General features: G+C 37.6%; 5 protein-coding genes across 10 annotated transcripts; 1 reads left to right on the forward strand and 4 right to left on the reverse strand.

Moving 5' to 3' along the window:
* Window positions 1–20,602: 20,602 nt before the first annotated feature.
* atp1a1b (ATPase Na+/K+ transporting subunit alpha 1b) lies at window positions 20,603–31,626 on the reverse strand. 2 transcript variants are annotated; one of them, XM_081367779.1, is made up of 23 exons: window positions 31,448–31,580; window positions 30,244–30,311; window positions 29,258–29,371; window positions 29,108–29,167; window positions 28,807–29,010; window positions 28,168–28,281; window positions 27,868–28,002; window positions 27,636–27,753; window positions 26,477–26,745; window positions 26,086–26,394; window positions 25,810–25,944; window positions 25,295–25,490; window positions 25,026–25,201; window positions 24,809–24,945; window positions 24,572–24,722; window positions 23,693–23,861; window positions 23,467–23,621; window positions 23,239–23,362; window positions 22,923–23,068; window positions 21,526–21,656; window positions 21,317–21,418; window positions 21,140–21,231; window positions 20,603–21,031 (listed from the first exon to the last, which is right to left on the reverse strand). In XM_081367779.1, exons 3-23 carry the CDS (start codon window positions 29,285–29,287, stop codon window positions 21,003–21,005), a joined length of 2,982 nt encoding a protein of 993 aa, XP_081223905.1. In that variant the 5' UTR covers window positions 29,288–29,371; window positions 30,244–30,311; window positions 31,448–31,580; the 3' UTR covers window positions 20,603–21,002. The 2 variants fall into 2 exon arrangements, with proteins under 2 accessions (XP_081223905.1, XP_081223904.1); XM_081367778.1 differs by lacking the exon at window positions 30,244–30,311 and having other exon boundaries at window positions 31,448–31,626.
* An 8,810-nt stretch (window positions 31,627–40,436) lies between these two features.
* On the reverse strand, window positions 40,437–44,560 carry mab21l3 (mab-21-like 3; the record flags this gene model as incomplete). The annotated part of the gene is made up of 7 exons (XM_081369243.1): window positions 40,437–40,670; window positions 40,813–41,007; window positions 41,849–42,030; window positions 43,552–43,843; window positions 43,960–44,031; window positions 44,136–44,276; window positions 44,513–44,560. 7 exons carry the CDS (start codon window positions 44,558–44,560, stop codon window positions 40,437–40,439), a joined length of 1,164 nt encoding a protein of 387 aa, XP_081225369.1.
* A 1,361-nt stretch (window positions 44,561–45,921) lies between these two features.
* On the forward strand, window positions 45,922–48,300 carry dnajc28 (DnaJ (Hsp40) homolog, subfamily C, member 28). 3 transcript variants are annotated; one of them, XM_081367770.1, is made up of 2 exons: window positions 45,922–46,062; window positions 46,683–48,300. In XM_081367770.1, the coding sequence occupies exon 2, from the start codon at window positions 46,714–46,716 to the stop codon at window positions 47,845–47,847; it is 1,134 nt and encodes a 377-aa protein (XP_081223896.1). In that variant the 5' UTR covers window positions 45,922–46,062; window positions 46,683–46,713; the 3' UTR covers window positions 47,848–48,300. The 3 variants fall into 3 exon arrangements, with proteins under 3 accessions (XP_081223896.1, XP_081223898.1, XP_081223897.1); XM_081367772.1 differs by having other exon boundaries at window positions 46,664–47,968; XM_081367771.1 differs by having other exon boundaries at window positions 45,941–46,062; window positions 46,709–48,300.
* A 2,058-nt stretch (window positions 48,301–50,358) lies between these two features.
* Window positions 50,359–66,537, reverse strand: rcan1a (regulator of calcineurin 1a). 3 transcript variants are annotated; one of them, XM_081368507.1, is made up of 5 exons: window positions 66,079–66,537; window positions 54,279–54,570; window positions 53,152–53,325; window positions 51,697–51,856; window positions 50,359–51,555 (listed from the first exon to the last, which is right to left on the reverse strand). In XM_081368507.1, the coding sequence occupies exons 2-5, from the start codon at window positions 54,363–54,365 to the stop codon at window positions 51,386–51,388; spliced, it is 591 nt and encodes a 196-aa protein (XP_081224633.1). In that variant the 5' UTR covers window positions 54,366–54,570; window positions 66,079–66,537; the 3' UTR covers window positions 50,359–51,385. The 3 variants fall into 3 exon arrangements, with proteins under 3 accessions (XP_081224633.1, XP_081224631.1, XP_081224632.1); XM_081368505.1 differs by lacking the exon at window positions 54,279–54,570 and having other exon boundaries at window positions 66,079–66,535; XM_081368506.1 differs by lacking the exon at window positions 66,079–66,537 and having other exon boundaries at window positions 54,279–55,309.
* Window positions 66,538–69,368: 2,831 nt separating this feature from the next.
* sona (SON DNA and RNA binding protein a) lies at window positions 69,369–86,158 on the reverse strand. The gene is made up of 8 exons (XM_081367513.1): window positions 85,957–86,158; window positions 77,304–77,435; window positions 76,816–77,008; window positions 76,659–76,717; window positions 74,046–76,511; window positions 73,485–73,921; window positions 71,332–71,415; window positions 69,369–71,231 (listed from the first exon to the last, which is right to left on the reverse strand). The coding sequence occupies exons 2-8, from the start codon at window positions 77,329–77,331 to the stop codon at window positions 71,229–71,231; spliced, it is 3,270 nt and encodes a 1,089-aa protein (XP_081223639.1). The 5' UTR covers window positions 77,332–77,435; window positions 85,957–86,158; the 3' UTR covers window positions 69,369–71,228.
* Window positions 86,159–144,179: the final 58,021 nt, after the last annotated feature.

Below are 144,179 nucleotides of genomic sequence, written 5' to 3' on the forward strand. Positions count from 1 at the left end.
TATAGGCTTAAAATATGCTTAATCTATTCTGTGTGTGGACGGAGCTTAAACAGCATCAATTTGATAAATATTAGAACCTCAGTGTGTCAGAAATATGGGGGAAACAGAATCCGACGGCAAAAAAACAGCTGTCGGAATCCGTTCCCCCACTCCCATTATGAGAGGTGTTGATGTAATGACTTAAAAAATGCTGATTCTATTTTGTGTGTGGATGGACTTGAACTCGGGTCGCCCAAAGCTAAAAAAAAAAATTCAAAGGGCACTGACCACTAGGTTATTGAAGCTACAATCACTTTGCAATTTGATAAATATTAGAACCTCGTTTTGTACGAAACATAGGGGGAACAGAATCCGACGGCAAATAGTTCAGCTGTCGAAAACCGTTCCCCCACCCCAATGATGAGAGATGTCGATGTATCGGCTTAAAATATGCTTATTCTGTGTGTGGATGGATCTTAAACAGCATCAATTTGATAAATATTAGAACCTCAGTGTGTCAGAAATATGGGGGAACAGAATCCGACAGTAAAAAAAACAGCTGTCGGAATCCGTTTCCCCACTCACATTATGAGAGGTGTTAATGTAATGGCTTAAAAAAAGCTGATTTTATTTTTGTGTGTGGATGGAGCTTAACTTGCAACATTTACATTTACTCATTTGACAGGCTATTTTATCCAAAGTGTCTTACATTGCATTTCAAGGTACGGTACAAATTTACATTCTTATTAGTTTTTGCTTTCCTTGGGAATCGAACCCATGATCTTGATGTTGCAAGCCTCAACGCTCTACTGTTTGAGCTACAGAAAGCATCAGTTTATAGAATATATATATATTTTTTTGCCTTTTATTATGATAAGACAGTATATAGTATCAAGAAACCGGGACTTGAACTGGGGTCGCCCAAAGCTAAAAAAAAAAAAAAAAAAAAAAAATTGTCAGGGTATCCACGACTTTCCCGAACTCTGACCTTTCCCGTGATCGCTATGGCAACGTAGAACAAGCCGGTATCGAACTTCCGGTTTACGTTAGCCTGAAGATACCGCTATCAGAGAGCCTCAACAAACCCAAACAATTTGCTTGGATAATGAGGAGTAGAGCTTAGATAGGGCCCAAAAAATCAAGCCCGACCCTACCTGAGACCGTTGTGTCCGAGCCCGGCCCGACACATTAACTGTAATTATGAGCCCGAGCCCAATTTAGACCCAATCATTTTTAATACGTGGGCCGTTATAACCAGGGGCGGCGCCAGATAATTTTTTAACGTGTGCTGAGGGGGTGCTATTATATATAAATACTTTTAATAAATGAGCAAAAATTGGCCACTTAATATTTAATATTCAATTATTTTAATGATCACAATTAAAGTATTAATGTTATTAAATTGAACAAGCACAACATTCGGCATTCAATCAAATATTATTAAAGATTTATTATTATTAATAATGTTATTTCAACACAATATCTCGTTATTTTGACATCATATGTGTGCCGAGTGTGCGTGCAATAAGCAAGATGTGCATTTGTAAATCCAGTGAAACGCGTGCATTGATTTTTATTAATAAACTAGTGTTTTGTGTCAGTGTCTGCTGCAAAGATGAAGATGATCATGGTGTTCACTTTTCATAATCAACATAGATGGAAAAAAATTGCATTATAATATTTGAACAAATATGAAACTAAATGCTCTTATTTAATGGCTACAACAAATATAGGCCAACATACTCTCTATTTGTACAAATTGCTGCACATTCAAGTTAATTCTCGAATTAATTTTCAAATTATTGAAAACAATAAACATACCACTTAAAAATATATATACAGTTGTACTGCAGTTTTTTCTAAGTAGCGTTACAAGAAACACTCTTTCTGCGTAGAGGGTCCGTTTATGTTGGAAACAACTCCCATTCATAAAATCCTTCAGTTTTCGCGTGTTGTTTGTGCACCTGACAACGGTACACGTTGAGCCACAAGGAGCCATTGCTGTCAGCATTACTACTTGTCAGTAATCAGTTTCACACGTTAGTACCGCGACGCGAGTATCCCTTGTGTGCAAGCTTCATTAAGCGTTACGCTAAACCGGAACTGAGATACCGGCAACAGGAAGTATCGAGTGTCATGGCGACGCCCATTAAGACTCGCAGGAAAGTTGTGGATAGGCGGATCTTTTGTGACGTCATTGTTTATGTTTGCCGCGTTGCATCACGGGAATCGTGTGGCAGGAAACACCGCTAGATACCTATAATTTGATTGTTTTGCACGTTTGGAGGAGGATTTAGAGAAGAGGATGGTTCACTCTTGCTGTGTGGTCGATTGTACGGCTCGTTGGGGGCCTGATAAAAAGTTTTTTCGAATTCCCTCCGAAAAGGATCGCGAAAAACGAAAGAAATGGTTGCGTGCAATTAGGCGATTGAACCTGGACGCTCCGAAGCCTGGATTCCTAACGTTACTGATCGAGTTTGTGAGGCTAATTTTGTTCATGGTAGGCCTAAGTCTTAGTGACTATGTATTTATAGAAGATTGAATAAAATAAAAAATAATAAAACTGAGTCAAATCTACCGAGTCATATGTTTTCGCGTTCTGATTCAGGTGTCCCAAACCGCGATCCACAGCACCCAGACTACCGTATTTTCCGCACTATAAGCAGAGGCGCACCTTCAATGAATGGCCTATTTTATAACTGTTTTCATACATAGGGCGCACCGGATTATAAGGCGCATAGAATAGAAGATACTGCAGTCAAACGTTTGACTGGGTTTGCGTTATGCAGTGGTCACCAACCTTTTCAAGCCTATGGGACATTCTACCAGAAACGTACATTTGCTGTCCTGGCACTACTATTGTTTTATAAAACTGGTGTAATCCACATATTTCCCAAAACTGTCATACAGTGAATTAATTTAGAGGGTTTTACAACAGAATATGTTATGTATTTGATTAAATTGTTTTTTATTTTTGTTTAAAAAACAGTTTTTAAAATTAAGAACCCCTAAAATGTACTGTCCCAGGTCAAATCTCAATTCTATACATCATATAAATAATAATTATACATTTGAAATTCATAGAAAAAACAATACCATAGCACATTTAAGATGTTATAATTTGTATTATTCGATTAAAATCTTCAGTAAAATGAATTATTAATAAATAAATAGATTTTTTAGAAGTGTCCCCGGGTTTCTGTCATGCCCTGTCACACTTGCATAAAAGATTCCAAGAAAAGGGTGTGATATGTCTTTAAGGTCCCAAATCACAGGAAGTGACCTCATTTGCCTCTCATCACACACTGACACCAACCAGAGGTAATTTCTGTCCTTGAATTTTGTAATTTTAAGCCTTTCTGCATGTTTTTACCTGAGGTCGAGCTACTACGTCAGTTCCTGTCACGCAATAATGTCCCAGAAAATGTATGTCAATAGGTTTAGATTTGGAACAAATTAAATCTTTTGTGTAAATACTCTCTGAAATGTTGTCAGTTTTTATGCTAGCATGCTAAATAGCTGAGTTATAGCTGTTAAAATGTCTGACTGTCAGGCCCTGTCACGTCAGGCTCTGTCACATTTCACTGTGACAGGGCCTGACATTCTGTGACGGGGCCTGATACATTGCTTGTTTGTAGTGAATACCACAGGTAATCTTCTTGTTTCATTGCAGATGAATATGTTGACTACTGCTAACATTTGTTTATTTATTTATTTTTAATAAACGCCTAATTTCAATTCAGATTCAATTTCAGAGCAAAATTAGTTTGATTGCAAAATTCACAAAATACAAATTCACCACTAGATACTTACTGTCCCTTTAATAGTTAATGATTTAAAGAATATATCTTGAACTCATTTAAAAATGTGCTTTATGTGTTGCTACTTGCTCATCATTATTCCATTTTTAAATAAAAAAGATTCAACTGTTAAAAAATGGTTTTGTACAACAATATTAATTAATACAATAATACCAAAGACAAGTGTGCTGTGTGTATTGTTTCTTCTATTATACAGCTCTTAAGTTACTGATTCAATAAGGAATCTGGGTAAAGATATATGACAACATATATAGGATATACTAATGAATTTTACTTGTAGCCTACACAGGTTTAAAGTGGCTCATAATAGGCCTATTAGAGAATTAAAATACTGTTTACTCTTTAAAATCGAGACTATCTTTTCCCATTGTTAATTGTGTTTGATTAATTTTATTAATAAAGACTTATCCACTATTTAAATACAGATTTTTAGTATATTACTACAAATTATAAACATTTTGTTTTTTTTTGTTTTTCAGAGAAAATCTGGTCATTTTAATGTAATTCGTAATGCTTGATGGAAAAAATGTCAGTCCTGTCACAACATTGTCAACCCTGTCACACCACGGTCAGTCCTGTCACAAAGTATATTTTAGTCCAAAAATGGCTATTTTGATTATAACAATTATTGAAATGGGTATATAGTGATAGTAAAGACTGGATTATATATTTACAATAATGCGTTGGTAACAAACTTTACCCCAAAAGCCCCTTATTCAACAACATTATGTGAACCTGATGGTCATTCTTTATCTAAGAGCCCACAAAACAAGCAAAATCAGCCTGATAGCTGTGTTTTTTTTAATGAATTATATGTTTCCTTCAATAAGGGACAGATCCTCATTAAAATTATGATATTTGTGCAGAAGAGAGCATATTCTTTAACACACTTACATTATCAGCCATGTCTGTGACGGAGCCTGACATTTTAAAGAGTAACTGCATATTAAAATGCTTATTATTCAAAAATTATTATGTGCCGAGGTGGGATTTCAATAATTTACAATTATTCACTATCTCCTTTGTTAAAGTCAGGGTTAAAGTTGAAGGTTAATAATACTTTTTTTTTTTTTTTTGGGGATAGAAAATGTACGTTTCTGGTAGAATGTCCCCTATAAGATCACATTCAAGTCCAAATGTAAACCAAGATCTTCCACTTGCAAAAAAATATGAAAAAAAAACCAAGTGTCTGAGCTGTAAAACCTTGTTTATAGTCGACGCGTCCGCATAAGCGCGAAGGTAATACAAATCTAATATCCGTCTGCTCGGGCAGATTCGGCTTAGCGCGCGCGCCTCCGCATCCGCAGATGCACGACTTTGAGCCGAATCTGCCCGAGCAGACGGATATTAGTACATCTCATCATCACCCAGTTTGCGCGTCTAAATCAGTTGTATGGTCTGGTGTTCAGTCTAAAACAAAACAGTTGCGTCAAGTATAAATGCCTCGTCTGTTTGGGGAGTTGCACGCACAGTCAGCGGAGATCTCATATGGGCTTTGAAATAACTTCGATTTTGTCACCAATACAAATTTTGAGCTTCTCTCCAAACCTCCTCCGGTCTTCAGATGTTAAAGTGCTTATATATTGTGGATTTTGCCCGCTAACTCTCTTGAAAGTGCTCGTCGCGTCTTTACAGCCCGCAATACTGTTTGATTTGTTGCCACACAACCACTCGCGCATGCGTACAAATATGTCAACAAAGATCCTCCTATTGACCACTAGGCTATTGAGGCCAGTAACTTACTGAAATGTGATAAATCTTAGAACCTTATTGTGTAAACATAGGGGGAACAGAATCCGATGGCAAGTAGTTCAGCTGTCTAAATCCGTTCCCCCACCCCAATGATGAGAGATGTTGATGTAGCCTATCGGCTTAAAAAATGCTTATTCTATTCTGTGTGTGGATGGAGCTTAAACAGCATCAATTTAATAAATATTGGAACCTCAGTGTGTCAGAAATATGGGGGGAACAGAATCCGACAGTAAAAAAAAACCAACTGTCGGAATCCGTTCCCCCACACCCATTATGAGAGGTGTTGATGTAATGACTTAAAAAATGCTGATTCTATTTTGCTTGTGGATGGAGCTTAACTTGCAACATTTACATTTACTCATTTGACAGGCTATTTTATCCAAAGTGTCTTACATTGCATTTCAAGGTAGGCTACGGTACAAATTTACATTCTTATTAGTTTTTGCTTTCCTTGGGAATCGAACCCATGATCTTGATGTTGCAAGCCTCAACGCTCTACTGTTTGAGCTACAGAAAGCATCAGTTTATAGAATATATATATATTTTTTTGCCTTTTATTATGATAAGACAGTATAGTATCAAGAAACCGGGACTTGAACTGGGGTCGCCCAAAGCTATAAAAAAAAAAAAAAAAAAAAAAAAATTGTCAGGGTATTGACCACTAGGCTATTGAGGCCAGTAACTTACTGAAATGTGATAAATCTTAGAACCTTATTGTGTAAACATAGGGGGAACAGAATCCGATGGCAAGTAGTTCAGCTGTCTAAATCCGTTCCCCCACCCCAATGATGAGAGATGTTGATGTAGCCTATCGGCTTAAAAAATGCTTATTCTATTCTGTGTGTGGATGGAGCTTAAACAGCATCAATTTAATAAATATTGGAACCTCAGTGTGTCAGAAATATGGGGGGAACAGAATCCGACAGTAAAAAAAAAACAACTGTCGGAATCCATTCCCCCACACCCATTATGAGAGGTGTTGATGTAATGACTTAAAAAATTCTGATTCTATTTTGCGTGTGGATGGAGCTTAGCTTGCATCAGTTTAAAGAATGTATTTTCTTACCCTTTTATTATGATCGGACAGTATAATATCAAGAAAGTTTGACGACCCAGGACTTGAACTCGGGTTGCCCAAAGCTAAAAAAAAAATATTGTCAGGGCACTGACCACTAGGCTATTGTTGAGGCTATCAATTTAATGCAATTTTATAAATATTAGAACCTCATTGTGTACGAAACATAGGGGGAACAGAATCCGACGGCAAATAGTTCAGCTTTCGAAATCCGTTCCCCCACAGAATCTGTATAGTATCAAGAATTTGATGTGGCTTATATGATGTGGCAGTAGTCTATATTTTACAGTAAAAACTATAATCTATCCAAAACTAGTCAACGAAATGTTGTCTTTCATATTTCGTCTGTAACATATCGTTTTTATGATATATTAGGTTATATAGCCTAAATGTTAATTTGCAGTTTAATACGTTGCTTATACAAAGACATTTCATTTCAGCACATTTAAGTCGATTTTTTTCTCATCTCAGTCTAGCGATATAGTTTGGTAAAAGCTGTTCATTCATTCACTCACAGAAACGTGATTTAAATTTGAACAGTGTTTTTTAAATAGTTTACATACACTATTCCATATCGCGATTAGAACAAAACACTTAAGAATAAAGTAGGGGAGACTGGGGACAGTTGCATCAGGGGATGGTTGCAACATGTAATTTTTCTCCAATCAGAAACATGCTAGAGAGATGACACTCATATTGCACATGCACAGTTAGACCCTCCCCCACCAAGAAGACAGAACACATATTCAACATCTGCTGCCATGGACGCGGGAAGTAGTTGGCAAACTGTGATGACAATAAAATTATAGTTTAATAATATATCTCTGGTTGTTGTTTCTGTTCCATGACATTTTGTATGTCATGTTTGGGGTGTGGGATGAAGAGAGGGATAATTTTAGTAATTATTTAATTAAAAATTAATTAATTTATCTTCCGTGTGTAGTATTCGTCAATCAGATGTGTCTTGACGCGAATCACGCGATTACGATTCAGCCTACACAGCACCAGAGCCCGTCTACGGAGAGCCTTGGCACTTCCTATTTGCCCCATTGTAGCCTATCGATCTTGGTTGCAGTTCCATTAGAATTCCACTGGAGGTGATTGCGGGCGAGCGCAGACTGAATGGGAGTCTATGGAGCTAGACGGCTAAATGTATCTCTTTCTCCTGCTTGTCGTTGAATCAACGTAGATTTTATTGTTGATTCCGCAAGTTCAATATAGATTATAGTCCAAAAGTCGAATGAATGAGTACTCATGTCCTTTCGATTTCTTACAGGTTGGGCCGTTGTTGGCTGGAACACGCTAGCATTCTGCTAATGAATGCTGATTGGTCAGTGACGGACTTGCGACTGATTATGACCAGAGACCCTGTTTGATGGCACCTGAAGCTAAAGCAGAATCAGAAACATTATCTTAAGGAGGACTTTCTGTCGAAGTTAATTTTTGTGTACTATATTTATATTTTCCTGCGGGCACTTTTATTTTCATATCGTTATATAGGCCTATGTATTGTAAAAAGTACATGGGTATAAATGGAATTTGAATGTTTTTTCTATTCTTGTGTTCAATGTTCAATGTGATATACATGGTACGGAATGACAACCTTAAATAATCCAGTCAATATGCCGCTCAGTAACATTTCATTGATCATAGCATAAATTAGAAATAAAGATTGAAAATGCCTTGTAGGTGTGCAGCAATACATTGTTCCAAAAGTGGGAATGGATTGTCCTTCTTTTCATTCCCCAAGAACAAAAAAAGGGTAATGTTCTTTCTTGCTCCTGTATAAATGGTCATAGGCTACCGGAGGGCTCAGAAATTGCCGTAGCCTAAAGCAGCACCTCTGGCAGTATGCAAATATGTGACGTCATCACATTTTTTGAACGGATTTTTAGAACAGATAAGTGAACTTAAAAATGCAATTTTCAGCTGAGTGTATTATTTGTGGATTTTTTTCAATCCAACCCCAAAAACCCGAGGCCAAGGACCGTTGGTTCACGTGAGATGATTGACAGCTTTACAAACTAATCATATCGCGCTGATGTCATAGCTGATGCGAATCAGGAAGAGGGGAGTCATCGTTAGCTCTGTTAGCTGTTTGAGCTCTTTAGATCGCATACTTCACTAACTTCAGTGGAAAATGAATAGAATGAATAGAAATATGACAGAATATTTTACAAACATGTCATAATTATTAGTAATTATTTCTCTGTTTAAACTTGTATGTCCTATCCTCAGTCTGGTAAACCATGTTTCCTCCTGCCTTTCCAATCCACTGATTTTACTAGATTTTACTAGCTGTAACCTCTTTGTGTATGTTATACAAATGTCTGCCTTTTCCCTCTTTATCCCATCTCTCCTGCCACATTCTGTCCATTTTGTCCTTATAATAATACTTTTAATTTCTGACCTGCTTAATTTGATATCCAGTTCAACCAGTTCTGATGTAACAGCTTCCTTCGCCAGCATGTCTGCCTTCTCGTTCCCCTCCACTCCCATGTGTGCAGGAAATCCTACACTTATGCTCTGTTGGTTTATTTTAAAAATGAGTTGATTAATTTCATCTAGTAGATCCTGTCTACATGTAGACTTTCCACTCTGAATGCATGCTATAGTGAGGACATTGAGTCTGAACAGATGATCACCTTATTGGGATTTTTCTTCTTCCACCCATTGTAAAGCCATAATTATTGCTACCATTTCTGCTGTAAAAATGGCCAGATGGTCTGTTGTCCTAGGCCTATGTTCTACACATAAACCAACAAAACTCAATAACTTTAATTTGAAAAATATGACTAAATAAATAAATAAATAAATAATAGGCTACAATAATATTTTTGTATACATAAATAATACTATAATATTATAGGCCTAAAACAGTTAATATTATCAGAAATCTATGCTCATTGAGACAAAAAGCTAAAGTTAATTAGTGAAATTTAAGGTATTTTTAACATGTTGCAACTGTCACGGGATAGATGATCATGAGACGAGGATACAGATGCAGAGGAAATTTATTAGTAACATGCAGACAAGGTACAAAAACTCAAAAACTCAGGACTCCAGGAACGGGAAACTCGGACAACGAACCAGCACAAGACTACAAACACAAGGAGGCTAAATAGGGGAACAAACAAAGGAGGGTAACGAGACAGACAGGTGGGACAAATTAACCAATAATCAGATAACAAGATGGGAGGGGCTAGACAATAGACACGAGCACATGGCCCAAAATAACAAAACACCCATGTGCAGCACAAGACAGGATAGGCATGTGACATTACCCCCTCCCTACGGAGCGGCTACCAGACGCTCCATAAGACCAGGGCGGGACGGGAGGGACAGACCAGGGTGGGAAAAGGGGAATGGACAGTTCAGAAGGCCAGGGAGGCACACAAAGTTCGGGAGTCCAGGGCGGAGCAGACAGTTCATCTGGCGGCCAGGGCAGAGACGACAGTCCATCGGGCGATCAGAGCGGAGACGACAGTCCATCGGGCGGCCAGGGCGGAGACGACAGTCCACCGGGCGGCCAGGGCGGAGACGACAGTCGCAGACACTGGATCCTGCTCGGCAGCAGCCATCTTGTCCGAAGACACAGGCTCTGCGGCGGCCATCCTGTCCGGAGACACAGGCTCGGCAGACGTGACGTGAACAGTTCTGGGAAACTCTAGGATCTTGTATAGTCTTTCAAAGTAATTCAACAGAGTCTCAGCTGCTCTGTCTACCTCAGACTGCACGGGGACCTCCGAGACTGGGACCACCGGAACTGGGACCACCGGACTCGGGATCACCGGAACTGGGACCACCGGACCCGGGATCACCGGAACTGGGACCACCGGACTCGGGATCACCGGAACTGGGACCACCGGACTCGGGAACACCGGAACTGGGACCACCGGACTCCGGACCACCGGACTCGGGACCACCGGAACTGGGACCACCGGACTCGGGACCACCGGAACTGGGACCACCGGACTCGGGACCACCGGAACTGGGACCACCGGACTCGGGACCACCGGACTTGGGACCACCGGAACAGGAACCACCGGAACAGGCATGGAGGAAGTCTTCCTTCTCCTCCTCCGTTTCGGGGTCACCAGAACTGGGACCACCGGAACTGGGACCACCAGAACTGGGACCACCAATCCCGGGTCCACCGGAACTGGGTCCACCGGAACTGTCACGGAGGGGTTCTTCCCTCTCCTCCATTTCGGAACCAGCGGTGAAGGCTTTCCTTTCCGCTGACTGCCATCTGCCGTGGTCCTCTCCTCCTCCATAGTCCTTTGAGCGCACCTGGCGAAATACTCCAGCAAAGAAATAGAGGATCCTTTCTCCTCTCCTTGAGGAAAAATCTCACTCCGCTGTATCCACATTTAGGCTGGTTCGTTCTGTCACGGGATAGATGATCATGAGACGAGGATACAGATGCAGTGGAAATTTATTAGTAACATGCAGACAAGGTACAAAAACTCAAAAACTCAGGACTCCAGGAACGGGAAACTCGGACAACGAACCAGCACAAGACTACAAACACAAGGAGGCTAAATAGGGGAACAAACAAAGGAGGGTAACGAGACAAACAGGTGGGACAAATAAACCAATAATCAGATAACAAGATGGGAGGGGCTAGACAATAGACACGAGCACATGGCCCAAAATAACAAAACACCCATGTGCAGCACAAGACAGGATAGGCATGTGACAGTAACCGTCCCTGGGTTGTGTTGCAATTGTCCCCTGGGTTAGGGGTCAGTTGCAATATCTGGCTTCTTCCATTCAAATAAATACTGTGAAGGATATGTCATATGTAATCATCTTTAAATGGTATGGGTAATTAGCAGACATATGTAAGTTTAATATATACAAATTTGGTTGGTCTAGTCCAAATAGTCTCTGAGTAACTGAGAGAAATGCAAAAAGTGTTGCAACTGTCCCTCCCCCACTTACTATTCAATCCTCAGCTGGATTCGTTGCTCCTCGAAATGAAAATAAACCAGCACTTCTGATGTAAATTTTCTAGGATTATTATTATGATAGTATTATTCCTCACAGTCACAACGTAAAGTACACTAATGTGATAAGGTGATAGCTGTAACCACTGTAGTATTTACGGTAGTCCTGTGTGGTAGGGTGAATACGGTAGTTTCCGGTCTGATGTCCCCTTTATGAATGAAGCAGCGTTAGTTCAGTGGTCATGGCGGCGCGCACGCTGAATAGACAACGCCAGATAGGCTGCTGAGATTTCATTGAGGTAAATCAAACTTTCATTGATCATGTTTGATATATTTGTGTTTTTAATGCGATATTTTGTACAATAATGAGTATTCAAATATGTTGTGCAGACTGTGAGTATGTGCCTAAATTGCAAAACAGTTGTTGTAAGCTGTAACTGTTGCAAGAGACAACGCCAGATAGGCGGCATTGATTTTCATTCTTGGAGGTAAATTAAACTCTCATCATGCTTGATGTAATTGTTTTTAAATGCATGGCAATCATGTGTATTTAAATATTGTGCAGGTTGTAATGATGATGGTTTGTTCCTGGTTTGGAAAACAGTTGTTGTAAGCTGTACCCAGGTACGTGATGTATGGTTGAAGTGTATGTTTGTTTTAAGTAATGTGCGTTTTTTTTGTGAGGAATGTTGTTTTTTTAAATGCTTTGTTTGTGAATGTTATTGCACAAATAATAATGGTGTTTTTCTGGCTCTGTTCCAGGAGCTAGTCTTTGTCACTGTTTTGAATTACTGAAATCAAGTCTATTGATCGTCTGCACTTATTTACTTGTGTATGAACCCTTTTTAACTTATCAACTTGCTACCATTTAAGCCTATTTATGTGATAGTTGTCAATAAAATGAATTGAAATGAAAACTGGTTTGGACATCTTGAAGTGCATTATTGATAGGCTTTACAGTTTGGCGTCCACGGACAGGATTTTTATTTTTTTTTGGTAGTGAGTTGATATAAGGTGCATTTAGGATTCAAAACAGTGACATTGGCTAAGGAGTTGAGGTCATTGGAGCAAAAGACAAGGAACATCAGCAGAACTGCCCGGGACCTAAGAAAAAGTGTTGCTGCTGTATGACTGACATCCAAACGATGGAGCAAGAACTTGCTGCATTGCGGGAAAGGTTGGTCAGGGAGAAAGCTGCAATGGATGAACTTAAACAACAGAATGAAGTACTGACTGCTCAGTTGCAACGAACTGTTACACCAGATACTTTGGAAACGCCACATTCCCCTCCAGATGTGGGCCTGGCTGATTCGGCTGCCTCCCCAACCTCCACAAGTAGAGTTAGAACATCTGTTGAAGTGATTTATGTGCCTAAAGATAAAAAGATGTTAATGTTTTCTGGTGACCCAGGTACTATTTCATATTACGATTGGGCTGATGAAGTGCGGAACTCTATGAATTATCGGCAATACAGAGAAAGAGAACAAGCAGCTTTTCTTTATGATCATTTGGAGGGGGGAGCTAAACAAGAGATAAGATATAATACATCTGAGGTACGCAGGAGCCCTGCATTGATTCTAGAAGTTTTGAAAGAGGCGTATGGCCATCCTTATTCCCTGACAGCTGCTCAAAAGCGTTTTTTCGACCGAAAACAGAAGGCAGGTGAGGGGTTGCGGGAATTTTCTCATTCACTGCTATCTCTGGCAGAAGACATCAATCGTTGTAATGGAGGAGTGGAGTTGTGTGGGGAAGAGACAATAAGAAGTCAGTTTGCAGAGAATGTAAGAGATCCCTCACTTCGTAGAGAATTAAAACGATTAATTAGACAAGATTCAAATATAAAATTCTCAACGTTACGCAGAGAAGCAATGCTGTTTTGGGAAGAGGATCATGTGCCTGATAGAGCCCCCTACAGTTTAGTTACAGAAGGTGCAGAAGTTGAATGTTCTGGTATTACTACAACAAATACCCCTGTTAATACTGATTCTCTTCTTCTTGAACTTAAAGAGGCAATGAGGAAGCAGGAGGACAAGTTAGAGGGCCTTGCAAAGCAGGTAGCAAGAATGCAAGTTTCCGAGGGCAGACGGGGACGTAGGCCAAGACAGGAGCCCAGGTATGATTCAACAGGAAGACCTATCTGTTTTAGATGTCAGGGAGTAGGACATATTGCAAGATTTTGTTCAGATATGAATACGGCTAGTGACAATGTCCGTCAAATAACATCATCTGAGTCGGCTAGGGGGACAGCTGTTTCTGTTAATATGCAACAGGGAAACGAATTCCCCCTGTAGTTCAGAGCCAGACTACGGGAGTGGAACAGTTGGGCTCAGACGATTCTATCATTTCATGGGAAAAAGTGTATAATGCACTTACAGGGCCAACTCCTGTGATGGACGTGTATATGGGAGGAGTATGTGTCCCATCTATGATAGATACAGGTTCTATGGTCACTATTATAACAGAGAGTTTTTTTAGGGAACATTTTGAGTGTAAAGGGGAGGGTGCTCTAAAAGAATGTGGATGGCTGACTTTAAAGGCTGCGAATGGCCTTTCTATACCATACTTGGGTTATTTAGAACTCGATGTTAAAATTATGGATAAGGTCTTTCTACAGCGTGGTGTTCTAGTGGTGAAGGATCCAACAGATCCTGTAACAAAATTGAAGAGAAAAACTGTTCCAGGGTTGGTGGGCATGAACATAATAAAAGATTGCAATGAAATTTTTCCTGGTTCTTTCAATGTAATGCCACCAGGACGGTGTGTTCAAGTGTATCAGGGTTTTGCAAAAGTGATGGCCCCCTTACCTGTATTAGTACCAGCAGGTTCAATGTGTTTTGTCCCTGCTACAGGGTTTCAGAACACTTATGATCCTGACTATATTGCTTTGGTAGAGGGGTTAGAGGTGGACGAAGGGGTTTTACCTGGGGCCCTTATTGTGTCTCCAGGTTTAGTAAGGGTTCAGGGTGGCCAGCTAGCTGTTCCTATTGTAAATGCAGGTGCTTTAGATATCAGTTTGGCCCCCCATACACGGCTAGCACGCCTGCATGTAGCTGAGGTAGTCGCAGGAGGTTCAAAGTCCATTTCTTTTCAAAGCGTATGCCCAGGGGAGGTTCAGATTTCATTATGTTCAGAAGAGGCTGTAGTTTTTAGCCATGAGGTTGCATCTACTTTTTCATCTGATTTTAATTTTGAATGTCCCTTTTTGGGAAGTGAACAGATAGCTCAGGTTAAAGCATTGCTGAATGATTATGCTGATGTGTTTGCTTCCAGTGATAGTGATTTAGGGTGTACTGCAATTATACAACATGAGATACCAGTTACTGATGATGTTCCAGTTCGTCAGCGTTATCGCCGTCTCCCTCCAAGCCAATATGAAGAAGTCAAGGACCATATTAGACAGCTTTTGGAGCAGGGTATTATAAGTGAGAGTTGTAGTCCCTATTCATCACCTTTGGTTATTGTCAAGAAAAAAGATGGCAATATGCGTATGTGTGTTGACTATAGGCAGTTAAATCTGAAGACAAGAAAAGATGCTTATCCTCTCCCTAGGATAGAGGAATCGCTTGATGCCCTTAGCGGGGCCCAGTGGTTTTCAACCTTGGACCTTGCTAGTGGTTATAATCAAGTAGAGGTTGCTGAGAAAGACAGACAGAAGACTGCTTTTTGTACTCCATTTGGTCTGTACCAGTTTAATCGTATGCCATTCGGGCTTTGCAACGCCCCCGGAACTTTTCAGCGACTAATGGAAAGGATTTTAGGTGATCAACATTTTCAGTCCTTGCTTTTGTATCTAGATGATGTGGTTGTGTTTTCGTCATCTTTTGAACAACATCTAAGTCGTCTTAGGTTAGTGCTCTCACGTTTCCGGGAGTGTGGCTTAAAGGTAAAATGGAGTAAATGTTCACTGTTTCAACGGCAAGTGTCTTATCTTGGACATGTAATATCTGCTGAGGGGGTTGCAACAGACCCTGAGAAGACCCGGGCAGTGGCCTGTTGGCCTCGACCAAGTACAGTAATGGAACTTAGATCCTTTTTGGGTTTTGCAGGATACTATAGGCGGTTTGTGAGAAACTTTTCTCAACTGGCAGCACCCCTGCATGCCCTAGCAGCATTGGCTACACCAAAGGCAGGTAGAGCAAAAACCACTAGAGTGCCCCTTCTTGAACTGTGGAGTTCTGAGTGTGAGTCTGCTTTCCAGGTTTTAAAAGAGAAGTTAGTTTCTGCTCCAGTACTTGGGTATGCAAACTTTACAAAGCCCTTTTATTTAGAGATTGATGCTAGTCATCAAGGTTTGGGAGCAATTTTGTCCCAAGAGGGTGAGGGTGGAAGAAGACCGATTGCGTATGCAAGTCGTGGGTTGAGGCCATCTGAGCGGAACATGGAGAATTATAGTGCTATGAAGTTAGAGCTGTTAGCACTAAAATGGGCAGTCACCGATAAGTTTCGTGACTATTTGGTAGGTCACAAATTTGTGGTATTTACAGATAATAATCCGTTAAGTCATCTGCAGACTGCCAAATTTGGAGCTATAGAGCAGAGATGGGTTTCTGAGCTGGCTAGATTCGACTTTGAAATTCATTATAGACCAGGGCGCCAAAATGCTGGTGCAGATGCATTGTCACGGCAGACCCAGTTGGTCGCTGAACCTGTGTTGGGAGGCGGCATGTTCAATCAGCTTCAAGATAATGATCATACATTGATTGTTAATGAGCAAGCAACCACATACAGTTTCCCTGTGTTTTCACCTGAGGTGTGGGCAGCTCAACAGCAGGCCGATCCCTTTATTGCAAGTTTTCTGGTGTATTGGAGGCAGCAAGTTAAACCTGGCAGATTGGCAAAGGCTAAAGAAGATGGTCAGACCTTGGAACTGCTGCGGCAATGGGAGAAGTTGGTAGAGGAGGAAGGGGTTTTGTATCGACAATTTGTTGATACTAGGCAAGGCCAAATTAAACAGGTGCTACTACCTCAGAGTATGAAGGAGGAAGTCCTTCGTGGATTACATGACCAACACGGTCATCAGGGCATTGAGCGCACGTTTAAACTGGTCAGGGCTAGATGTTATTGGCCAGGGATGTTTCAAGACATTGAAACTTACTGTAGGCAATGTGAGAGATGTATTGTAGCAAAAGCTCCAGTCCCAAAGTTAGTAACAGAAATGGGCAATTTGTTGGCTAGAAGACCATTTGAGATAGTAGCCATGGATTTTACAGTTCTAGAGCCTTCCAGTGATGGTAAGGAGAATGTCTTGATTCTCACTGACGTGTTCTCAAAATTTGTGGTTGCAGTACCTACCAGGGACCAAAAAGCAGTGACTGTGACAAAATCACTTGTTAGAGAGTGGATTCATAAGTATGGAGTTCCCCAACGAATTCATTCGGATCAGGGGAGATGTTTTGAGGCAGAGGTGGTTCGAAATTTATGTAAGATGTATGGGATTGGGCGGAGTCGAACTACCCCTTATCACCCACAGGGCAATGGCCAGTGCGAGAGGTTCAATCGAACCCTGCATAATTTGTTAAGGACTCTCTCACCATCCAAGAAAAGGAGATGGGTAGAATATTTACCAGAAGTTGTTTTTGCTTATAATACAACTGAACATGCAAGCACTGGCTATTGCCCATATTATTTGGTTTTTGGGCAGTCGCCGAAGTTACCGGTTGACATTTTGTTTGGGGTGGGTCCGACAGATGCTATAGAGACAGTTGATGAGTGGGTGGTGGGGCATCAGGAGCGTTTAAAAGAGGCTTATCAAAAAGCAAGGGGGCAGATGGAGCATGCTGCCGAAGTTAGGAAGAGACAGATTGGTCCCCCTTCATTACAAAGTTCTTTACAGGTGGGCCAACTGGTTTATCGTAAAAATCATAATTTTGCAGGAAGACATAAGATTCAGGATTTGTGGATGCCCACACCTTTTAAGGTGCTTGCTCAGCCAGATGACTCTAAAGCAGTGTATACAATTGTTCCTTTGGATGGATCGTGCCCACCTAAAAATGTGCATCGAACAGAGTTGAGGCCATGTGGTCCAGGGATGGTAGCGTCATTCAATCAGGGTGCCCAGAGCCATAATGATTTAGTCTCTGATAGTGAATCAGAGGAAGCATGGGTTGTTAGGGGGGAAACCTCAATTGAATCATTGCCAGGGATGGGAAGTAGATCTGAATCTGTGTTATCCAGTGAATCCGATGAAGAATTTGTGGAACGAAAGGATTTGGAAGATTCTCAAATATTAGAAATGGTTCAATCACCTCCAGCTAATTTGCGGCGCTCTAGTCGGAAAACAGCGGGGAGCCATTCTAACCCATTTAATTTACCTAGATCGGTTGTGTTGAATGAAGACGCTGGGCTCATAGAGTAGATAATTTCTCATAAAAGGACATTGTGTGATTTATTTGTATTTTTTTTATTTTTTTTTCTCGTAGGCCTACAGGTGGTTAATAAAATTAATCGAAAGATCATTGGGACAATGATCCGTGGTAGGGGGGGTGAATGTGATAAGGTGATAGCTGTAACCACTGTAGTATTTACGGTAGTCCTGTGTGGTAGGGTGAATACGGTAGTTTCCGGTCTGATGTCCCCTTTATGAATGAAGCAGCGTTAGTTCAGTGGTCATGGCGGCGCGCACGCTGAATAGACAACGCCAGATAGGCTGCTGAGATTTCATTGAGGTAAATCAAACTTTCATTGATCATGTTTGATATATTTGTGTTTTTAATGCGATATTTTGTACAATAATGAGTATTCAAATATGTTGTGCAGACTGTGAGTATGTGCCTAAATTGCAAAACAGTTGTTGTAAGCTGTAACTGTTGCAAGAGACAACGCCAGATAGGCGGCATTGATTTTCATTCTTGGAGGTAAATTAAACTCTCATCATGCTTGATGTAATTGTTTTTAAATGCATGGCAATCATGTGTATTTAAATATTGTGCAGGTTGTAATGATGATGGTTTGTTCCTGGTTTGGAAAACAGTTGTTGTAAGCTGTACCCAGGTACGTGATGTATGGTTGAAGTGTATGTTTGTTTTAAGTAATGTGCGTTTTTTTTGTGAGGAATGTTGTTTTTTTAAATGCTTTGTTTGTGAATGTTATTGCACAAATAATAATGGTGTTTTTCTGGCTCTGTTCCAGGAGCTAGTCTTTGTCACTGTTTTGAATTACTGAAATCAAGTCTATTGATCGTCTGCACTTATTTACTTGTGTATGAACCCTTTTTAACTTATCAACTTGCTACCATTTAAGCCTATTTATGTGATAGTTGTCAATAAAATGAATTGAAATGAAAACTGGTTTGGACATCTTGAAGTGCATTATTGATAGGCTTTACACTAATTTGATTAAACTTGGTGGTGTATTTTATCGAGCTAATGTGGTTTGCATGTATTAGCTCAGATCATTTGCGTTTGAATAGCGCACGCTCTCCGTGGGCGTGGTCACATTAGCAGATAACGAGCTGTAATGAGAAGGACTGACATCTCTCTCTTTTCATACAGATTACATAAACAGAGAATATTTATTTTAGTTTTGAATTAGATAATTTAAAAGCAGACAATTAAATGATTATGATATAGCTCATGTCTGGGTGAATAGTAGGCCTATGCGCTGAGTTTTAAGTTTAGAGACCTGCTCCAAAAAAAAAAATAAGTTCATGGTGACAGATTTCATTTACACATATATGCACAGTGTAATTATTTATATTTTATCTTGGTTGTTTCAACCAATTTTCTAGCATTGCCTGCTTGTAAAAAACAAAACAAAAACAAAAAACACTAGTAGCCTATATGGACCCATCTGGCTCTGTCAGGGTCTGGATCAAGATCAGCAGGACTTGGGTCAGGTGTTGGGTTTGGCTTAAATACAGAAGTTTTAATTAAATCAATTAATAAATATATATATATATATATTTTTTTTTTTACATATATTTACATTGACCTAGAAGTCCTCTTGTGAACAAGGGGAATTGTTTTTTTTATTTTTTTTTATTATTAGTATTATTGTTTTATAATGTTTATGTATGCCTATTGTGATCCCCTGATGCCTGTGTGAACATATATAAATATATAAAGTTACATAATGAAGAAAAAAGATCTGAAAAGAACATTTTGTATGTTTGTATGAGAATTTTGTTTCTTCAAAATGACCAGAAACACTGGTCCTCTCTTGGCCAGTGTAGAGTGACAGTCTCCTGTTAGTAATTGTTTATGTGTGTGTGTGTGTGTGTGTGAGAGAGAGAGAGAGAGAGAGAGAGAGAGAGGGCGTGGGGGGGGGGGAGCCAAATCAACCCTGTAACACCACTGCAGAATAACTAAAAGCCAAAAAGCAAGAGTGGTTTAACATTCCAGTGGGTTCTAAATGAATGAAAAACTGAGAGAAAATACAGGCACATTCTGTTCGTTAATTCTGAATGAAAGTGTTTAGGGCTACTGCTGTGAATCCATGACAACATGATTCTATTCTTCTGGGTTACTAGGCTCTTAGCCATCTTGAAAGGACCGTTCAGTGAGCAAGTTGAATGAAAAAAAAAAAAAAAGTCAATCTAGTAAAAACTATATAACAAGCAACCTAAACCTAGGCACTATGTTGATGTTTCTTAATACATTTATATATATTTATTTAGAAATACTATGAATACATTTAGAAGTGTAATTCATATAAATTAATTAGGCTGAAATATGCAGTACATACCTGCAAAAATATCAAAAAAAGTAAAAGTAATAAGCCCCAAGAAACCGTGTTTTACAGTGAATTTATAACAGCTAAGGGGCATTGTTAAAACCTCCTTAACTGTTACAAATTCACTATAAAACACGGCCTCACAGGGCTTATTGCTTTTATAAAATGGTTATTCCATATTTGTAGCAAGGTTTCATAAAATAAAACAAAGCAAATAATATGTAATTATATTAATAAAAATATTATTCTTTCGCCAAACAATGTAGTTCCTCAGAAACAGTTGTGCTTCGCAAGCGGAATGGTTGCCAAGCAACACAGACGTAGCAACATACACACTCAGTGGCACAGCGATACTGTATGTTTTCTGGAATTTTAAAACAACTTCAAACACGGCTCAACAAATCAGAATCAAGGACCAGAACTTACCGTTTTATAAATAAATATTGACCATAAGTCCTTCTATGCCAACAAGATAATTACAAAATGAAATACAAAAATCTTACTGTCACCTATACAAGACAAGAAGTTACTGAACGAGACCACATCTTTAGTGAAGTCGACACAGTTTATTCAAATTACACAATTAAAAACTTGTTCAAGTCTATCTTAAGCATGGCATGTAGTTTCAGCAGAATCTCAGTACTACAGTTGTTCTATATAAAAATATTTGTAAATGTACAGGTTAATTTCAGAGCAGAAAAACTACTCTTACGCCACAAAGATAACTCACTAAAGTTGTGCTAACATGATGGTCTAGTAGTATGTCTCTCTTTCCATCCAACCTGAAAAGAAAGAGATAAATTTTTTATTTCTACAGTTGGAAAATAGAAAATGATACGATTGACAATCTACAATACAGTGCAATTGGTTAGAACAAGGGTGCAGATTACCTCCAGGGTTCCTTCTAAGGATAAGCTTTCTGATTTCATCATAAATAAAGATGAGAAGAGAGTATGGGAAGGCACAGAACCACCAACTGAGCCTGGATATAGAGCGCAGAACATAAACCAAAGAAGCAGGCAAGAAATAACTGTATATTTGTTTTATACAAATACATTTTAGCCTACTTGAGTGGGTACATCCTGAGAGCCACATCCATGCCAGGGCAGTAAGACAAGAACGCCGCTAGTGCTGTTTCCTCAAACAATCCAAAGATCAGGATTTTGTTCCTGTAGTTGTAGGCCAAAAATGTGGTAAATAGACAATAAATGAATGAAAATCTCCTCAAGAATGTGGCTTATGCTCATTCAGAGCTCATTTGTTCACCCAGACTCACTTCATTCCCTGCTGGAAGACAGAATTCCGCCTGGTCTTGCAGATAATCAGATCGGCCCACTGCACAATCACAATGCTGGCGAAGAATGCTGTGTGGCAAGTGAACTCCACAATCTTTCTCTGTTCATATGTCTGAGAAAACATAACATTGTGTTGGTAAAATACTAATCTAAAAGTATTGCTTAAGAAGACTTTTTATTTTTATTTCATGATTTCATTTCAATTTTAGCAGATGTACTATGTACTTCAGCTTAAAAAGACTGGAGTAATGGTTGCTGAAAATTGTACTCCCTTCACTGTATTTTTGATTAAATAAATGCAGCCTTGGTAAGCAGAAGAGACTTTCGGTATGGTCTGTCTCCCTTGTTTCATCGTGTTTTTGGTTTAGTCCTGTGACCCAGGGTGCTTCTCAATATCCCTCCTCGTCTCCTCTCTCCTCCGTCCTCCATCCTATGACCCGGAAACCGATCGAGCTCAGCCTTCATGAAGGACATCTCAATTCTCTAACTGCACCACGAGGAGTCGAGGATCGAGGAGTGAGGAGGCTTCCAGAGGCGCTATGAGCGAGGATGCACAGGTGTTATCCTATGCGGAAGTGTTTTATCGACTAAACGTGACGCACGTTATCAATTCTCCTCCCCCTTACATAGGTCACAATCATTTTAATTTATACTTTACCTTTGCAGTTTATATAAACCACATATCTCACATGTTTCAACAGGGTATCTTGCTTTATTATTATTTATTATAAATTTCTTAAATAACCAAACTTCAATAACATAAGGGCAGATCCTTTGAGCGCTGCTGATGTGATCAAGTATTCAAATGTATAAAAAAGCTTTCATTAGATTCCTCCGCCCTCCTTTTCTTTCCTTGCAGCCTTCCCTAGTTTCCTATGGGGGGTGGAGCTGAGACGCGAGGAAAGGTAACGAGGATGCACAAATAAGAATTGAGAAGCACCCCCAGTTTTCCCTGTCTAATTAGTCATCTCCTTCACCTGTGTCCTGTTAATTATCTAATTTAGTTCCATTTGTTTGCTCTGTGTATTTATACCCTGTGTTCTCTCTCAGTCTTCATCTGTTCTTGTTCATGTTTAGTGTGGTTTTCTCCTGGTTCCTGAGTTTTGTTATTAAAGATCATTATTATCATCTTCGTGCTATTTCCACTACCGTGTGACGTAACACTTTCTTTAATTTTTTTTTTCCAAAATTCCAAAATTTTTACAGTAGTATATACATTTTAAAATGCCTTACTCCTGTGGGAAAATAGAGCAATACTGTTGACACAAAACACAGACATTTATCCAATTAAATGCTCTCTAGAATGACAATGTTTCTCCCCCTAACTAGCATGTAGCAAATCATGGTTCACAACTGTAACATAATTCATAATACCTACCCACTGTTGCCCGTAGCTGTCCTCCAGGTCATTTAGATATTTGTCATCCCAACCTACACGAATTCCTAGTAGTCTTGATGGTAGAAAACCATTTTCGGCAAGAATGACAAAGTATGCAAAAAATCCAGCCAGAGCCTGAATCATACCTGTACAACCAGACAAGATCTTGCATTAAATTATTTTTTTAATTGTAAAGCAATATTGATTTTAAATGGTAGCATGTTAGTCAGCAAAAACTTGGAATGGGATTCTCAACATGCTAACAAAATGCTAACCATTTAGACGACTAGAACAAAGCCACAACATGGCCACCTACCTATCTGTCCATATGCAATGCTAATAAGTCTTTCATTCACCAACTTGTCTGTTTTAGGGTTTCTGGGTTGTCTCTTCATGATATCACTCTCAGCAGCCTCATATGCCAGAGAAATAGCAGGGACCTTGAAAACAAAAAAAAATTATAAAATAATTAACTGTCATCTTTTAGTAGAAAGACCAAATGCAAGTGTAAAAAAGAAAATAACCCAGTGTGTTCTGCACTGACCATGTCTGTTCCCAGGTCTATACACAGAATGGTAACAGTTCCTAGAGGTAAGGGAATGTTGGCGATAATGAAGAACAGGAAGGGTGTGATCTCAGGGATGTTACTGGTCAGGGTGTAAGCAATGGACTTCTTCAAGTTGTCAAAGATTAGGCGCCCTAGTGTGGAGAGAAAACATTATTAGAGGAGCCCACAACATTGAGAAGATAGGAATAAAGGTCTCCCGTACCTTCTTCTACGCCTGTGACAATTGAGGCAAAGTTGTCATCTAGCAGGATCATGTCAGCAGCCTGTTTGGACACATCTGAGCCCGCAATGCCCATAGCAACACCAATATCAGCCTTCTTCAGTGCAGGAGAATCATTCACACCATCCCCTGTTACAGCCACAATGGCTCCCTTTGAAACAGAAATTATGTTTTAACATTAACTCAAAATTGCAATTTGCTTACTATTTTCTAAGGGGTGAATGGAAAACTTGTATTTGTATATTAGGATAAATTAGAAAAATGTTAAGATATCAGTTAACTATGCTTAACCCCAAAGTTGATATTAACTGTTTGGTTTATTTTTCATTCTGCTTTACAAAGTTTCACCTTGATCCTTCCACCATCGTTTATCTTATCTTCAGGTATGTATATCAAATATTAATATTAGTATTAAAATAAAACAATTAAATAATAATAATTTGCAAAAGTAAATTTTAATAAAAAGAAAAAGAAAATGCTTTGGCATCATTAAAGTAACAATATAAAATCCAACCATTTAATTTTGCAAATAACTTATTTTCATGACCAAATAATGCAATTAATTAATTAATTGCTTATTTGTTTTCAAGAAACATTTATTACTATTAGCGATGTTGAAAAGAGTTGTGATGCTTAATATTTTTGTGGAAACTTTATTTCGGGATTAAATAAAAATATTAATTTCTTTTTTTTTAAAAAATATGAAATGCACATAATACTTAGTTGCCTTTTTATTTTAAAAAGGGGGTTCCTCACCAAATTTTGGGGTCTATGGAATCAACTGTTCTGAACAATCTGTCTAATTGAAGTATAAATGTCCAAAACCCATTGTTAAGTTATATTCAGAAGTTCAGTCAGTACCTGTCGCTGACACCCCTCAACAATAATCAGTTTCTGCTGTGGTGACGTTCTGGCGAACACAATTTCTGTGTGGTACTTCAGAATATCATCTAGCTGTTCAGCCGTGAGGTCCTTCAGGTCTCCGCCATGAACCACACAGGCCTTTGCATCTCTGAAAAAAGACATTCACTGAGTTTTGAGATTTATGTCAAGGCAAGTTACAGTAGCATTTATTATAAAACTAACACACTGTGATACCTGGGGTTGACCTCATTGACAGGTATATTCAAGCGAGCCGCAATGTCTTCCACCGTCTCATTTCCCTCCGAAATAATCCCAACACCCTTTGCTATGGCTTTTGCGGTGATTGGATGGTCACCGGTTACCATGATAACCTAATAGTTCAGAAATATTTGTGTAAACTATAATTATGTAATAAATTCAGCACATGTGCTGGACTCGCATCTCGGCTTACCTTGATTCCTGCACTTCTGCATTTGCCTACAGCATCAGGTACAGCAGCACGTGGAGGGTCAATCATTGACATGAGACCCACAAAGCACAGATTCTCAGTAGGGAAATTCACATCCTCAGCATCAAACTGGAAACCTTCTGGAAACTGATCATCAGGGAGGAAGAAATGACAGAAGCCTGTTGGAGAAGAACGTGAATGATCAGTCCACAATTTGCTCAGGGGAACTCTCAACCTTTATTTGAAGAAGCATTTTTTTCCCCCTTTTTTACCCAAAACTCTTTCTCCAAGGCCCCCAAGCTCCAGATAAGCATTCTGAAAGGATTCTTTCATTTCATCATCCAAAAGCTGTTCCTTCCCTTGGATCAATATAGTAGCACAGCGTTCCAGGATTCTCTCCGGGGCTCCTTTCATGACCAGCAAGTGTTTAGACTCTGCGCCACCAGTTGGGTTCTTGTGCACCGACAGCTACCAAAGCAAGCATCAGATCATTTCAAATGAGATTTATTTGATTAATAGTATGTGAAAATTCGGGCTGTCGTTTGAACATTTTTATTTAGTGTGATTATTAAGAAAAAAACACACAAAATAATGTTTCTACCATGCTTGAAGTAACAGCTTCAAATTCACAATTCAACACAGACCCAATTAATTATTTATTATTATTTTATTATTTTTTATAATATTTTATTCATTAAAAATAAATTCTTTATTTATTTGCATTCCAAATAAGAATCTGTATTGTTTTTGCAATATTTAGAGAGATGTAAGATCCTAAATCCAGTACCTGATATTTGTTTGTAGAGTTGAAAGGGATTTCTGCCGCTTTGCTGTACTTTTCTCTCATTTCTTTCACTGATCCACAGCAAAGCTCAATGCATTTCAGCAGAGCAGATTCAGACGCATCCCCAGCAACATCTCTCTAAACATTTAAACACACAAGTGAGTTATTTCATTTAAAATCTTACAGTTTCCACAATGAAGAGGTGACATATATATATATATATATATATATATATCACATCAAATACAAACCTATCTATCCATCACATCAAAAACAAACCTTCAGAATTGGCACATTGGTCTGTTCGGCCAGGAACACAGCCCTGTTGCAGAGCCCAGCAACACGTGCCAATGAGGCCCAGGTGGCCGAGCTACGGTCAAAAGAGGTCCCGCTCTGATTCTCTGTGGTGTCAGCCTCATGGATCTGGTTATCAAACCACATGTGAGCTACAGTCATGCGATTCTGCGTTAATGTGCCAGTTTTATCGGAGCAGATGGTTGAGGTTGAGCCCAGGGTTTCAACGGCCTCAAGGTTCTTTACCAAACAGTTTTTCTTAGCCATACGTTTAGCTGTGAGGGTGAGACAAACCTAAAGAACGAGAAACAGAGAGTAGGTGTCATGCAAATATAAGGGCCTAACCTTCAAACAAAGTAAGTTTGAATTAACTTACCGTGACTGTAGCAAGAAGACCTTCAGGCACATTGGCCACAATGATGCCAATAAGAAAGATAACAGCCTCCAACCAGGAGTAACCAAGAACGAGAGACAGAACAAAGAAAGAGACACCCAGGAAGACAGCCACGCCTGTGATGATGTGGATGAAGTGTTCGATCTCAATGGAGATGGGGGTGCGCCCAACCTCTAGGCCAGACGCAAGTGTTGCAATTCGGCCCATTACAGTACGGTCTCCGGTGCTGATGACGACGCCACGTGCAGTACCTAAAATAAATGCAATAAAAGAAATGCAATTACAAAAATGTCTATTTCAAATAAATGCTGTTCTTTTGAGCTTTTCATTCGTCAAAGGATTGTGAAAAAAGTTTCATGGTTTCCTCAAAAATATTAAGCAGCACAACTACTTTCAACATTTATAATAATAATTTAAAAAAAATTATATTGAGTGCCAAATCAGCATTTTAGAATGATTTCTGAAGGATCATGTGACACTGAAGACTGGAGTAATAGCTGCTGAAAGTTACATTTTAAAATATATTAAACTATAATAATGTATTATACAGTATATATAACTATATATATATATATACATGATCTATAACTGTAATAATATTTCACAATATTTCTGTTTTTACTGTATATTTGATCAAAACTGTAAATGCAGCCTTGGTGAGCATATGACTTCTTTTTAAAAAAAATCTTACAACCCCAAACTTTTTAACAGTAGTCTATGTAAAATAAATCATACTTACATATGATACAATTTAAATATGTGATACTGCAATATTACAACAGTTCAATAAACAAGAAGTTAATATTATGTGAATTATATTTTAGACACAATATCACCAGCTACTTTGTCTATTTTTGCTTCGCCAAAAAAAGTAGTTCCAAATAAAACCACAGTAACCACTGGTGTTCCTGAATCACATTTGTTAAACTAATCGAATCAGGAAAGAAAATGTTTCAATGACTCATCATAAAGACAGTCACTTTTTCGCCACCTAATCATATAATGAGTAATAATAAAAGTAAAAGTGTCAATATAAAAATAAAAAAAAGTGTATGACTTTATTTGCAATGAAATCTTAACAATTATGAGAATAGAGGTGAAACACTTTACTGAACATCTAGTGAATGAGAATATAAAATACCTTCTACACAATTGGTGGAGAAGAAAGCAATATTCCTGGTCTCTAGAGGATTATCATTTGAGAAATCTGGGGACCGTGTCTGAGGCTCTGATTCTCCAGTCAGAGAGGAGTTATCCACCTTAAAACATCCAATTTAAAAGATATGCTTACATAATGCCACTGCCACAGAAAGGAAAAATGAAGTTCACACTACACTGATCAGGTAAAGTAAGAAATACAGGCTCGTAATAACCTTGCAGCCATGTGAGCCCACGATTCTCAGGTCAGCAGGGATCCTGTCACCACCTTTTACTTCCACCAGATCACCAACCACCACTTCTTCAGCGTTAATTTGCTTCTTCTCACCATCACGGACAACCAACGCTTGCTAGAAAAGAAAAAAAGTTTATAATCTAAAAAAAAAAAAAAAAAAAAAAAAGAGGACAAAACTACAATGCATTTAAGCTTGTAGATTAGTTTATTGGGTTTAAAGACAAAAATGGTCAATTGAATGGTAAAAAAATTAGGACTAAAATTAGGAAGAAATATGTACCTGGGGAACCAAATTCTTGAAAGAGTCCATAATTTTTGAGCTCTTAGCATCTTGATAGTACGAGAAACATCCGGTGATGATCACCACAGCTGATAACACAACTCCCAAATAAAGCTGCATTGCACAAATAGATAGACACGATTAGATATAATACATCCAGGAAAGGAATAGGGATGCACCAATATGAAAATTTGTCTGATACCGATAACCGATAATTCTTTATATTTGAAAACCGGTAACCGATATATTGGCCGATAAATATAAATCCAAATTTTTATATCAACATTAAAAGCCATGTCCCAAGCACACAATTATGTTCTCATTATAATTTTATCTAGCTTAAATGACAGACTTGCGCTCCACATGTTGCACATTTAACAGTATTTTCCTTTTTTGAAGTGATTCCAATCATATTTCAAGCAATTTAAAAGCATCATGGCAAACAGAACGCATCTGAAGTGTCTCAGCTGTAAGAAATAATCTTTTATTTATCGACTTTAATATATAGGCTAAATGTTCTTATCAGGCCAATAACAATAACATTAAAAATGAACATATATTGGCCGATACCGATATGTTGGTCGTTATATCGTGCAACCCTATAAAGGAACACACATATTTTTCAGCATTGCCTCTCACATTGTCATTGGCAGGCTCATCCTCCATTGCTGCCTGAATGCCATATGCAAGAAAGCAGAGAACGGCACCGGTCCACAATAGCATGGAGAAACCTCCAAACATCTGCTTACAGAACTTCACCCATTCTGGGGTAGTTGGAGGTGGAGTGAGGGCATTAGGTCCATCACGGATCAGAATCTCTGCCGCACGGGCGGTTGTAAGACCCTGATGAAGTCACAGAGAAGACAATGTTAGTTATTGTTCACTAGTGATTTATTAAGAGTAATTTTATAAAAGAGAGAATAACACTTGGAGGACTTACTCTGCTCAAGTCTGTCCCGTATTTACGGTGGAGCTCTTCCAAAGTCAGTTTGTGATCATCCTGAAATAAATATAATTCCAAGATTTTTCAGTCTATTTCAGAAAAATTATCAGAGTGTATACTGAAACAAAACTTTAAGTAAAGACTTACCAAATTCACTTCCTTTTTCAATTCATCCATATCACTCTCCTTCTTCTTGATTTTGTTCTTTTTCTTCCCTCCTTGCTCTGACGTTGCCGCCAGCTCATATTGGTCCCGTCCATCCTGAAATAGATGTTTGAAACATTAAATAATAACTTTAGGAGTTCTTGGCTGTGACAATTGTTTACTGAGTTAGGTTATAATTCACCCATTGAATAAATGAAATGAAACGAAATGAAATGACTATCTTTCTCCAGTGGAGCACAAAAAGACATATTGTGAAGACTGTGCTGGTCGCTCTTTTTCATGCAATTACTTCATGCATGCTTTCTTCAAGCTTCTAAAAAGGATTCATTCACACCATAAAAGTGGTTTGTACGCTTGTGTGCTACATTCCAAGTTGCCAGAAGTCATACAATATATTTAGGTGAGAAACAGACTGACATTTACACTGTTTTTCTCCAATAGAATGTTAACTCGACCAGGAAGTTAGCTGTGACCAGATCATTGCATCAGTGAATTGCAATTGAGAACCAAATCAGACTGATTCTTGTAATTGGACCAACAGATTCACTGGAAAGATCTGGCTCAAAAGAATGATTTGTATGGCTTAAGAAAACTTGGAAAGTAGTTGAACAGACTACTTTTGAGACATGTTGGTGCTTTTATATCCTTTTTGAAGCTTGGGCGATTTAGGTCTCGTTCATTGTAACTGTCAAAAAGAGGATAGAAAACAGTCTTCAAATGTTCTCTTGAGTTCTGCGGACGTCACATACGTTTAGAACAACATGAAGGTTGATGAAAATAACAACAGAGTAAAAAAATTTTGGTCAACTATATTTATATTTGGTCAACTTTATTAAAAAGAAAATGAAGCAGTATATAATTCAAACTATATATTAAATGCATGTTTTTCCATTATTACTTATTATATCTCAAGTGGTGAAGATGAGGGCAAGCCCAACTATCTGGTTACTAAAACACATTCAACTTACTGCCAACCTCCTGATTTCTCAAGGGTCTTTGATGTATATCGAAGGGATCAGCTTTCTCTGGACATGATCTAATACATGGAACAAACAAGTCTAAAAATGTTCTGTGGCACAGAGCCAGTCTCAACTAGGGACATCGGAGCAACTATGTCACCTTGGCCTCTATCCAATGAAAAGAAATGAGCAGAAGCAACAAAGCCTTTTCCCTCAGTACATTTCCTCTCCAAAAGAGAACATGAGTAGGCAAGCGTGGGAGTATCATTAGTTAATCTCAGAATATGTGTGAGGGTCACACATTCACAGATAAACACTAGCACAATACTTGTACTCATGTTTTATTTAGCTGTGTCCAGTCAACCAAAGTTCACTGCAATTGTTGCTTCAGGCAATAATGTTATGCCACCTTCAAGGTGACACACAGGAGTGTGACGGGAGCAACTGTTTGTGAGAATAAAACATGTTTCATCAGTTGCAATCAATCCCACTTAACACCCAATCAAACACATTTGTTTGGTTGTACAGTGAGAGAACTTATGAGTCTACACTATGAAAATAGGTGCAGCACATCATGAGGCAAGCAGCTACATGTTGACATCTTTTTTTCTATTCTTATTAAAAAGGATTAGAAAGTTTTGAGGTAATTCTGGTGTACTGACCTAGATAAAGCACACCATGTTCTTAAGGGGCGGAGAGAAAACTCCACTCAGAAACAACAGCCTGTGACTGTGGAACTAGTTTTAGGAAGTGCGTACGAACACGTGCAACTATTACATTGCGCAAGAACAGTTACAATAAATTTGAACAGTGGAAGCACAGTTTTAAATCATGATTCCTCACTGAGTATGCTAATATGGCCGGAAAAAGCGATGAATAGTAATACTGCATGCACTCCACAGGTCATACTACAGCCTACTACACTCCCACAAACTGAAATATACAATGCAGTCATAGAAAAAGAAACAATAAACCACTCCACAATCCAACAACATACATAATGACTACACAGAATCTGACATTTTTATTCCATTAAGTTTTCATTATCTAGTAGCCTATATTCACCAGCAAACTTAAGATATTTAATATAATACTTTTTTTTTCTGAAAATAACTGTCATAAAAGCATCTTTACCTCCATTAATCTAAATATCAAATATGCTTAAAATGAAACGCGTATTATTATTATTCTTATTAAAACATATTTTACTTACCCCAACTCCCATTTTCGCTTGTGAATGGAGACTGTGCTACTTTATGTTCACTTTCTTATATCTGGAGCAGAGCATCAGATCAGCAGCGCCTCTGCTGCAGCTCAACTCATATGCGAGTCTCGATAACAAGTCTGTGTAAAAACTGAACAACCAATAGGAAGAGAGCAAACTCTGTGTGTACCCCGTGTGTGTGTTTGTGTCTATTTTTTTACAGTCTATGGTTTGTGTGTGTGCACAAGTGGAGAATCCACTGAGAACGTTTTATATTATTTTTTGCAACTTTTTATATTACTCTAATAATTATTATAAATATGACAAAGCTTGTCACTTCAATAACGTGTCAGAGATAGGCCTATAATAAATAGAACGGAATAAAATAAACTTTTACTTGAATGTTAAACCGTACAATTTACACATATAGCCTAGCCTATTTTAATCTGTAAGTCAAACAAAACAATGATACTGACACATATAGGCCTAACAATGACACAGTATGGTGTCATAATCTTATAATGAACAAAAATAAATCTAAATAACGGGTAAAAGGAAATGTACACTTAAGAGTATTAACAGTAGGCTATAAATACAGCAAGAATATGATCGCAAACAACTTAAAGGGTTAGTTCACCCAAAAATGAAAATTTTCTCATTACTTACTCACAGATGTTCCAAACCTGTATGAGTTGAACACAAAAGAAGATATTTTGAAGAATGTTGGTAACTTAACAGTTGACGGTAGGCATTGACTTCCGTAGTAGGCCTATTTTTTTTCCTACTATGGAAGTCAATGGGTGGCGTCTACTGTCTGATTATGGACATTCTTTAAAATATCGTCTTTTTTGTTCAACAGAAGAAAGAAACTCATACAGGTTTGTAAGTAATGTAATGAGAAAATTTTCATTTTGGGGTGAACTAACTAACCCTTTAATATAAAGATGTTCCTGAATCATTAACACATGGAATAATGTAGGTGTGTAGGATACATTGGTGTACAAAACGGCATAGATTTTAGAATAAAATATATATTTTTAACCATAAGTCTTTACCTTATGTTCTATTAAATGAATCAGTATTTTGTTAAAAAGCAAAGCTAAAAAAAAAATCGAGAAAGAAATTCAAATACACTTTTCATCATTGGTTGCTTTTGCCTCCCTTGCATGCTTTACTCTGCTTGTAAGGAAGCCATGACAATGTGGAAAACCAAGAACAGCGCCAGGAAACCTACAAGTGGCTAAAAGATACATACAATGCTGGTGTTGAGCTGGAGCCAGTGAGCACAAAGAAGGGTTACCATATAGTTTTGGAGTTATCCTATAACATTACTGTTATTATGCAACATTATAATTGTTAGCTTATGCCTAAACATTACATTTTAAAGTTGTTGCTCTGTAAATCTGAACGCTTAACATGAGGTCTTAGGACCTATTATGCAAGAGCTTTGGCAGTAATCTGTGTATATGGCAAAGCCACGCTTTTCTGACACCAAACATTCTTAAATGCCTGAGAAATATCCGTCACATGCGAAAGAAAGAGCTGCAGTGGTGTGAAGCAAGGCCACTTCAATGGGTTTTTCATTTGATGCATTGTTTTTATTTTATGTGTAAGCCTGTCATTACAAACGGTTATATCACTCAAGCACCCGAGTCTCCGTTTGGTGTGTTATCTGTTTATACCAAAGAGACACAGGTGCTACCTTATAACAAATGCATTGTAATTCTCCCCTTTCAATCCCTTTGATCTGATCACAAATCCATTAAAGGCATTTCTCTCATTGGGACATATCAAAGACCAGCTCTTTTTTCTCTTGATCTCCGTCCAGCTCGCATTCACCATCTCCCCACTTCAGATGTCCATAGAAGTCCAAATATAGACCACACACATCTTTTTAAACAGGTCGGATACACTGTCTTTTCATGGATCCTATTAAAAAACAAACACAAACGTGTCACGCTATAGACAAGGTTTCAGATAACACCATCCATACCCTGGACTGAGAGACAATGGCCACTGTAACGGTCCTGTCGGTTGATGGAAAAGCCATTACTTCTTTCTAGAAGAGCATTAGTGCTGGTGGGCATTCTGTCTGTGGCTCACTTTACTGATGCCTGTTGATAATGACGTGTCAAAACCTGTTAGACAATGAGAAAATGAATGATTGGGGATGTGACCTTAGGCATGACAGCAAACAGAATAGCACATCATATCAACATGCATGGCATACTAAACAGCATGTTTGACAAAATCCATCTTTATGTACATAAAGTGGAACCACTATTTATTTTGCATTTAATATACAATGGGAAACTGACTAAATTGAATCATAAAGGCATGGGGTTAATAAATTTAATGGCTATGGTGTTGGATCTAAAATGTCAGTGTTGACTTGTATTGGTTAAAGTTTTATTGTAAAAATCCTGTTAAATTTACAGTAGAAAATTGGCAGCTGTTGTTGCCACTCTAATACACTGTTAAACATCTGGTGGCAATGGCTATTACAGGATACCATATTTTAAAACTATAAATTATATACTAAATTTGGGCTTTTCGCAATACATATTTTCTTACTTCTGCAGAACACAAAAGAACATATTTTAAAGAATGCTGGTAACCAAACAAAGTTGGTGACCACATATGAAAAAATGTTTTTTTAGACATTTCTCAAAATATCTTCTATTATGTTCCACAGAAGAAAGAAAGTCCACCACTTTTGGATTGACATGAAGTTGAGTAGATGATGACAGAATATTCATTTTTAAGTAAACTATCCTTTAAGTGTTGACTTTGGATTAGATGTCATAGGTCTTGTAAAATTCTAATGAGAATGTTTGAGTTCATATTGAAATCTCAGACTTTTTATTACAGACTTTGGCATCCTGACATCTAAAATTCATGAAAAAGGATCTTCTGCTCACAATCCAAGCATGTAAACAAACAAAAAAATATCTTTTGCTTTCTATATTTATCTCTTTCGACATGGGCTGGGTTTCCCAAAGCACCAACTTTGCTGTTATACTCCAGTTATCTTACTCCTTACATACTCTGGGTTTCTATCTCTCTTTGCATATTTGTAACTGTCAGTCTATATCCGTGTCAAAGACAGATGGTTCATCTTCATGTCAGTCCCGTTGTCACACCAGCCTTTCTAGCTTCTTTCCTCTGCACCCCATGCATTTCTCGTTTATCAGTGCACCTGTCACCACTGTCTGTCTCTCTCTCAGACTATGCCACTCCATCTTGTCTTGATCCTGAGCATCTTCGATTGAAGCCCTTTGATGTTAGCTCTGTCTCCAACTCTAAAAAGATGCAACAGATGTGAAAGTATATCTCAACACTGAATGTAACAGATGATCCAGATTTGTCACATGAAAGGAATAGTTCCTCAAAACTGAAAATTCATGCTTTACGCAGCCTCACATTTTTCTAAACCCCAAAATATAATCAGATGTATTTTTAAAATATATTTCAATATATACAAAATATACAAAAAAGGGACAATAAATAAATAAACAAAAAACATACATATATTTTAAATATTTCTAATATAGATTTATCAATTTCAATACATTAGGAAAATTATTATATTTACATAAATCATTTTTATTTAATTGACTTAGTTGTATAGTAGCTGTACACTTATATTTAAGCCTATAAAATAATAAAATAATTTCCACTCATTTATTTTGGAAATGTTTTTATATATTTTCAATACAGATCGCAATCATGCTGTACATTAAATGCATCCCGCCATGTATTAAACATGTTGTACATTTTTACTTAAATTTTTTACTTAAAAAAAATGCAGCACACAAGTTGTACAGACTAATTTTATGATATTTATGTGGTCCTTGTTTGTGCTTTTTGGAGCTTGGCAGCCAGCAGTCATTAGAAAAGGTCATTTTATGGAACAGATATGTGACCCTGGACCACAAAACAAATAAATAGCTGAAATGAAAGCTGAATAAATAAGATTTCCATTGATGTATGGTCTGTTAGGATAAGACAATATTTGACCGAGATACAACTATTTGAAAATCTGGAATCTGAGGGTGCAAAAAAATCTAAATATTGAGAAAATCGCGTTTAAAGTTCTACATTTCTGTTGGCGATTTTGCTGTATCCACTCACACAAATATTTTTTTATATATATTTAAGGTATGAGATTTACAAAATATCTTCATGGATCATGATCTTTACTTAATATCCTAATGATTTTTGGCATAAAAGAAAAATCGATAATTTTGACCCATACAATGTTTTGCTGGCTATTGCCACAAATATACCCATGCAACTTATGACTGGTTTTGTGGTCCAGGGTCACATATGAAGAAATTACAGCATAAAGGTTTAAAATGACATGAGGGTGATTAAATAATGACAAAATTATCATTTCTGGGCAAACTATTCCTTAGTTCGATAGCTATATCTTGCACTCAGTGGTAATATTATACAACATATGGTTGATAGTAGCAGCAGAAAGTATGTTTGCATTTGACATGTTTATGGGAAACGGGTCTATTCCTCAAAGCTCCACATAATAGCTCATGCCACCCAGATGACATAATGTCCAGGGAAAGCTGTCTCACACTGAGACCATTATGCCATCGTACCAGCAGGATGTTACGCACAATTGTCCCTTTTCAAAGCCAGCGTGAAAGAAAGCGTGAAACAAAGAGTGAAAGAGAGGGTCACTATGTTTACCGCCATCCAAGGGAATGTTCCCTTAACCATTCACTGAGGCAGTTGCAGGGTTCTCCTCTTTTTGTGTGCACTCACTGAACTCAATCTTCCTCAAGGCCAAGGGTAATTCATCCTTGGACTCATACTTGCATGATGCAAAACATGAGTCGTGCACGATATTTATTGGATACTAGTCGTAACCAATCTAGTAGAACAGAGATAGTGAAATAGATAGAATGATTGAGAGAAAAAGAAAGGGTGAAAGAGCGACAGCGGGAGGATGAGGGTCTCCCAGTCAATTGCGATGCATGAGTGTGCGCCTGGCAACCCAAACAAAGAGCCGCTTGTTTCTTGAAATTCACTGAGAGTGGAAAAAAAACTGCATTAAAACAAATGGCACAACATATTAACAAAACCAGAGGAGCTATAAGCACAAAACAGGCCCAAAGGGCAGAACTTTCCAATGAGATTGAAAGAGAAGAGTGGAGAAGTTCAGCACTGAACTGAAGACGAATGTCAAAACTATAATTAAGTTGGTGAGGGACTCGGCGGATGATTTGAAATCTGCCATCTGCTTGTTGGTGCTCAGTTCTGCTGATGAACACGCTTTTAGCTGGCAGAATTGTGTAGTTATAGCATCTACTAAAGCAGCAAAAGCTAACTACGGAAGCTAACAAGCTAAACAACTGACTACCTGAGTAAAACACACATGTAATATATTTGATCATGTATTTGTTTTTTTGTTGTTGTATTATTTTAATTTAGCTGGTTAGCATGAGAAGTAAGCCCCGGCTGCAAACTATTTTGTCTTTAGTCAAGATGGCGTCAATTTGCTAGTCACTCTCAGTTTAAACATCTCGATCACAGAAATGTCCTTCTGAATGAAAGATTACAGCGAAACTAAAGATGAAAGAGTAGAGATATATGGAAAATATGATGTAACAGACATGATGGAGCTGTTTGATGAAGGAATATGGAAGGAAAACTTGTCTGCTTATTTTAGTTTAGCTAGTTAGCATGAGAAGTAAGCCCCCTGCTGCTAGCTATTTTGTTTTTAGTCAAGATGGCGTCAATTTGCTACTCAGTCACTCACAGCTTAAACAGCTCTGTCCCAGAAATGTCCTTATGAATGAAAGATTACAGCAAAGCTAAAGATGAAAGAGATATATGAAAAATAGGATGTAACAGACAGATGATGGAGCTGTTTGATGAAGGAATATTATAGAAGGAAATCCTGTCTGATGTTTAGTTTTCACAAACTCACAATTCTGGCACCATGCAATCCTGTCACCTTAGGGAGAGAAAACATTCAATTTGTGCTGAGAAAAGCTAGATTACAGACAGTTTTTCACTATAAGAAAGTTTATGGCTCCCGGCCTCAGTTTTCCGCATACTTATATCAACTTCTGCACTGAAGAGCTATAGAGAAAGCAGAGTGGATATTACTCAACACTTCATAAAATGTAGCTGTTGGATATATTGACAGATGTTTTGGACTGTTATTGTCAGGTTACAGAAGCTCCTAAATGAAGGTTAGCTTCTCAAAAATATACACTCATATAGACAAGATAAACAAACTCAAGAAGGCCTGAGTCATGAACATGCAGCATGTCTGGTAATGTAAGCACTGACACATTTATGATTGATTAAAAACTAAATACTGTCTTCCCTGACTATTTTTGTTGATTAATTATACACTCCTAAAAACAAAGATTTTGTCACACTTATTCAGTTGTGTTATAGCTCTTAGTTTAATTTTCATGGACTTTGTTTGTATTCATCAGTCACGTGTGTTCTTTGTCTTTGTTTCCCGCCACTCCTCTGTTTCCATGGACACTAACCATTCCTCTCAGCTGCTCATCATTTAGTTTGTCACCACTGTGTATTTAAGTTCTTCTTCACTCTTCAGTTGTCAGTTATTATTTTTGTTGGTGCATGATGTGCCTGCTGCCTTCTAGTTTAATAAACCTTGTTGATATTTTATAATCCTGTCGTCCGTCTTCTTCAATGATTCCATGAAGAACCGTTAACATCCACAACCCCATTACTGAAAGGTTCTTTGAGGAACCAACAATGGTTCTTTTATGGAATCGCTGTGAAAACCCATTTTTGGAATTTTAATGAAAGCCCAACAAATGAAGAAGTTCATTATAATCTAGAGTCTAGAGTAGACTGTGCATTGTCCACTAACCTTATTTACATCAATTCATATCAGTATTTATCTACACTAAAGAAAATCTTTGACAATCAAGATTTTGCAATTACTTTTAGCAGAATTCAGCTTTGTAATATGACTTTTTAATATCCTCTGAACAAGAGACTGTTTAATTAACCATCAAATACACAGAAGCAAGCACCTGTTGTCTCTGCTATAATACTGAATAAGATTAAGGCAATGTAAACTGAGAAATAATATAATGTTCATTAAACACCCATTACACAGTAGGCCTTCAGTTAACTGATTTGTAACAGGACTAAATGCTTATCAAGATATGACCATTTTTGTCCTACCAAGGAGAAGACAAAGTTTTTTTAGTTTTCACTTTATTGTAAATGCCGGGGTTACACCCCTACTCTTTTCAAAGGACATCCTGGGATTTTTTTTAATTATCACAGATAGACAGGACCTTGCTTTAAAGTCTCATCTGAAGGATGGTGCGGTTTTTGACAGTATAGAGAGTGTCCCCACTAAACTGTGGCACTAGGATCCACACAGACCACAAGGTGAGCACCCCCTTCTGGCTTCACTAGCACCTCAAAATGTTGTCTTGTTCGCACTTCTGCATATTCAAATTTGCAGTGTCACGACAGGTAATGAAACACACCAGTCAATCACTAGATTTGGTGATTGAGATTTGGAAGTTACATTTGCTTTGATGTTGTTTTGTGTCAGTTTTGGAGCTTGTCTGGTGTCTAAATGCTATTTTTGTATATAGTGAACGTATACCGCCTGTTATGTTAAATGGAAGAAAGAAAGTCAAATGGTTTGAAATGACATAGTGAGTAAATACTGACAGAAATCTTCTTTGGGTGAACTAATCCATGCATGTCAGATCACTGTGTCTCAGTTAATCTGGTATACCTTTTTGTATCAAAACACATGTCCTGAAAATTAAAGTAATAGTTCTTTATTACTGACTTTTGCTAATTAACCTGGCTCACCATGTTTAAAATCTAACAAATATTGCTGTAATCACAGTGCCCTCTGCTGGAGAACAGAACTAAGGGTTCCTGTCAGATGTTATGAAAGACCAGCATGTAAAATAATCAATTATCTTATTTGAACAGATCTTCTTCAATGGGCCACATGAGAAGATTTTATTCAGTGCTTTTTCTTTTCTTTTCTTTTTTGAAAAGCATAGGGGACATGATAGGTGGTTTGGAAATAATAAAATGAAACAAAAATCAAATAAAATAATAAAATGGTAACACTTTACAATAATGTTTACCCTGGCAATTTCTTAGTATTAGTCAACTACATTAGTTAACATGAACTATGAACAAGACTTCTACAGCATTTAATAATATAATTGTTAATGTTAATGGTAATGTTAATTTCAACATTTATTAATACATTTTTCAAATCAAAATCTGTATTTGCTAAAATCAGTTAATGGACTGTGAACTAACATGACCAAACAATTAACAGCAGTATTTTTTTTATCAACTAACATTAACAAAGATTAATGAATGTTGTAAGAAATAGAGGTAACACTTTACAATAATGTCTCATTTGTTAACATTAGTTAACATGAACTAATAATGAACCAAACTTTCACAGCATTTATTAATCTTAATCTTCAGCATTTACTAATACATTAATACAATCAAAAGTTGTATTTTTAACATTAGTTAATGCATTGTGAACTAACATGAACAAACAATTAACTGTATTTTTATTAACTAACATTAACAAGATGAGTACATATTGTAACAAATGTATTGCTCACTGTTAGTACAAGTTAGTTAATACATGAATTAATGTTAACAAATGAGACTGTAACATGTTAACAATTAAATAATTGTAAAAAATAACAGTAAAACAAAGTGTGAATTGCTGATGAGAAAAACATTTAATTCAATGATTTAATTCAGTGTCTCTCATGCCATTCATTCGCAATGTTGGCCTACTGTAAAAAAGCTGACATCATAATTCTGGTGAAAATTTCAGGATAAGACAGACAAAAGGAGGAAATACATACATACTTACAATAATCATAGCCTATTACCATGATCATCTCATCAATATGATGCAGTCAAAACAGAGCACAGCTAACATAGATCTATGCCATCTAACCCACAGAGGAAGTTTCTAGTGAACGTATGTTCCTGGGCTGTCCAGGAAATTATTGATCTTATTTGCCACGTCATCAAGCTCATTAGTATTGCTGTATTTCAGAAGGTTGTGGGATCGTACAAAGTAATGCCGGAGATAATGCTGGCTAACACACTTATGTAGCTTTTGCACCAGCCGTAATACGCATTCCCTGAAGTCTCTCCAGTCCCTGGTGCAGGGGTACTTCTCACATGTCCAGAAAAGCAGTGTCTAGATGACGTAAGGACATTGGGAAAGTGTGTAAACTTCCTTTTGTATACAAGCAGTATGGAGTTTCAACAGCCATATTAACTGAAATCACAGGAAAGATGATAGGAGAAATGTAAAGAGGCTGGTTTGGTTGGGCTGGTACCTGTAGATGGTAGGCAGTGATGACGGGTTTGCTTCCAGGGCACCAGACGTCCTCCTTGAGCTGTCTGACCACCCGATAACACTTCCTGCGGCAACCGCCGTCCTCATCTATATTACTCAACAGCACCTGCTCTGCCCGTGAGAATGACAGCAGCCAGTGGTAGTTTGATGTGGCCATTAGATTGAATCCAAACGACTGCAGGGAATTTATTAAGATTAATCAACATTGTATTAAACAGTACCCTGGCAATTTTCTGCTTACTAGTCAGTTAATAACTGAGTTAATAATAAAATAATATTAAAATATACAATATATTCAGTATATTCAGTATATAATATATATATATATATATATTGATATATATATATATATCATTTATATATCATTTATATATTTTCATTTTCCATTATATTTCATTTTATTTATATATATATATATATATATATGTGTGTGTGTGTGTATATTTATACGTGTGTGTGTGTGTGTGTCTAGACAGACTGACCGACAGACAGACAGACTAGATAGATAGATAGATAGATACACACAAATATAACACAAAATAGCTACACTGTAAAAAAAAATTACATCCCCAAGTCAAAAATTTCAAGTGACCGATAACATCTACATTTTTCAATTAGTCTGACGTATTATTTCTTATTGAGCCAATGTTAACAGACTATTGCAACAAGAATTTCACTCGGGCCAATTGAAAAATTTAGATGTTATCGGTCACTTGAAATTTTTGATTTGGGAGGGTTAGAAATTATTTACAGTGTAAAAATATATCATAAAAATAAAAACAGGTTAAACTTTATTTTAAGTTGTAATTATGCAATTAAGTACCGAGTAATGTACTTACTATAGGGTTTAGGTTATGAGTAGGGTTTGGTTTAGGGTTAGTTGCTTGTAAATATGTATAATTTTTTTTACTGTGTATAATGTAATGTGTAACAAAGACGTAAAATGAAGTGTAACCTAAAAACATATTATATATAAATTATTTACAGTATGTAAATTCATATATACATCCACTGACCTTAATACATCGCGCACGCTCCGTGGAGGGCCATCTCTGAAAGAGCCGGGGCCACCGAGCCCTCTTTGGCCAGTAGTTCATCAGCTCCACTGTAGGAACCAGTTCCACCTCAATTTGTGCCTCTGATGTTTCCACAGCAACACGTACCACTGATCCAACTGATTCCAGCATACTCACCTTACCTGTGAAAGAAAGGCGAAAAGAAAGTTAAAACACAAAAGAAACTAGTCTATGCTGTTACACTTTAGTGCACATTCATGCTTAAAAATGATTTACTCAAGTGGGATTTATTCCTGGATCCACATACTTATTGACCATTTTAGGATTCATTTTAAGGACAGAACTTGGGTTAAGGGCTTGAACAACATTATTATCAACCTATCATTTCTCTCTGATATATATATATATATATATATATATATATATATATATATATATATATATATATATATATATTTGATAGGGATATTCACATTGTGCTATATGGTGTCCATGTGTTTGCAGAAATGTGTTTACCATTAACACATTGAACCTGTGGGTCAAATGAGAAAACTTAAAGACTTTAAAAGCCCTGCCTGTCAACTTCACTTCACACTGTGTCATTCTAAAGATTTCCTTTGCTACAACTCATCTGTTATAATAGCTGCATACAAGCTTTTATTGATTGCATTAAAAATACTTACAGTGGGATCCAAAAGAAAACACTTACATTTTTTCTAATGTAATACAATGGTTTTCATTACAAATTATATTCTGAAAACTATGAAGAAAAGTTCAATTGGACAATGGAATTAATGTGGCTAATGTTAGAAATTAACTTAATATAATTATTAAATAAATATTAATTTAGCAAATTCTTCCAAAATCCTAAAACATTTAGTATATTTTGGTTTAAATTATATTTTGGATCTCTGATTTTCAATGTGGCTTTAAAAACCCTACTGTATATAAAACATTATAAATTAGTGAGTCACTAGCAAGTATTGTACCACGTAACAAGATTGTAGGTAGTGTAAAAAAAAATCAAAACAATAAAATGATGGGTGGATGGGTGAGTGGGTGAGTGGGTGGATGGATGGGTGGATTGATGGATGGATTGATGGCGGGTGGAAGGGTGGATTGATGGATGGATTGATGGCGGGTGGATGGGTGGATTGATGATGGATTGATGGGCGGATGGATGGATGGATGGATGTATTGATGGGCGGATGGATGGATGGGTGGGTGGGTGAATGGATGGATGGGCGGGTGGATGGATGGGCGGGCAGGTGGATGGATGGATGGATGGATGGATGGATGGATGGATGGATGGATGGATGGATGGATGGATGGATGGATGGATGGATGGCGGGTGGATGGATGGATGGGCGGGCGGGTGGATGGATGGATGGGCGGGTGGATGGATGGATGGGTGGATTGATGGATGGATTGATGGCGGGTGAATGGATGGATGGGTGGATTGATGGATGGATTGATGGCGGGTGAATGGATGGATGGGTGGATTGATGGATGGATGGATTGATTGTGTAATCCCAAAACAGTTGCATATCAATAGAATATTATTAGTTGAGTTTTTTCATCATTCACTTGACAGTGTGTGAAAAAATAAAAGTAGCCTTGAAAAACGGATAGAAATCTAACTAAGAAATCTCTTCTCTCTCGTGCTGTGCGAGTAAACAAGGGGACACTATAAAAACACTAACTTGTTAGTCCACAGGTCTTTATGGATGTCTCCAGATGCTCTTTGAAGATGTTCACCACCTTGGCTGGCACAATATCACCCTCAATGGTCATGCAAGCATCCTGCCACTCCTGACTCGGGTTGACGAAACTCTCCAGCTCCAGCCACTGGTAGAGCTTCTCTGGCTCACGGACCGGTGAGAGGAGACGAGACCCGCTCAGTGTGTAGTAACGCCACTGACGTGTTCGCCTCACCTTATAACCCATCAGGCCCTGTAGAGGCACTGAGATCAGGTACAGAGTTGGAGTGAGCACCTGCCAAAATGAGCCATAAATCTATCAGTACATACACAAAGCAATGAAAAAGCAGATGCACAATGTTTTACTTGTACAATCATGTTATACTACAGCGGTTTAGTTTTGTTGCTTACTTGGATGGCGGGGTTGTATGCACATCTTCCCCGGAGTAATGCAGACCATTTTGAAACTAAAGCCGTCTGGTCCTAAATCGGATTGTGGACACCAGAGGAATTAAGATGTTACAAAAGCATCCATAATTAAATGTTACTATTTGCATAACAGACAAGAAGCCTACATGAAGTATTACTTTGAGGCTGGCATTATGAACTCCAGAGTTTGCAATGGACTGGAAACGAGCATCCTTTGAGCTGACCTCAGCCGTAAGATCGTTTATGATTTTCTGCACATTTTCTACAGACTTTGAAACCTGCCGATGTCTGAGATCCACCTGACAATAACACATTCGAATTCGCAATTAATATAGAAGAACAAAATTAGTATCTTGTAAACAAGCCCAGACAGTGTCATTAAAGCTATCTGATTAAATAAAATAAAATGTAGAATTCTTTAAGCTACCCAAAGTTATTTTTTAAGCTATCAAACTGCAGATAAAATAAAATATTAAAAAAAGATAAATTTAGATCTTTGTGCTTAATAAAACCCATGACAGCGTAAATAGGTCACCTGATTTTGCAAATAGTTGTCCAGATCTTCATCTGTGAAGTTGGTCATTTTGCAGTCTATCCTTAGAATCGGTGACCTCTTCGAATGCTATTTTTAAGCCTTCTTTCCAGCAGCAGAGCTTGACATAAGGTCTTTGTGGTCCTTTTTTTGCAGTTCTTTTGTGTCCCAGTGTACGTGTGACACAGATTGCACGAGGGAAAAGCACTTCAGCAGAGACCCATTGATCTCACAATATTGATTTCTGAGATGCTAAAAAGCTCCCATGTTCCTCTGGGCAAATGAGTCCACCAATTGCTTACTCACATGGCAGATCACACACATAGAGAAATTTGAATGTAAACATTTGTTTCATTTTAATCTAGCCTTCATTAGATCTATAGGTGGTATAAACAAACATGCAACTTTACTAGACAACGCTTTCTAACAATGTTGCTTTTATGTCAGTCTTAATATATCAAATATAAGCTAATTTCAGCAATATCATCAAATAGATGTTATAAAAATATAATTTTAAAAAATTGAAAATCTAAGACCACTTGAATGGTTTTTTTTTTAAGCTTGCAAATTAATTTCAGGATTTTGAAAAAATAAAACCAATCCACATTGGTCCAATTTAGGACTTTGAAAAATGTAAAAACAAGAGGGGTTCTGGCATAAAATGAATAAGAAAAATTCATGAGTTCATGCAGCTTGAGCACTGTCATTACAGTAAAAAAGGGACAAACCAAATATAATGATAAAATATTGATAATGTTTAATGAAATGGACTTTTGGACCCCTCAGTATGTCATTCACCGCAATGCACTACATGTGCATTAATTGGCTGGCTTCTTACACAGTCCAACTTAGTAGAGTTCATGTGATCGCAATATAGAAAAAACATTGTTCCAGTCACTTGCACTCCACCCATTAACACACATTAGCCTTCTGCTGTCAGTGGTGGAGAGAAATTGAGCTAATGACATCTGGGTCTGGCCAATTAAGGCAGTGTAATACTAATTCATTAACATCATAAATAGGCCTAACACTTATTTATGCAATTAGATGGAGCAAATGATGAACCCTGCTGGAAAAAAAACCCACCTCAAACCAGCCTGTACGGTGTCTCTCAAAAGCATTGTAAGCCTATCACAGTATTGGCAACAATGGTCTCTATAAGATCAACTTAGCTCACAATCCTTTTGGGAAACACATCCCTGGCCCTGGATTGTTTCCAGAATGGTCACATTTTCTCCAGACTAAATCACTGTGCAAAGAGGACAGCAGTAGGCTAGGCTAGATATATTTTTAATAAATATTTTTTAAAAGAGAAAGATTTAAGCCTGTTATAATGTCTCTAAAAGTCGGCTGTTGATTTTTGTCGCCATCTAAAGGACACATTAGATCACGCGCTTTACCCTGAAAACAGTGACTACATTTCCCAGCAAGCTGTTCGACATTAATATATAACAACAAACTCCAGTGCATTTTTTTCTTTCAAAACGGTGTCATTCATATAACCTAAATACATGGTGACCTAACTCACGCTGCAGTGGAGAAATCCGAGCTTGGTATGTCCTTGTTATACTGTTTTTAGGCTGAATGACCCAATGTGTTCATGTTTGATATGTAGTTTTGAGCATTAGCTCTCATGCTACAACAAACCTGTCCAATAACACTGGAGTATTTTGTGGACTAATAATCAAATAGGTTTATCGTAATCATCTAGAAACACTAGCGCACGAGTTATTGACAAAACTTTGTAAAATCTGACGTAGCAATAAGCTATGCTAACAAGTAATAACACTAGGCTTTTAGGCTATATGAAATGTAAATAATGTGCCCTAATTTCATTGACGGTTTTCCGACAAAATAAAAGCTCGATGGCTTAACTTTTGAAGATATCAGGAGACATATCATAAATATTAGTGCTGTGTTATTTTTATTTTTTATACACTAATATTATTATATTTGTCTTAAATCTTAGATTTTTCCAGAGACATATTACAATATTCATATTTATTTTGTATAACGTTGCATAACTTAGTGTTTGGTTTGATAGTTTCTTTCTAAAGCAATGTATGAATACATAAATGTATTCATACATTGATTCATACATGTACATGTAATATAAATGTATTCATACATTGCTCAAATGTTAATTATTTTCAGCTTTATCTTGTAATTTCAGTATATTCCGGTGCTGTTTGCATATAGGCACAATGAACTGCTGGCTATTGTTACGGTTACACAGCGGGGACCTTCGCATTTCTCTCCTGCCTCAGTACTGTTCCCTCAGCAAGCGAGCCCTCAGCTCTAGAGCTAACATCCACAGCTTGAGAGAGAGCTACCGTCTGCTGCAGCTGCCTGACGATGGAGCCAGCGGCCCTGCAGAGGTCAAGGAGGCGTACCTACGCATGGCCAAACTCTACCATCCAGATTCCGGTGCTCCCACGGCAGATGCGGCTCTTTTTTCCCAGATAGAGGAGGCCTATCGGGCTGTGCTTACTCACCTCGGCCGGCAGAAGTCTGTCTCACAGTACAACCAATCGCTGGAGGAAGAAGAGGATGATAAAGTTAAAGGTAATGCCCCTCAACACAGACATTACCTCAGTTTTGAAGGAGTTGGTTCTGGCACTCCCAGTCAAAGAGAACGACAGTACCGGCAGATTCGCGTTGACCGCGCCACCGACCAGGTTCTGGAGTACAGACGCAAGGAGATGGAGAAGGCGGCAGCGGAAGAAGGAGCCATTGTGACCCGGGATGCACGCTTGCGCAGCAAGAAGATCAAAATCACTCAGGCGGTAGAGAGGCTGGTTGAGGACCTCATCCAGGAGTCTATGGCCCGTGGAGACTTCCAGAACCTCAGTGGCACCGGCAAACCGCTCAACAAGTTTGATCATAACCCATATATGGACCCCATGACGCACAACCTCAACAGAATCCTCATCGACAACGGTTACCAGCCTGAATGGATTGTGGTACAGAAGGAGATCAGGGAAACCATCGCTAAAATGAGGGAAAAGTTGCAGAAGGTCAGGGCCAGGCTGGGGGAACCTATGAGACACTCTGAAACCCTTCAGTGGAAGGAGCACTGCGCTGTGTTTGCTGATGAACTGGGGAAACTCAACAAGAAAGTGGACAATTTCAACCTGATTGTCCCTCTCATGAGCAGGCAGATGGTGCATTATAGCCTGAAGAGGGAGCTGGAGAAAATACTGAAAACTGATCAGCTGCTCAGGCAAGAGAAGGAAAGAGAAAAAGAAATGAAGCAAGATGAGCAGATGGAGACAGCAAGAACATCTCAGCACACCAGACAAGGACTTATCACATGGATGCAGAATCTGCTTAAATGAGGCTGCATTCAAAAATGCAGAGCTGTAATTGTTCACCTATTGGCCTATTATTAGTGCGATTCAAATTTATTATATTCAAATCTTATTATAACTGTAATAAAGCATGAAACAATTATTGTCTTGCTTATTAAACACTATCAGAAGATATAATAATAAATAAATAATACATTGTTGATGAATAAATACTAAATATAAATATGTAACATATTGTTGGAAAATCCTACCAGACATCTCAAACATTCCATGACCTTACAGATGTTAATTGCACATGTTAATTTTGTTACAACAAATGCCTACAGGAATAACACACTGATCCAACAAAATCCCTCAACTGTTGGAGGCTGGTGTTTCTTGGGATATTGTGCACTAGCCTTAAGACTGCAGTTTAGATGAACCTGTACCTGTTATAAAACAAAACTGAATGTTGAATTCAATTAAATTAACAACAGACATATAAATGTATATATTTTTTTTCCATTTAATGAAACAGAAAATCAAATTTATACTCCGTATGGAGATAAAAGAAGTCAACGACATTAACCTAGGCCCACTCCTGGTGTCTTCCACTGTACCCTGGAAGGTGTCCCAGAGCAGATGGGTTGCTGATGACCACAGGAGATGCTATACTACCCCAGTCTTTAGCTATATACTGATGATACGGATCCTGTGAGTTCTCCACCTTCTTTGAGCGGATATAGCTGAACATGATGCCAAAGGTAAAGAAACTGAAGAGTCCCACCATCAGACAGATGTAGATCATGCCGTGACCTTGATCATTCACTGGAGTTCCACTCATATGCAAAGGTGGATGATGTGGAGGCACGTATGGAGCTGCTCCCATTGCCCATGTCTCATTAAAGTAGTGCTGCAACCAGGATACCAGCAGAGAATGCACAACTGTGTAGTTCTGCTCTAGCATTCTCCCCACTGTTGATACAGACAGCAAACTCAATAAGTATAAATACAGATAGGATCCATCATTAGTATGTTTCATAACTTCTAATTTAATTTATCTGATAGAATACTTATAGCCAAATATATTAAACCAGTCAAAAGTTTGAACACACCTGACTGAATTTGTTTCTCATCATTTTACTATTTTGATCTAAATGCTAAAGCCTAAATGTTTGAAAATAATTGTACTTATGTATACACACTAGTCTGAGATCTGTAAGAGTAAGATAACAATACTTTTATTCAGCAATGATGCATTAAAGTGACCAAAAGTGACATTACAGACATTTAAAATGTGACAAAAGATATATGTTTCAAATAAATGCTGCTCTATTGAACTTTCTTGTGCTCAAAGAATTGTGGAAAAAAAGTATATTTTTCAAATAAATGCTGCTCTTTTGAACTTTCTTGTGCTCAAAGAATTGTGGAAAAAAAGTATTACGGTTTCCACAATAATACGGTGTCCACAGCATAATGGTTCAATATTGATAATAAGAAGTTATTGAGCACCAAATCAGCATCGAATGCTTTCTGAAGGATCATGTGCACTGAAGACTGGAGTACAGCCTGCTGAATAAATTACATTTAGCTATATATTAAAATATAATTAATAACATAACAATAATACTCAAGCACTGGTGAACGGTATGCAAAATTGATACATAAGTTTATATATTTTATTTTAAATTGGAAAATGAAACCTTGTGCAGGCAATGCAGCCAACAAGTGCTCAGTATAAAATATAATCAACATATAAACATACATTTTTTTCAGTAAGAAAAGAATATAAAATAAAAAGATTATAACAAACATACCTTATAGTCTTTGGTGGAAATGAACCTTTGGTTTACTTTAGAAGCCAAAAATTGTGTTGTGAATCTTTCCTGCTAGTCCTCTTGTGTCGTACCTTAAAAAAAAAGACTAAGGAAGACAGGATAGTATCTGAGATCATGGTTCCACCCCATTATGAACATGGAGAGACTTACTCAATGATCCAACCCTCTTAAAATGTCAACAGCTTTAATGAATATAACAAGCCAAGGTCATCAGCTTCTTCAGGGAGAAAAGTCTGAGTCTGAAAAAAGACCAATGAAATTCTGAACAGATCAGCCCCATCCCTAATTAACAGTTATGTAGGACAGAGTGATGTTTTTCAATGTATCTTTTTTACTTTAACAAGCTAGTTAAAAGATATGTTGGTGGAGATGGGAATGAGTCACATGGAGACTGTAGACATTTCTATCACCTCTGCCAGCTTGACCTTGATGCTAAATAACTCCACACGCAAGTTGAACAATGGCGTACATTGAGGCAGGCAGGAAGGCATTTGAGACTTTTACAGATTTTATTTCAAGGCAAAAAAAAAGAAAGAGAGACATATCCTTGAAAAGTCCTCGACTTGCGTCATGATTGCCATACCAGCATACTGGATGTACGCTGAGTCATCTTTTGAAAATGACTAAATGCATAAAACTCAAGAGGCATGTGGGCTGAAAGTCAGAACACTCACAATATTGCAGACTAAAATACAGTTTTGCTTAAAAAGGCCAGAACAACTTTGTGAAGAAAAACAACTTATTTTAATGACATGTTATGGCTGTTACTTATGACAGGACAAACACCCAAGCCATTTCCAAGTCAGTGACATTTTCAAAACCAAGTAAAATACAAAAAACAAAACAACATATACCATTATATACAGACATTACAAACATTAAAAGGCATCAGAAATATATTATTAAGCTCCATGTAATAAAATCAATTGATGTTCATCCTGGTAAAGAGTGTAACAGTCCTCAATCAAAACTGATTACAGTGTTATGGTCCTACAAATGACTCAAGTGCATGAAATTGAGGACCATTCCTTTCAGTACATCCTAAAAACACATCTTAAAGACTATTTGGGGAATTTTTAAAAAAGTATGTTTTGTTAAATACGTTAAAACATTGGACTCTCATATAGCCTAACTCACCTTCCCCCAGAAAAAAAAGCTGTGGACATCTAGACAAGTAAGAATGTCAGTCATACGAGAGCACTAAATTGTGATTCTGTAATTTAGGAACATGCTGAGGCACAAGGTGGAATGAGACTTACAATTGCCATATGAATGGGAAAAATAATTTTATGACAAAATATTTACTCTAGTTCAAGTTCCAATAATCTTGCACTTGAGTGTTAATTAAATAAGAGCTTGAAAATATCAAGCTAAACTAAAAGGAAACACAAAGTAATCATATCAACACACCCAATGACTGGGATTCAACATGCTTCCCAAGATCCAAAAAGCACTACACAATATGAGACTGATGTTCTCCATGGCCACAGTTACCAATGAAAGCACTCTTGAAAACTCCCAGCCTGCAGAAACATGAGTCACTCTACCATCGAACGAACGCATGCAGTGAACCCCATTGTCCTATGAGACAGTGGACATATACATCATGTCTCTCTCCACAGGGCTGAGGTTCTGTCTTAAGGCGTCCTCTAGTGGTCAGGAGAACCAACTGGGTGCCTCTGCAGATCCCCCAGAGGGTCTTGTGATAGTAAAGCAAAGATTATGGCACAATGAGAGGTTCCCTAGGATCACTGCGTGACAGTATATTCTGGACGACGGGTCTGGATGATTTTTGGACGTGGACGTCTGCCACCATCCATGTCCTCCTCATTTCCTGAGCTTTCTTGATCATTCTCGCAAACATGAACAACCACGCTGGGAGTGGTGGGAGTTCCTGGCTGGAGCTCATACTTTTCACCTGCCGTACAGAGAGAATTTATTCTTAGAAGCTCAAAGCAGGGCAAATGAAATTAATAATTTAATCGCTGACCTATTTCAGAAGTATGGACCATTCAGAAAAAAGATTCATTGAGAATGTGAGACGTTACATGTGTTGTACCTGGCCCTAGTCTGGAGATGGCACACAGAAGGTCATAGTTAATGACAGGTGTGGCGTCCTTTGCCTGCTCCCAACCCACAGGAGGTGACGGAGGAGGGGACAAGAGGAACTGCTTATCTGGTTTAGGAGGCTCCAGGTGTGGACTGCCAATGTGCACAGACTAGGAAAAAGAAAGATACATTTTTTTTGTGACAATAAGTACACAAAAAACAGGCAAATAACCAGGTGTGATGCAATAAACAGTAACAATTAAGGAATAATGTACAGTCAGTTGGTCATTATATATATATATATATATATATATATATATATATATAAAAAATAGAAAAATACAAATATTTATTAAATAATTTACTATATAATAACAATGCTATTATTTAGTTGTTTTGTTTATACAGTTATAGTCAGTTCATTGTTATTGTAAAATAAACCCTGACGCAAAGTGAAAAGTCATTTATACAAACATCTGACTGCAGAATGCCACAACTGACCAATCAGAATCAAGTTAAAACATTTTTTATAAAAATAATAAAATTAAAGATAATAAAGATATTTATTGTTATTAAATGATACAATTATATATTAATTTTATAATCTTAAAGGGTTAGTTCACCCAAAAATGAAAATTCTGTCAGTAATTACTCACCCTCATGTTGTTCCAACCGCGTAAGACCTTCATTCATCTTCGGAACACAAATTAAGATATTTTTGATGAAATCTGAGCCATGTCTCACTCCTCCATAGGCTGCTATGTGACCGAAACTTGCTGGCCCAGAAAAGTTATTAAAAAGATCGTTAATATAGTCCAAGTAACTCCAGTGGCTCAATCTTAAGTTTATCAAGCGACGATAATACTTTTTGTGCGCAAAAACAAACAAAAATAACGACTTTATTCCACTTTTCATTTCCTTCTCTCTGGGCCTCGTAGTGTTTTTGCGCTGCGCGTCTGTGTTGCACGTCATCACGCATCACACACATGACCCACTTCGGCCAATAGTGAGCCTACGTGGTGACGTGTAACACAGACGCGCTGCGCAAAAACACTACGCGAACCAACTAGAGGTCCAGAGAGAAGGAAATGAATAGTGGAATAAAGTCGTTATTTTTGTTTGTTTTTGCGCACAAAAAGTATTCTCGTCGCTTGATAAACTTAAGATTGAGCTACTGGAGTCACTTGGACTATATTAACGATCTCTTTAATAACTTTTCTGGGCCAGCAAGTTTCGGTCACATAGCAGCCTATGGAGGAGTGAGACATGGCTCAGATTTCATCAAAAATATCTTAATTTGTGTTCCGAAGATGAACGAAGGTCTTACGCAGTTGGAACAACATGAGGGTGAGTAATTACTGACAGAATTTTCATTTTTGGGTGAACTAACCCTTTAATATACACAAATAATACAAAAAATATTTTACACACAGATATTTTTATAGGCTACTTTTAGGTGACATACCTGGGCAAAATACAGTCGCACCTCCCTGCCGTTGAAGTCACTTTTGTGGAGTTTTGCTCTTGCCTCCGCAGCGGCCAGAGCATTGGTAAAGTTTATCCTCACCCGACGGAAACTCTTGAAGAACTGGAAGGTGACGTTTCGGTCAAAGGCACGGAACAGATCCTCAAAACTAGCCTGTGGGTGAGAGGAAAACATCTCAAATTAATACATCTGACTATGTATCTTCATGGAAACAGCAGTAAGAAATGAACATTTTGCTGTTGAAGCAAGAAGAGTACATAAATAAACATTCCCTGTGGAGTAATCTGATTACTGATAAAGCCTCCATTTAGGCTCAGACAGGCAACCTTTATAAAAAAAAAACTTAATCCTAAACCACTTGATTACCAACCACCCTGTGGCGAGGCTGTGCTTGTAAGACTTTATGGTGCTGAATCCATTTATCTTGTTTTTGGGGATACTGCCAGATTGTTATTCAGTAAACGCTTCTATATTAAACCTTACTGACGCACATAGTACTAATCTAATACACATCCTAAAAATGACCACGTCTGCCAGTGCTCGACAAGATATTGGTTTCCAAGGTAACAGAGACTTGCTGCACAGTGTGAACATGCAGACGTACTATCCTGATGGACCATTTCAAGCTATGCAGAGATTTAGTAGAGTATGATCCACAAATCCTGGGTTATTCCTATTGGGCAAGTTAAGTGCAGTGTATGCATGTGTGCGTAAGAGCTTACGTCAGATTCAAAAACCCCAAACTGTCCATACAAACGCTCATTAAATGTCCCAACAGCATCTTATTCCATGATCTAACTTAACCACCCCTACAACAACCAACCAACTGATCATTAGCTTAATACATAAATTACACACAAGTAGGTCATTTGGTCAACCCCAAACCACACAAAGCACAAATCAAATTTAGTCATCATCAATAAAGACAAAAGGTTATATAAGGGTATTCAAACAGCTTTCGGATCTCTTTCTATTATTGTCATTCATTCTGATTAATGGCTGAAACAACTATATTCCAGCAGTTTAATGTATTTTTCTTTTCTAGTATTTATTTAAAGTGTAATGCTATTTCAATATTGTAAGGCACCATGCCAATGAAGCCTTACCCTCTCTTCGGGTCTGTTAAACATATCCAGATCCTCTAAGGAAGCGATAAGGCAGAAAGGGTTGCACTTCATGGTTTTCAGGTGCATGACTGAAGCCCGTTGACGGATCCTCCGGAGGACTTGAGAGCTTAGAGAACGTAAAGGGCAGGAGGGGTTGAGACGTGTCCGTTTTGCCTTCCCCAGCGTGAGGACACGAATGACGCCTGCTTTCAGGAAACAAATGCTTTCGAAATCACCCTCTTCGCTCCTGCTTTCCCTGTACTTCTCAGACGGTCTCAGTCCCGCGGAGAGCCTTGAGCATTTTCAGAAAGGAAATGGGTCAAACTGAGTAATGCATACACAAATATAAGCCCAGCGTCTTTGTAGGCGACTGTGGTCACGTGATGCTACTTTGCCGAGAGAGAATCTTCTGGAATCGCCTGTGCTCCTGCACCACGGATCAAACGTCTGGAATGCTTGGTAAGACTGCAGCTCACTCATCCGTCTCGTTTTATATAAAGGTCCCTCACAACTGCACAACAACAGGCTCCGCCCACTGCAGACTCCGCCTCACCTTTTCCATTCTGTACTGAAACCAATTGCTCTGCTGACTAATCATAGACACACACACACACACACACCCTGAGAGTGCAAGTCCTGGAAACTATGTGACACTGCTTTCCATGCGGCTCAGATTCAGTTCGGCCAATCTCTGCTCAATTCAGTCACACTATTTCAGGACACACGGTGTGGTAAAACAATAATCTGTATCGCTCATCTCACTGTATATCTCTTTTACGCTTCCCCTCCCATCTTGATGGAAAATCTAAATCAGCTGAGCTGGGCAGAAGGGCAGCTGTGTTATCAAGCGCTGCCCGCAGCATATTTTCCATGGGTGTTAATTCCTCTCGTTTTCTCCTGTCTGACTCCAGGGGCTGTGGATTTGTCCTGTTATTATTGAAGAGCAGCTTTTCTTTTGCTATCTGTTTAAGTGGCATTCAGCTGTCACATTGTCAGACTTATTTTTAACACTGATCTGCATGACGTTATTCTCTCCGAGTCTTGCAAGTATTAGAAACACTATCCATATTCTCCCTTCGATTGTGTAAACATCGAGACTATTACTAAATAGGCTACTGAAACTGAAGACAGTATGCTGATGCACAGAGATTAACTGTAATTTTCTAAGGTAAACACATTTGGCCTTTTAATTAAAATTGGGAATATTTATAGGATTGATAACACTTAAAATGCAGTTCTCCAAAAAAAAAAAAAAGAAAAAGAAAAAGAAAAAAACCTTGCTGGTCTGTGGACAGCATTGAGAAAAAAATGCTAAATGCAAATAAAAATGACACAATGTAATCTTACAAAGTATTTATATTTCAAATAAATGATGTTCTTTTGAACTTTCAATTCATCAAAGAATCCTGAAAAAAAGTGGTCACGGTTTCCACAAAACTATAAAGAAGCACTACCATTTTTATATGACATATAATTAAAAATGTTTCTTGTACACCAAATCGGCATATTCAAATGATTTCTGTAATATCATGTGACACTGAGGACTTGAGTAACAATGCTGCAAATTCAGCTTTGCTGTTACAGGAATAAACTATATTTTAAAATACATTTAACAGAAAACAGTTTTGTAAATTGTAACAATATTTCACAATATTGCCGTTTTACTTTTTTTTTTTTAATCAAATAAACATAGCCTTCTATAAGAATATAAGAGACTACTTTCTAAAACATTTTTTACATTTATTATTATTGCCATTTTATTACAGAGGAGAGTAGAGAGTACAGAAGAGGTGAAAAGTGCACTGGAAAAAGTTGTGGGATGCTGGAGACGGATTTCGAATGGATTTTAACATCCAAAACAGAACATAACTAACTCTGACTATTCTTCAGTCCATGCACATAATCACAAGCACATTTCTTTTATCTCTATTTACTGACTAATTATATCTCTCAAATTATATAAAACCTTGAAGTGAACATTCTTCCCATTCTTTCCACACAAACTTTCCACCGCTCAATCTGGTAAAGAGATAAGAGATACGATCTACACTAGCCATAGGCATCTGTCAGTCATGTGTGCAGATGTTTTAGTCAAAAGCTGGGATTCCAGTGGAACAAAGCCTCTTATTAGAGAATGGAAAAGCAAAAAAAAAAAAACATGAAACCAAATAACAAAGAGAAAGAAACAAGGTGGAAAAAGGTGAACAGAGCAGCATTGTGTTGCTGTATTTTGTGTATGCTTTTATAGGGGTGGAAAGCATCTGACAGGTGTTATTATGAAAAACATTATACATTAAAACCATTTCTTTCCATTCAGAAGCGTAAAACAAGTTGAATTCCTCATTTTCAAATGGCTAGATCCAAAATATTAGCTAAGTCCATCAAAGTTATGACAAATCTACCGTTACTGTAATTACAACTTTAGGTTCTTATGTACTGTTTAAGTTACAGCAAATAAAAGGATTATCAAACGTAAAAGTTACAGCAGGAAAAATATCATCTACTGCAAATAAAGTTTTGAAAAGTATTTAATAATAATAATAATAATAATTATTATTATTATTTTACAACTGAATTTGCCTTAATTTGATGTTACTTTATTATTAATAGTAATAATAATAATAATTATCAAAGTAAAAGCAAATTAAATTATCTACCGTCAATGTAAAGGAACTTCAATTCTTATATTTACCATTTATGTATTGGCAAATTAAGAACTTAAAAATAACTTTATGTGGATAAAATAATTACGTATTACGCAAGTAACAGGTCATTATTTTGTTAAATGGCAAATTAAATTCTTGTCTACCCCCAAAGGAAATTATTAAGTATTATTTTCTGTGGAAAGTGGGCCATGGCACAAGGTGTAGAGAGCACATATTATTAGCCTACCTAAAAATAATAGCCGGAACTGACCTGAGGTTAAGGTCAGGACTTAGCTCCATTTCAAGCTTTCAGAAACTATGAGCATGACTTAGCCTACAGGCTGATGTCACTCATTTGTCCACTTACATGGCACATTTCATGTTTAGAAGCACCAATTCAGGAAGTGGGTTCGAACTTCCAAGAAAGTTTCTAAATGAGTCAGTGTTTTGCTTATAAGACCCTAGCTGTGGTTTTGATATCAGAATAGGTTTACTCAGAGAATGTGAATTCATCTGACACATTTAAAAAAACAGCTTATATTTTCCACTAAGACACCCAGCTGAGTTTATGACAGCTCGAGGACCCATGTCGCACAGAGCAAGTGTCAAAACTCCTTCCAGACTTTCCACAGAAAGCAGCAACCAAAGTGGATTTTTTCATCATGAGAAACTCAGCTGACTGTGAATAACCTCACACACAAAAAAAAGTCACACATTTTGACACATTTATTGCCTGCAGAGAAAATATACAGTGAAACTAGACAGTGTAACATATCCCAGAAAAGTGTTTCTTAACTAGTTAAACTAAAGCAGCAAAGATCAATAAAGCCTTGGAAATTATGCTTTTGATTTATGTTTCAATTTACAATGGCCTAAACTACACAACACTTTCACATGTTAACAATAGACACAAATTTCTTTGTTTGCAACACATAGTCATAAAAACAGAAGATGATCCTCATGTATATTGTGAATATAGGTTGTACATGTGGAAACTTGAACAAAATTTATATTATAACAAAATTTATATTATAAGCAAATGGTGAATGTGGCAGGAGAAAGATTTTTGGCTGTTGAGAGCAATTAAGAACAAAAACGTGACATGAAATACCATCCATGTACCTTCCCATCCTTCTTCTCTGAGTAAGAGAAGGTAGAGGTAAATGTATCCGTTGTGTTCGTCGTAACGAAGTTAACGTGTTCACATCTGTCAACTGTCATTCTGACTGTGACTCCGGTCCGGAGATATTGAACTCAGTGAAGAAAGTACTCGGATGTTCTTTCGGGGATTTCTAGGTGTTATATTTCTTGTCGAGTTTTATTAAATCTTGATTTCTCACAACGTGTGCTTTTTCTGGGTGAGATAGAGTGAACTGCAACGCTAATAGAGTCTCACATCACATATCCATGCACAGACCAAAGGCTAAGGTCAGAATTAAATAACACATTCAAATTCATATCGTTTACCAGAGCACTTTGAATGTACGATATGTGTCGCATGGGATCAGACTTTTTAAAAAAGATTGATGCTGGACGTTATTCACTTGCAAGCGCGATCGGGACTTTTTTTTTTTTTATATCTCATTTTGTCATCCATAAAAGAAAGAAGGGCATACAGCATTAGAACAACACAGGGTGAATAATTTATGACTTAATTTTCATTTTAGGGTGAACTATCCCTTTAAGACTTTAGACCTCCCACGCTGTTAAATGGTCATTAGCTTGAGTTGAAAGCAGATGGAAAACAGCATACAGGTGGATCACAAAACTGCATGTATTGCACTAGTTTGTTTACAACTGTTCCACTGTAAATAGCCAAGTTCAAAGAACTGAGGGTGGAAGATGATACTACAATGATAGGTTCTGAAATTAGGTTTGTTTGCTGGGGCGGAGATGATGATCATCTGCATTATGGAGGTAAAAAAAAAAGAAGAAAAAAAAGAAGTCAAATTACGAGCTAAGAACTGGTGAAAATGCAAAAAGAAACTGTTTATTCCAGTGAAACTTGTGCATGAAAACATGCACCCAATTAAAGTTTGTGTGGCTTTAGGCTTACCAAAATCTATCTACTTCTCTTAAAGGTACAATATGTAACTTTTTTGCTTTAAAAATAGCAAAAATCACTATATATTTTTTTTTAGTTGTGTACTTACATTATCCCGACTGTTTCCAACAACTTTCAAACCAGGAGAAATTTGTAATTTAATTCGAAGACACGTCACGTTTCTTTATTTCCGTTTTGTCGTCGTCAATGGCGTCATATCAGCGTTCGCCCTGGTTTCCGCTCGTACTGCCATAGAAACCAGAGCCCTCTGATAGTAACCAAGGCGACAGACGTGGACAACTGTGTAGTTCACAATGTCTATTTGCACGCTGTTGTTGTTTCGTTCAAACATTATGGACCATGGCAAGCAGACTTTGGCTAAAAAAGGAGAACTAAAACGAGAATCAATATCAGCGCTGTGTTTTCGAGATGCAGAGAGCTCCCATAGACAGTATTATAAACGAGAGCTCCACGTCCGAGACTTCGACCGCTCCTACATGTACTTTATTAAACAGGTGAGCACATTTACATAAAACTAATCAATGTTATATAGTTCAACAATAATAAAATGTTAGAATATGATCTGTATGTTATTCTAATGTTGATCTAGCTCACTGCTAGTCTCATACAGACAAACTAACACAGAATAACATACATTTCAACACATTCAAATGCAGTTTAGTGTGCTAGTGTAATGTTAGACCAAGTGAAACAGCGCTGTGTTACCTCACAAGTTTTATTTGTCTAATAAACTGACCTGTGAGAAGTACTTCTGCACTTGCGTGTAGTTCGGTAGAATGAAATGTCCATATTCCTTTTATATCCGCGGGACTCGCGTCGCGTGTGTAGCTGATAGCTGTCTCTTAGCAATCCCGACCTGCTTCATATCACAGTCATGATAAAAACATTGATGTATTTACTCATCCATAAACATTATTAGATCGGTTGGCTTGACGTTGACGACAAGATACATAATTCTTAGCAAATATTGCCTCATCAAACTATGCCTTTGTTATTGTAAGAGGTTAGCGACCCCTAGCGGTGAAAAAAATTACATACTGTACGTTTAAATTCCCCATGAAATCAAAATTTAAGTTATTTTGGCTTTTAATATGAATATGTTAGCCTTAAGTTTATTTATAAACTAGTGTGCTCCAAAACAATGACAAAATTCATATTTAGAAGATATAAGCGTCTCTCACTTCAGCCAATATGGATCACCTTTTCACACATTTAGTATTTTCTACATGGTGAATGGCACATAGTGCACTATAAAGGGGATAGGGAACGATTCAGACAGTGTAAATATGCTTTCTATAGGGGCGATTGAAGTCTAATGTCACACTGGGAGCATAATTGTATAGAATATGTTTTCAACCTAAAGGATGATGTTAGACAAACTGCAGTAGTAACTTTACCCATTAACGCAGAATTCAATTTATTATTCAATAACAAGTACATCAGCTATTTTACAACAGCTTCATACAAGGCAACTCCACAAGAATGTAGGCTAAACGCATTTTTAAAAAAACTCAAGATGACCAAAATGTTTCTGCCATTGAAAAACTCATACTGATTGATCACTAACTGAATCTGCGTTTACATTACCCTAATAATCCATCTGTAATCGGACTAGTAGCACAGTCAAAATAAGAAAGTCACATGATGTAACCACATCAATCGGAATTAATTGGCCAAATTCTATTTAAATTTCATTCGGATTGTTCGATAGGCCATGTAAACACTTGAACAGATTGAAAACCGAAACTGGAGAGTTCTGCGCATGTGCAATGACGTAGAACTATAAGGTAATGACGTATGATGGACTGAACAAGCTGTTGTTGGTTTGAGCATAAACAACATCTGCAAAGTTACAATTCACAAAGTTCAAAGCAAAGGGAGATATTTGCTTTTAAAGAACTAGCTTTTTAAGGACTAAACAAGGTAGTAACTACATAATATTCCTCCTGGATTAGTGACATCACCAACCCTAAAATTTACATAAACCCCGCCCCCGGAACACGATTTATAGATTTTTAAGACAGAATATGCTAATCAATGACTAGAAGATAACTACACATAAGCTACATAAATTCATCAACTAACCATTCAGAAATGTCCTGTTGCTTCTACATGTTGTCACTTCTTGAGTCTCTCCATCTTTCTGAATCCGGTTTGAACATAAATGGCTAAACGTGTTTGAAATTTTCAGTCCAGGCCATCCTTAAAAATATTTTGGTTTGCAGTAACAGCAAAAAAAAAAGAAAAAAAGGGTCGGTAGGTAGGTCTTTATTTTTTTATATATATAAAAAATAATATAAAAAAGTATATTTTTTTAATAATAAAAAAAAAATCGGGGTCGGGGGGGTCTTGAGAGAACATTTTTCACCGATGTCTAGGGGCTGTTTACACCAGGCCACTTTGCGTTTTCTCAGATCGGATTGCAATCTGATTGATCAAAACGATTCAATTATTTACACCTGGTTACATAGATGTGTGTTGTTGTTTTTTTGCGGATATAACCGATCTTCAATTCCCGCTATATGCAGATTTAATGCAGTGCACCGAAAGCAACAGTTATTATTTTATTGGTCAACAGCTAAAATTTCTGAATCAAAGCCCGCAATAAGAGAAAGCGGAAACAGCCCTGGTAAGATCATTTCGTTTCTTTACATTTAATGAAGATGATCGTGTGTTAAGCGTCTGCGACTTACTTTCACTTTGATTTGCGATAGCACGTTGATGCTTAGCTTCTCATCTGCGGCGATGCGTGTTGCAGTAGCGTCGTCATTACTGACTAAAACATGACATGTAGCCTATATAACACGCTTTCACATGTTTATTTTTTAATAAACCATATTCAACAACATAAAAATGAAATAATCTTTAGAGTAAAGCCGCAGCCATCATTACCAAGCGCGAACCATTGACAGTGAATGAAACGGAGCGATCTTAGCCTGCAGGCCGTAGTGTGACATGCGTAAACCTGGTGTAAACATAATGACGCGCCACGAGTTTTTATTTAAAAGAAAGAACGTAGCTTATGTTTGTATGTATGTCTAAGCAATTTATATTCACAATACTTAATAACTTATATTATTTTATTGCATTTGTATTAGTTGTTTGAAGAGTTAAAAAAAAAATTGGTCGGTCTTAACGCAAGTTTACAACCGGCAAGTCGGTCGGACTAAAAGGGGAAATAAATAAATAATTGGGTCGGTACTAAATTGACAGGGTCGGTCGGGTTACGGCAAACAAGAATATTTTTAAGGATGGCCCCATGTTTGTGTGAGGTAATCGGAGCTGCTAACACACACACACACACACACACACACACACACACACATACAGCTGTTGAAGCTCCGCCCTCTGTGCCACTAGCAGCAGCTCATTTGCATTTAAAGGAACAGACACAGAACGGTGCATTTTTGCTCACCCTCAAAAAAAGACAATTTTAACATGCTATATAAAAATATCTGTGGGGTATTTTGAACTAAAACTTCACATACACACTCTTAGTTTACATCTTGTGAAAAGGGCATTATACCACCCCTTTAAACTGACTAGGAATTAAACGGTGTGGAATGACCTGTGCATTAACCGGTTTAATTCCTTCCAGCCAATCAGAATCGAGTATTCAGACAGACCATGGTATAAAGTTTTATAAATGTCATGTCATTCTAAAATTGTCCCTCCACTCATCGTCTGTGAAGAGGTGCAGGACAACATTGTCTTATCAGCAGGGCCGTCCCAAGCATGGGGCAGGGACCAGCGGAAGGTAGCGGAAGCGGGGCCTCCGTCGGACTATTCGCGATCGCGTTCTGGGGGGCGGGAGTCCTTCCTTCAGACTCTCATCTGCAGACGCCTTGTTTTGGACGCAGGAAGGGGTGTGTTTACTGCTTGAAATATATAAGCAGCATGGTGCAAAGCTTCATGTGCTCGTTGTCTCCTAATTAGGACCTGAAATAGATAATAGCCGCTTTCCGACCGGAGGAACCTTTTCACAGTTCCTAGAACTATTGGCTAAAGTACCCGGATGTCGGCGTGTTCGCACCGCAGGAACTAGGGACGATTTTAGTTCTAACGTGACGTTAGTGTACGCTGACTGGCCGAACGCACGCGGAACACCAGCACCCGCCATTTTTAAAACAGCTAGAATGTAAACACACAGATTATAGCCTATATATTTACTCCAGAAACTAACTATACAAACATGGAAAACAGTGATATATGGGTCTCTAAACCTTAATGCTGAAGAGAAAATCCAACGCAACTTAGACAGATCGCTAACTAATAAACACAGAGAATGCGAGCATTGTTTGCTCTGGCGTTCTCAGCGCCGTCAAAATAAAAGTCACCGTGCTTGCGTCACTCCCTTACCCCTCCTACCAGTTCCTATGGCCACTTGGCCAGTGCGAACGCAAACAGCAAAACCGAGTTTGGGGAGAGTAGTTCATAGAACTGTTTAGAAATGGACAGTTCCTATAACTAAGTTCCTGTAACTACTTGGTCGGAAAGCGGCTAATATTAAAGGTGGTATCAGTGATTTCAGGCCCAAAAATATTTTTATCACATTCATCTAATCTTTCCTAACTATCCGCTAGCTGCCCGCCCCATAAGCAAGCCGTCAAAAAAACGCGTCTCTGTAGGCAGCCTAGGCTCTGAGATCTGCACACAAAAACAAATGGTTTAGCCAAACACTCAAAACCAAAACAAATAGTGTTCCAACCAATCACCGACAGGGGGAGGGTGTTGTGAGGTTTTGAGCCAGCTTTTTCTTCAGCTCTGACTTTGCGTGCAGCCGTGCACGAGCACAAAACCTCACAACACCCTCCCCCTGTCGGTGATTGGTTGGAACACTATTTGTTTTGGTTTTGAGTGTTTGGCTAAACCATTTGTTTTTGTGTGCAGATCTCAGAGCCTAGGCTGCCTACAGAGACGCGTTTTTTTGACGGCATGCTTATGGGGCGGGCAGCTAGCGGATCGTTAGGAAAGATTAGATGAATGTGATAAAAAATATTTTTGGGCCTGAAATCACTGATACCACCTTTAAGACTGCTTTTTAAAACAAAGAAAAGGAGGATGGCTAGTATGTGCCAACAGCAGGAAACTCTGTATATTCCTGTGGTGTGTCAAAAGATCAAATTCGATTTGAAACTTGTGACAGACCTAGATGTGCACATCAACCCGATCATTTTATTTAGCGTTCATGTAAACTTCGTTCAGATTCATCAATCGGAATGATTTCATTATGACTGAAAGAAACAAAAGGTGTCCATGTAAACATAGCTAATGTCTATGGTGGTTACATGTCCTGCTCCTTCAATCATATTTTAGAACCGGAACCATCAGCATTGTAATACATGTTGCTTCCTGTTTCCATATTGCAAAACACAATGGAACAGATTTTCCATTTTTTTCCATTCTCAACAGCAGACTATTTTCTATCTCTAGTATGCTCTCATCCCATTTCCATTCAACTCAAGGTTTCCACCCTATTTGGAAAATTGCACACACCAGAAACATGTTGCCTGACTCAAATATAACCTACTTGTGCTATGGACAACTTCTAGTCTTTGGATATCAATGCTTGCATTATTGTGTATTACACCCCAAAGTCTTATGAACAAATGCTAATTTATCACCAGGCATGACAAACTGACAAAAACTCTGTAGTGCGTCACTGTGGTAAATTAATCTCTAAACTGGACTGTATAAAAAAGGGTAGTTGAAACAAGTCATTTCTATAGTACATTATAATAACAATGTCTATAACTTGACTTAAGGCTGTCTGATGACTAGGATTTGTGTAACAGCTCAACAAAAGTGACGTCAAGTGGAAAATTTCTTCAGCCATAACAAACACACCTATTCACCACTCCAATGTCATAATAATCTTGTAGGGAAAAAAAGCAAACAAATGAGTCCATTATGGGTTGTTATTTATTGTTTTTGTTTATTCACTCAGCTACTTGACTTGTAAATTACTCCAATATTTCAGACCTAAACTCAAAGGACGCAGAGGAATATAATAAATCTCCATTTCTTGAAAGCACTGGCTACTACTTCAATACATCATAAGATGCCATTAAACAGATTATGGTGGAAGTTTAAGACACCTTTAAAACACAGTGTACTGATAAATTATAAATAAATAAATAAATAAATAAATAAATAAATAAACCATACGGAACCAAACCACACAAAAATTCTGGATTGACTCAAAAACTTTTACAATGAGAATGTTATTTCCCCAAGTTCCTATTTTCCTTTTTACAATGAGGAACAAAGAAGCTGTCAGGAAAATTAAAGTCACACCACTGATGTCCAAATCTCCATAAATATTTCAAAAACTCCATTAGTCAAAAGGTTAACTAGCCGTTGTGACACTTTATACCAACAAAAAAAGCCAGTCTTTTCCAAGTTACAGGCATTCAACAGAAAATTAAAATTTTACCAGCTACACAACTTATACAACCGTATCTCGACTGCTTAATCATCAAATGATGCTTGCATTAGGCTATATCATTAGGCGAAAGATTATATCAGCTTATGGCTCATTAAATAAGATTACGGTGAAGATTAGTTCACAATCACCAGAGCTCAATTCAATAGAGCATGACACATTCACAGCATAAATGTGCAGCCAGCAACTCTATAACTGCATGGTGCTATCATGTCAATATGGACCATTAACTTTTGCATTTGATAACACAAATGTCAAACCAAGAAAACACCTGATGCCTTGAACTACAGAAAATTTGAGTTTTTTCTCAATTTTTTTTAGTCACAATAAAAATGGACAATGGACATGTCTGCTATGTTTGAAAAGGTGTCCAAATATAGTTTATCTATTGCTTTGTAATGTCAAATCACTTTTTTTGTGTAAAATGTTTTGTTTGAAAATCGTGCTGGTGCTATCTTACTTGAAAATGTCACTTGGTTTGATATTTTGATGTTCAATGCAATGGCATTTTAAAAGTCCACGAATATTTGAACATAGTCCATCCATAAATGCATCTTTGGTCTACTTATTTCGGTTATATATGCATGCCCGGTCTACATAAGATTCATGAGAGGGATACAGGAGTATGAATTCAATATTACTCACTCTTAAAGGGCTTTCAATGGCAAAAACATCCACAGGAACTTTCCAGGCCACAAGTGAATCAGTCCGGTCGGTAAAATGCACGTCCACGGTGGCCTCACTGTCCTCATTATTTGACTGCTGCATAATGTAAATATGAAACGGATAGGAAACTACTGTCTAGGTCGATGAATAGTTTTAATTCCTACTTTTTTGTGTATGTAAATCATATGGCTTGCGAGGCAAGCTAAGCTATCTGTCTACTGTATGACAATGTCATCACCCTTAAACGACTCACGCATGCTTTGGGGACCGATTTTTCAATCGGCATTGACGTGTTCAGTTGATCTTTTTTTTAACTATAAATTATGTGTTTGTCTTTTAAGCTGGAAGTTATAAGCAACCTCGATTTAACCATCATTTGCGGAAAACAGTCAGCTTCGTCGACATACCTACTCGACAACTTCCCGTTTCCTTTTTCATATTTAATGATTCCAGCAGGGGGCGGTATAAGACATCCCTGAAAATGACAGTTAAGAAATAGTATGGTTTAAGCACTGAGCGGTAATTTTTTTACTAACCCATTGTTTGCCCATTTAATGTATTTCTGCAGATTGCAAAATATCAAAATAAACGACTTGCAAGCATTTGCCGTTAAAGTCAGACATTACATTTAATGTGCATAAAAAGAGATTAGTAGAGTCATATACAAGCAGCCGAATATGCTGTCCTTGTATTAGTTCATCTCTGGCAGAGCCGTAAATCAATGCTACTCTTTGACATTATAAAGAGAACAAACTGTTAAATGACGTGTCATGTTGATATCATTATCTGATATTATTTAATTAAATCCAAATGACATTTTCTGGCCAAAGTACAAAATATATAAAAGTTTTGGCAATATTGTAATGCCTTGTTTATAGAGTTGATGCAATATGCCACATGGACGTTTTACATTTTCTACTTCGTTCACATTTACTTTGTTCACAAAAAATACTTTTTTTTTTTTTTTTTTACACAACAAAATGACACAACATGTTTGTAAACTTTACACGTGCATTTAAATTATACTCTATTGCAGGGATCAGCAACTCCGGTCCTGGAGGGCCACTGTCCTGCAGAGTTTAGCTTCAGCCCTGATAAAAACTCACCTGCCTGTATCTATCTAGTAATCCTGAAAACACTGATTGCCTTGTTCAGGTGTGTTTAATTAGGGTTGGAGCTAAACTCTGCAGGACAGTGGCCCTCCAGGACCGGAGTTGCTGATCCCTGCTCTATTGTTCCACAGACAAGGCTTAAGCGTAGTCCCAGACTAAAATGCATGTTTGAGCTGTTTTAACTGAAAGCAACTTGCACTGACATATTTTAAAATGTCAGTACCATTGTTTTCAATGGCGCCACCAGGGGGTGGCCAGGGGTGGCCGTGGCCACCCTTGGCCGACTCCTGGCCACCCCACTGGCCACCCCGCTGGCCAGTATAAATTTTAGTAGCATCAGTTATGCATTTCACCCCTAATGCACAGCCAGGCAGGCCGCTCTAGACCTTCCATCGCACACAGTAGCCAGTACTCCCCCGCCCATAGACTGTAAAAAAAATAGCCCCCGCCCCTCCGTCAATGCCGCTGTTGCGCCCTTTTACAGTCTATGTGTTGCGCGCTCAGACAGCAACAGCTCAGCGCGTGCCCGTCGGTCAACAATTTCAAAAGAAGTTAAGAAAGAAGACGAAGAAGACTACCGCGTCAGTTTGGGTGACAAAGTCATCTGAAGTCATTCCATAGCTTAATGTGAGGGACTGAAGTCTATTTAGGCCTACATCATTTAAGTTTATGGAAACTCGTTTTCGCTCCTCTGTGGCGGTCAATCATTCTCCATTCAGTATTCAAACAGCGCGCGCGCCTCTTCCGGTTGGATGCATGGTAAAACTCTCCAATATGATATATGCACATTATAATGCATTATCTGTAGATAAAAGGTTGTGGATTTGCATAAAATGACTTTATTTTGTTGGAGTTTGTTGCTGTTTTTAAACGACTCACTACCGTGTGCTTGTTAGATCACACACATCACAAGGACTATGAATCGACATCAAACGCACAATAACTGGAATTTTTAAACTGTGAAACAAATGATCAATAAACTGTTGGACAGATACACTGTAGGATTTGTGCGCTCGACATTTCTTCGCTTTGTGCCGTGAACTTTATGCTCACTTGTGCAGCGCAGCGCTGCACACTGTGACTCCATGTTGCTTTGAGCACATCATTCTGCATCCGCGATGCGCATACGCGCTTTGTGTGCTCTGTTTTGAAGCATTTCATATTATCATGGTTTTGCGCACTGAAAGATTATTAAAAGCCTATATTTTTTATACCTAGCCTGCTCAATAGATTTTAAATAAGCATAATTTAATTGTATATTATTTCTTTGTAGTGTAGGCTATATAAATATATACACTTCTGAATTCTTGACATTATTTTTATAAATATAATATATTTGTGTCTGCCAGTATCTGCTTTTCCCCAGTAACTGTTTTGTTTGCAATAATTGTACACCTTATGCCAAATATAATTGCAAAATAAAACAGAATTGTTGTGCAACTCAAAATGTTAACTGTACTGTTATTAGTCTATGCATATTATATCATTAGTAACATTAAATATAACACAATAAACCATCATATAGTATATCAGTAGGAGTTTCTTTAAGTCTTTCTGATAGTTTTCTACAGGCCGGTTTACTACAACAGTAGAAAAAAAATCTGAAATTATGGTTCATAGTTTTGGTGTGCCACCCCAAGATTTTAAGTGGCCCCATCTGGCCACCCCCATGAAAAATTTCTGGAGGCGCCACTGATTGTTTTGTCTCAAGAGCACACTGATGTTTTTTCTAAGGCACATTTATAAAAGCTACTTAAATGCCCTAATTGAACTAATCCTGGCTTAATCTATGACCTGTCTGTGAAACCAGGCCTTTTTTTGTCACTGCAGATGTCAAAACAAACCAAGATTAAACCAAATACATAACAAAATACATAGCAAGATAGCCATGTAAATTATTTTCCTAAAGATTTAACAAGTGACTATTTTCCCTAAATGAGGGGTTAGAGGCCTCAAATTGCCTTCAACATTACTAATCTAAATGATTACTTTAATACTGATTAGTTTAGTAATGATATTTTTACATTGTAAAAAAAAATTCTAGTGAAAACTGAACACTATTCCTACGATTTCTGCCATAAAGACAACTCTTACTTTATTGTTATTATGATGAAGGGTCACATATGAAATGAGAACAAAATTAACACATTTTCAAAGTCAATTAGATTGTTTCCTTTAATATTTGATGTTGCATTATATACAAAGTCATTATGTTGCACAATGTGATGAAAAACATGTATAAAAAAAAAAAAGTTTTGTCAAAACTGAGGATGATGCAAGGAATGTGGGCTTGTACCTAGATGCAGAACTTTTCCAGACTAACCTCAAGGAGACTTCAACATGGCCATACTCATTTCATAACAACTTTAATAGTTAAAAAATTATGTCCTCATTTACTCACCCTCATGTCATTCCAAATCTTCAAAATATTTCGCAGAAGTCATAGATGTTTTTAAAGACATGAGGGTGAGTGAATGACATTTTATTTTTGGGGGTTAATTATCCCTTTGAGTAAACAATAGCAAAATGAAACAATTTTTCCACATTTCCAGATTGAAATCTGTTAGCTAATATTAATGAATTTTAAACTTAATTCATAATCGCTATATCATCTATCCAAGGTGGCAGAAGCTCTGGACAGAAGTTTGTGTTTCTGTGGACAACAATACAGTGCCAAATCTAAAGCTAACATGTGTGGCTCATCCCTTTATGTTGAACAATGTTAACCTTTTTGTGTCTACCTTAAGAGTTAAACATTTCCTGTGTGTATTAGTAGGAGCAGTGCCATCACATTTCTTCTTAGATAAATTGGGAAAGTGATCTCCACTATAGCAAAAAACAGTGTAGAGGAGAGGTGTTAAAAAAAAAAAAACACTGACAAAACACATCTACACAGTATACAGTACATCTTAAAGTACATGTGTCTAAACAATAATCTTATTTAAATCATATGCATTTTCATCACCCCCATCTAGAATGGTGATGGGTGATGTTCTCACTACTGAAAATTCAGCATCCCACCCTGCAGCTTCTGCTGGGTCAAATATTTCAATCACAAAGATAAAACAGCATTGTATACCACACAACTGCATCATGAACTGTTGTTTACAAGGATGCACTGTATGATATAGAATAAAAATGAGAAAAAAAAATCAATCTCATCAATGAGTGTCATTCTCTGTGATAATTATTTTAGATAAAGCCAGACCACAATCAGTCACCAGAAATCAGCACAGCAAGGTTTAACCGATGAAACTAAAAGAAAGTTTGTGGTCAGAACCCTTACAATGCAAATATCATCCATTAATATAGCACTCAAGTATAGCCACAGCTCTGAACCTCAACATTTAATTTGCTTTAAAAGTTCACAAAAGTGTTAAGGAACAAAAACAAATTATCTTTACCATTAATGTATTTAAACAAGTGATTAACAATGAATTTTAAAACACAGGGAAAAAATACTCATAAAATGATCACGTCTCTTAACATGTTGAGCGTGGACCAACAGACCTGAACACACCTGATCTGTGATCTAAGCTGCACCCAAAAATCAGGTTTTTTTTTTTTCTCTTCTCTTTCTCTTTTTTTTCTCCTCCCCCACCCCTCACTTACTCACAGGTACACCTATAAATCTGAGTTTAATCTACCAGAGGTCCTTCTTTATGGTATCAAGAGGCACCATATGTAGTGAAGGTAAAAAGTCTGAAAGCGAAATGTTTCACTGTCAGTCTGGGCAGGTAGACATATTGAATGGCCTAATCTGGTAGTCTATGGTAAAAAAAGGTTCCTGTAGCTTGCAGTTGTTCCAACAACTGACAATTTAAAGATAACGGTCGAAATAAACCACTGAAATGAATGTAGCTTCAAGTGTCCAAATGCTCAAACTCCTGCGAATAAACGCAGTTTCATTTACATGACAGAAACAAGCCTATGGCAGAGTTCATCCTTCATCCTAAATACGGGCCACAGGTGTCTATCATCAGGATTGTATACAAGATGAAGTAGAAGGACAGCGGGTTACTGCAAAATAGTTCAAATAAAACACAAACAAGAGGTAAATACAAGCAACCAAGATAGAAAACGTTTAAATCAAATCAGTTCAAAATGACAGAACATTTACCCGTGTCTCATCATCTTCATCATCTGAAACATGTGGTCGTGCAATACGCATCTCCTCCTTGCTCTCTGCAATCTGTTTACATTTCTAAAAAAGATGATTTGCAAAAAATGAGTACATGGTTATATATCATATAGTGCTGTCAAATTGATTAATTTATATATAAATATATAAATAAATAACATTAAAAAATCTGGGGTCAGTACGATTTTTAAAAAATGTTTTAATAGAAGACTTAAGGCCCGTGCACACCGGGATGATTATCGCGCGTGCTTATCGCCAACGTTTTTAGAGTTTTGTTCATTCACAAGCTATTTTCACTGGCAATATACTATAATTTCAGCAGCTCCAAGCATGTGAACAAAAGCGCTAATCTCATTGGTCGGCCAGTTATTAACGCTGTGCGGCAAACCAAAATTACTAACCCGAGGTGTTTTTAAAAAAAATTACGCTTTTACGCCTTTGCACGTTGGTGTGCATACTTGCATTGGCACCCTTTGTTTAGTCAAAAGCATGCGCGATAATCATCCCGGAGTGCACAGGCTTTTATGCTCACCATGGCTGCATTCATTTGATCGAAAATATAGTAAAAACAGTAATATTGCAAAATATTATTACAAATAAAAATTATTATTATTTTAAAATATAATTCATCACTTTTTTTTTTCCAGGATTCTTTGCTGAATTTAAAGTTCAAAAGAAAAACAAATTTATTTTCAATTTTTATTTTTTTAACAATGCTATTTCTATCAATTAAATATGCTGACTGGGAGGGGACATGGTCAGTTCACTTAGTTTTGTTGTGGCCATGAGATATTAATTTGTGGAAATGTGATGTCGTGGCCACAAAATAATTTTGTTAAGTTAACGACATATGTCATGGCCACATGAACTGAATCTCGTGGCCTCGAGATCCTATGTTGAGCGAACAACATCTATTTCTCGTGGCCACAAGTTTGTGTAAACAAACCTGAATGACCATAGGAACCTGGGATTATCAGAAATGGATATATATATACATATATAAAATAAATATATTTTGAAATAAGAATGACAAAAAAAGTGCGGAAAATATTATATTGTTAGCCTATATTATATTGCACACAATATTGTCATTGTTATATATATATACATATATTAAAGCCTACAAGAAAACATCATCTATACTACCCCACAGATTTTTGAATCCATTCACTGATTTTCATTTTTATTTCATACTTGTAAATTATTATTTTTATTATTATTGGTTATATTTTTAATTTATTCTTATGTATTTGCTTTATTTTCCCCTTCATTTCATGCATCTCTTTACCCAGTTAATGTTCTGTATAGTATGTTACTTAAAGTTAGGTTTGTAAATGCCCGATCATGCCAAAAACCTACCAGTATGTGATGATAAATTAGCATTTTAATTTAAAAATGTATAGATAGGCTACCTTGTGCCCGTGACAGGCTGACAGCATTCAAACGAAGTTCGAATAATTTGTTATTATTAATAGGGTATATGTTAAAAGAATATTAAGTTAAAAAATAAATAAATAAATTCCTAATCCAAAAGTCTTTTAAATCTATTGACTAATATGTGGACTATTTTATTTTTGTTTAATATTTATATTTATATAAATTTTAACGCTTGATCTCATCTATTTACCCAATTAATTTTCTGTTATCCAATAGTCCTACTTTCAGTACCATATAGCCTATGTTTTGTAAATATTTTAAAATGCCCATCAGTCATGCCAACGAAGATTTGATTCTATATGAACATTTCTGTAGACGCACTTCTGGGAACAAGAAGTTCACTTAACCGGAATTTAACATATTAGGCTATATATTTCATTTTATTTCAGCTAGTAATTAGTTGGCTATAGGGGCCTATATAATAAAAAAAATTATATATATATATATATATATATATATATATATATATATATATAAATAAATAAAAAGATAAGTGAACGAATTTAAAAGGCAGTCTTCTCTTAGTTTCGTGAACTAAGTGAAACGAACTACTCCACCCACCCGGTCACAGTAATTAAATGGACTCATGCTGAATAAAAGTATTAATTTAATTAAAAAATACAAATAAAATCTTACTGACCCCAATATACATGCATACATAATCTGATTCACTGAGCAACAAAAACAAATCTCACCTCTGTGAACTCCTTGATGCTAATGCTGTTTGCTTGTTGAGCCACTTTCCTCTTCACCTCCTCGATACTTGCCAGATTAGGTGTGGGAGCTGGAGGGGGCTTGTTGGTAATGGTAGGAAGAGGAGGCATCGGGGGCATAGAGGCCAGGGCACCCATGTTTGACAGAGCAGCGGTCATGGTTGCCGCAGTCATACTTGCCACGGCAGCGTTCATCGTCATGTTTGGCATTGCAGGCATACCTGGTATACCCATGGGCAGATTCATAGGTAAATTGGGCATGGGCAGTGGCAGAGGCAAAGACAAGGGGGTTGGAGCTGGGGTTGGCAGGGGTAACTGTAGAATTGCCTTCGGCTTGAGACTTTCAGGTATGGGCATTCCAGCTTTAGCACACATTGCAGCGGCATTAGCCTTCGCAATCTCCAACAGTTGATCTTTATCTGAAAGGAGAGGTAATTATTAAAGTTATTGTGATGTAGACAGACATTTCTTGCTATTCATTTGAAGTTAATATATTTCATTCATGCTAACAAGAAGGGGGAGCCAAGCAAAAAGCATATTTACCTAGGTCAGTGAGACGCGGTGGCGTCTTGCTAGAACTGCGCCGAGATCTTGAGTTGGACCTCCTCTTACGGAGAATCAAAATTGGGGAATGGCTTGGTTCACGTTTCCATCGATCTCGTCTGTCAAAAGATCGCCCTCTAAATGCTGGTCTCCTCCGGCGTGACACAGATCGTGACCTTCTGGATCGTGACTGACGGGCCCTTGACCGTGAACGAGATCTTCTCTTTCTTGCAGGGGAACGTGACTTGGACCTCCTTTTTCGAGCTGGTGATCTAGATTTTGACCGTTTCCGCTTGGGGGATTTTGATTTCGAGCGCTTTGTCCTTGTGTGAGATTTAGACCTTGATTTTGCCCTTCGATTGGCTGATCTTGATCGTGATCTCCTTTTCCGAACAGGTGACCGAGACTTTGTCCTTTTTTTACGACTATGTGAGGGAGACCTGGACTTGTGTTTTCTTGCAGGAGACCTTGACCTCCTCTTGCTGCTGACAGATTTTGACTTGGACCGCCTCTTCTTGGTGGAAGAAGCTGATCTAGAGCGCTTTCTTTGAACAGGTGACGTTCTGTTGGAGGACTTAGATTCTTTCACTGTAATTGGTGAAGGTGATCGTGAGCTCTCTGATCGATCATCTTCATCTGATCCTGCAGTGCCATGTTGAGGAACCGGCTCTGAGGACAATGATCTAGATCGGTTTGGTCTTCCTTCACATTCAGAGGGATTTTCGGGCTCCACTATTATTTTACATTGTGTGTCACATTCTGAAGATGTTACGTCTTCATTTGATGGCTTTTGCACAGATGTACATTCAGTAGTCACTGGTTTCCATCCACCTATTGTCCCTTTTACTTCTAATTTTTCCTCCACAGCATCCAAAACTTGAAGTCTAGTCTCTGAGGTTTCTTTTAAACTCTGATCCTTTAAGGACTCATCTTCTTTAGTGGGAGATTTAGAGTGTGCACTCTTAGTAGGGGACATACTTCTATCTGATGTTTGTCGCTCCCTGGAAATGGATCTAGACCTTGATGTGTTTCGCAGTGAAACTGACCTTGACCGTTTACCTTTTTGCTTTTTATCCATTCTTAATTTTGGGGATTCAGACTTTGAATTATGTGAGGATGACCGTGACTTTGATCTTTTACGTCGCTGAGGAGATACTGATTCTGACTTTGTGCTATGAGGGCTCCTAGATTTTGACCTCCTTTGAGGGACTGCAGGAGAACGTGACACAGAGGACCTGGAGCGTTGAGGGGACCGAGATTTAGTTCGACGTTTTGGGCTTCTTGAACCTGATCTTTTACGAATGGATCTTGATCTGGATCTTCTGTTTCTTCTCAATTGGGATCTAGATCGTTTAAGGATCACAACGGATCTTGAGCGTGCTCGCCTTGCTTTTCTGACAGATCTAGACCTGGACCGCCTCGTCCGAGAAACAGGTGTCCTCTTTCGAGAGCGAGACCTTGAGTGTCTTCCTCTCCGTAGAGATCTGGACCGTGATCTTGAGCGCCGATTCTTCCGTCGAGAAACAGATTGTTTTGATCTTGAGCGTGAATGTCTTGTTCTTCCAGTTGACCTAGATCGTGAGCGATGACCACGCCGTGGGGACCTGGTCCTAGATCTTCTGGTCTTTGTGCGAGACCTGGAAACAGAGCGATACCCTCTTCTTCCAGAGAGCGACCTTGACCTGCGTCCAGCTTTCTTTGTCACTTTAGATGGGGACCGTCCTGATGGAGACCTTGAGCTTCTTCGTTTTGTTCGATCCTTCCCACCAGAGGCAGACACAGACCTGTCCCTTGAAGATGATCTGTCATTATGACGTCCTGATTTACCCGTTGACTTCTTTGGGGTTCTGGAGCGACTATGTTTGGATTTCTTCCCTTTAGTGTCTGAAAGCGATCGTGACCTTGACCTGGAGAGGGACTTTTTTTTCTTTTCTTTCTGATTCCCATTTGCTTCCTTTAAGATGTCCTTCTGCACAGCTTGCTCTTTGTGCACATTCTCTTGCTTAGGGATGATATCAGGAAGTTCTTGAGCTTTACCAAAACTTTCATGTTCGCCAACAGCTTCCACTGTTATGTCCCTCTCTGGAATTAGTGCATTTGCAGGCTCAGGAGACATCTTTTTTCTCCCTCCTAGTTTGAAACTTTCTTCTTCACTGTTATCAGAAGTCATATCTCTCTTTTTATCTTCCAGTTGGAGTGTGCCATCTTTAAATTTGTCACTTGGGACTTTAGCTGCAGTAATAGGTGGCTTCTTGTCCAATTTTAAAGGCTCCACCTGCATTTTTTGTGATTGTTTGGAGTCCAATTCCGATTCTGACCCTGACGCTGAGCTACTCCCCGATCTTGAGCGAGAGGAGGACTTTTTCTCTTGCTTTTCTTCCTCTTTCCGCCTTCTTTTTTTCTTCTTTTTCCCAACACGGTGTTTTTGCTTTTTAACCTTGGCATCAGCTTCCACATCACTGAGGTCTGTAAGGACATATAATTGTAATTTTACTCTTCAGATTTAAAGTCTCATTGAATTCACAGTAAATTAGTTTAAATTTGAGCATATATATGTAATAATTTGCCAGATTGTCTGTTACTCATTGTACTGACAAGAACATATGCATATACCTTCTGTACAGTTTTTTGTAGCATCAGTCTCAGGGTTAGATAAGCCATCTTTTTTAACACTGTAACAAAAGAAAATACTTAATTTAATATAAAAGAAACAAAGTATCAAGGGGGAAAAACACACACAATGTTGCCAAGCAACCAAACAAAATCTCACCTTGTTCTTGTTCGGGAATCTCCATCTGACTCTACTCCAGATTCAGAGCTACTGTCTTTTTCACCCTTACGCTTCTTACGTTTCTTCTTACTTTTGTGTTTCTTATGTTTCTTGTTTTTCTTTTTGGGGGTCTCACTCCCATCCTTAACATTAATGGATTCATATGGAACAGCAGTCTCAGATGGCTCATCATCTGTGTGGTAAGACACAATGTTTACAAACATATTTATTTGAACATAACTACAGTATGAAATAAGTTATATAATATTCTAACAGTTTTATGAAAGTTATATTTAAAAGTTACATGACAATTCAGACTTTACCATCTCTCTTCGTCAGATAAATCACATATGGTACTACTGAAAATGTTTGAATATATGAAGACATGGAAAGCTCTCACAATATTTTACTAACAATCATTTCGCCATGATCAACTTTCCACGTTTTAACACTGCAACTCTATAAAGGGCTAAAACTTAATAACATACCAGGACCAGTGTTCACTGCACTCTCCATTTCAAAAACTGGTTTAACTGATTCCCAATCTCAATTTCGGTAACAATTTCTGTTGTCTTTGCTCCGTAAATCAGGGCAAAACGCGTTGACCCTCAGTTTTCACTCTGAAAGGAAAAACAAATACATAACCAACTTTAAGGGATAGTTCATCCTTAAATTGTTCCAAACCTGTTTGCATTTCTTTCTTCTGCTGACCACAAAAGATGATGCTTTGAAGAATGTACAGTTAATGGGTATGGGGGGAAAAATACTATGGAAGTTAATGGCTACCATCAACTGTTTGGTTAGGACCCATATTCTTCAAAATATATATATATTTTTTTTGCGTTCAACAGAAGAAAGAAATTCATACAGGTTTAGAACAACTTGAGGGTGAGAAAACGACAGATTTTTCATTTTTGGGTGAACTATCTCTTTAACCTTACTCATAGCTTACTGTTCAGTCTAATGTAAGCTATAAACGTGCATTTTCATTAAATATTGCTTTATTAAGGTAACAGGGATTTGATGCAGCTGAGAAGCCTGCACAACTTTAACAAATATATAAATTCAAAAAACAAAAACAAACAAATGCATGGCTCAAGAAAAAACATGACTGATCATAAACATGTTTTATGCAAACTATTTGTTTACTGTGATACATTGTTGTGAATTTTGCTTATGTCACCAAAGGAGTGTGATGAGATTGTCACCACAGCAAAAATTATTTCTTATAGTCTTGGGAGGCATCAGTTTGAAAATTAATCAAATCACCATGTGCCATTATTTATAAGTGTTAACACTTATAAGCAGTGGTTAAATTGGTCCGGGGCTCTCCGGGGCTCAGCCACGGCACATAAGCCTGCTCGTTTGCAGTCAGTTGCCTACTGGAAATGATGTCACATAAAATTTGGTGAAAGTGATGCTTTTGAAAACATATTTCTGATTATAAATGAAAGATTTTGAAATGGCATGTCTATTTCGTTTCGGTGGAGCTGAGATGAGAACAATCAGGACATGGCCGTACTCTTGTTCAGCTGCTTAATCTCGTTGTCAGTCGATCATGATCGCGCACCGCTCGCGCATGCCATGCGCATCTAGGTAGGCTACTACTTAGAACTCCAACACGGATAAATGTACGCAGCAATAATTAATGTTCCTGGGAGATCCGTAGTTGCGCGGGATGTGGAAGCGCGCAAAAGTTCCAGAACCTTCTACTGCCTTGAAAAAAAAAAAAAAAACGAGCTGCTGGCCACCGCTGCAGCAACAGATCAGTTTTGTCAAGTTCAGCACAACGTTGGTTGTACAAAAAGTGCCCTGGCCTTGAATGACAAGGTAAGGAAAAAATGTTTGGCACATTGCATGGGTCATGGGCATTGCAAGCGTTTTATATTTAATATGAGGGAAATAGGCTACACATGCCGTGGGTGACAAAAAATCTTTAACTTTTAGGTGGCAAAATATTTTTTTGTAATTCTATGAATTACACTGCAAACCAAAGTAATACTAGGCCTACCCACTGGATGAAGAAGGGTTGGCTCTCCACAGAACATAACATTCATTTTATTTTATTTTTCATGTTCGCATGTATGAGGAAAAAACAATGTTACGGACCTGAGAGCTCTGAAAGCGGCACTAAAAGACTATTTAAAACTTTCACTGAGACCTCAAACAGAAAGCACAAAGCCCTTCTTTAAAATGAATTTCGTTTTTTATTAATTGTATCTTAATTTTAATCAATGTTTCATCAACCAATTGCCTGGATTTAATAAATAAGAAGTAAATAGTTTATAGACAATAGATAATCACGACACGGACGCGCCGGCGAGTGAACTGGACTCTCGTCTCATAAATCAACCGAAACTCAGCGTATAAGGGAGCCTACTTGTCTGACAGACCTAATAAATATATCTATAGAAAGCTTGGAAGGTCTTCTTTTAAACAGAACAATTCAAAACGAAAGAAAACAGACCGCTGCTTGTGTAATCTGTAGGCTATGAAATGTGCATTTCTCTCTGACGAGTTCACTACTGTGAAGATTGCGAGGATAGCATCGTCAACATCTATGCAGGGCACTGACACAGAAAACACTTGTTTATTTATAAACAATTAAAATGTCTCCTTGCTATATTTTACATATTCATAATCATTACTTTTGCCGGTTCTTTGTGACAGCTTTTAGGTGCTTTATTGGCAGCGCCACCCTTACATGAACGTGTCACCACCGCATCAGCACCGAAAACAGGAATTTTTTTTCAATCCCTGTTTTGGCAGGGGAAAAACTGATCAGAAAATGTAACGAAACGTTGTAGAAATGTAGTGGAGTAGAAAGTATAATAATTGCTGCAAAACGTAACGAAGTAAAAGTCAAAAGTATGCACTATTGATTCTACTTAAGTAAAGTAGGCCTACAGAAACGAAGTATTTGTACTTCATTACATTCCACCACTGCTGATTAACAGTAATGTAAATGCTAAATGTCCTAATACCTGTTGATACTACAATAATGCAAAAATGCTTAACCTTGCAGTTTTTCACATATCATGTAAGACTCAATTTCTCCATTTCTTTGCACAAAACTCTCCAGAAAATACCCCCTGGACCCCCCTAGGGAGAGCCCCCCCACATAATAAATCCCAATTTAACCCCTGCTTATAAGTGTTAAGTGTTTATAAAGTTATTGCGTCATAAATATCCTGATTTTTTTAAATGCATCCAGAGAAAATTTTGGAAGTACAAGTACAAATTTGAATGGCTGGGCCAAAAACCTTTAAAAAAAACCATGTGACTAATATAAAGACTGAAAGTATTTATTGGACCCACTAGACTGAATACATAGAGCTTCTTTGCACTCAATAAGCGGGGCTGTTGCATAATAACATAAGCCTGGCAAATCACTTTTTGAATCACAATTTAAAAAAAGACGGCTTTTGAACCATGCAGTGAATCAGGTCTAATTCTTTATATAATTTATGATGTTGCAGGAGGGTACTGAAACAGCATAATGGATGTGACTAGGATAGTAACTATGATAATAGTGAATTAAATGCATCTCTCAACTGAAGGTAAACTTATCACTAGCATTGTCTTTCAAACAAATTACCTCCAAGCATTAGGCCTACACAAATTTACCACGGTACCACCATTTTATTTAACCACAGTTTCACCCAAACTAACATAAATACTAGGCCTATAGTTATGTTACTGTAAAATCACAAGGGGAATAAAAGTTTTTTTTTAACCCTCTGATGGTCCTCGGTCATTTCTGACCGAATAATTTTCTGTTTTGAAATTTTAAAAATCACAGCTTCATCGGAAGGCTATGAAACTTGGTGACTTTTCTGGGATTAGGTATGTGAATACAAAAAAAAAATTGAGGTCATGATCCGAGCATGCTAAGTGGTCGTAAAAAAAATAGTCACACTCGTGGTCTTCGGTCAAAAATGACCGACCCATAGGAAATGAATGGGAAATTTACAAAAACACAAAAATTCTCTGAAGTTTTGTCTGTACAATCTACAAATCAGCCACGATTCTAAAAAAAAGTACACCGCAGTAAAGGGGTGACACTCTACAACATCAAGAGTGCAAAAAATTCACACCCACCCACACACACACAAACACAAACACACTTTTATACACATACACACCAATAAATTCAGATTACAAAAATCTGTTTTGAATATTTAAAAATCACAGCTTCATCGGAATATTACGAAACTTGGTGACTTTTCTGGCATTAGGTATGTGAACACACAAAAAAAATGAGTTCATGATCCGAGCATGCTAAGTGGTCGTAAAAAAATTAGTTATGATTTTGGTCTTCGGTCAAAATTACCCCCATAGGAAATGAATGGGAAATTGACAAAAACACAAAAATTCTCTACAAATCAGCCACGATGCAGAAAAAAAATGCTCAGCAATGAAGGGGTGAAGCTCTAAAACATCAAGAGTGAAAAACATAACATAATAATTATAATTAATATATGTATATATAATTAATATAATAATTATTAAAATTATTAAAATAATAATTAATAAAATGTTTTAAACCTTGGCAAAAAGTATTATTTGAGAATTTCTAAAAAAATACATTCAATCCACATCTTAAAGGGGTCATATAATGCCATTTTTGTACAAGCTAATATGATTCTTTAGGGTCTAAATTAAAAGTTTGTAATATACTTTAATTAAAAATTCTCATTAGTATTGTAAGAAAACACTAATTTTACCTGCTCAAAAACAGCTCTGTTTTCAGCACGCCGTTTCAGTGCATACAGCTTTAAATGATAATGAGCTTTGCTCACCCCGCCCCTCTGTTCTGTGCGTACACCAATTCTAACACAATAACCACGCGTTGTTCATTATAAACGTGGGATTATGAATTATATTGAGAACGTCGTACATAGAAAACATGCCGTAATGTACCCGGAGTGTAAACCTTAGATGCATTCATCATGAAGCGTGCAGCAAGGTTTGCAAATTTGCAAAGATTAATATAAATACTAATATAAAGGTTAATAAAACATTACACTCACATCTTCTGGAGGTTCAGCAGTAACACGTTGGTACCGATCCGTTTTTTCTCGTTTGTAACGCTGTCTGATGTGAAATGATTCACGCAAACAGGAAAGCACAGACGATCGTGGGGAATCCCCGTGAGGGAATCCCCGCGTCAATCCTTTGGGCATATCGCTTCAAAAACAAAACTCAGCCACTGCATCTTCAACGGCTCAGATTTAGGAACATTCAAATGACTGCTGTGTTCCTTATTACACCGAAGAACAATCGCAGACGCCATTATGCTCATAGACAGCGCTCCAGTGAGGGTATCAACAATGACGCGCGGACTATGATTGACAGCTCGCTCATGAGCGAGGGCGGGTGTGTGTTGAAACGCTGCAGCTGTCAATCACAATCGTGGGAGGGGCGTCCGACCGTGTGACGTCACACGGTCGAACGGCTTGATTTCAGAGAGGTTCAAACATATAAGGAGATTAAAAAAAAACCACTGGATGGATTTTTATCATTTTATGATGGTTGTGTACAGGCACTGCCAACACACATTTCAGTACAATCAACTTGTAAAAGTGCATGTACCATTATATGACCCCTTTAAAAGTAAGTAATTTGGTCCAAAAACAACTAGAATTCACAAACATCTCCATTTAGAGCTATACAGGCATCTAGTGGTAAACCCATGCAATAACATGATTTATTTAATTTTATGATTAGTAAATTGATGAATTTTTTTTTATTTTATTTTTTTTCTGAAAGCCTAGTCTCTATTTTACCCGAAAATAAAGCATAGAATTTTTTTTTTGTAAAACAAAAAAACAAAAAACAAACAAACATTTTTTTCAATGCCAAAAAATGGACTATAAATATTGCATAAATATTAATAAGTTCAATCAAATTGTCTCAAAATTCTAAATTAAAAAGAATAAATATTATAGAACAAAAATAAATTGCATTGGTTTTTACTGGGATGGAGGAAGTTTCATTTTTAGGTGTCCGGTCATTTATGACCGGGAAGGCCCCCAGTGTGACTGCTAAACGAAGACCATCAGAGGGTTAAAGCAACAACATGTAACTTTTCAACCTTCATAATATATTTCCAAGACCCTTGTGATAGTACATCGACTTACAATAGGTTGAATGAGACGTCTGCCAGAGCCTGACGGGGTCTGTATCGCTTTTACTGGCACTATGTAACTTCGGGGTGCGGGTAGTAACCAGAGCTCAAAAAGAACTACAAAATTCGACTGCTTTACGGCATACGTCACTTTGCCCACCACTTCCTCAAATGTGGCCAACCAGCGCGTTTGTTTTCCTACGTCTGTTTTCGTCATGGCTGAAGCAGCAGCGAAACGTAAGAAGTCCAAGGTTTTGTCGGAGTAGAGTCGGAAGAGGAAAAGGGAGAGTAATAAACTGAAAGTCAGGACGAGGATCAATATTGGTCGAGCGTTTGCTCGCTGGCGTTAGCTAATGGAGGAGGAGAGTTACCAGACCGATGCTGACTTGGCCGTCATGCTGTTGAACTAGTAAGTAACTGTAAATTGCTTGCATACTATCTTTAGTTTTTCTAATCTGTTGTCTGCCTGGCTACGTTACGGAAACTATCTGGTCCTCCATTTATTTATCTTCATGAATCAGCTAGTAGATGAGCGAATTATCAATCTGGTAGCTAGTAAACACTAACATGGTAGCAGTTTTAGATGGTTAGGATGCTATCGCTATCATTCTCGTTCAGATTTGAGCATTGCAATCGACATGCAAATCGCAAATGTTTGAGTTAAAATGTTTAGTCTACTAAACATGTATAAATTATGAAAGGGGGAAGATTAATAATATTGTCATTGCCCATATGAAAAAAACCTGCATGCTTCATATACAGTAACCGTAAATCATTTTACGACAGCGGTAATGGACAATTCCGCTTCCAACCTGTAGGGCGACCGCAGAGGAAAAGTTCCATGTTGTTGCTTTAATCTGTAATATATCTGTTTGACTTGTGGCTAGAAGTATATTCCCCATGAAAGTATCCAATTTTAATTGTATTACAAACTATGGCTTTTGTGGCAAATTTAAGTGGATTATGTTACCACACTCAATTACGACCCATAACAAAATCTTACCATCATAACCATAGTTTGGCCCCAATATACTACTGTAAAAATCACAATAAATTAAATGGATCTCATGTAAATATGTAAAGTGCCTTATCCTTAATTTTAGAATTGCAAATATACAAATATTGCATTTTACTACATTAAATGAGTGCTAGAGTTAAGAATGCTGACTATCTTAGTGTTTTTTTTTTGTTTTGTTTTACGCCATGCCAGGTTTTGTGGATATTTTCATGGTTAGAAATTTATGGTAAAACTATCAGGTTTATAGGCTAGAATTTATTTTTGCTAAAAACTATGAGGCCTGCTGGTTTCACAGACAGGGCTTAGATAAGCCAGGATTAGGCATTAGATCAATTTAGGACATTTATAATCGTGCCTTAGAAGAAAAAAACATTACTGGTGTGCTGTGCATCTTGAGACAAAACAATGGCACTGACATTTTAAGTTGCTTTCAGTTACAACAGCTCAAACATGCATCTTAGTTTGGGTCCAGGCTTAAGCCTTGTCTGTGAAACCAGGGGGACTATATGGTTTAATTTTGTTAAAAATTTCTTCAAAATACTTTGAGTAAAAAAAAAAAAAAAAGGTTTCTCACAAGATTAAAACCAGCACAATCTCATAAAACATGCTCCAATGATAAAGAGTTGTTGGATCTTCTTGTATTTTGATCTTGATCTTCTTGCATTTACAAACTTGTGTCATCCTGGAATGGCATATTCTGCAACGGGTATAAATAATCTGGTCCCATTGGTTTGAGTATTACTAGCTTAGTGAAGAGATTAATGAGGTGAATAATATCAAATCAATATATGTAAATATAATCAATAAATATAAATGCCTAATTCATTCATTATATTTAAATATATTGTTTTGATATTATTCACCTCATGAAGAGACGACACAGTTTTATGAACGTTTAACTATATAAGATATGGATATATTAGGTTCTAATACATGGAAAACCTAATCGATGCAGGACATAGCTACAATATTCTTACTATTCTAGAATAGTGACAATAAAGGCATTAGTAGCGGTATATAAGTACAGTATACAGATCTGGATCTTAAAACATTGCAATAGCAAAATATTCCAATTAAGACAATCTTGGAAACAATGAGAAAGTAATATATATATATATATATAGCCTATATACACACACATACATACATATATATACATATATGCACACACACATATACATACATATATATACATATATGCACACACACATATACATATATATTATATGTATATGTTTTGTTAACGGGATGTAAACTTACAACCGACAGTGGTAACTAGCAGCAATTTAGAATAGAGAATTCCCAGTATAATATAGTTTGGTATTCCCATAATATAGATACCCAGTCGGTGGTGTTTTTACAAACAGTTACTGAGTAATTATTAAAATAGTCAATTTTACTACATTAAAATAGTGTTATTAAAAGAGACGCAGATAAGCACGCCGACTAGTACGGTGCACGAGACATGACGGTTGGTTGTTTTGATATTATTCACCTCATGATTAAAATACACTGTTGTCAGTACGTTTTAATATGGACACAAGATAAACATGCTCACTGTTAAATGTATACGCCTATAATATTTCTTACGTGATTGTTTTCGCGTCGTTTCATTCAGAAGAGACTCAGAATGGAGACTCGTCAACCGCGCGGCTAACTCGGCACGCGCATCCTACAAAGGGTAACCCAACATGCGTGTTCTGCAAACTGCGTAGGCTGCTCATTTACAGGTACTGTATAATTAATCTGTTTGGTTGGATACTATTACATTACGTGGGCGCAGAAAGTAATTACGCGTCGAAAAATGCTGTTGGTTGAGCGTTTCGCGGAACACGCGGACAAAGGCTCGTTAGCTTGTATTAGCTTAGCATCACACTCGCAACAAGCTTTACCACAAACAAACCACGCGCGTCTGTATAACAGCTCAGTCATTTCCGTCATATTCTTAAAGCAGACATTATTTTTGAGAAATATTTCACCCACTAATACTCACCTGTGTTGTTGACTTCTTGATAGGTTTCAGTTACGAAACCACGAGAAAGTTGCTCGCTGTTGGTCGCCATGACATTTACAGCACAGTCAGTCCGCCAGTATCCCAGAAACGCACAAAACAGCAGGAACCCCAAGACTTCTTCGCTTGTCTGTTGCTTAATCTACAAGCACAGAGCGGCATCTAGTGTCATCTTACTGAATTCACATTCACACCAGCTTTAGACAGATTTTGACCAGTTACCGTAGCGATAGATAGATAGATAGATAGATAGATAGATAGATAGATAGATAGATAGATAGATAGATAGATAGATAGAGGTGAAACTCGAAAAATTTGTATATCGTGCAAAAGTTAATTTATTTCAGTAATTCAACTTAAAATGTGAAACTAATATATTATATAGACTCATTATGCAAAGTGACACATTTCAAGCCTTTATTTGTTATAATTTTGATGATTAGCCTATGTCTTACAGCTTATGAAAACCCCAAATTCAAAATCTCAGAAAATTAGAATATTGTGAAAAGGTTCAGTATTGTAGGCTCAAAGTGTCACACTCTAATCAGCTAATTAATCCAAAATGCCTGCAAAGGGTTTCTGAGCCTTTAAATGGTCTCTCAGTCTGGTTCAGTTGAATTCACAATCATGGGGAAGATTGCTGACCTGACAGTTGTGCAGAAAACCAGAGTCTGGAGGAAGAATGGAGAGGCACACAATCCAAGATGCTTGAAGTCCAGTGTGAAGTTTCCACAGTCCGTGTTGGTTTGGGGAGCCATGCCATCGGCTGGTGTTGGTCCACTGTGCTTTATTAAGTCCAGAGTTAACGCAGCCGTCTACCAGGACATTTTAGAGCACTTCATGCTTCCTTCAGCAGACAAGCTTTATGGAGATGCTGACTTCATTTTCCAGCAGGACTTGGCACCTGCCTACACTGCCAAAAGTACCAAAACCTGGTCCAATCACCATGGGATTACTGTGCTTGATTGGCCAGCAAACTTGCCTGACCTGAAGAAAGAGATGAGAGACATGAGACCGAACAATGCAGAAGAGCTGAAGGCCGCTATTGAGCATCCATTAATTCAAGCAAAAGGGGCCCAAACCAAGTACTGAGTAGGCTACATATGCATGATTATACTTTTCAGAGGGCCAACATTTCTGTATTTAAAATCCTTTATTTTTATTTTTATTTTTTTATTGATTTTATGTAATATTCAAATTGTCTGAGATTTTGAATTTGGAGTTTTCATAAGCTGTAAGCCATAATCATCAAAATTATATCAAATAAAGGCTTGACATATCTCACTTTGCATGTAATGAGTCTATATAATATATTAGTTTCACCTTAAGTTGAATTACTGAAATAAATGAACTTTTGCACGATATTCAAATTTTTCATTATGTTGGTACCATGATGCTGATCATCAACTTTCTCTGTCAACTCAGGCTTTGATCCGAGTTTAGGTGTGACATCAGTAGCAAACAGCCAATCGCATGCTGAGAAAGAGTGAAACTCATTGAAAACTAATTGAAATTCATTTCTCGCGAGAGAAGCAACGCAATTCACTTATTAAATAAAAGTATTAAAATATTAAGAATTTAAACAAATTTACACAGCAAGAAGAAAATAGCTGTCTGCGAAAGGACAACTAAAAGAAAAAGTCTTGATACTGTATATCAGTGCAAGTAAAAGTTGTGAAGTTAGTTTATACAGTTGATATAGAGAGAATTGAACATTTAAGCTCACATGTAATTTTATAGCTTCATCTACTGATTCTAAAGCGTATTTATATTACCTTTACTTATTTATTCATTTAAACTCTGCGTAATACTAATTGATGAACTAAAATTGTATATGTGTGATCGATTAAGGGTATAATAATTACATAAATAATATCTAAATCATACAAAATAATATTCTAAATAAGCATTTGTAAAAGCCAGACGATTTTGTCTTTAAAAATAATTTGCTACGTAGTGACCTTTAATTTGAAACAGGTGGAGTGACTTTATCGCATCAGACATGTGTCACTTTGCTCACAGCTGATTGGTCCAAGTTTGGTTTGCAACCTCTTACCTGGAACATAACCTGCCCTGGACCAGGTTAGTCGTGGAGCGCGAGTTACTATGGCGATGAACACTGCTAAACGCCAAACCACTTTCATAGTGCCTAAAACCCAGGGTTGGCGCAAACTAAACTGAAACATACCTGGCTAGCCACCTAAACCGGCTTCATGGTATATAGGTCCCAGCTCAGTTCAGTTCATGGTGTCAATGCAGGCAGATCAATTGAATATTAAATTAATTAATGTTGAATATTAAATTAAATGTCCCCAACTAAGCAAGCCAAAAGCCAATGGCAACAAAGGGGAAAAAAGGCGATCTACCAAAATAGATAGATAGATTTTGTTTGGTTAATTTATTCATTTAAATAAAATATAGCCTATAATTAAATTCATCAGTGTTAAAACCTGGCCCCCATGCATGCTATAAAAGTACACTACTACTCACAGTATTAGGAGGAAGTGTCAGAACTGGTATACAACAATGCAAAAATGCTCTTAACCTTGCAGTTTTTCACATATCATGTAAGACTCAATTTCTCCATTTCTTTGCACAAAACTCTCCAGAAAATACCCCCTGGACCCCCCTAGGGAGAGCCCCCCCACATAATAAATCCCAATTTAACCCCTGCTTATAAGTGTTAAGTGTTTATAAAGTTATTGCGTCATAAATATCCTGATTTTTTTTTTATCCTGATTCATCCAGAGAAAATTTTGGAAGTACAAGTACAAATTTGAATGGCTGGGCCAAAAACCTTTAAAGAAAAACATGTGACTAATATAAAAACTAAAAAAAAAAAAAAAAAATAGCTGCATTTAGGCAGGAAATGCATTTATCATTTGTGTTGGCAATTTTCTGCATCTTTGTGCATTATGCACAAATGCAATAAATGTTTATTTGATTTATAAAAGTCAATGACATTATATTGAGACTTTATTAAGAAAACAGCAGCAGAGGCAAGAACATCAAACATTTCCTGGGTGTTTGATGTTTTTGCCCTCGGGTGCTCTTTGATAAAGGAATTCATAATTTTTCTGTCTGAACATGAAAATGTGATTTAGTTGAGGAAACACTTTCAAATGGTAAAAGGTTGTTGTGTACAGTGCAGTTTCCTGCAGAGGGCAGTGTAAGACCATGAGAGAACTACAGAAACATTATATCAGGTGTAGGTACGCCTTCATGACTCCAGGGCCCCATAATGGTGGGGGAAGCTCTTCTCTCAGATGCTGAAATAATGACATTTGATGCACATCTCATCTCCAAATTCTAAATAGAATTGGACTGTTTCTGTTTAGCAAAAGATTGTTGTCTTGTCAGAAGCCAGGCATTTTGGGTATCACGAGGTATGCAGGCCAACTCAGGCCAAATCTATCTATCTATCTATCTATCTATCTATCTATCTATCTATCTATCTATCTATCTATCTATCTATCTATCTATCTATCTATCTATCTATCTATCTATCTATCTATCTATCTATCTATCTATCTATCTATCTATCTATCTATCTATCTATCTATCTATCTATCTATCTATCTATCTATCTATCTATCTATCTATCTATCTATCTATCTATCTATCTCTATCTCAAAGTTTAAAACTTTATTCAAAACATTTAAATAAGGCTTTGTGAAGCTAACTTTCAAGTCTATCTTAATAAATAGCTTTCCAAGGTAAAATTAAGTTAAATTGATATATTTAAATGCTGTTTCATATTAATTATATTTCCTTACATTCAAAATGAAGCCATGCATTGTTTCATTTATTTAATAAAAATTTAAAAGGCATTCTCAATTTAAAATATAAATATAGATAATATGATTTTTCTATCAATTAAATGTAATGGAAATACTGTACAGATATATTAGGGGGAAAAAAGTCTGTAATTTAATGGTGGGTCACAGATAACCTTTTGGGGTATTGCTGATGTAATGAACGTAATGTATGTACATGAATTATATACTGTAGAAAACAAAGCCCAATTTGTTGCCCAAGGACATGCAGTATCATTTGAAATCAATTGAGGGGGCACTTGCATCGTTGCAATATTTGTTCTTCCTCTGAATTAAAACAAGTAAGACCGCTAACAATTATGAGCTCACTTGACACAACTAATTAGAACATAGCATTAAGCATTTCATTTGAATTATTTTAGCAATGTGAAGCAAGGAACATTGTTTAAAGTGCAAGATGGGTTGTGATGATGAACTGGGTTTCACTGAATGGCTAAGGTCGCTGCATGAGGTTGTTAACTTATCTCATTGCAGCAGTTGCCTAGGTAACAGTTTGAGTTTTTCCGATAAGCCCATGCAAGTGTTATAAAAGTCTCAGAGGTGAAAAATTGGAAAACCCCCTTGAAACCTTTGGGAAAATATCTGCACAGTAAAAGTTTCTCAATACCCAATGCAACAGAGATTTTGCTGAGAAGAGACGAGTACTTCAGGTGTCAGTGAGGATCAATATATCGCAGATGTTTAGTGTTACATGACGTCATTAAGATTTTGTGTATGCTAACAAACTCTTGATCTTTGTAATCCATCAACTCAGCATTTTTAAGATGGATACCATCATGTATTCAACATGGTGAACGTGTTTTCAACAAGTTCCTGGATGAACATACAGTATTTGTTGATCCTGGAACAACATTCCAATCAACCAATCAGATTTGACCAATCAGGCCTCTGAATGAGTTTTGAATGAATTACTATTTCCTGGAAGCATTAACTAATGTAATTTCAGGAGAAGCCATCTTATTTCACTAAGTTGCTTTTGCAACATGCACATTATAAAAGCTCCCAAGAGCTAAATCAGATTCCATTTAGACTTTTTCTGTTGTTTTTTCTGCTCAATAGCACATTAATGACTTGCTTTTAGGGCTTCAACACAACATGGAGTCATTTAGACATTAGAAACACACTGTTTGTTACACATGCCCCACACATGGGTTTAATCCAAGTATGCTGCAGGGAACTGTCAGTCTGTCCAGTTTTGCAGTAATTCTCAAACTGTAACCTTTTGGAATGAATAACCTGTCAGACATTTGAGTACAGCCTATAAAACACATCAGAATCATAATGGCAGTTGTATTTAAAGACAATTTTGGCTTTCGATTGGCAATTTAGTTTACTTCTCCTTTCATTTGATGTTCTGTAACACTTCAATAGTTGGTCTAAATCCTTTCATACCTAAGAAGTAATTTATGTCAGTTAGACTCTTTAAATAGAGATATCTGACACTGCAGTTTCACTATTCATTTGCAGAACGTTCATATTTGTAGTGCCACTTATTGGTGTGTTAAAGGGCGATTTTAAACGACTCCATATTAACATGCCAACACTAATCATGTACAGTGGGAGAGGAGAGAGGAGAAATAATGGCTCTGGGTGCTCTGTTCTGAAGACACAACACCTTGTTGCCTGAGGGAACAGATATACTGGGTAGGCAATTAAAGTTTGAATTACATGCTCACATCATTCCACATGAGTCTACGCTCAAAGAGTCATACTCACTTTCATGATCAGTCATCACTGCATAACATCCTGCCTCTATTTTCAGATGCCTCTCAGCAGGACTGTGGAAAAGGGAACGTTTTTCATATTTCAAGGAAAGTTAAATGAATGTAATTGCCATCTTTTTGCAGTTCTTTTTCCAGTGCAAGATACAGTAAAGTACTCAGTGAGCTTAGCTCAATTCAATAATGTGTGTTGCTATGGCTTATGTTCTTTGATAACTGTAGCAGGATATGTATGGTTAGAGTCATGTATAGAATTGATCGGGGGTTTTTCCAATTTTTAAATACCAAGGACCCACAAACATGATCTTCTTGCATATGTATTGTCATATACAGACAGACCCAAAAAGAAAGAGTGACAACGACCTATTATTTAGAATATTTATTTAAATTAGTGTATATCAATTATTTATACTATGTATAAAATATAAAAAATAGTACACTCAGAAAAAAAGGTACGAAAGCTGTCACTGGGACTGTACCTTTTTAAAAGGTACATTTTTGTACCTAAAGGGTGCATATTGGTACCTTAATGGTACATATTAGTACCTAAAAGGGACAAATTAGTACCTAAAAGGAACAAATTAGCCTACCTAAAAGGAACAAAAGTGTACCTTTTGAAAAGGTACAGCCCCAGTGACAGCTTTCATACCTTTTTTTCTGAGAGTAGATTTCTCTAAACATTTTAATATTATTTATGACTAAAATAGGAACAATTCATATTTGGTTACAAAATAATCTCAATCATTTAAGCATGCCTGTAAATCAAACAGTGAAGTGTTCAAACTTTTGACTGTTAGTGTTTAAATGTTTATGAGGATCAGATGAAGACGTGTTGACTGTTATTTGCTTCTGCTGTGGTGATTAAAAAGCAAACTATAAAATATGGTTTATGGTGGTTTGTATAACGTTTTATGAGAAATTGGCATCCACAAATGGACGTAAATAATGATGACATTATTTGAATCATTTTGACGCCTGATTTAATGTGAATTTTTTTCTGTGCAATTCTTGTTTTATTGATGACATTATTTGATTAGACTGCAATACAGAGAGCCGGTTAACACAGGACTAGGCAGTAATTCATATGCCGTTTGTTCGGACAGACCTTTAAATGGAATATGGGGTCTGTTTTATTATTTTGTGACACATTTAGATTTATTTGAACCTTTGCATTTACATTTCATAAGACCTCTGTGGCTGGAATAGCAGATTGTTTCTGTAATATTAGAGTAGTCTGTGGCCATGAAACGAAACATATTATGATAAACTGCAGCAGTTTGATGGACATTTAATCCAGACGAGTCTAGTGTGAGAACATGACGTTATATTGAATTACCCACATCCTCAGTGGGCAAGATGCAATTAAGCTATGTAAAAAGAGAGAGTATGTGTGGTCTGTATGGAAGGTCAAGGGGGTGAGTGGTGTATGATTTCTAATCACTGCAATGGTGACACCATTTCAGACAATCGTAGCTACAATTAGAACTGACAAATCAACTATTATATCATAACATCAGCCATTACTGTCGTTGTTTTTTGATGTAAAGCAGTTAGTGTTTCGTATAAGTTTCAAGGCTAAAGTTCCTCTCATGTATGCGCTCAGGTTCTGATACAGGGCGTACATGTTATTCAAAAATAGAATATTTTTTTGTCTTTTTGTGGAACAGAGATTTTCTTGGGAACAGAAGTGCTTCAAGGTCATTGTGTCCTTATTGCCTACAATCATACTATAAAGTTTTCCAGATAATTTTGTAGTGTGACAATAAAGCATTTTTCTCCCAGTTTGGATCACCCAAAGCACAAAAAGCCATGAAATGGATGAAAACAAAAAAGAGCCCAGCGTTCATTAATTCTTAGTACCACAAACAGACATGGTAATATTTTCATGTATATTGTGCTTAGGATGTTGCATATTTAAATTCGCAGCTGTGCTCACAAAAGCCAAATGAGGCATATCATCTGTATGTTTTATAACTCAGAAAGTAAAACCAGGTTTTCAAAAGAGGCCTGTGATGAGCACCTGGCAAATGAGTTTCTTCTTTCACCTGCAGGTTGTGTCTCTCACACTTGTTTATATTCAGTGCTGTAGGCTTTGTATGAAGTCATAAACCTGCACTTTCTGCTGCTGAGATCATTGGCAGCAGCAGATGGGCCAATGTTTATGGCTTCATAAAAACCCGTCTCGAGCACCGTCTCTTCTGGTGCTGTCACAGACGTGTGTGCCTTATGTTCTCATGCCCCTCATATAGTACTGCTGATGTTTAGTAAGCAGAGAATGAAAATGAAATGAAGGCATTTGAGTAACATGAATCAGGTCAGCTCTGTCCAGAACTGCCCTCTTCCTCTCCTTCAAGGCAAATGCAATTAGTTCAACTACAACGAAAAAAAAAATGCTCACAAACATTTTTTAAGAACAGTTTGTCGAGTGATGTTTCTGGTGCAGCTAAATGTTATGTAAATGGGTCAATTATTTATTCATGCTGAAAGAAAATAGCTAAGATCTCACCCCTGACCCTCGAGGGTTTATGGAACATTATGATCTGTTTCAGGACTGGGAATATGAGAATTATAAACACTGATAGCTAACTACATGAATACACAATATGCTTAAACAATTGTGGTCCAGTTTTGGAACCTAGAGGCAATTAACTGAGGCTGCAGGCTTATATCTGATGTTGATATTACATTTATTTGGTCTGTACCGTTTATTGTGTGTGTGTGTGTGTGTGTGTGTGTGTGTGTGTGTGTGTGTGTGTGTGTGTGTGTGTGTGTGTGTGTGTGTGTGTGTGTGTAGTTTGTACTACAATTTTTAGTGTGGCACCCTTCTGCAGACAAAACAACATCTTCTATTAAGGCAATAAAATACATCTGTTAATTTTACAGAACTCTCATAAACTTTTTTCATGGTGCTCTATTAAAATGTGTTTTCGGTGAAAATCTGTACTGCACAGCTAGGTGCCATACAAAATTAGATAGATAGACAGACAGATAGACAGACAAATAGACAGACAAAGTCTCTGCTAGATGCACTCACTCAGCAGCAATGGCCAGACACGAGGCTTTTGCTCAAGTATACTCTGTTTATGTCAATCTCAAGCCTCTGTGACAAGAATAAGTTGCTGTATTGATCCCTCCCAGACTGTGCTCTACATGTTATAGAAGTGTGATAGAAGAAATAATGAGAAGGATGGAATCAATGAGTATCCTATGATCTTTATTGATTATTATGTGATCTTCCTAATATATTAAACTCTATTCTAAATTGTTCTCTTTGGTATTTATGAAATATTCAAGCCTTATTGGAATAGCTCTAGGTTTTGTGACAAACAAACCAAAAGGATAAACCCAAACATGCACATCTGTCTAATTTCACTACGGCCTTCTGCCATTTATTTTTTTCTGACTTGCTGATTTGAAGCCCCCCTCTCTGATTCTATCATTACAGAATCAACTAATTTTAAAAGAGCTTAATCCTCTTTGAAGTCCATCAGAACCCCATAGAGTACAGAAAACTGCTGAAGTTCATAACCTTAATGAATGCTAAGCTGCAATTTTATTCCAAGGCATGGTCAATAAAAACATTGGTCAATGAGTGACCTTAAGGCGAGACACCCCAGGTGAAAAAATAGGGTAAAAAATATATCACCATACTTCACCAGTTGATTGATTACATTTATATTAGCAAACATTTGATGTATTACAAGATTTCTGAAATTGTACGTTTAAATATGCAAATGAGGTGTCTAATTAAATATGCACTAATTTGCATACATTTCTAGAACAAAAATCTGCACACTGGATGAAGCCAGGTTAAAAAGTATTCATTTATTTGATATATTAGAGCCAAAGGTTTTTACAGAGGGGATTTTTGGATATCTCTATTTATCTCTCCACAAACTGTCAACAGCCAAAAATAATAAAATTTTCGCCATTTCTTTAGGAATAAAATGTTGTGTAAAATTATATATGAACAAACCCCTTTGTAAGAACCTTTATAAAATACATAAGAATAAAACTGTTAAAGTTTGGTGTATAAATGTTACTGAAGTGGAGATTTCTGGAAATCATTTTGAGAAAACGGCCTTTAAAGATATATAGCCTACTGTAATTGAAATACAGACGCAAATAGATAAAGTGCTCTAAAGATACAGTTTAAAGTGTATTTTGGATGTTTTCTGTCCACTAGTCTGAAAAAACACTTTATGGGAAGCCAAAAAGACCAAAACCTCAAAACCGACAGATGCATGAAAAAAACACTGTCTCCCCTTTAATGTACATTAATTCTGATGCTTGAAAAATAAGCCTTTTTTGCCCAGTCATGGTGCTGTCTTTTGTAATTGATGCATGCAGACCTTGGCCTCATTTTCCTTTATAAGTGTCAGCGTTTGTTATTGATTAAAGAAAATTCTGAGAGTCTTTTCAACTGATTTCAACATTCAGTATGAGCGTGAGCCATTGCAAGCTTACAAGTAGGCCATGCTTAAAAAAAAAAAAAATGTTTAGCAGTGAATCAGTTGTCTTTTTTTACTCATCGGTTAGTGTAACATTGTTCAGAGCTGATGAAATATTCAACTGAAATATTTAATGAATATATGAAACCTTTAAAAATGATTCTGTTTGTTTATGCAATTTTAATTGGGGGTTTTGACAGCAGCATATAAATGAGATCTAAGTATCACGGTTTCAGTCTCCAAAAGCCTGCTTTTATGAATGGAACTGAACTTTGAGAGACTGAAATGTACTTTTCATACAGTTTAGCTAAATAAAAATGTAAAGCTTAGCGCATGAGGTATGAGGTGAATTTTAATGACATATTTGGTGCAGAGAATCGTTAGTTAATGAGAGTCTAATTGTATAACGATTGAATGATTGTTACAAATGTGCAGGTCACAAACGCACAAAAAAGAGAGACAAAGTGAGTCTGTAATCATAAATAATTAAGCTCATTTACTGTATAAAACTGGAATGTGGAATGCAGATACCATGCACAACAAGCTAATCGCTCATTGTAGTATTAGTATTTAATTAGAAGAATGCGGTGGATGATAAAATATGGTTTTGTGTTCTGGATGTCAGGCTCTCATGACATGTTTAATAACTTAAAGGATTAATTTATTTTCCCACACTGATTAAAGTATTTTAAAGGTCCCGTATTATGCCCCTTTTCACAAGATGTAAAATAAGTCTCTGATGTCCCCAGAGTGTGTATGTGAAGTCTCAGCTCAAAATACCCAACAGATCATTTTTTACAGCATGTTTAAATTGTCATTTTTTGGGGCTCAGAAAAACGCGCTGTTTTAGTGTGTGCCCTTTAAATGCAAACAAGCTGCAGCTGGACGACACAGGGGGCGGAGCTTCATGAGCTCGCTCACAGTCTCTCAGGACAGCTGCCAATGGGCAGCATTTAAAGGTGCAATAGTTGATTCTCTATGTAACTATTTTTTATTATGCTGGTTGAAAGTCTCCTCATATCCTGATAGCAATCACTATGTTAAGCAGTCTAAATCTATTTTTATAAATATATATTTGTCTGTGGAAGGCGTAGGACCATTAATTGTTCGTTCAATGATTGCATTCGGTCAGAATGAAATGATAACGTGTTCCCTGTCAGTCAACGGGTGTTTGCATATACCACTGTGCTGCCTGTTCACGCAGACATCAAACATCATGAGCACGTTCATGTACGGTGCAGACAGAGCGAGAATGGCAGGCAAACAGTTGTTTACGTTTGTTATACTGTTACTCACTGTACTGTAAAGTTTTCTCACAGATGAATGACAAATGATGTAATCCATTCAAGAATCCGTCTCGCTTCTGGTCTGTGTATGTTCATGTGTTTTGGAGGAGGTGTGGCTTTGGACTGCGATTTGCAGGGAGGGTGGGATCATATGCTTTCTATGCTAGCAGGCTAAAGTTAGCATTTCCCAGATCACAAATTGCACCTTTAAAGGTGCAGTAAGCAATTTCTGAGAAACACTGTTGAAAGTGAATCAGACTGAGCACCACAACACACTTGTAGCCAATCAGCAGAAGGATGATGTGTCCACTTTTGATGGGAGAGGAGTGAGAGTAAGCAAGAGGGATATTTGAAGAAAGACTGAATGAGAGATGGCTAAGAGACAAAAGAGAAAATGTCACTGGAAAATCACAGGAATATCACTGGAAAAAGAAGGGTTATGATCAGGCAAGAGCTTTAGGACCTGCATTAATATTAGAAAAGCTATCCAGCCCTGGAGAGACCTGGCCTGAAAAAGGACACAGAGTTTGTTTTGTTTCTGCTCCATATCTGAGTAACACTGGTTTTGCTATGTTTCACAAGATAGGCTGTTGATGTAATGCTAGCTATAGTAACAGGACCGTTTTAAGTTTTATTGTTTGTCTGGTGAGCTGCTGGTGACTAACAACGAAATTGTGCTTTTTTCCCAGTGCAATTGTGCATGTTTCCCAGTGTCACGTGTTAGTGTTTGTTTGTATTTTCAGTAGTCACATGTCTTCCTTTGTTCTTTTCCCGCCACTCCTTCTTATCCTACTGTCATTTAGTTCATTTGTATCACCTGTGTTCTGTTAATCAGTGTTCATCAGTGTTTGTATTTAGTTCCGTTCTGTGTGTGTGTGTGTGTGTGTGTGTGTGTGTGTGTGTGTGTGTGTGTGTGTGTGTGTGTGTGTGTGTGTGTGTGTGTGTGTGTGTGTGTGTGTGTGTGTGTGTGTGTGTGTGTGTGTGTGTGTGTGTGTGTGTACCTTCTGCCTGTCTCCTATGTGTTATATTGTAAGTAAAAGTTTGTATTGGAACTTGACTCCTCTTCGTCTTTTTTTATTCTTTGTAAAAGTGTTATTTAAGAAAACCTTTTACACACACACAAAAAAAAAAACTTTTTTTTCTTTCCCTCAAATGATAAATGACAAAAGAATTAATGAAAACAAACAGCAAGGAGATTGCACTCAAGTTTGATTTCACCCCCCCCCCCCCCCCTAAAAATGTAGTTCAATCTAATAAATTTTCTTTTTAATCGAACAGTCTCTTTTATACTTATTAGAGCATTGTGCCATTAGCTTAGCAACCTTCTTTGAAGAGTGCTATTTGTGACAAATGGAATTGCTCCCTATGTAGCCTGTTCCAAATTTCTTATGAGGTTACATTTTAGTAGGTATGCAACCTATGATTGCAGACAGCAAGGTAGCTGGCTGGGTTTTGAAACACAGCTACTATGTCTGATGCAGTGTGGTTAAAAGTTATTGGTTATTAAATTAGAAACTCAAACCTCTAAGATGTGAGTAGAGACACTGAGCAGAACCCAGAAACAGTTAGGAAACACTTTGGGAGCTCTGGCAAGCTTACTGAGTTTTTTTTTTTTTTAAGTTGGTTTCAGGGCAGCTTTGAGCAATGGACTGAACCGAGCACCAGCATCTTACTTGTTCCATGCCACTTCCCACAAAGTGGAACTGTGGAACTAAAACTATGTTACAAAGTTCGAGCTTGCTCTTCTCTCAGACACAATGCGCGGCAGCAACGGGAAAACGTAGTGGGCGTGGTCAACCTGTCACTTCGATCCAGGGTTACCAATGGGAAAGGGCCTTCCATCCTGGTTGGTAAAGACCACCCACTGAGACAATGCTTCATTTGCAAGCAAAACTTTTCAACTTGCAAGCAAAAGATTTAGACCCGCAAAAAAGACAGCAGAAAAGAGAGCAAAATTTGTGCGTTTGTGATGAAAAGTGTTCGAAAAGAAAAATAAAGGTTTTCAAAGATTTACTTGCACTGCAAATAATTTTATCAACTTGTATATTTTTGAGCCTTAAGAAGACTTTTTTGCAATCTTTTAATTTTTTTAATTACAAAATAATTAGATTTACTCTCAAACGCAGTATGTTTGATTGAATAAACAAGTAATAAAAACAGGGCTGCCAACTTTTGAGTTTAGCTTAGAGTGAGATTTTTTGGGGGGTGTATATGTAAAAACAAATATTGCATCACAATAAGTTTAATTGTGATTGTCAAAACATTTGGTAACTAAATAGAATTTTATGAAGTTTAGTGACAACATGTTACAATGTTTACATTGTACAATGACTGGTAGGATACAGTTTTTATTATTGCTTGACAAAAATTTCACGATTTCAATTCCATTCTTGTGATTTGATTCCGATTTTGATTCAATATTGACTAATTTGGATACATGTTTATTTTAAATTTTATTTAAAAAAATAATCTCACCTAATGCACATAGAGGGCCCAATCTGCTGGTATTATTAAAGGTTAAAAATAACAAATTAAATTAAATATAATGCAGTTTTTGTTAGAATAACAATTATTTAATGACATAAGTAAAAATATAATACATATGCAATATAGTGCTCAGCAAAATCTCCTCTCTAGCTATTTTTTCTATTCAATTAACATGCTATGGTCATTAAATGGCTTTCCTGAGGTAAATGTAACGTTATGTGACATAATTGTTCTCCTGCTGTTATATTGACCTCTTTCCATGGTTGAAAAACACTAATTGGTTGATATTATGTATACTTTCGGTAAGTTGCACTGCATCTTTAAATAAAAAAGTAACAGGTGATCGGTTCACGTGCACTTGAACTGAGGCGCTCAGCGATCTGTCACGTCACATTTACAAGCGCCAAACGTATTTTTGTCTGAATTTCGTAATAAAATTGACGGAATCTAAGAGCTGAGAGTTAATTTAATATTAAAAGTACCTCTTTGCTCCGCAATTTTTCTGTGCGTGAGAAAATGGATGTGTGGCGTGAGAGCGTGTGAAAAGTGTCAATTGCGTGAGTCTCACGCTCAATGCGTGAGAGTTGGCAGCCCTGAATAAAAACTCAGTGAGTGTTTTAGCGCAATTTTCTGACGTCATGGGATCACAACACTAAGAGATAGTAAATCTTTTCCTGGATTTTTTTTGTGCGTTCCCGAGATTAGACCTTCCTTAACATAATGCCAAAAACCCGAAGTCTCAAGGTGGTCTGGTTGAGGAGTAGATAGAAGTGCAAGATTGGTGCGCACAGACAGAACAGAAATCATGAGTTAACAATCGCAATTTTGTCCGACACAAAGACACAAAGGAAACTCCATATTTGATTAGCATATTCTGTCATGATAATCTATAAAATCGCTTGTGTGGGAACTGTTGTACAATGCCAACAGAGTGACATGCTATTTCATTTTTGTTACATACTGTATTGAACAACTCTTCCTCTTGTCAACATGGACTGTGTTCCCGGGGGTGGGGTTTATGCAAATTTTAGGGTTAGTGATGTCAGTAACCCGGGAGGAATCTCGTGTAGTCCCTACCAGCCATTTGTTGTAGTCCTTAAAAAAGATTTCTTTAAAAGCAAATATCTTCCTTTACTTTGAACTTTGAGCGTTGTAGATGTGAGCGTTGCAACTTTCTAGATGTTGTTTATGCTCAAACAGCAACATTACATACTAACTAAAGTTAGAAAAGTGAAATCATAATCAACCACCCCTTTAAATAACAAAAAAGAATTTAGACCAGGTTTTTGTTGGCCAATGGCGCAGTCTATTTCAAAATAGCAACGCGCCAACAATGCGCCAGAACATACCTCATTTTCAGACCAGCACACCCATGGGAGAATAAATGAGCACAAATGCATTTGCTATTCAAACAACGTGGCGCAGGACGTGAAAATGATAACTGCGTCAGGCTGAAACTAGCAAAAAACCACTTGTGTCACGCCTGGCGCTGCATTGCGCCGGGTGTATGATAGGGCCCATAGTTTGTAGAATGTCTAAAGGGGACTATCGAAATAAAGTGTAACCCTAATTTATACCTTATATTTTAGACAAACACCTATATCATGTACTTTTTTGATATCAACACTTTTTGTAAAAAGCTGCATTCAGAATCCAGTTGTTATTCTATAGGTGCTATGCAGTGGTGTACAGTATAGGTAAAACAGGTGTATTATATCGTTTGGCATCCAGGACAGGTTTTATGATTTATACATAATTTTTCTGATGAATAATCATTGATCAATTGAGTACTGAATGGCACAAATGGGACACCATAATCCATAAAAATACTGAATAAAGTAAAACATATTTTCAAGTAAAACAAAAAAAATTTAAACAGAATTGCACATGTACAGTACTTAATTATTAACAAAAGAAACGAGTAGAGTTGTTATATAAATAATAATGTAAATCATCATATGAATACTGCTAATTGTGAACCTTTGTATAGAAATGTATTTAAAATAGACTGGTACAGATGCTGTTTTTGCAACCCTCTACTTGACATTCATCAGGTTTTATTAACATTGCAATTTTCTATACATTCAGCTTTAAGGCCACCCACCTTAGCATCGGCGGGTGCCTCAGCATTTATATTTTGCAAACATATTTTGAAGCTTTTCCAGATGCATTTTATGTCTTGCACTCCTCCCACATCTCAGATTGCAAACTTGAACTTGCTATTGAAATTGTGGCTGTAGCTACTTTCCCTCTGGCCTATCTCTGTTCATTCCTTTGATCCTACACTCCCAATAAGCAAGTATCGATTGTGCAGCCCCTGCAATTTTATAAATACAAGTCATCACATGTGGTTTGGCTTTAGGCTATAGTTGGGGTCCTACATTTATTTGCTTCTGCATCAGTACTGATAGTTTCGGGGTTTATGTAACAGAATTAGATTTTTCAAACCTCCTGTGTCCATCGCTGGTGCTCACCTGCCGCCACCAAGGACGGGAAAGCCAATGAATTTATTCCTTTGTTTGTGTGTCCGTGAGACCTTTGCGATGACTTCGCCTGAGGACAGTCCCATTAAGCCAGTCCCATTACCTGACTCTTGCTTGGGTGCAGCCCACTGGCTCTGTCACCGGCAATCCCAGCAGGACAAGTCTTGTGAGTCTGACCTGACATCTCATCACATCCAGCTCCCCATTACGGCAGCTCATCCCGGTAGTTCTCTCCGGGTCCCTCTACATGGACAAGCTGTAGAAAAGAATTCCCTTTTCCATTAAAGCCATCAGATCATGGGGAATGACAACAGAGGACAGATTGTTCTGTCTTTCTTCCTCTATTCGAATAGCCAAAGAGCATCCATTAGATAACTCAGTCTGAGGCCCGATATTGTACTCAAAGCTATTCTTTCTCCCTTTGTATTTTTCTTTTCCCTCTTCATATTGATCTCTCTTCTCCCATGGGCTCCTGAAAAAAGCTTTTGGCTACTATAGGCAGCTTGGTTTAAGAAGACACTGGTGTCCTAGAGTTCTTCCAGAAATCAAGACCTTTCTCAAACTGTGGTAAAAACTTCTCATCACCACATATTCTGATGAAACATACATGCAAGAGTACTATTTCATGATCCTGAAATCATTATGCCCCAGCTAATAAGATTATGCATGGGACTTTTTATGGTGTAGCACATCCAAGGCTACTTAAATTTAGACCTGGGACAAAAATGTAATGGTTTAAGCTGGACTAAAGTATATAGCTTTATATGCACACAACACAACCCAATACCAGTCCAGACATTGCCTGGTTATACTGGATTGTGGGTGGGCCCAGGTTTTTGCAATAAAAGACCATATGTAATCATCTATAATCGTACTTGCAGTGTAAAATATGTGTAAATGTTACATAATGAGGACAGGCTGGAAATTACGTAATCAACAGTTGCACATATTTAGTAAACTTGCCCCGGAGATTTGTCTTTCCTTTACAATGATACCATGATACTTTAAAACCATGGTTCTGACTGATTATCATATTCCTACCATGGTATTTTACTTCAAGATTTGAAAGAACATCATGCTTCTAATATATTTTTGTTAATCAGGCAAAGTAATAAAGGTATAGCTGTTCATAAATCTAAAAGAGAAATGTTGAGCTCCATATAAACTGTGCATGTTCAGTTTCACAGATGCGGTTACCATGAGTTTAGCCAGCCCACAATACAGAGGAGAAAATCGAGTGAGGGTGTGGGTGGGAATAAATTGTTTAGAAGATTAACAGTGGAAGTGCTGGATTCTGAGCCCACTCGTTGCTTCAGGGCTGCTCTTGACCAATATCTTATTGGAAAACTAAGAATCGTGGGTTCAGTCGATGCACTTTCACTGTGATCCACCGACAGATCACATTCTCACAGCTGGTCTGGGAGCACTTCACAGCATTGCTATGACCCTACAGTAAGAGAGACCTGCAGAGATAATTGAACACATTCTTCCAAAGATATTGGAGATTATATATGCTGATTTCTCATCGTTTGCTTAGCAAAAGGCAAAATGAGGCAGCGTTGTAATGTAATGCGTCTGTTGAACATAGTGTTCAAATATTTTATAATCTTCTCAGAAATTCACGTGGGAGGTGAATGTTGTATTCATCTTTGTTTTTATACTGTATTTCAGCTCAATTTGGCCACAATACTACTTCTATAATTTCACTGAAATTGTATAAAAATCATCTCCTCGGTTTCCTTGCTCGTTTCCTCTTCTTTGCCTCGCCTTTGAGGTTATCTCCTCTCCACTGTCCTTTACACGATCATTGATATTCTGAGAAATAGTCCCTTGAGGAGAGCACACAATGTATTTGCTGTAATGCAATCTGGAATTATGCGGATACAATTTTCAATCTTATTTGTGCACAAACTCATAAGAAAGTCTCAGGCTAGAATCCAATCTCTCTCTTGCAAACCGGAAAATACAGGGTATTAGAGAAGCTATTGGAGTGTGTAGATGTGTGTGTTTACACGCAAGGAAAGAAGTGTGAATGTGTGTGTGCTGTCTTTTAGTGTTGTTATAGATCTCTAGGTTTGGTAAATCACAATCATTCTGGGACTAGCTCAACTTTATCTACTCCGGTGGTCGGTCCAGCATAGGGTTCATTGTAGGTCAGGTTGACCAGTGCTGAATAATGAAGTGTATGCTGTAAAAGTAGAATGTTTTGGAATACAAGAAAGAAGTGCAGGTATAATGTAGGGTATGAAAATAGTGAAAATGTTATCAATTTGTATGTCCTGTTTTATCATTCTTTGTGCACTGGGCTCCCACATATCAGGGAATTTTAAAATGAAGTTTTTAATGAAATTTGAAAAAGTGAATTGATTAGAAAAAACACAACACCATTTTCCGTATCACTGTGTATTAACCACTGAGGAAGCCTCCGGAGCTGAAATTCAGATGTGATAATCGGTGTTTAATTTTTGACAAGTGATGTAAGCAGTAGACCAATCACAAAAGAATGGGCTGTCTGACCAATCAGAGCAGAGTAGGCTCTTGGAAAGGAGATGTTTAGAAAGACTGAATCTTCAAATGAACCAGACTGTGAGAAGTGAAGTAATGCTTAATTTTATATTATGAGAAAATTAAAGTGATTTTTGACCTTTGATGCATGTAAACCTATTGTAGCAAACCTCCAAAACATTAGGAACTTAGGCAACTTTAAAATAGCATAATAGGGGCACTTATTGATTAGTGAACCAGCCTGAATTAAGAAAAATGTAAAAGAAAAACATCCTTCTTGAGGAATTACAAAAAATGCAAAGGAAAAAGCTAACTCTAAAATATTAGATGCAACCAGTACTTTTTTTTTTTTTAGCTGGAGAGATCTGTTTTTTCACACTGTAGAATGGTACATGTGTATTTCCCATTAAAAGGCCCATGCTGTATCTATGATTAATGATAAGAAGCAAAGGTCAAAAAAGTGAGCATACACCAGATGCCACTTTTGTTTTCATTGCTGCTTCCCTTACTGAGTTCCACTTTAAGTCGACATAAATAGAAAAATGTAAGAAACAAGTACCGTATGCTTTCATGAAAATGATCTTTCCCTCTAGTGACCTGTGTGGTCATGTCACAGCAGTATAGCTGATTGATTTTAGAGAGATTAAGAGAGTTTTGAAAAAGAAAGGGAGACTGGTACATGTATTTCTTCCTCACATATGTCTTTTTAAAATGCCTTGGCCCTTATTGTTCTTAATAGAAGTGAAAAACAAGAATGGCGAGGCATTTGTTTAAACAAGCAATGTTGTCACTAATCCTGCCAGCATGCTTTTAACACTGCGGCATGGTTAATGAACAAATCCATCAATCTCTCCACCTCCCTCTCTTAGCTGCCTGTATTTTAATGGACTTTAATGGAGACTCTAAATTGTGTAAAGCCCAGGCCTTTCAGAAATAACAGGGAGCGGTGCATACTGTGCATGCCATGGACATATTTTGAATTGCTATACCAAACTGTGATGTGACGCCTCTTCAGCGATAAAGCTGACAATTTGAATATCAGATAATGTGACTTGTATAATGGTTTTTAATGTCCACAGCATGTACAACACTGTGTCCTGAACAGAAATCAGACCCAAGCTCTCAACCAAATGTACTATTGCTTGTTGACTGTAGCACTCACTGTCAGTTATAAGTCTTTAAGTTAGGATTGTTCATGGAGAGCGTAGGGACATGATGTGATGAAGGGAAGTATGATGACTTTTATTTGGCAATATAAAGTGTTTGTGTATCAATACTGCTGAGAAACCTCATTCTGATACTAATGTCCTGATCCATTTGAGCTTGTTTGAAAGCTCTCTAAATCACTCTGGATCAAGTAATTGAGTAAACAATGCATAGTCTGTCTCTTTAACTTTTGCTGCCACTTTGATTAGTAAAAAAAGTTACCTTTTTAATATACAACACCACAGTGACAGTGAAAAAATAAAATTAAATAAAAAATAGATAAGTTTGTGCAAGTTACTTTCAGACAGGCTTCCAAGGCAAAGGCATGCCAAGTCCATTGATCTAAAACTGTGCACTTTGGTAATAACCAAGCAAAATATTAAGTATAAAAGGATAATTAGTCCGAAGTAAAATATATCTGTTGTAGTAGTTGAAAGTGGCTGAAGGTACATTAATACATACTTGCACATCCAAAGTCTGAGGTAAGTACGATTTAAAAAAAAGAATACAAATAATATTAATAACTTTTATTCAGCAAGGACATTAATTTATCATGTGACAGTAAAGTCTTTTTACTTTACTGATATTGTATAGGGCAATTTATTTTCTATTCATCAAAGAGAGAGAGAGAGAGAAAGAGAGAGAGAGAGAGAGAGAGAGAGAGAGAGAGAGAGAGAGAGAGAGAGAGAGAGAATTTTTAAAATATTTTACTTCTTTCAACTTTTCGATACAGTGCTTTTTAAATCCAACCAGATGAAGCCATCTTAATTGCTGGGATGTGATGCAAACGTTTTCAGATGTGCCTTGTTACCTTTCTATCTCTGTTTACAGCATTTTTTTTAAGTCACTGCTTGTATGGTGTCGATTTTTTTTTTTTTTTTTTTATTGCATAGTGCAAGATGTTTTCAAATAGATGCCTTTTAGAGGGATGAAAGCTGAAGGTGCAGTGAACTTCTAATGGAAACACAATTGAGCTGGCCAGTGTCCACACCATTATAGAACCAGAGAGAGCAAGCCGACTCAGTCTTTATGTTTACCCTAGGCTGGGGTCATTAGAAGAGAACTGATGGACTAGTGCAGCTCTCTCCTCATTGACAGTTGGGCTCTATGCACATTTTTGATTGATAGGTGTGCTGAACGCTCAGTGCCAGTCATATATAGTCACCAGAGTGTATGAACCAGAGCAGAAATAAACCTCTAAACCGGGACACAGATTGAACCGTGCTCAACTCCAGCTGTGACGGATTGTTTCAAGGGGGTTATTTTTGAAGCTGAAGTCATTAGTTCTTTGGAGGAGCACATGCTCCACTCATTCAGATGTACAGCACACATCCCTGAAGAGCTGGTGCCCAGATGACTCAAGTAAGAGGTCACCTTCTCAATGTAGGTATTGATCAATTCCTGTCTCTCTTAGGACAAGGTCATCTTATTTGGAGCTGCAATCGATTTACTGTGCTTTCTTTGTGCCTAAATGTCAACAAAAAATGTGGGCCAACCACGTTGTTTGTTTTTGAGAAGATAGAAGCAATAAATCTACTTACATTTAATCCAATAACATTTGGTCCAGAGAGGTGGTAAAACATAATTTCAGACAATAGTAGGTCAGAATTTCAACGTTAAGAGGCAGTAATCATATTTTTGAAAGCAGCCTGCACCAGATATTTGTTTCAGGTTTTGCTTGCCAAAGTTCTTTAGATACTGAGAGGATCGCAAAAGTAATCGGCAGACCGGCTTCAAACCGTTGCAGATGAAATGACAAATTCAATCCTCAGCACTGTGCTTGAGAGAACAGTCATAATGTGCTCCCCTTAAATTAACTGTGGCCAAATGCTGCGCATTTGATGAAAACGAAACCACACCTGTGAAATGAGAAAATACAGAACATAAAATGCATAAACAATTTTTTCTCAGACCAACATCAACATCACTTCTACAACTGCAGGAAAAAGTATGTGACAAGCATGTGATTTCGTCATAAATTGGTCATAAGAAAACAAATCATTTGAATTTGATCTTCAGCTAAGTTACAAAAATAAGCAAATGTTCATAATGCATTATTATTACTTGAGTATACATTCTCAGTGCATGGTGGAAAAGAAATGGGAATCTCTAGGGTAATAATTTCTTCAAAAGCAACTTAGAGTCATTAAACTAGAGTCCAATCAATGAGGCGAGATCGGATGTGTTGGTATAAGGTTTCCTGAGCCCTGCACAGTTTAGAAATTGTTATTCACAAAAACCATGCTATGATCAAAGCAGCTCACAGAACAGTTATTATTAAGAAATGTTGACCTGCAAAAAGGTGGAAAAGGTTACAAAAGTATATAATTTTAGCTGAACTGAAGATGTTTTGTAAAGTGGAATATGGTGCAAGATTCCTCTTGACCATTGTGCAGGTCTGGTACACAATTCTAAAAATTGTTTGGTAGAGCTAATTGCTACTAAAGGAGGTCAACATATTCATGTGAAAGGCGCATCTTCGCGTCGTAACAGTCCAACTGCAGGAGGGAGGGTAGGGGCTCTGGAGGAGGACGCAGAGCAGGCTGAAGGCATGAAACCAGGGGAGCTGACAAATGGAGAGACCAGGGTGGCGATGATGGTGGGAGGAAACGGTGGAGACAGGAGCAAGAGGAGTCTGGCAGAAACCCAGAGTCCAGCCAGGAAGATGCCCCGCGGCGGAGTCCAGGGAGGGAGGAGCCATGGTCGAGATTTCCTTGATGAAGTCATGGGGATAATGGATGGAGACCAAGCCGAAGGCAAGGGAGCCCAGAACATAGATAGAGAGCAGGTGGAACCAGGGTACCAGAGGGCTGAGGTGGAGCTGGAGCGACTGAGGGCTGAGGTGGAGCCGGAGGGAGGGTGGAGCATGACCGGAGCTGTTGGGGTGGAGAGAAATCGCAAGTCTGTACCGCAGAGGAGGCGATGTCTGACCGAGGTGGAGCCGGAAGATCGAGGAAGGCCGGTGGAGCCGAGGGAGGGAAGAGTCAAGGCGTGTCCGACCGAGGAGGAGCCAGAACGGCAAGGTGGAGAGACAGAGTGACTGGAACGGCGAGGCAATGTCCGACTAAGTTGGAGCCAGAGGATCACTAATCACAAATTCATCATATGAGGTGTATTAAGAAAAGATACGTTTTTCCTTTTCTTTTTTTTTTTTGCCTGTGGCATTCAGTTTGTTGATGCCTTGGTTTATGAGCCCTGGAAAGCCTTTGTAGTCCTGTTTACCACTAGAGGCTGACTTATGTGCTGCAAAAGAGTGTCTCTTTCAAGCTCAGTCTTCTTAAGGGCAGATTTTTTTTCAGATGACATGTTACCAGTGCCTGATGCAGTCATTCAGCCTTCTGCTTGACAAATATACACGTATAGACAAAGGATAGCAGAATTGCTTTTGATAGGGGCTCAGCTGTCGTCACACAGTGTAGGTTTAGGAATGGTCTGTTATTTAAGAGATGGATGAGGCCACAGCGAGAGGTGAGAAAAGTGTCCACTCAAGACATGGAGACATTTCAGCTTTACTAGGGCCTTACATCCTTCAGTCAAGCAATTTTGTAGGCAGGGGTGGATGGCTTCTTGCTACCAGTTTTAGTTTTGGTCTTTTTCTTACTTATAGGAAAGGCGAGATGACAGGAACTGAGAGGGAATGAGACTGTATGATTTAAACCTAAATTGATAGTATAGTTCACCCAAATTAAAAAATCCATGTGACTTTTTTGCTTCTGTGGAGCACAAAATATAAATTTTTGCATTATATGAAAGCAAGTGGTTCATACTACACATGAGAGAAGTAGCAATCTACATTATTTCTACATGATTTGTTCTTTTGAGACTGATCTTTTTCTTATAACTCGTGAAATAATTAGCAATTTCTGATTTATGAATGAATCATTCTTTTGAATTGGATCATAACAGTGAATCGTTTGATCCAGTACACAGAACAAGATTAAGATTTTTACAAACCTTGTGCACAAGTCATACGGACATCATCAGTGATAAATTAATGTGGCTTTTGCATCCTGTTTACAGCTGTAGTCATCTTTCACTTTCATCAGCCATATTGAGAATAGATAAGACGTTCATTCCTCCATGTAAGAAAGAATGTCATACTGGTTGGAACAGCGTGAGGTTGAGTAAACGATGACAGAATTTTCATTTTTAGGTAATTGATGTCTGCATTTGAGAATTATAAAAACTACTTTGTGTTTAGTTATGCTAATAACCATAATTTCAGGTAATAATCACCAACATGAAATGCCTAATTTCTGACAGGTTACAAGTATAATCACTTTTTCAGATCATTATGAATTTGCATTTGAGAACATCTCATTAGTGTGTTCCCCCTTCATCAGAGTAACAGATGATAAATTCAAGTAAATAAATGATGTAAAAAAAGGTGAACAAACCGGCTGCATCTGAAAGCTGAGAAACAGAGCTAGGAAGGCAACAAGGCATGTCTGAATCCAATGATTGTGTAACATTCTGTTTACTGAGATGCCTTCATTTGATAGATTTTGAAGGCAGCATATGTATCCTTTCCTGCCTATGATATCCCACTATCCTGTGCATTTAATTTCATGACAGTTGAGCTAAGATATAAAATGGTGTCTGAAAGTTGCATTTTGTGGTGTGTTTTTGAACAACTTAACAACTTCTGATTTAATTTCTAGTGAGAAATCAGTATTGTAGTAATTAAAAATGTGCTTAGTTATCACCAAAGTGCTCTCTATTTTGTTGTAGATCATTATGCTGCTTCAAAAGTATGTCCAAAATCAGTTTCAGGAGGTAGTTTTGAAGTCATTGCCTGATAGGACAACGAGACAATGGCTGTGTTCGAAAACTTAGGCAGCTGACTTGTTGCCCTATGAGGGAATTATTTTTCAGGCAGCGTTTGCACACAAAGATACCACACGAAACTGATTTCGGACAGACTTCTGAGGCATAACAGCAGTTTAATGAAGTACAACAAAATAGAGCAAGCTTTGATGATAACTAAGCAAATATTGAATTACTACAATACAAATTGTGTGCTAGAAATAATATCAAAATAGGAAAATGTTGGTCAAAAATGTACATTCTGACAAATGAATTGAACCATCTTTATTTTTTAGCTTTAAAGGGTTAGTTCACCCAAAAATTAAAATTCTGTCATCACTTACTCACCCTTGTGTTGTTTCAAACCTGTATGAGTTCTTTTCTTCTGTTGAACATAAAAGAAGATATTTTGAAGAATGTTGGTTGACAGTACTGTTGACTGTTGCCTTTAACTTGATTTTCATATGGAACAAAAATACCATGGAAGTCAATGGCTGCCGTCAACTATTTACACACATTTTTCACTCTATCTTCTTTTGTCATTCAGGATTTGGAACAACATAAGGTGTAGCTTAGCGTCCAACCAGCATTTTACAGTAGTCAGTTTGAACGTGAATACCGCACAGGTGTGAAAATTGTGAAAGTGTGGAAAGTGTAATTGATTCACTGTGCTGTATTTGCATAGGATTTAAATGTGCTGTCTTAAGTTATTTTTCATGTAATATCAGTTATATTGAATTAAATCATATTTTTCAATTGCTAAACAACACAGATAACAAACAGCATGGTATAAATAAAATAAATATTTAGCAAATAGGCAACACTTCATAATTTTTAGCTACAGTATTAAATTTAATAACTTATATTGCTACACACACAGTATTATACAGTATTTTTAAATGCTTAACTGAACAAATATGACCTTGACATAATATACTAAATACAAGGCATACTCACGGCACACATATCAAAGGTAATCATTTCACTGAAGAGAGTGATGTTCAAGTCATTCCTTAATGCTGTATGCGATGTATATGAGGCACTCAAGGCACAAATTCCTGCTCATGAAATTCATCAGGCTAAGCTTTCTGCACCACTTAGAAAATGAAATTAGAAATTGTCCCCCACATTTTCAGTCAGTGCATCCAACGTGTCTGGCTATGTGCTTGGATGGTAATTCAATTAAAGTGTGTTTAAGGTGAGCTGCAGAGCAGCTGTCAGTCTCACTTTGCTCAGAACACAGCGTGTCAATGTGTGTTCTCCCTGTGCTACCACCCAAGGGAAAAATAGACAAGAGAGAGAGAGAGAGAGAGAGAGAGAGAGAGAGAGGTCTACTGCTTCATCCATAGGTCCTCTCTCCAGCTGTATTCTCTCTGCTTAATTGAGCTTCAGTCTTTTAGATAAGTCTTATGCAGAAGAGGCCTGATGTGACAGATATTGCAGGTCTAGTTGACTGCTGTTCTCAGTCTTTACTAAGTAGATTAAGCGATATAATTGAATGATGGGCTGTCAATCGATACAAATATTAATCAAATATGATATATGACATGCTGATTGAATTGAATTATTCGCATACAGTATATCAACATTTGCTGAGAAAAGCCCTGAAATTAAGATACTTCAAAGATGACAGCATTACAAAAATGTAATTGTTTTTATATTATGTATATTATGTATTTTATAGTATTTTTGGTTACACTTTATTGATTGACAGTCAGATCTCACACCCCCCAGCGCTGATTGGACCCGATGAGACGGGAGCGGTGGATTTTTGCAAAACAAATAACACGCTCCAGGTGGAGTTAGAAGCTCGGGTTTTTTTCTAAAACCACTTTATTTATGTTGTTCTGTTGGATTATAGTGCCGATTTCACTGAATATGATCAAAAAAATGTTGCCGACGGCAGCTTTAAGGTCATTTGCTGTCATCTTTTTTTTTTTTTTTTTTTTTTTTTTTTAACAATTCATCACAATAAATTACCAAGTTAAATTGACAACCATAAACAATTAAATACATAAACAATCTACCTGTATTTCACCCTCACTGAGATTTTAAAGGAAACTGCTCTGTTGAGTTAAATTCTTTATCAGAATATGTCATATTTGGCCATAATATACTTTCCATGAAAGTTGCACAACAGTATGTGATTTTCATGAGTATAGACAATAAATTATCAAAGGCAAAACAGTTATGTGGCTAGAAAAACAAACAGTACTGAGTAACTCTGAGCCGTTACCTTTAAATAAAAAAAACATTCTGAAGAATGCGAACTCTAGCGTCCATCTGTTGAGAGAAGTTAGAAGTAGAGAGGGGAAGAGAGGAGCGATGAGCGTTCTCTGGCATTGTCACAGTATGGAACAGAAAGCTGAGGGATTTTGCTGACTGGATTAAAGACTATGGAAATCAGCACTGCTCAAAATAGGCCCCAAAAAATGTCATAGCTGAGCTGCTACCAATTTTTAGTCTCTTCTTTCCTAACAAGTTTCTGTGGGTTGTGTAGTGGCTTGAAAATATTGGACTTCATTGCAACAATATACCAAAAGACAACTTCATTTGTTGCATTGTGATTGTAATCTATTTCTGGCCAAATATCGAATTCCTCATATTTATTAAACCTAAAACATCTTTAAAATATCATCTTTTTTTTGTTTTTCCACAGAAGAAAGTCAGTCATACAGGTTTGGAACAGCTTGAGGGTGAGTAATTGATGACACAATTTTCGTTTTTTGGTGAAGTGAAGTGAACTTAGTGAAGAGAAGTGAAGTGACGTGAAGGCCAAGTATGGCAACCATACTCGAAAGGTGCGTTCCATTCGACAGGGTCCATACGCAGTGTTCACTGCTCCCCTACTCCCTGTGCACGGTATATCAGTTGAAGTGGACTTCACTGACAATAACCGCTCATTTGAAACGCCCTGCAAACGTCATCAAAAAAAAGTAAACGACGGGGTCGCGCAGATTATGATATAACATAAATATATAGAGGACTACATTCATATTTTAATTTGTATTATTATATTATATATTTACAATTATATTGCACTATTTTACAACTACCTAAAATAAAATCACTTTACTTCACAAACTAGCTACATTCACTGAGGTAAATTATAGTTATCAAAAATAGTATATGTAATATTCACAACAATAACCGTTAAAAATACTGTCATTTGTATAAAAATGGCGAAATGTATATACTTACACAAATACGTAAACTCCTCCATCGTTAGTTATGGCCGTTCTGACTGGTGATGACGTGGTGCGCGAAATGACAGTTGGGTGTTCATCGCTCTCCACTTCCTGTGAAGTGATGTATCGATGTTCCCTTATTCCCTATGCTGTGCGCAGTGCCCTTCGAACTGAACATGTTTGCTCCCTTCGGATTGGAATCTCACTTAAGATGGCAGAATACCCTGTGAAGTCCACTTCGCAGTCCACTTACGGTCAAATGGAACGCACCTAAAGTTTGTCCTCTGCATTTAACCCATCCAAGTTAGTGCACACACATTAGGAGCTTTGAGTAGTGAACACACACACTGCAAACCGTGGAAACACAACCGGAGCAGTGGGCAGCCATTTACTGCGGTGCCCGGGGAGCGATTGGGGGTTAGGTGCTTTGCTAAAGGGCACCTCAGTCGTTTCCTGCCAGTATTGAGAATCGAACCTGCAACCTTCGGGATACAAGTCCAATTTTCCCATCTATCCCTTTAAAAGTAAGCCAATTTCGCATGGCTCAAATGATAACACTTGAATAATAATGCTATGTTATGAAGATGTTTCAAGAAGTATTAATTGCAATACCATAGGTGTCCATTCACTGTACTTAAACTGGCACATTAATATCTTCATTTTGGGTCATGGGGAAGGTTAAGATTTGAGCATTGAGTTTTACTAAAGCTAAAGCTGTTTGCAGCTGTTTGCATAAAATGCAGAATTACAGTTATACAGTTACAAATAAACAGAAACATGCATTCAAATGTAATTCTCACATTACATACTGCAAAACTTTTTTTTTTTAAATAAAGGGATGTATAATCTGTTAAATGGTTTTTCATAGTTGGCCTAATGTACCTTTTCACAGCACATGGGGCCTGAAATGAAAATTAACAGCCAGAAACTATTTGCACAAAATGATTTCTGTAAAATACGTGTGATTCACAATAAATGAAAATGGTCACCTCATGCTATTCACAGTATGTGCAAATAGCACTTTGCTGCTATTTGAACTCAATGGTCATGAGTGACTGCTATTATGAACGCAGAGATGTGGCCCATATGCTGTGCATTGACTCTTAAAGACCCCAGATCATTTCACCGTTAGAGTCTCCTTTTAGAGTGTCCTTTCACATTGCCTTCATGGACTGAAATGAATGGAGGTAAGAGTCATTTTTTTCAAACAAAGAAGCTGTTTTTTTCAATATGCTTTTGTGCTGTTGCTTTTATCCAAGGTTAATTAGAATGACTTTGTCATAAAGTCTCTAAAACTTTCTGTATATGCTGAAAGATTGGTTTAGGTGTATTTCTTCAGTTCACTTATGGGAAGGACATAACATGCTCCTTCACGTCACCCCCCTTCAATAGACGGCCAAGTGATAAGTCAACATAATTATTCCGAAATCCTTTATTGAGTATTTTGACAAAAGCAGGAGGCCGTGGGGGTTGGTTTATACAAGGGAGATTCTTATCTGAGCATATAGTCATTTTTATTCTGAACAGAGCTTATCAGACTTGCACACTTACTCAACAATAGAGCACTTTCCATTAAAACACTTTTAAAATCAATCATAAATGTGTATAAAAAAACACAATGGTGCTTGCCAAATTCTGGTCAAAGAGCAAACCACACACAAAAGATCACCAGGCTAGTGTGGTGAATAAAGAGTAAGAAGGAATGACTGAACACTGTGGAAGGAGAGAGAAAGAGAGGTTGGGAACGACAGAGATTAGATCAGGTGTTTTACTGTGCAGGAGAGTCTGCTCTCCAGCTTCATTATGCTAGAAGCTGTAAATCCATTGGGGGAGTTAATTCAATTTGAAGCACCATATAAAAGAAGCATTTCCTACAGCCTTGCATCCACTGCTGTTGGTCGATAGAGCCCTGGTACCTTAGTCAGATCTGTAGAGACTGGTAAAAAAACAAAACTACAGCATACTACATAAAGGAGGATATGTGTACCTTTTCAAACACGATATGTGGCAGTGTGAATAGGTTGTTCAACACTGGCTTGCAGTGTTGGTATGTGAATATTACCCTGGATACCTTAGCTCTCAATACCCCACAAAGACTTGCTGTCCTGGTCACAGATGAGCCAGCGAGATGCCCTCTTTTGAACTCTATGTCTCCCATTTTGTTGTGTGGATTCAAATTATGTGCAGCTGTGCCATTGCTCTGCTAATTCAACCTTCACACTCTGCTCTTACTGATGGAATGTAAAATCAGTGAAGCTTGGCCACCAGGCCACGCATATATAGGTGTGAATCCTTCAACACTATTTTGGCCATGTTTCAGTTTCATTGTCCAACCCCTGTATTTTAATGATACTTTGATGAATAGAAAGTTCAAAAGAATAGCATTTGTTTGAAATATATATATTTTTTGTAACAATGTTAAAGTCTTTACTGTCACTTTTGATCAATTTAATGCGTTCTTAAAAGTGTGCTAACTTTTGAACGCAATGTATTATCAGTTAATTTGCTGAACTAACCGCATAAACTGATTCACTTGATTGAATCAGATTGTCCAATGCCACAAGAGAGAGGAAAGTTTCAGAAAGCATTTTCATTTATTGCCTCCTCTCCTCTTTATTGCCTTGTAAAGCTGGGCGCTCAATACTGAGATAAAATAGTTTTTGTTGTTGTTGTGCTGCACGCAACATTGGAAAAGTTCAGAAAACAGCGACACCGCTAAAAAGTATTGATATTGTAAATGTAAACCATGAATGCATTGTATGTCACTTTGGATAAAGGCACCTTCCAACTGCATACTGAAAAATGTATTTAAGTTAGTAGTGTTTCTACTTTTAGTAAGTTATTATAACACTGCTGGGAGTATAACATTTTTATTTTTTTGTTTTCTTCAAAACCCTATAGGATCACTAGATGCATGTGTTCCCGCAAGAATATCGGTCACACTTTAAAAACAAGATCAAAACCTCCTATCTGCTGCCTGGAAGCAGGGTGGAGAGCATGTGGACCCCTGGGAGACATGAGTTTGTGGCATACAGCACAGCGGTTTGGGTCACCTTGACCCAACTAGCAACAATGTTCCTCAGAGGACAGCACTGTGTGTGCAGACTTCAGAATGAGTTTGTCTTATTTCTTCTAAACATGGTCACTGCCTGATGTTCAGCCAACCTAGATCAGGAGATCACAGGCTTTAAAAACTCCATCAAATTCACTGGCTCACTGCCTCAATCAAAAATCTTTTTTTGTTTTGTTTGGAGGTGCTGAGTCAGGGATGAGGTCAAATTGGATAAGTCCATAATCGCCTTTGTGAGTTTGTAGACTCTGCTTCATAGTTGCACCCGATCCGGTGCCCTGACACATGAGAGAGGAGAATTATAGGACACTTCCATGAGGAGTGTAGTACTCATTAGGGCATGAGGTCAGGGTTGAGCGGTGAAGGACAGAGGGTACGTTACGTTGCAGTGGGCTAATATTTCAAGTGAAAAGACTAGTAGCACAAATATTTCCTTGATAGTCAAGGCTGGTTTATTCTGATTATCAGGGGTTGTGTACCAACAAGAATTGAATTGAGCATGCCTTTTTAAATTATGAATTATGAATGAATTTTAATTGAGTTAAAGAGAACACTGAATTGCAAAGAGAACACTGAATTGCGATTCAGATTTGAACCAGGGTTATTATTATGTAACTAAATATTAAAATATATAATATACAAATTCTATTCCATAAGAATATAAACATAAAAAAACAAAAGCATTAACTGAAATAAAATAAAATAAAATAAAAAAGCTTAAATGCATTTTATTTCAGCTAGTTGTCATGTGACTTTGAACGTGGTATGGTTCTTGGTGTCAGATGGGCTGTATATTATTTTAGAAACTGCTGATCTACTGGGATTTTCATACACAAACATCTCTAGGGTTTACAGAGAATGGTCATAAAAAGAGAAAACATCCAGAGTGGCAGTTCTGTGGGCGAAAATGCCTTGTTGAGGCCAGAGGTCAGAGGAGAATGGCTAGACTTCAAGCTGATAGAAAGGCACAATACGTCAAACCTTGAAGCAGATGCATGGGCTACAGCAGCAGAATACCACACTGGGTGCAACTCCTGTCAGCTGAGATCACAAAACTCAGACTACAATTCGCACGGGCTCACCAAAATTGGACAATAGAAAATTGGGAAAATGATGGATCCACCCTGCCTTGTATAAACAGGCTGGTAGTTCAGGCTGCTGGTGGTGGTGTAATGGTGTGGTGCATATTTTCTTCCTTAGTACCAATTAAGCATCGTTTAAATGCCAATTCACGAGTTCACACTTACATACAATTAGAGGGAGTAAAGTTTAATGCGTATTTGGCGTGCTGTCCGGGGGGAGGGCTCCGAGCTCGGAGTTCCCAGAGTACTCCCCCCGTATGTAAGTGGTTAGGACTAGAAGTGTGGAAAAGGGGTGGTGCTGCTAAACTGTCAATGAATTGAGGTGAGACTGCTGAATATATATGTATATTCACCTCTTATTGTTGATTGCTGAGTGCTCTCCACTCGTGTTAATTATCTGAACGTGCTCCTCCCGAACTTTGTAAATAAAACATAATTTGTTGCTGACCATGTCCATCCCGTTATGACCTACGGAGTCTACTCGTCTTCTGATGGCTACTTCCACCAGGATAACGCGGCATGTCACAAAGCTCAAATCATCTCAAACTGGATTCTTGAACACGACAATGAGTTCACTATACTCAAATGGCCTTCACAGTCTCCATATTCTCATCATGTATGCCCAGTTGACAAATCTTCAGCAACTGCATGATGCTATCATTTCAAAATGGACCAAAATCTCTGAGAATTTTTTTCAGCACCTGGAAATGCACCTGGAGCACCATGGGAATCTATCCCATGAAGAATGAAGGCAGTTCTGAAGCCAGATGGGGGTCCAATCCATTTTATATTTACATTTTTACATTTTACAAAAAAAGTGTATTTATTACATTTATTCCTCTCTTTAAAGTGCCAGAGTCCTTCATCCATGCTTGGCCTGGAAAGTTTTAAATATGGACGACCTGATTTCCGCCTTCAGTGACCCTGGAGAGACCCCAGATTCTATTCTACCAGGGACCTTTCTCCGTCTCCCAGTTTGACATTATTACAATGGAAATATGCAGAGCACTTTATCATTCATGTGAAACACCGTTTATGACCTACACAATCCCTCATTACTCATTTACATGTAAATGATTTATAATTCCCTCACTACCCTCCTTTTTTTTTTTTTTTTGCCAGACACCAGGCGTCTTTTTATATCTTTTTAAGGGGCTTTATTTATTTTAAGGCGATAACCAATGAGGGCGGATAATTGAAATCAAATCAAAGGCGCAGTATGGTGAGCAAGAGGTATATGCAATGATTTTATATAACTTGTAAACCGATGCATAATATTCTATAGAGAGAATGAACTGTGAATGTAAAATCTCTGTACAAAACTGTGTATGTGCCTAACTGTGTAGACATAATTCACTGAATGTATCAGCTCCTGTAGCATGACATCTCTGCAGGATACTTTGTTGTTGTTTTTTCTAAAAGCTTTGGATTGGGAAATCATCTTTGATGATGGATGCTACAGTAAAATCAAGGGCATTTCTTAAAAGTGATTTCCCTAAACGTCACTCAAACTTTCCCCTACATTTACAAATGGACACTCTTCACCCAACTTTGATAAAATGCATAATTTCCAACACTGAACTCTTTAAGTGCCTCCCAGGCATTCTTTCCCTTAACAAAGCAGACAGTGAATTGCTTCTTTCTGAGAGCAGCAGTTCTGTCTCTCAAGCTGGTGGAGGTACGGTACCAGGACACACAATTAAAACTTCTTCATACTTATGGCTGCCTGTCTCAGTACTTCAGCTTTTCTTACATGCCACAGTTGCACATAGGCCACAATTATTCACTAATTACGGGTTTTATATAAAATGTGAAAACGTGTTGGCTGGTGTCATTAGTGTTTCAATCCTAGTCTGGAGCTGTCAGCACCCTGCATTATTCACACAAGATGTGTTGAGCTTTGGCAATCCTCAGTCTTGGCATGCTACTAAGCTCTGGTATCCCTCAAGAGGAGAGCCAGAGAGGAAGAAGCCAGGAGCTTGAAAGCACTTCATCATGGATTTATCAATGAGGTCAGAATGAATATAGAATATTCAGAATGAATATTTGAACACTGGATGGCTAATTATGCCAGGTACACACTGTATGATTTTAGCCCTGATATTCTTTCACCAACAGTTTTGTGGTGATTGACGTGCTAGTTCACATTAGTGACAATCGCATAGTATGTATTATCAAAGACATGATCTGAGAGCAGCGTCGGCGAATTAAAGAGCAAGATACAGGGCAAAGTAAAGTACAGGGGAAGGAGTCATAAACCTGCATCAAAACATCAGCAAGCATGGCCTCTGAAAGAAACAGTTCTCTCCTTCATATTTTTCTTTTTTTCCGCTGCACATCAGTCCACAGACAACATGTGTTGCAAGCTTCTTGCGGGATACCATTTCTAAAAGTAAGAAATCTTGCGCAAACTCCTGTCTCAAATGTGATCTAAAATGATTTCCTGCATCACTTCTTTTGTGTGTTTGGTTGTGAGATATAGTTTGTAGACCAGGCAAAGATGTCGGCGATTCTTTGGATTGAAAAGGTGTGTAATGTGTAATCCCCTGTCACAGATCCGTTGTGTAATGTGCAAACATCAGCAACTAAATGGTCCTCAAGACAGTCGTGTACTGTGATAAGAAGAGCAATCTGACGACTTTGGCCCTGTCCCAAATGGCACACTTCATGTGCACTTGCGGTCTTGTAGACTTACAATGGCTGCTGTATGCACAAGATCATTTGTCATTTTAGGTTTCAGAAGGGTGCTCGGTGAGGGCCCCCTTTCGGCCAGTATGCGCTCTTGATGCACACTTTTGCTGAGCCCGCAAGCCCTGAAACATGAATCTCAGGAGGGGGTGAAATAAAATCTTTTCTTGCTCCATTTGTCATGATAAGCCACCCATATGATAACATTCTAACATTCTCTAACCCTAACCTAACAGTCTACTAATGAGACTAAGCTGACATGTATAGTTGCAAATTAATTAGAGTTGTTTGAAATGTAGCTGCAAAGTAACTTAAAGTTAGTAGAATCGAAATAAAGTGTAACCCACTTCTATATGGGGAATTGCGCAAGTCGTTTTTGCACTGCACGATTGAATGAATGACAGCTTACAGTTTGCTTTGCTGTATTTTCTTTTTTTACTTTTAGAAAAAAAAAAATTATCCGCTAATGGGCTGTGCATTTACAATTTGTTAATTTGGAAAGATTTCTTTATTTAACAGATAGTGTTTCATTCATGGTTTCCTGGCCATGTATGCGCAACATCCTTTAAACAACTTTTTAACACTATGTGCTTCTTAAGGTTATTTCTATCTGTGGTTAAAACACTCTTTACTTCAATCAAGAATTGGCCTTTTCAAATGTCAGTGCTACATGAGGTGTAATGGCCTGAGTAGAGCACATAATGAAATAAGTACCTCTGAGTATTGAATACAAGATTTTGCTTCACTGAGTTACAACATGTTCTCTTTAGAGGAACACAGCACTCATTTGTATGGAAAAGGTCTGTGACTACCAAACACTTAACATCCTCATAGCGTAATTGTATATTTACCAAATGAAAAATATACCAATGCACATCAATTCACCAAATTTCTGTGAAACTTCTATGGCTTCAGTAACTTTTATGCAATGTACCAACAAAAATACAGATATAGCATATTACTTTCAAAGGCAATTGAGAATGCCACCTATTACCTTTCAGCTCCAAGGACAACTCATGTATTGAATTTAGAAATCTTTTTATTTGCACAAAATATCATTGGAAATTACTTTGAATTAAATCTGAAGTTCAGAAATGCACCTAATGCTTCCAGACTGTCCGAACAGATCAAGCTATTTGAGGTAAAAAAAATAAAAAAATCAGTTTTGGCCCTTTTTACCACTTTAATATTTACATCTCAAAAGCCTCTGGTAGCAAAGAGAAGCAAAGCAGTTGAACTATCTTTAAACACATTAGAGATTCTAAGGGGGAAAACATGAAAATTTAATGCTGTGATCACTTAGCCAAAGGTTTATGCGGTTTTGTTGAATATGTGTGGATGGATTGTCAACGTTGAGTAAATAAATATGAACAAACAGCAAGAAACATAGTCTGGATGCAAAAAATCAATGCGTTTAGGCCAGAAGCCAGAATCAGTCTCCTTCCTCTGTGGCAAACCATATACCCCACAATGATTATTCCTTAGAGACGAGCAATAACACTTCCTGTGCACTCTATAGCATCTGTCTCATAGTCTGGTGCATTGCATCAATGATGTATGAGGAGATGGCATTGAGGGAGGTTTATACTGTAGGCATGAAAGATTCATAAATGTCATTCAAAACAGAATATTAGACAGCCACCACAAAATGTCTGCACACCATTTAGAGAGGCACTGTTACAATGAGAGAAGCCTTTTGTCACCTATAGAGGCTTGTGGCTTGAGCTATTTTCGGTCTTGCTTAATGGACTCGTGAAAGGTTTGAATATAAGTGAGCAACTCAACCTCAGTGGGCTTCCTCTGATTGCATCTACAAGCTTAGGAAAAAAAGGCAATTGGGGTGGACAATTAACCTTTAGATCTCAGCTCTGATTGGTTGAATTGTGGTTTGACCTTTAAATGTAAGTTTAAGGGGGATAGTGGGACAGCTGTTTGCTTTTAATACATCAGTAAACACGCAGAAACCAGGTCTTGCCCTAGTGGTTTACAAACACATCAGCCGTATTAACGGCTCATTATGAACTTTGTTGATGACATGCAGCATGCCCTGTAATGTTTTCCTTGCTGTGATCTCAATGAGAGGTGCATACAAGACATACTGCTACAACAGTGGATTTTTCTCAGAGGAGGCATGACCATAATTGGAAGGAGACAAATAAACGTAAATAATAAAACACAAAAATACAGCATAGAATAGTTTATAATAAGATCATTATATAGGCATCATGTCAATATAGGCCAATTGTATAGTTTTTTTTCATTGGCATGCTCATCTATTTTTACATTTCAACTACCTTTGCTGTCATTTTACACTCACTAAAATGAATATATATAGGTGGTAGAGTTAGTGTAAGGGGATAGAATATACAGTTTGTACAGTATAAAAATCATTATGTCAATGGAAAATCCCCCCCAAAAAAACATTAAAACTGTGTGTGTGTGTTTGTGTGTGTTTTAATATTAAATTAAACTGGAACTTACTGGACTAAATAAACCAAAATGCACAGTGGGATTTGTCTTTTTATTTCAGAAGCCAACCAAAACTATAACTGAAACGCAGTTATCTGAGAGTAGATGAACAGTTATAAATTGTGCATTAGTTTCTGAAAGTGAACTTTGCACCTAAGCCGTACCCTTCTATGCATGTGTGGATTAACAGTTTGAGGGCCATGAGAATAACTACATGTACCGCATCGCGGTACAAAATATGACCGCCGCTCAGGCCTGCACTGGCTTTCCACAAAAATAAATGACGTGGAGTAATTTGGCTGTATTGCGTGTTTATGTATATACCTAAAAAAGTAATAGTATGTGCATGTCTGTCTGTCTGTATGTGTGTGTGTGTGTATGTGTGTGTGTGTGTTTGTGTATGTGTGTGTCTGTGTGTGTGTGTGTGTGTGTGTGTCTGTGCGTGTATGTATGTGTGCGTACATGTGTGCGCGTGTGTGTTTGTGTGTGTGTGTCTGTGCATGTGGATTTGTATGTGTGTGTATGGGTGTGTGTCTGTGCCTGTGGATGTCAGTGTGTGTGCATGCTTGCGTTTGTTTGTATTCCTGCATGTGTGTGTGTGACAGTATCATCCTAAACCAGCAACCCTTCGCTCAACAGCACCATCTACAGGCCGATGAGTGTACAGTCACTAAATGTGCACATAAATTAATTTATTTTACACCCCCCCATGAATGAAATTCTACAAAACTTAGCAGAGGATACCCCCAGAGGATGTCAAGTTAATCATACACATGAAATATGGTGCAGTTCTGAACATCTCCACTGAAGATAGGGGCGATTAAAGCAGAATAATATTGCATTTTAATTTTTTATGGGAGGGGCGCAAATCACAAATGAGTGATTATGGGCTAGGTTGATGTGGGCCCTTAAGAGCAAAATACCATAAAAATTTCTTCACCCTCGGTGCCACGGTTCAGGTAGTTATTTAGGAAAAACTGCATTTTTTTGGGTTTGGGGGGGCCCAGCGCGGGGGGGGGGGGGGGGGGAGTGGCCCCCGGGGACCAAACGAAATTTTTCCGTAGAAGTCTAGTGGGGCTACATGCCCACCAAATTTCATGTTCCCTGGTGTTTCGGTGTCCCTGGTATCGTTGACGAAAAATGTACGGGGGCCCCAGCGCAGGGGGGGGGAAGTGGCCCCCGGGGACCAAACGAAATTTTTCCGTAAAAGTCTAGTAGACCAACATACCATAAAAATTTCTTCATCCTCGGTGCCACGGTTCATGTAGTTATTTAGGAAAAACTGCATTTTTTGGGGTTTGGGGGGGCCCAGCGCGGGGGGGGAGTGGCCCCCGGGGACCAAACGGAATTTTTCCGTAGAAGTCTAGTGGGGCTACATGCCCACCAAATTTCATGTTCCCCGGTGCTTCGGTGTCCCTGGTATCGTTGACGAAAAATTCAGTAAGGTGACAAAAAAAAAAAAAAAAAAAACTTTGACAATCCCTATATGAAATTGTCAAAAAATTGACAAAATTTAGAAATTGCCCTATATGACCGCCGCTACGCTAGCGGCGGTCATAATAATTTATAGAACACTGAGAAAAGGCAGATGAATATGTAATGATAGTTTTTCTATCAATCTTGATGAACTCTATAATAATCTCAAGGGAGCAACATACACCAGAATATATACGGTGTAACAATGTATGTGCATGCAAAAGAATGTCAGAGAAAGAGTTGATAGAAGTATGAATTTTGTATGCACATGTAAGAAGTTTGTTTCTGTCTGCTTATCTCTCCTGTTGAGTTCCTTGCTCAGAGTTGCTCTATAATTCATGGATGAAGAGTCAGCACTAGAGGATCACCATCTACAAACCAGAGATCAGATGTTCAAGTCGCTGTTAGAGCTGCACATGCAAATAAATGGATGATGCGACTGTAGCTTTGGATTTGCAACCAATGACAAACAACAACAACAAACAGTCTGTCCTCAGAGACAGGGCAGAAGAGAGAGAAAGAAAGTGGAAGAGAAAGAGAAAGAGCCATTCATTTGAGTCATTTCCACTAACATATTAATAAAGGAGGAGGCCAATATCATAAAATATTGATGCCCTGTAGCTGGAGAGCTGACTTGTTTTTTCTGCAGGTTATGCTTTATGTTTTAATATTGAATAAATGTCTATATCAATATTGGATCCAATACTTCTCTCTCTCTGCTCTTAACAGTGCTGAGTTGTGCTTTTAGGTGCCGTCACCAGCCGAGGAATGGGAATTTCCATCATTCCCACCTCACCAAATCTTTCTTGCGGCGCCCTGTGACCTTCACATCATTCAGACAGTCATTAGGTGGAATTAACAGTGGCAATTAACCTTTCACAGATCGCAGGAAGTGAGAGTCACAAAGTGTGTGTGAAGACTGCATGATGTCTTCATGTGTCACTTTGAGGATGCAGACACTATGAAGCAATTAAGAACCAATTAGGGAACAAATATTTCTTGAAGGTACAAGAGGTCTGTCCTTGTTCACTACATTATTTTGCAGAAAAATGGGGCTAGTTGTCACAATTGATATGCTGAAGATAGCTGGAGATGTATGACAGCAGATATGTATGGGTTTTTTTTTAGCTTGGAGGGTTGGGTGTTGGCATGACTGATCAAACGGTAGCACAGCCTGGCTAAAGACTGAGGAAAGAGAAGCAATCTGAGGACAGGAGGAAAGGGCTTTGGTGAAACAGATTTAGACTAATCTATCGCTCTGCTCAGTCTCGACCTGTTATTCTTGCACCAAATGAGATCTTAATCACCACATCGATTACCACCTTATTTGTCAGAGAGCAAACAAATGATCCGGCAAGCATCAGAGAGGATGATTTTGAGCTAGTGCAAAAAGAATGAAACATAAAACGAATGATTTCATAAAATAGGATATTTGTATTGTTTTTCTTATAAGACATTTTTCTTCTGATCTTCTGTAAGTTATATAAAGTTAAGTGTTAGTTGTATTTAGTACACATTTGTTCCAATTTAATGCATTTACTCCAGTGATCTTGATTGGATTTTGTCATATAAATGTTTATCTGTTTTTATAAGAATAAAAAAGTTAAATGTTTTATTGATTATGGCCCCAATATGTCATCCAAATAAAGTTCTCCATACAGTCAATTTATCCTTAGGCTACAATTGGATCATATATGTTCAATACAGAGCCCTGCACATGACATGCGGACAAAAGTATATATCGTGGCCACAAAAGAAGAATTTGTTCCCACAAAATGTATTAGTAGACTGTAGAGTGTTAGGTCAGGGTTAGCTGTCAGGGTTTGGTAAACAGAATAATTAAGTATAATGTCTTTTGGGGAGCATCAAAATAAAGTGTCAGCAGATATTAAGCAGAATACTAATACTCTAATGACTGGTAGTTGACATGTACTGTAGTTGCAAAGTTACTTATAGTTAGAATGACCATCAAAATAAATTGTTACCAGATTTCATTCACTTGTTTTAGTCAAATCGTGGCCAATTAAGAATTTGTTCCCACATTTTAGTAAGTAATGGCCACGTTGAACTAATTCAACAAACTGAATGACATATTAGTAAGCTGAATTGTGAATTTTGAAAATGTGAAATGTGTTCCATTTTGCTCCGCAATTCCACATTAAACAAATTAAAATTTTGTTTTGTAAAAAATATATGAATATTTTGAATGTCATATTTTAGGCTATACAACAAAACTTTGTTGTGAATATGTATCATTATTTTCATTGTTCTATCAGACATAACCACAAAATGACTTGTTGACTGGTTCAAATAACAGTGAGCGAATCTGGGGTGCGTTTACCAAAGCATCTTTAGCCAAACATGGTCGAAAGTTCCGTTGAACCCTGTTGGTAACGATGGAACTTGCGACCATAGTTGGCTTTGGGAAATGCACCCCTGAACGATTCATTGACTATGCGATTCTGGTTCAAACCGCTAACTTGAGAATCTTTAGTGAATCTTTTTTAATGACTCATTTAAATAAACCGGTTCATTAGAGTCATTTTGCGCGGTTTGCTGTTGCGCACACTCAACGAAATGATATCTGATGAAACCGCATATGGATGTTGTACACAAAGTTTTCCAGACTATATTTAGATAATTCTTTAAAATATTGGATGTATAGATTTACTGAACAGATTGTGTGTATGGCTATTCAATGGAAGCCTGTTTCCATCCTCACAATAAAAGAAATAGAAGGTACATGAGAAATAAAGTCACATTGTGAGTCACAATTCACAACAATCACAATTATAAGATACAACTGCAAATTACCTTTTATTTATTTATTTATTTACTCTGAGGAATAAATCATTTTCAAGTACAGTCAACTTAGATGTTTAAGTTATTTCAACTTAAATTACATTAAACTGACTAAATAAATTAGCCGAATCTTGTATAACTTATGAAAAAAGTTGAAAATTGCTTAACTTATTTTGTTGGATTAAAGCAATGTAAAAATGTTGTCATAACTAATTATCATATAATTGGCTTTGGCAATGTATTGCTGAATGAGTCACTAATATTAAATAGATTTTCAGGGGGAAAAAACACTCCATTCCAAGGTGCATCTGAGCCAGTGTGCGAGAAAAACACACACCTTATGTTTGCGTGAGGATTAGTGTCAGCAGCATTTGTGTGAAGGTGGAACAGATTGCTTAATGTACAGATGTTTCATGTGCTGTCACGGGGATCAGTCATTTGCTGAATTCTTTGTTTCTCCCTACCTCATTCGGTTATCCCACGAAGCCCTTATCATTGAGTCTTTCTGCTGTGTCTCACCTTTGTGCCTCTGGCCTCTTACCGCTGCAGGAGCAGAGGATCCGGGCCAATCCAAGGGCCACAGCCACTCACTGCCTTTGAAGTCGGGAGCTTTGGCGGCAGATCAACTGGTTTTACGAGAAAAGGTGCCTTTGAAATGCAAGGACGGAGGACGATGCACTGCCTCTGACTCACGTTTACCATCTAGAGTGAAAAAAAAAAAAAAAAGGATGGAAGTGTGAGGCGTTAATAATGTAACTGCTTTAAATATCTGTCATCAATTTATATTCAAGGGCAGGGGGCCCTTTGGGAGGCAGAGGAAGGCTGGAGGACTCTCTTGAGAGCAACTTAGTGTAAGTGCATGATGGGATGGGTCAGCGATGCACTGCTCAAGACGTTACATTAAAGCAATGTTCTTTCTCTCTTCCCAGCTTTCTGTGTTATGCAGCAAAAGCCACACACAAAACACTTCTCATATCTGACTTGCTGCTGCTTGAGAAAGAGGCCCCCCCCCCCCCCCCACACACACACACACACACACACACACACACACACACACACACTTATTTACTTTGCAGTGAAACAGGAGAACCCTTTAAGCGAGACGGACAAAGGCAAGAAACTGAAACGGAGTTCTGAAAAGCAGTGGCGTTTTCTTGCGGAGGCCAAGGGAAGCCATGCTTCCTCACTTTTTCAGAATATAATCGTCATTTAATAAACACTTTTGTTTTCACAGTTTACGTAATCCTGTCATCTCCTCATCGTCTCTCTTCATTCATTACTGAGCGTTTTATGATGTGTAAAACAGCGCCCCTATAAAAGTGACATGGTGAATGAGCGTTGAAAACATGGTACTGCACCCTGTGTCTGTGAGGAGGCCAGGCTGAGTTGGCATCCCTTAATAGAAAAAAAAAAGAATGATTAACCAATCAAGTGACGCTATGTCACGACACTGCTCCCCTGTGATTGGTCAGGACAGTGTCAAGGGAAGCCATGAACCAGAGCCATAAAGAGAAAGAGTTGCGACACTCCCATAGACCTCCGTTGTAAATAATGGCGGCGCTTTTAACCGCCCACTTCCGGGATTTGAAGAGCGGAATAGTTCTAAACACTGTCATTTTGGCGTTGGACCCCATTCACTTACATTACTGCGTGTCGAGTTGTTCTAGAGTTAAGATGTTGAAATATCGACCTCTTTTGAATTGTCAACTGTCTATTTTGTTTCAGAGGCCCTTTGCGATGCTTATACTGGTCTTCATTTGTACATGCACAGCGTAATTATTTATATTTTATGTTAGTTGTTTCAACCAATTTTCAAGCACTGCCTGCTAACTTAGCTAGTTAGCTAGCGCGACTTCGTCAGTTAAGAGTTCGGTAATGCATCGCTGCCACCTTTATAGCAACTTTTATTCAATTTAATTTTTTGGGATATACTAACTTTTCATTATGTTTTATTGTCTTGAGTGAAGCGGCTTGTGAGAACAATGCTGGACCTCTAGGATTGTTATGGCCATCACCAGTCCTGTCTGTTTCATGGATCACCTGCCCCTGGTTTTTGCTTTTCTTGTTCACACAAGCACACATTTTTGTTGTCTGTCATTGTTTAATAAAAATAGTTTATTTGAAAACCTTCATTTGTATCAGCAATGCTTAAATTCGTTTTTAATCTGTTATAGTTTTGATAATGTGTATGGCTTAATATTAAAATAATATTCTTAGTCTTAACATGATAATGTTTCACGTTGTGGTCCTGGGGTGGCCACTTTCATCAGAAGAAGTGAGCTAGCTTGAGCGAACTCTGAACGGACCGCCACGGCAGAGCTCTTTGCGTGATCACGAAGGTAGGCTAATGGCTGAATCAAAATTTATACGCAAAATCACGTGAATCAATAGCCTAATACAGCCCAGTTGTGCTAAAATAAATATCACGAGAGACGTCCATCATCAGATGAATGATATGGAAAAGTTAAGTTACAGCCGCTAAAGCCAGTGCTACTACCCATGCGAACATGAACAAGCTTTTCCCTCCAAAAATATAGCCTAAAACTTGTCTCCAAATGCAAAACTGACATCAACAAAATGCAATAACAGCTGAAAAAGTACTTGGGGTGTGTTTTATTTTATATTTACCGTTCAATAATGCAATCGCTGCTGTCTGTCCCATAGAAGAACATGACAGCCAGCGTATGTTTTAGAACTATTGGGGCTTACATGAACCACGTGACAGCCATAGCGGCGACATCAAAGAGTGTCGCAACTCTTTCTCTCTATGGCTCTGCCATGAACTTGTTGGCATCAGGCCAATCACATCACGTTATCATCGTCAATGAATGAATGAATGAAATAGCGGAAGATTTGTGGATTTGTGTTGACATCTTGTTTAGCTAGTTAGCTAAAATTATTAATTGTAATTATGGAGGGTGGAGATTTGGACGTATTTGATAAAAAAATATTTTACTAAACTGCCTCTACAGCAGCAACTCAGAATTAAATCCGATGGCAGGCCAACACCAAAACTAAATGAAAAAGGTTATCTTCTTGTTGCTTACCGTCCGTTTCCTATCTATCTGCTAATGTTTTAATGAAAAGACCATTTGATGTTTAAGAGGACTGACTGACTGTCTGTCTGTCTGTGTGTGTGTGTGTGTGTGTGTGTGTGTGAGAGAGAGAGAGAGAGCGAGCGAGAGAGAAAGAAAGAGCTCGTCTGGTCTGAACTGCCCATTTAGCGATGTGTTATTTTTTTTTAATGTGATTATAGTTCTTCTTACTGTTTCTTGAGTGCTTTGATTAAGCAGCATGTGAGTGCACTTTGTTGTTTATTGTTTGTGAATAACCGCTATTGTATATCCTTAATGAGCGTCACACCGATTTAAGGGTGTATTAAATGAAAAAGGTTATCTTCTTGTTGCTTACCGTTGGCGTTTCCTATCTGCGAATGTTTTAATAAAAAACACCATGAAAGATGTTTAAGAGGACTGACTGTGTGTGTGTGTGTGTGTGTGTGTGTGTGTGTGTGTGTGTGTGTGTGTGTGTGTGTGTGTGTGTGAGAGAGAGAGAGAGAGAAAGAGAGAGAGAGAGAGAGAGCGTCCGTGCTCAAAGTGTTGGATTGTAACAAGCACAAGTCCCGGTAAGATGATGCTGGGCGCTCTAATAGTTAATCCAAATAGCAACATATAAATGGTAACGTATGATTTTCTGCCCCCACCCCTTAAAACACACAGCTTAGAGGTTGTGTCTTAATTGGCTTCCTCAGAAATTTTCCCCACGCCACGCCACTGCTGAAAAGTGGGTTTAATTTTGTTTTGAAATTACTATAGCAGTGGTACATATTTCCTCCAGTTCATTCTTTGAATTGGGCATATTTTCCAGTCTGATAAAAAAAAAAAAAAAAAAAAAACAATTGTCTATTTTTTTTTGTAAGATATTAAACAGGCTTTTGGACAAATAATACGTTTAGGTGTTAATAAGATGCATTGTTCCATCTGAGGATAAATTAATACATGGTGGGATATAACTGTGCCTTCAAAAAGAAGTAACAGAGTTTACAGTTTTATAGTCTAGACATTACAAAGACTTGTGCTCAAGGTCATGAAACAATAAGATGCTTCTTTGAAAGAAAATGTTTCTACAATTTTTCAGTTATCAAGTTTACTTTATGAAATCATGGTAACAATGTTAATTCCACTTTTTGTAAAAATGAAAATACTGGATTTTTGTTCATATGTTCAAAGAAATGTCAATATTAGAATATTGTAGCATTAACCATTAATTGATTATTTAGTTTATATTAATTCACAGTTATTTTTTTACAGATACTGCATGTACATGAGGCATACCAATAACACCGAAGTTGAGCAAGACCAGCTCAGGATGATAAACTCACATGCAAAGGCAGCACAGAACCGTGCAGCACATGCCGTGATAAGCAAAAAGTCAACAGCAGACAGACAGAAACACAGAGCAACAGCGAAGGAAACGGATAGAGTTACCGACAAAAAAGAGGCCATGTGGCAGATGGGCACAGCAACACAGTCAGAGGGTCACGCGTGCCCTGCAAAAGGCCGTCGGTGCAAAATATGCAATAAACTCAACCACTTCGTGAAGGTATGTAAATCAAAACAACCTGTTACACGTAGAACTGTACATACAGTGGAAAATACAGACATCTTAGAGGATCACAATGCGCCGTCTTACAGGCTATGGCGGATAGTCACTGGATGTAAAAGGTACATGTCAGCTTAACTGTAGATACAAAGACACAGAAGCTGTGCTGGAATTTTACATTGTGAGTACACATGCACCTCCCGTACTTGGTTTGAGAGCTTGCCTGGACCTGGGGCTGATAAAGCTTGTCTTTTTCAGTGGATGCAGATACAAACAAACCCTGTGATATCATGCAAGGGTTCCAGGATGTCTTTCACGGGATCGGTCAGTTTCCAGGAGAATGTACTACACACATAGATCCTGTCGTGTATCCGCCCAGGAGGAGTCCGTTCATGCTGCGCAGTCGCCTCAAGGAGGAGCTAGACAGCATGGAAAAAACAAGCTTTATTGTTAACGTGACGGAACCCACAGACTGGGTTAAAGGTCCCGTTCTATGCCCCTTTCACAAGATGTAAAATAAGTCTCTGATGTCCCCAGAGTGTGTATGTGAAGTTTGAGCTCAAAATACCCAACAGATCATTTTTACAGCATGTTTAAATTGACATTTTTTGGGGCTCAGAAAAACGAGCCGTTTCAGTGTGTCCCCTTTAAATGCAAATGAGGTGCTGCTGGACGACCCAGGGGGCGGAGCTTCATGAGCTCGTGCTCAGTCTGTCAGGAAACATTAATCTCACGGAATGATGATAATATCAGAAACTCTCAGTAACGGCGTTCATTTCGAGTCGGACAATAATGCCTACAGAGTCAGAGTGCTGTATAGAGATGAAACAGGTATGGTTTAGTAGTTTAATTACGGTTATTATAACGTATTTGTCATCTGCTTGTAGGCTATGTATCCATTATTTATTAATAGCCTACAAGTCTGCTGTCTGAATGATGATCAAACATGTACTGATGAGTTTAATAAAGTTTATTGTACATCACACAAAAGATGAAGCGTCAGTTTTACTTCAGAAAATCACCGTAAGAGCTGAGTAAACACAGTAGGCTAAGTTATAAGAAGTGCGCAAGTAGCCAGTAGAGTTGAGGCAGCATTCCTGTGGGCGGAGGTTAGTCAAGAAACGGTTCTGGTGATGTCACTAATGCAGGATGTGGAGGGGTGTAGTCCAATCGAGCCGTTTTTTGTAGTCAACTTCTGTTAAATAAAATATCTCGCTTGGCATTGAACTTTGAGCTTTATAATTTTACATATATTATTTATGCTCTAACAGCAACATTACACACTAACTAAAGTTTGAAACATGGAATCGCATGCAACGGGACCTTTAATGCCCTAGTGGTTGTTAAAAAGCCCTGCACTGGAAAACTCAGGGTATGTTTAGACCCCAGAGATTTGAATAAAGCAATCAAAAGGCCACAATACCCCCTGCCGACTCTGGACGACATCACCACGAAACTCGCTATCGAACACAATCACTTGGGAATAAGGTCTCTAGTGTTCTTAACGCGATCCACACTATCACTTGGTAGTAAGGTCTCTAGTGTTTTGCTAAGTAACTTGTTTCCCTAGCTTGCTGCAGCAATAATAAACAGACAGACTTCAGCAAATGTCCTTTAAATGCTTTAATCACGGCCGGGAGATTACTCTAATAATTCTCAGAGAATCTCTCCCAAGAAGAAACACGGCCGGAGGATCTCCAAATTCCATTGAGAATCCCACCAGCGAACACTAATACAACAGTTTTTATAGAATAAGGGGTATGGCAAAAATGACATGAAACATTACATGATTTCCCCTCAATTTGATTGGTTTTCATAGACAAGCCCTCTAGTTACTTCATAATCAAGGTTTCAAGTTTAGACATTTGTTTATTTTATTTGTTATTTTTACACTCACACAACAACCAAAGTAAAATGGGGTATGGCAACATACAACATTCAAAAACAAAGAACAGAACTTTTTAGTACATTGTGTTAGAGTGTTAGGATTGTTAGGCCTAAAAAAGGAAAGTAAGGTTAGATGTTAGTTATGATTAGTTTGATATAGACGACATTATTTTTACATCCAAAACTTCACATTTAGGCGATATTTTAAAAGCATTTGGCCACATCAGCATATTAACATAAGGAAAAAAAGGTAATTTTCCCAGCGATTAACGGCAACTAGTTTGAGCAATAGTCATTACTTAACCGTTTTTCTCCTTTAAAGTGTCCAGTGCCGGCAAGAAATCACAAGGAGAGTTTGTTGGAAGAAAACAATTTAATCTTCCTTTAAAAAGCCATAAATTATGTTTTCATCAAATGCCTAAAGGTCAAACATTGATTGAATTCCCCTGTTATCAGTTACTAACGATGAGAAAGTGCTTTCAGGTTCTGTGAATGTTTGCTCACCTGTTTCATATAACCTTCATATATAAATCATTTTTAAGAGAAAATGGTGGAACTCAGACCATTGTGAGGTTGTGCAAAGTTCATGGCGTTTTACAGAGAAGCATGATCTTTGATATTAGCTTCCAAAGGCAGAAATATAATCAGGGATTTGCTTCCTGCATGCTACTTTCTTTTTCTTTTCTTTATTTGTTAAATAATCCCATCGAGATTTTATATATATATATATATATATATATATATATATATATATACCTGTCTTATTTCTATTATTTCAAATAAACACAATGAAAGAAAGATTTTTTTATGAGGAAGTCTTAAAGGCATTAAGGATTATGTGATTATTCCCATCATCTGTTTGAGTAGGGCTGAAGGATTTCTTATTTCTAATTTAGCTTAAAAAGACTTTGAGGCACAGACATCAGACTGTTATATAGTCTCAAATATTCATGATATCCAGAATTCTCTTAGTAAAACCAAAATTTAAATACAATGAATTGTGGACTTGTCAATAAACACATTTTGAAATACATGCAATAAACAGATATTTGGCTTGTTTACAGTCTTTGTGTATTCCCGAATCATGACAGACTTGCTCAGAATCTACGCCCACAGAAATTTGCAGAAATCTCATTCATATTCAAATGCCCACCATTCGCATAGTTTGTAACAAATGCTTATCTAAAATGTGGCTAATTGGCTTTCAGCTAACAATAAGTACTTACAGCTCTGTTTAACACATTATACTATATTTAAAGCCATTATCTATCTATTTTCATGTTTTCTCCAATAATAAGCACAGAAAATGTGAAAAATAGTAAAATAGTCATTTGTATCTGTTTCCTCCTAGTGACTACACAACTTTGCAATGTTTTTATGAACACTGCAATTGTTTTAAGTTGGTGTGTGCTTTTAATGAACATTCATTCAAGTAAATTTAAGAAAGTTCAGTTTCTGACCATAAAATATTTTACATTTATTTTTTTCTGTTTATTTTTTTCACATTAGAGTTTGATTAAAAAAAAGAGTTTTTTATGTTGTATTTTTTCCATCAATTCCAAAAACTATATGGACTATATGATCGTGTTGGAGATGACAGTGACGATGCTTTAAGCATGGTCGGATAAATGAACAGTTATTCATCACCATTATTATTTCTTTGAAATCCAATATTTAAGTGTACCTAAGTGAGGAACAAATGGGCCTCCTTATTCCCGAGACCATTTGCATTTGCATGAAAGGAGCTCACTTCACTGATCCGCTAAGGTAGCTGGATTGAAAAAGTCTTGAGCGTCGATTTATAGCCTCTCACAAATGAATCCAGCAATCATTCCTCAAGCCTGCGAGATCAATCGGTCTTTTCCAAAGACATAAACTAAATGAAATGATTGCTTAGTGGAATAGCGCTTAATTGGCAAGTCCCACATCACTGTAAAGTCAAGTAGTTCTAGACTTCGTTCATTTTTGTTTTGTATCTCTTTGAAAACAAAGCCATCTCAATGTCATCAAGACTAAATGTCTTCCCGTAGCAATAAACATGCGCAGCCATGCCTCGCATCTCATTTCATCTGGATGTTTACCAGTGATGTTTTGTGATGCTGTTAATGCACACTCTACCAGGCTGTTCCTATTTACAAAATACACTCTTGTCAAAATGAGGATGGCTATGAGAAGACTGATGGCCTTCACATTTGCCAAGCGCACCATTAAGGAAATGTTTAGACCCATAAACAAAATGACATAACAGGCAGCTATAGCCCTTAACAATGCCATAAGGGGAAGGTTATGGCATTTGCCTGCACTCAAAAGCAGAGTTTTAAACCCACAGCCTGTAAATCTGCCGGTGTCACAGGAGATTGTGACTTTCATCAGTTCCTGTCAACCTGAACCGCTGAACATGACGTCACTTTTAGTGTGGCTGTGTGATTTATGAGGACGAGAGAGTGCAGCCAATGGCCTGTCTCGACATCAGTCATGTCTAGGTTACCAAAATACAATTCGGTCAGAGTGTATCTCGGCCTCAGACGGTACGCCTACAGACTGTTCACCAACCATCTGATGTATATTGCACACTAAACTGGCAGGCACTTTCTTGATCTGGCAAGCTCTAATCTGACTAATCTGTCTGGTTTTAAACAACTTTATCAGTTCTCTTGTTTAAAAATTGTTTAAAAAAGTGTGTTTCCTGTACATTGGTGTAACTTGCTAATTAACTACCATATTACGATGCATCGTTGGACAAACTAACCAACTAGTCACGATTGTTTCCCGAAACCATAGTAACGTGGTTGCACCTCTGTCATGTGAACCACATTGGTTCAACAATTTAGGACTGTCATTAATGACATCAGATGCATGTGGAGGAGTGATAACTTCTAATCTTTTTGAGACCTCCGAGATGCTGCTGCAATAAACATGGCACCTAATGACTACTTCACTGTGTTTGTTCCATGTCATTTTGCTTTATTTGTTTAATCACGTCATAATCCGGAGTTCCCTTGTGAATTTCACAGACATGCACACTCTTCAAAAACAAGGCTGATTGTTGACACGCTAAAATGTATATATTTAAATAGAATGAGAGAAATAGAATGTACTGAAAGTAGTTTGCTTTTTGTTCCCAAGAGCATGAACTATTTAAGTCCACATGTCATTTAACAAGATGCTATGCTTCTAACCACAGCTTGAGAGCTGTAGTTCTAACCACACTAATTAAGAGAAAAAATCTTAAGTACAATGCTTAAGGTATTTTACAGATTAATTTTAAAAGAGCAGCAAAGATGCTGAGGCAATGAACAGGAGATCCCGTGTTGATTCATTCCCACAGTATGCAATATGGGGAGAAGTATATTGGAAAGGTTTGACTTGTCTTACTTCAGCAATAGATTCAGACGCCAGACGGAGAATCAATAATGAAGCTCTCAATTACAGGAACAGTGAGAGCCCCAAATGAATGCGCTAATGAGTTACTTAAGCCTTGCACGGGTCAGAAAGTGAGAGAAAGGGAGAAGTGAAAGATGGTGTGAAGAAAGAGAGAGAGAGAGAGAGAGAGAGAGAGAGAGAGAGAGAGAGAGAGAGAGAGAGAGAGAGAGAGAGAGAGAGAGAGAAACTCTTCTCATCATAAATAGATCAGCATGCTACTTGAAACGGCAGGTATGTTAGTTGCAATCATCATTATTCATCAAACCGTCAAGGTTCAATGCTAGTGCCGTATCAAGGTCAATTTTGCTTGTATTGCATGCTTGAGTGTGCATGTGTATTGGGGATGATGTATAAGATACAGTGTAAAGAGTGAAAACTGTTAGCTTTAAAGAAGGAAAGAAAGAAAGCAAGAAAGTAGAAAAGATGTATCCATCAAGATGTTATGCTGTTCACATCGAAGTATATTGATTGCTACAAGCTCGAATGCACATATTTTTTTCAGATAATAGAGGAGCCATCACATAGACCATGTCTAAATGGGGAAAGAGTCACTAGAAAATAGATTGCTTGCCATTTACTCACATGATGAAATGACAGTCTTATTGACAACACAGACGTGCTCAAAACAAAAAACAGGAACACAGACAAATAAAGGCAGTGTCTGGATAACACCTTCTCAGATAAAAAAAAAAAAAAAAAAAAAAAACCTCTCCATTAAAAAGAAAAAGAAAAACTGGATTCAATCAACTTCATGAAACCAACAGTCATTATTTTTCAGGTTTTCTATGTAATCAATAAATACCAATTTTGAACCCCGGTCATTTCACTTCATTTTTTTTTTTTTTTTTTTATCGAGTTGGAAAACAATGCATTTGCTAATGAACAGCACTTTTAGTTCCAAATCTAGCTGTGACTGTAAAACATTTTCTTGGTACATGGTCAAGTTTGGTCGTGTTCACCGAGCCGACTACGCAAGCTGCATAGGGCCCCGCAAATTTCTCAAGGCCCCGCCTCCCCCTCGTGTCAAAGCGCGTCAATCAAAGTATACAACATCGATGAGAAAATTAAGTGGAACTATCCTTCTGGTCACAGAGAGAGAGAGAGAGAGAGAGAGAGAGAGAGAAACACATGAGAGTGAATTGCAGGAACAGCAATCAGGTAGACTTGTGTTCCCTCCTCTCCAAGTTTGATGTCAGCAAAGAACAGTAAAGTTAAGTTGATGTGGATCTCTCTCTAGTCTTTCTATCTGTCTTGCTAAGCTGGGCAGTGCATCTTTTGGTCTGTTTCGCCCAACAACAACAAAAGTGAGGGTGAAATACAACTATTTATTACGTTTGATAAACGACAAAGGTCAACGAATGGTGTTTGTTTATAAATTGCAGCTCGTAAAAGATAACCGCGTCGCGCGTTAACGCGTTCATATGCGCGTGCACAAAATGAAACGCGCACTTTCCAGCAGAAACATCTGTGGGGACCAGTACAATATATGGGCATGATGACACTCCTCATTATAGGCACATATTTAAAACAAGACAATGAGTCTCCAAGTCAGTTTAGTCACAACTCTGCAATAAAGCAAGATGGAAAGCAACGTATTGACATTGACTATTGATTTATTGCATTAAATATGTTGATTGGCTGGACATACTGGTCAATACACATCCCTCAGTAAATAATAACCATCAAGTACTGCATTTATCATTTAAAACACAGTGACATGCTATGACAAGCCATTTTAGCTTTTATTCATTCACAGGATGCATTTTTGATATCAAAATTAAATTTGTAGTATTTAAAATGTGAATCCTTGATATCAAGAATGTACTTTTTCTAGTAACAATGTCTATTTCTGATATCCGGCATTACGTTTTCATTAGTACTAGTTGAAGGAGGGAGGATTGTAGTGGGACTGGGAGCACTGGGGTGTCAGGTGTGACTGTGTGGCAATGGCAAATGGTTTCCATGGCTCATATGGCAGGTGGAGGGCCCCTTAACAGAAGTTTGCTTAGGACCCCAGGGAGGTCAGGATCGGCTCAGTGTTCACGACCCCAAGATCATACATAAAGTAGGCTATATAAAGCCAACTATATCTGTCAGCATCCCTAAACAATTGTTTACATTACATGTGTACCTGTTCATAATCATCCACCATTCTGGATGGCTTTCTCCACTGAGCTTTTTGCAATGCATTATGGGAATTTGGCCAAAAGAAGGTTTCTTTACCTCAGACAAAAGTCTTTGATGGCTTAAAATGCTTCCCCCCCACCCCCCCATAGACAGCACACACAATTTTGGAACAGTGCCTTGAAGTTTGAACATGGATGGGCATTGAGGGATAAGACTGCCCATCATTTCTTTTTTCTTTTAGAAGCACTCTTATTTGTTTCCTTATGTGAAAATCACTGCTTTCCGTGTCAGAGCGGGGTGTCAGACTCTGACAGCTCAGCTGGCTTGTCAGTGTGTCAGGTGGAGAGGGGCAGCATGGTTATGCACCCATCAGACTGTCAGATTTACAGTTGGTTCAGGCTGCCAGAAATATGAGGCCACTGCAGGTCTGATTTCATCACTTACACTGACAATATAAATTGTTCAGCTTCCCAAACATCACATTAAGACTGATACCAGATACTCAGCTAGTACAGCACACTATTCATTAATGCAGTTGCTTTTTATCTGAAGCAATATACTACACATTTGACATGCATTTTATGCGTTCAGTGGGATTTGAACCAATGACCTTGTATTTCTAGCATGTGTCACTGGAAGAAACATGGTGACTACCAGAACACGAATTAGATTAAGTTTAATTGACAAACCCAATTTAAACCCAAATATTCAATCATATTCATTATTTTATTTTTTTATTTTCAGATGCATGATAACATCAACCAGTATTTCATTTTTGGGGCATAATCAAAGCTAAACTGTATAATTTATGTTTCCATTTATACTGTATGTTTGTGATCAGAGTTTGAGTGTGTTTGTTCCATTGTCTGATTTGCATAATTCTTTAGGGAATTGGGTGCTAAAACTATAAAGATATAATGATGGTAACAGCAGATGCTATATTTATTCTTAGTAAATTCCCCATTTATGTGTTCCTTATGTCTTTGATGGTTTTTGATTACCACACTAAACAACAAACATAAATGATATTATCAGGAGTGGGCCACTGAAAATGATCATCCTGCCTAATCTCAGTAGGATTTGTACAATACAATTGAATACCTCTGAAGTAAACTAACCCTAGAACAGAACCTGCTCCGGAGCAGGTTATGTTCAGAGAATAAGATGCTATGGCTACCATACATACCCTGAAAGTCACCTCATGTTTTCGACCCGAAAATTGAGGTTAACCGCTTACTCTGAGTAAACTTACCTAAATAAGTTGCATAACCTGCCCCCAGATTGCTTCATTTCTGCTATCCGCCTGCTGCTGCACAGAACTGTGCTGCTTACATGGGAAGTGTGAGTGCTGCAACCTGTTAAAAAATAAATACACACTGTTTCAGCATGCAGTTTGAAACCAGGTCTGAGGTCAAAAAAGTGTTCATTAATCAAGGTGAGCTCTGAGAAGAACCACTTATAATAATGGCAATTATGTGGATTGTGGACATATTGAAAGTAGTTCTACATTCTGTATGTGTGTGATTAGTATAAAGAGCTGCACTCTTGGTTGTTCTTCGCAGGTCACTGAGTGACAGATGAGTTTAATCTAAGGGGCCGGCCCAGCTGCTGAATATTGATGGGGGCAGAGAACTAGTTAACCTTTTCGAAAGGAACACGATTCCATTTTCAACAGTGTCTATGTATGTGTGTGCTTGACTGTTTGACATCTAAACTGAAGATGTCATAGATTAGCCGTTTAACCATTTATTTGGGTGTTGAGTTCTTAACAGTGCTGACATTTGGGTTGGATGCGTACTGAAGTAAAAATAAAATGCATTATGAACATCATATTTATGCTAATATCATATTAACTTATCATTATATGATTTCTTGCTAATTTAGTCTGAAAATTATGTTTGTATAATTATAGATTTAAAGTTTATTTAAAAAAATGACACTAAACTTTCTCCTCCTAATAACTATCACAGTCATCTTATTTCCCATCTCCCCCTCTGTGCCACTTCTTTCAGCAAACAAATCTTTATTGAAAATCAGATTCTCCGAGCAGAGAGCTTGTAACACAAGCTAAGAGCCTGTTTAATAATGTAGGTGGTGACCTGTGTGTTATTGGAGACAGTATGATTGGATATTACATTCAGCGGAGAAAATGTCAGGATCTGGGCTTTCTCCGAGAGGTTTGTGACCTCGGTTATTAGCAACAGCTGCTCTGAAATCCACAAATGTCACTGGCTGGGGAGCCGGAGAGCTGGGACTCGAAGAAGAACGGTTAAAACAGACCAGTGGAAGCAGGACCACCGATCACAGACACACAACACCTGACCTGTGTTAATGAGAGGTCGTGAGGAGAGGAGGCCGTTGGGCACTGACGTTGAGAAGTCAGGATTACGGACCACAGCCACTACTAGTTTCATCTACTACCACATCAAAAAGAATCAATCACAGTTTATTTCTATAGCGCATAAAAAAAAAAAAAAAAACATATGTTGACCAAAGTGCTATACATAACCAAAAATTACAATATAGACACATTAAAAACATACAATTAAACACAATGGCAATAATTTTACTATTAACTTATTTTACTTTAATTTGTTTAGTGACAAGTTACAAGCAAGAGGGTAAAGATAGTCTTCAGGTGAGATTTAAAAGATTAAATTGTATCACAAGATCACATGAGGAAGAATGCATATTACTCACGCTCACGAGAGATAAAATATTTCAAAATGTATAACATTTTTTTCCTTTTTGTCCTTTTTTATAGGAGCTAAAGCAATTTAATTATCAATTTGTTTGTTATAAAATATGAATGAAGCCTGTTAAACAATGTTCCTCCTACAACCATTTTATAGGTTAGATTTAAGTTAAGGTTTGTACCTCTAAATATTTTGTTTATTATTTATTTAAAGTGATAGTTCATCCAAAAATGAAAATTCTGTCATTAATTACTCACCCTCACGTTGTTCCAAACTCGTAAGACTTTCATTCATCTTCGGAACACAAATGAAGATCTTTTTGATGAAATCTGAGAGCTTTCTGTCCCTCTGTTGACAGCTTACACAACTGACACTTTGACTTTCAAACAGGTCATCAACAAGATCGTAAAAGTAATCCATATGAATGGAGTGGTTTAGTCCAATTTTTTATGAAAAGACTCAATCGCTTTATAGGTTGAACAGATTTAATTTAGGCTTTTATTCACATATAACCATTGATCAGCGAACTCACTTTTCTCAGTTATTTTGCTTTATTTCCAGATTCAATTAGGCTCCTTCTTAGACCTCGTAGAGCACGTTTGCACATGCGCACTTTTCAAAAACGACGCTTTAAATCTCTTGACAAACTAAAAGATGTAAATTACATTTTTATGTATTCTAAATAAAAGATATAGATTGTCCTGAATGCCAGCTTGATTATTTGGCTCAAGATAATGATTTATTGAGTCCACATGTCATGCAAACATAGAACTATGCTTCTAACCACATAGAGAGCTGTCATTCCAACCACACAACTTTGTGATGCTGCTTGCGAATGTTCGTTGGAACGATGGTTTCGGGAAAAAAACGACTCGTTGAACTATGCTGATAACGACGGAACTTGAGACCATAGTTGGCTAACGATGCTTTCGGGAAACACACCCCTGTTCGTCATATAAAGCGATTGGGTCTCTTCAGAAATTTTTTGACTAAACCACAAAATTCACATGGATTAGTTTTACAATCTCTTTATAAACTTCAAAGTGTTAATTGTGTTGCTGACTATGGAGGGACAGAAAACTCTCATATTTCATCAAAAAGATTTCTCATATTAGGCCTACATCATTTCATCAAAAAAAGTCTTGCAGGTTTGCAACGACATGAGGGTGAGTAAATAATGGTGTAATTTTCAGTTTTGGCTGAACTAGTAGCCCTTTAAAGGGATAGTTCACCCAAAAATGGAAATGACACCATGATTTACTCACCCTCAAGCCATCCTAGGTGTATATGATTTTCTTCTTTCAGCCGAATACAATTGGAGATATAAGCATACTATCATCTGAAAAATATTGCAAGAATTAGATGCTTTGTTTCCAGACAAGACTTAGAGAAACTTGTTCATGCTTTCATCACCAGCAGGATGGATTATTGTAATGGACTCCTCACTGGCCTTCCCAAAAAAACCATAAGACAGTTACAGCTGAGCTCATACAGAACGCTGCCGCCAGGATTCTGAGCAGAACCAGAAAATATGAACATATCACACCAGTCCTCAGGTCTTTACACTGGCTCCCAGTTAGATTTAGGATTGATTTTAAAGTATTATTACTGGTATATAAATCATTCAATGGCCTAGGACCTCAATATATTGCAGATATGCTCACTGAATATAAACCCAACAGATCACTCAGATCATTAGGATCATATCAACTAGAAATACCAAGGGTTCGCTCTAAGCATGGTGAGTCTGCTTTTAGCTATTATGCCAACCGCAGCTGGAACCAGCTTCCAGAGGAGATCAGACGTGCTCCTACAGTAGTCACATTCAAATCCAGACTCAAAACACATCTGTTTAGCTGTGCATTTACTGAATGAGCACTATGCCACTGTTCGTCCGACTGTTTGTACTGTACT

This window comes from Scardinius erythrophthalmus (assembly GCF_964197995.2).
Source record: "Scardinius erythrophthalmus genome assembly, chromosome: 6".
Classification (NCBI taxonomy): Eukaryota; Metazoa; Chordata; class Actinopteri; order Cypriniformes; family Leuciscidae; genus Scardinius; species Scardinius erythrophthalmus.

Bases quoted from the DNA above. Each gene is read 5' to 3' on its own strand.
- atp1a1b (XM_081367778.1), bottom strand. The intron at 29,011-29,107 runs GTAAGTCCTCCA...TGACTTCATCAG, and splicing joins ACGGGACAGACTTGAGCAGA to GGTCTTACAACCGCCCGTGC. The intron at 25,945-26,085 runs GTTTGTTTTTGA...TTAAATGTTTAG, and splicing joins CCAATGTGCCAATTCTGAAG to AGAGATGTTGCTGGGGATGC.
- dnajc28 (XM_081367770.1), top strand. From the start codon at position 46,714: ATGAACTGCTGGCTATTGTTACGGTTACACAGCGGGGACCTTCGCATT.
- rcan1a (XM_081368505.1), bottom strand. From the start codon at position 66,201: ATGCAGCAGTCAAATAATGAGGACAGTGAGGCCACCGTGGACGTGCAT. The intron at 53,326-66,078 runs GTGAGTAATATT...TCTCACCCACAG, and splicing joins CCATTGAAAGCCCTTTAAGA to GCTAGTTTTGAGGATCTGTT. The intron at 51,857-53,151 runs GTATGTCACCTA...TCTTTTTCCTAG, and splicing joins TGCGACTGTATTTTGCCCAG to TCTGTGCACATTGGCAGTCC.
- sona (XM_081367513.1), bottom strand. From the start codon at position 77,331: ATGGAGAGTGCAGTGAACACTGGTCCTG. The intron at 76,718-76,815 runs GTGAGATTTTGT...CTTTTGTTACAG, and splicing joins GATTCCCGAACAAGAACAAG to TGTTAAAAAAGATGGCTTAT. The intron at 71,416-73,484 runs GTGAGATTTGTT...CATCTTTTTTAG, and splicing joins GCATCAAGGAGTTCACAGAG to AAATGTAAACAGATTGCAGA.